This window comes from Balaenoptera musculus, chromosome 10 (assembly GCF_009873245.2).
Source record: "Balaenoptera musculus isolate JJ_BM4_2016_0621 chromosome 10, mBalMus1.pri.v3, whole genome shotgun sequence".
NCBI classification, from domain to species: Eukaryota; Metazoa; Chordata; class Mammalia; order Artiodactyla; family Balaenopteridae; genus Balaenoptera; species Balaenoptera musculus.
Window position 1 is genome coordinate 45,340,587 of NC_045794.1, and position 138,886 is coordinate 45,479,472.

A 138,886-nucleotide genomic window follows, 5' to 3' on the forward strand; every position below is an offset into this window, starting at 1 on the left:
AAGAACAATAATTTCATTTCATGACTTCTTTGACAACGTTACTAATTTCGGGAATTTATTCTCCTGTAACTAAAATCCTAGTCTGGGAACCTAAACACCTGAGCTCTGTCAAGTCTATGACGCTAGGGGACCTCCTGTAAGTCACTTCCTCCTCTGAGCGTTAGTTACACCTATGGAACTATCAGCAGTTTCCAAGTGCCCAGATGCATCAGAATCATCTAGGTCCTTTTTACAAATACAGATTTCTGGGCCCCACCCAAGCCTAATGAATCAGATTTTCTAACACCAAGGCCCAGGAATCTGTATTTTAATTAACCAGGTGATTATGATATACAGCCAAGTTGGGGAACTACTGAATTAGATAACCTCTAGTGTTCCTCGTAGCTCCAAAAATTTGATTTTCTGATTTCTGTTTCTTCTATCACTATCCTGTCTCTGCTACTAGATATTGTGCTAAAATACAAAAACAAAACCACAAAATAAAGAGTGAAAAGCCAAGACCATGATTTAATCATATTTGTATGCTTCCAGCACCTACACAGTGCCTCGTCTATAGTAGGCACTCAGTAAATATTTGAAGAATTAATCAACGGTGATTAAACAAATGAATGTTACTTCATGTGAGTCCCAATCACCTATGGATACAGAAATCCATAAAAGAGAGAGAAAATACTATGATAAACTTTTGCGTGATATAATCTTGCACTCCCTGTTTGTCCTACTACATACTTCAAATAATGGTTTATGTGAATAAGGTTAATGCATATTTAGAGACACAAGAGGAAAGTGGTTGAGTTCTCCTGTGGGCTACATTATCCCACAAAATTTCCCAGTGGTGGTGATAACTGAGGGAGGCTCATGATTCAGTAGGAACTAGTTTTCCTCTCCTTGACTCCTCCAGGTCAAGAAAAAGCCATATCCTGATGGGGTGACAGATGTTCTTGGGGCCAGGCTGCAGGTCTTTGAACCTGTAAAGGCCACCTCAGGTTTCTGTGAGGCCCCAGTGAGTGGGAAGAGGCATTCACCTTCTGTCAGAAGTTATCCATAAATTCACCAGCAGCAGGTAGGGTGTCAGCCAAGCAAGGTGTCCCTAGAACATCTGATACCCCCCTCATGTGACCCTACAGTGCCTTCTCCCACCCCCCTCCTCCACACTCCACTGACCACCCCTTAGGGTTCCCCAGCTCAGACACTGTCTGCTGGCCTTGGAAGGTACCGCCTCAGGATGAAATCTGTCACAGGGGTGGGAAACTTAGCCAAGGGGAGGTAGAGGAGTTTGACATCCAGGCCAGGGTGGTAGCGGATGCGGGGGTTCCGGGAAACAATAGCATGCTCCATGCTGTTGGTGACTTGGCTGATCCTTGGCTCTGCCAGCTGCATCGTGTTCTTTAACTTGTCAGTATCTGTTTGAGGGTAAAAGAGGGGGAAAAATCAAAGGCCCTATTATTCTTCATTAAAGATTGTTTCTTCTGAATTCCATCCAGGCTCCTTTTTTACCAGACCACTGATCTAACATCTCAGGCAGATCTCACAAGCTCCAGGTTGCCCCTTAAACAAACACCCTATAAATAATCTTATTTCTCTTCCCGAATTCAATAGTTGTGAATTGAATTCCTACTATTGCATTAGACTAGCAATGAGAAGAACTGTGCCCAGTTCTGCCACTTATTAGTTGTGTGACTTTGAGCTTAAATTATCATCATCTGTAAAATGGGGATAATAATACCTGCCCTAGAGAATAATAAAGATGAATAATAGCAGGGTAGACAGTGGAGGAAAGAGGATAGAAAACAGGTGAATATATGTGCACAGAAAAATTGGAAGGAAATAAGGAAAAATACTGTCTGTCTGGTGAAATTCCTAGTCGCTGGAGGGTTTTTTTTTCCTCCTGTGGACTTCCTAGAGTTTCCAAATTTTCTACAAAAGCATGCAGGGAAAAGATGTTATTAAAAAATAGTAACACTGCCTTTGCTTTGGTCATAAGGTCATTATGGGGCTCAGATGAGCTAAGGCACAGACCAGTTCTGTCAGCCTGGTACACACGGGTGTGGAGATGGGTCCAAGTCTGCTGTAGCTTACAACACAGGAGACAAGCCACACGATACGCTTCAGGGGCCCTGATGTGCACCCTCACCCCAGGACTCTGGGAAGGGGGCAGCTCAGAGGGACTCATACTTCACTGAGCGCCCCAAAGACTCAGGAGGAAGTGGTGCCTGAGAGTCAGACTTCGTGATAAGGGATTAGAGCTTGAAAACAGAGAAGGAGCAAAAGCTAGCCTGACTTTAGGGATGGTCCAGGAAGGCAGAGAAGTCACCCCTTCTGTGCAGGACACTGGTGGGCAGTTGATGAGGGCAGAACAGTGTCGTTCAAGTATGCTTTACCCCCCTCTCCGACTCCGAGGAACTCCCTTTCTGTTTCTTAAAGAGAAAAACTACTGCAGTGAAAAGAGGCAAACTACATTTTGGGGGTCCCAAAAAGAGCCACACTGACTTAAAGCCAGACTGTCTATAGAGCAATAATGTCTTAGGAATCCGACACTCTGTGCTCCGTCCTTGGGTCTGACACAGAGTCCACCACCAGCAGGTTCCAGGCGGGGAGGCGAGTGTCAAAGGACTCATTCATGAAGCTTGGGGTTACGGCTCCCTCAGAGGCAGGGAAGGCTGTGTGGGCTGATGAGGATGAGGCAAGCTGATGGGATGAGATGGCTTTGGAACTAGAGTCTGAAAGATGGGAGGACCCACACAGGCAGTGGGGTGGGAGAAGTTGCCTGAGACTCTGAAATAGTCTAAGGCACATCCTTTCCATGTTCTCTCAAATATTTATTGCGCTCCTGCTTTGTGCTGGGCACCCAGCTAGACATGGATTGAGGGAGAGAGGGGTACCCTTTAGCCCCTGTCAGTCTCCTGGACAGTGAGGAAGAACTCGGGCTTTGCATTTGGGCATCCAGGAAACGTTTGTGCTATTGTGAGAATTTAGCAAAATAAAGTCTATAAAATAGCAGGCACTAGGCTTTGGCACTCAGTATGGACCCAACGGTCCTAGTCCCTCCCTAGGAAGAAAGGGGACTAAAAGGGGAATTTTTGGTGGCTTCCCTGGCAGGGTTGAGATAAAGAAAGAAACTTGGCAGGTGGCTGTGTTGCTGCGAAGTATGCTAACAAGCCAGGCTGTGCTCTGTGAGGACCAGAGCACTGTGTCCTGTTCGCATGCTTATCCCAGTGACTCTGTGTGCTGCTTCCTCGGGAATGTGCCTAGGTTAGGTTGCTATTAACTAGCCATTTCCAATATGGTTCTATTTTGGGGATAGCTGAAAATCACTCCAAGATACCTGGCCTGTTCCCGGATTCACAAGCCAGGGGCCTGTTTGATTGGTCATAACAGCTTGCTGGAGTTCGTGTCCAGTGGTGCTTGTGACCACTCCTAAGTATTTCTTCAGTCTGTCTCCACAGCACTCACCACCCCCCCAAACAATACCCCACATACATACATACTTCCCACAATGACCAAGACCTTTCACTTCATGCCTTTGTCAGTGCTTCACTGGGTTTCTGAGGCGGCCTCCCAGCTGGTCTCACGTCTCCACCCTCATCCTTCCCACGGCACACAAATCTGATCAGGTCATTTCAGAGCCATTTAATAAAAGGCTCTCCAAAGCCCTTCAGGATGAGAGCCACACTTCTTCGTTTTTCTTTTCTTTTTTTTTTTTAGAGCAACACTTCTTATTGGAGCCATCAAAGTCTTCTACTATCTGACTCATAATGTCTCCCAGCTTCATCCCCACCCCCACCCCTTTACACTTTACATTCAGGCCAGACTAGTCATAACAACGATGGCTAAGATTGTTGAGCCCTTATTATATGGCTGAGCTGAGTACTTTACAGTCTTGTTTAATTCTCCTAACAACCCACGAGAGAGGAATTATTATACTTTATCGTGGAGAGACTGAAGTTTAGAGAGCTGTGTAACATGGTTAGAGGGACTACTGTCGTCTATACCTTGCATCCACACCACCTTCGAAAGCACGCGAGTGCTATATGCCAGGTCTCCAAACTGTTGCGCATGCTCTTCCCTCTGTGAAACATTTGCCATCTTTTTCCCTTTTGGTGAGCTCCTATTTATTCTTCAGAACTCAGTAGGACACCAATGGGCACCTCTGTGACGGCTTCTGTGACAGCAGAATTAAGTCCCTGTACTGTTGCTTTGTTTTGTATGCATGTCCATTGTTGCACAATTTGTGTGGCATTATACTTGCTTTCAGACCTCCCCTTCTAGATTCCTAGAGATTTTGCCTCATCTGTGTATCCCAGTAAACACTAGTAAAACTGAAGTAAAAATTAGAGTATGATCAGTCGGAAAATTTTTTATCTAAAAGTAGTCAAATGCCTGCGTAAAAATTTTCCTCTGAAATCATGGAGAGAACTACAGACGAATCAGCCTATAGTATTTTATAAACCAACCCTTACTTTTCTTCTGAAGAACGTCAGCTTTTCAACAGTGGTTTTCAGAGGAAGTTCGCCTTTCTACACATTCTTTTATGGACCTCACTGAAGACTCTACAGCTTTTGCCTGCATCGAGCTACTTAGAAAACGCCTTTGTGAGGTTTCCAGATGCTGGCTGAATCTGTGTTTCACCCCAGCCTCATAGTGACCCCATCAATAATTTGGATCATTCTTTGCTAACTGAGAGTTTTAGGGGAGACTCACAGGGAATATATATTATCCTCCCCCCAACCCCCAAACAGCTATTCCCCTTGTTTATAGCAACAGCTACAGATTTCTCTCCGGGAATCCATGCCTCTTCCATTCTGAGTCCTTTGGTCTAGGTAGAGTGCATGACCCAGCCTGAGCCAATCAGAGCTTCACATTTCCCTGGGTACAGTGATGGGCTCAGGGTTGAGTACATCCTGCAATTTCCTCTGTTCCTGCCATCATTGGCCCACCAAGTCAGAGTAAATCTTAGACCGTTTGGGGGAGCTACTGGAAAGGGCTATCCTGGGAGGAGATGAGGAGATGCTGCAGCCATGTGACCACCCCAAAGGGGAGAGAGCTGTAAGCCTGAAGCCAGCACAGAAGAAGCAGAGCCAAGAAATAGGGTGATTTGAAATGAAAATAGAGCTTTCCTCAGCTAGTGAAGGGTTTACCATGGCTGGATTGTAAAGGACAAGTGTCAGCTGAGTGAGCACAAGACCAAGGGCAGTCACATGGATTAACACAGCTGGTGTATTAGCTCTAATTCTATTGAGTTATTTAGCATTTGAAACATCCAGCCCTCTGTTCAAATATTTATTGCAATTCCTGGTTACTTTAAGACCTCTAACAGGCCTGAATAAATCTATAAGTACTGAAGAAAAAAAAAAAGAAATAGGGTGAAAGCGGGTCCTAAGAACATCATTTGCAGACTGGATCAGGCAGTGCCTGAAGCCCATATCCTTATACTTTTTAGTAATAAACATCAAGAAATTCCTTTTCTGCTTAAATGATTTGGGTTGGATTTTCTGTCACTTGTAACTGAGAAAGCCCTAACTGATCCGCAGGACTTTTTTTTTCTCCTCACGGAATTCTAATATGTCCAGAACTGAAAGATTACTTTCCCCAAGGAATACTTCTCCAAATACTTCTCCCTGACTTTTCCCTAAATCAATGAATGAATAATGCCTCCACCCATCAGGTTTCTTGAACTAAACCTAGCACTTGTCCTGGATGGCTTTCTTTCCCTCCCAGTACCAGGAGGCCTAATACACACCGGGCATCTATCAACTTCTTTCCATCTCCTCCACTTCTTTGTAGCCCAAACCACCGACATGTCTAGCCTGGAATACTGCAGCAACGACAGCAGTCTTTCCCAATCACAAATCAGATCACATCCTTAATCCTCAGTGTGCTTTGATGCTCTAATTTATCCTGGGTCCCCCCTGCTCCACTGCACTGCTCCCCACCCTCTGGTATCTTTAAAGTTCCTCTAAAGAGTTTCCTGCCTCAGGGCCTTCCTGAAAAAACTTTCTTGCCTATCCACTTTCCAACAATGCCTAACTTATTCTTCCCCAAAGTCAACTCAGAGAAGCCCTCCCTACACCATAATCTAAACTGGGGCCCCACTCCCAACCCTATTCTTTTTTTCATGGCCTTGTGTTTCTCCCCATGGTAATTATCCACATTTGTCACTAAATGTGTGTGTTGTTATTAAGATCTATCTCCTCCGCTGGGCCTTAAGCTGCAGGCAGCCAGCTGTGTGCCCTGCTGCTTTGTCCACTCTCACCCCTGGCCCTACCCAGTGCCTGGCATGTGGTAGGCTCTCAATAAGATGTGTATTAAGTGAATAAATGGCTGTTATGGTTTTTAAGTTATGGTGTCTTGGCTTTTTACTCTGTGGATGTATGAGGTCCAGGAGAGCATGTCACTAAAATAACCACCCCTCCCCCCGAGACAGTTAGATACCTGCCATTAATTTGATTGAGTGATTATATTTAGCCCATTCAGAGTTTCTGGGTATATGTTTAAAATTCATCACTTTGGATTTTGGATGATTGCTAGTTAAGAATATCTCTTTGCAACACAAGAACTTACAGCTTGCAGGTACCAGTGTAATAGAGAAAAGGAGGCCATGCTCTTTTTCTCTATTACACTGGTAAATAGATAAAAACAACAAACTTTTAAATCAAATTGTTCCTACCAGGAAGCAGATAATATTCCAAGCACTTTTTATATATTAACTCATTTAATTTTTATAACCCATTACAGATGAGAAAACTGAGTAACTGGCCCAAGGTAAGCAGGAGACATGAAATTTACACTCAGGCAGCCTAGTTTCAGAGTCTAAGAGCTTAACCACAACAGAAAAGTGCCTCTCAGGGATGTTCATGAAAGTCAAGTAAAAGAGAGGGAAAAAAATCTGGGTTAGGGAAATACATGACTAGGCCACTGAGGCCCAAATGGAGCAGGATGGGGCTGAGAGCCGGCTGCTTCACTCTGGACCAAGGGAACCTCCTGAGCCAGCAAAATGCCAGCCCCACCTTTCTGTCCCACACAAGGGCAGCTCCAAGGGTGGCCCTGAGGGGCTGTTCCCCCTCCAGGCACTTGGAGGGGAGAAATGGAGAGAAGCAGGAAATCTTGTGGATGATGCTCTCCTGAAACCAACTGGCTTGGCTTTGGGATTAGATGCTCTGAGTGAATGTGGGGCCTCCTGGTCCTCAGAGTAGGCCTCTCTCTCCTACCACGAGGTACTCCACCAGGTCTTTTGGCCAATCCCTCCTCCGCTGCACCTGCAGGCCACCCCTCCTCTTGTTCCCCAATGGTTGGGGCTCCGTGCATCCCTCAAACTGGAAGAATTCCCCAAACTGTGAGTTTGGGACAGTATAGTAAACAGCTGTGATGTCCCTCCTCTACTCTCCAGAAACACCTGAGATTCACAGGAGACCCTTAGGCCAGGGAGAAAGAGAGCTCCCAGAGCCCCTTCTTTTTAAACATTCGTGTGATTTTCCTCTTTACTGATTTGACAAGCACTTAGTGCATGCGAGATACTTCACAGATATTAATCCTCACAGCAGCCCTGTGAGGTAGGCACTATCATTAACTCCATTTTATAGATGAGAAGACTGAGGCTTAAGGCGACTAGGTAACATTCTCAAAGTCTCCTAGCCCGTAAGTGGCAGAGCCAGGCTTCAAACCCAGGCAGTCTGGCTCACGTAGCTGTGCTCTTAATAACGTCTCTGTACTCATGGCAGTGCATTTTCACCTGATTCACCTGCATACGGGTGTTTGGGGGGAAGGCAGGTGCCAGGGGTGGGTGGGCAGCAACTCTCCTAACACCCCCATCTCCCCGCAGCTATGGTTTTGTCACTCCCCCAGCAGTTCTCAAATCCCAGCTCTGCCACCTGCTGTGTGGCCTTGGGCTCATAACCCGTCTGAGCCTCCATCCCATCATCTGTAAAATGAAAGTGGGTCAGTGACCCCCAAGACCTCTCTATCTCTCTCAGAGATCCCTTCCTCTCCTGGGGAACTCACAGGTATGGAAGTACTCCTCTCCATAGCTCTCGCGGGTCTCCTGAGGCAGCCGCTCCCACAGCTTGCACATGCTCTTCTCAATGCCCTCCATGTTCTTCTCGCCCAGAATGGATGTCCGGTAGTTCCCCGGCTCAATGATGCTGACTTTCACCCCGAAGTAGTGGAGCTCACGCCTAGGAAAGAAGAGCTGGACTCAGTCTGGGACTCCACGATGACAAAGGATCATCAGGGAAAGTCACCTCTGACACCTCTAGAGGAGCTGATCTCCAGAGATCAGGAACCTGGAGGTGTGCCCCCCACCCCTGCACCAGGCCCAGCACTGCTTTCATGCAAATAAGCCCTTTCCCAAGTCTGTCTCTGGACAATTCACATTAGGCCAGCCTAGCCGGGAGGAATCTAGACCAAAGCCTTGCTCCGACCAGGTCCCTCCCACTCAGCCCCACCCCCAACGCCTAGGTGGCAGAGGAGTGAAGGGGTCTACGCAAGGCTTGCATCCTTCTCGGAGGGTTGCCCACAGCACATCTGCCCCCAGACCTCTCCGTCTGTTTGGGGGACTCTCCCTCCTACTCCCACAGGCCCAAGAAGCGTGTTGCTTATTCTGAGACAGCTCAAGGGAAGGCTGCTCATCACCACCCCACCTCTTCTCAACCCTCTTCTCTGGGTCCCTGAGGAAGGCCCCTATAGGTCTAGCCTTCCTCCTGCTACTGTTTTAACATCTTCCCTCCAGACCTTGCCTGCCCACAGGGTGCCCCCACCCAGCCCTCTCTTCCTGAGGTGAAACCCCCAGAACTCCTACTCTGAATGGTTTGGCACCTGGGCCCAGTCACCTGATGCTGTCAGAGAAGGCCTCGACGCCAAACTTGGAGACGCAGTAGCCGCCACCAATGATAGCCACACGGCCACCAGAGCTGGACATGTTGACAACCCTGCCCCGGGCTTTCTTGACCATGGGCAGCATATGGAGAGTCACTTCGATCAGTCCCACCAGGTTCACGTTGATCACCTTCACAAAGTCTTCCTTGGTCAGCCATTCATTGGGACCACTGGGCAGGCCTACACCAGCGTTGTTCACCAGGGCCCAGAGGCCTGGGGGCGCAGTGGAGGGAGGGAGAACCAGACTAAAATCAGCAGTGTCTCTGGAAAAGCACCAGGGCCCACGACCCCCCAGCTCAGGGCTGCTGAGGATGGTTGAGCATGTCACAAGGCACAAGACAGCCAGTCTGGCAGCGTTGGGTGGGGAGCTATGACAGCCCAAAGGAACATGGGCCTTTTCCTAATGGGTTTTCCCTACAGGGGCAGTTTTTCTGATTCACACAGTCTGCCAGCTAGCTGGACACTGTACCAGCTACAATCCAGGCTTTAGCTAATAGCATCTAAGCTATTGGCTCCGGGAAAAGAGATCTCATTTTCATACCAGTGAATTAATGTTTCAGTTCCTTCCCCTATCATGCTTCCCCCTCTCTGTTCACCTGAGTGTAAGAAACCAACTCCATTTCACACATTACCAAAATTACTCTGTTCATTCATTCATTCATTCATTCATCCATTCACACATTCATTCATTTCATGCATCTGTCAGTTACCGAGGAAGGTGCTAGAGACATTAAATGAACAAAACATGGTCTTATTCCTCAATGATCTCAGAAACCAGAGAAGAAATAAATAAGACTTATAAACAAATACAGAAGACATTTAAATAAAATAATTTTGGGAAAATGTGAAAAGGGCTCCCTCTGAGATATTTAAATTGAGTTGGTATAAATGGAGAGAAATATTGCTAGGTATTGTCATTCAGCTCTGCAGGGGCCAGGCTTGAAGAGCCTCAAGTTCTAGTCCTGGTTCTACCTCCAGCCTTGGACAAGTCACTTCCTTTCCCTGGGCCTCAGGTTCATTGTTGACTGGATTAGGACAGTTGTTTCCAGCCTGTGGTTTGCAGTCCTGAGAGCTTTCAGTCTGAACCCCAGAACCTGATAAGGAAGGGAGATGCAGGACAACCTCAATTTTCATTTGTCTTACATATTGAGTTTCCAAGTAAAATTCCACTTGGGGGAGGGGCTTGGGGTTCCTTCCCTTTCCCTCCCCTTATCTCACTACCCCACCTTGGCCTCTGTAGCCTCAAGATACTCTTCCACACACACATGGGCAGGTCTGGATGTAAACACCAATCATGGTTCACCCCTTCCCCTAGGCCTGGGGTCCCCGCACAAGCTGTGTCCCCATCCTATCTTCCTGCCTTCCTCCAAGTAGAGACCCCAGGAGACCAACTGGCTGGCAGGACTCAGAGCCTTCCCAGCTAAGGGAGACTCCTGTCTTACAGTGGAAGAAATGAGCTCCTGAGACCCAAAGACTGTAAAACCCAAGTGGCCTCTGCCTGTGGAGAAGGGACACACACTCGCTGCTACCTCTGATCATCCCTGGTAAATATCTCTGCCTGCTGGCAAACCAGGACAACCTTAATATTTTTTTTTTTTTTTTTTTGCAAAGAGAGCTAGAGAACTTTCAATACAGTGTGAACAGCTTTAGGGCCATGCCAACTTGTCATGGTCCAGAGACTCTGAGGGGCAAAAAGAAAGCATGCAAGTATCCCTTCCTCCCATTTTCCAGTGCTTCTTAGACCAAAGATGTTGCCCAAAGGCCCCCCCCAGAGATGTCCCCATACTAATCCCTGGAACCTGTGAATATGGTGGATTACGTGGGTAAGAGGAATTAAGGTAGCAGATGAAATTTAAATTGCTTAACTGACCTTAAAATGGGGAAATTATCGTAGATTAGCTTGGCGAGCCCAATATAATCACAAAGGTCCTTCTAAGTGGAGAGGGAGCCAGAAGACAGAGAACCAGAGAGATGGCAGCATGAAAAGGACTCAGCCCAACCTTGCTGGCCTTGAAGATGAAGAAGGTCATGAGCCAAGGAATGCAGGTAGACTTTAGAAGCTGGAAAAGGCAATGAAATGCAATCTTCCCTAGAGCTCTGTTAACACTTTGATTTTAGTCCAGTGAGACCCATTTTGGACTTCTGACTTCCAGAACTACGAGATAATAAACCTGTGCTCTTTTAAGCCCCTGAGTTTGTGTGCATTTATTACAGCAGCAATAGGAAACTAATATACCCAGTGAGTCATTAACGCAAGTGGTTCAAAGCTGAATGTAGGGCACTGGGCGGAGGCAGCCTGTTGAAGAAAGAAACTGACTCTTGCTGAATTATTCATAGCTTAGTTCATTTGACAAATATTTATTGAGCACCTTACTAGATGCCAGACACTGTTCTAAGCACTAAGGATATATAATAAATAAAAGGAAAAAACACCTCCCCCACTAGAAGCTTTATTCTAGCAGGAGAAATAGAAAATAAATAAGAAAGATAAGTAAAATATATTGAATATTGGATAGTGGTAAATGCCAAAGAGGAAAATAAAGCAAGAGTGACTGTCTGCCCCTCCTGGGCACCAGAGCTCTCCTGCCCTGACTCGTGTGCACAGACCCCAGGTTAGTTCCCTCAGGAGCCAGGACTTGCCCCAGGCTGCTGCATCTACAACCGAGCCATTCCTACACCCACATCTTGCATGTGGGAAGATCCCTGGGTGGGCCCCCATCAGTCCTAGTCCATCCCTAGCCCACAGCCTCCTTTCCCAATAAGAGCAGCCACCCTGACATAGGCACTTACCCTTAGGTCAACCCGGTATCCATCATGATATGAGGAAGAGGAGAGATCTCGCTCCCCACCCTGCAGTCTAGCCTGACACAGTCAAGGAGAACAAACGTCCCCACTCGGGGAGTCCAACCTCATGTTCACTCTCTCCTCCCCCTAGCCTGATCCCGACAAGAAACGTGCTCACATTTTTATAGGAGCTGATAGTTAGGACTACCAAAGTCCCAGTGAGGCAACTCCATCTTTAAACGTTCGGACAGATGGAACGCATATTCCCTCCCTGACCTGCTAGTGCAATCTCCCCCAAACCCTGCCAACCCTCTGAGTTTCTGGGAAAGAAAACTTCCTTGGGAAATCACCTCTCCCTGTGGACAGTCCAAACCCTGCAACAGGTCCAATCCCACTGAGCTACAGACCCGGCCCCTTTCTCTACATCACCTCTCCCACCCCATCTGAACAACAGGGTCCCCGATAACTGTCAGATACCTGTGGGAGAAAGAGAGAAAAAGAAGGATAAACTGAGAAAGCCAAAGAATGCAATTCGTCCCACCTTGCTCGCCCACTTGGTCCCTCACCCACTGGGCTGCTGCTTTGATGCTCTCAGTCTTGGTGACATCCAATAGGGTGGTCTGCAGCTGGTAGGAGGTATCCTGCTGAAGCTTCTGGGCCCCCTCCTCAGTGAAGCAAGCAGCCAGCACCCGCATGCCCCGATCAACCAGCTGCATGGCCAGGAGGTTCCCAAATCCCGAGTCACAGCCCGTGATGAAGACGTACTTGTCCGAGAGGTTGCGGACCAGATTACAGTTCTTGAACCAGCGGTACATAAAGGAGAGGTCCGTGATAGCCGCCATAGCAGAGGGGAGAGGTGATGGCCAAGAAGAATCGGGCTCAGGAGATAGCAGGAGAGGCTGGTCCTCTGAGCCCCAGTCTGCTGGAGCCTGTTGAGAAGAGCTCTCCTCCCTTCTGCTGTCGGCGACAGATGCACAGCCCCTGGGTGAGCCACTCTATAACTTATATAGGTGGATGCATCACCACGCCAATTTGCCTAGATGCAAGAAATTCAAGTCCAACCTGAAGCTTTGTCACTTCAGACAGCCCTGGTGGTTCCCTCTCTCTCTCCCCCAGCCCTAATGGGTGAAGATGCCAAGGATGGGAAAAACCACAGTGGTGATGTTAGTGCTGAGAAGTGGCTCACCTGGGTGGTCTGAGCAGAGGAAAGAAGGAAGGAGGACTCAGCCCAGAGGACCCTCCTGGAAAATCCCCCACTTCCAGCCCAGGGATCAAAATCATTTGTCATGAATGCGGGCATGTGAAGAAATGTAACTGTTATTTTCGGTGGAAAAATTAAGACAAATTCACTAATGCAAAACAAACAAAATTTGTTTTGTGCCTTCCAAACCCCAAGAGAAATGAATTCCAGGTTATCACCTCTTTGGAATTCTCTGTCCTTAGATGAGTCTCCATTATGAGAGATGATGAGAAATAAAGGGTCTGCCCCAGGGTGGATGTGCCTCCATTGTCCTGAGGTCAGAGGCAGCAGGTCCCCTCTTAAGGGAAACTGGTTATGTGAGGCCCCAACTCCCAGAAAGCAGAAACCCCTGAGGGGCTCAGGGCCTGGGTCCTGGGGAGGTGATGCTCAGGTCACCAATGAGGAGTCCCCACTGCACTCCAAGCAGGCCCAGCACCCCCCTCACCCAGCAACCGGGCAAGTGGAGGGAGCCAAGGACCAAGGACACATAAGCTCCCCCGGGCAGGGCCCCCAGTGAGCATTTTTCTTCTACCCCCAGGACCAGATACACGCTAGGCTGAGCTGAGGAGCCTGAAGGGGGGTGATGTCAGTGAATGGAAGGGATTGTAAAGTCAACTGACACAGTGGCTAATGGAAAGCACAGAGGGAAGGGAGGCCAGGAGTCAAAATGATTCTGATAACAGGTAGAACCACAGGTGTCAAGAAAAGTCAGGAGGAGACACTTTGGGCATAGGGAGAGAAGGCAGGAGAATAGAGAGTTCTGATATGAACATTACTGAGACTGAGGCCCAGCTAGATGATAGGCATCATTGAGACTGAGGTCCAGCCAGATGATGAGGATGGCTCAAGAATTCCCTGGGCAGCTGTGGGAAGGGCCTGGGGCCAAGTCCTTGGCCCTGAGAGGGGATGACATATGGGAAGAGCAGAGGACTGGGGTCAGGGACTTGGAAAACTCTCAGGGTCAGGACTTGGAGGGAAGGGAGAGATTCCAGGCAATGGGGCAAAGAACACACAGAAAGGTAGAAGGGAAGCCAGTAAAGAAAAGGAAGCAAGGATATGAGACAGAGGTATGAGTAGTGAGGGGCCATGCCCAGGGCTGCATAAAATATGGGGACAGAATTATGCTGGAGTTTGTGGTGATTCTTTGGATAAACCTCTAGGGTCACCATTTCTCAGAATAAGCCTGAGAAAAGAGCCCAGGCTCATCCTGAGGGACCCGGGACCAACTGCCTACACCTTCCCTGTCTAGAGGGTCTGACACAGAAATAGGGCCACAAAGTTCTCTAGAGTGAAGGGACAAGGATGCGTCTCTATGCTCTATGCTATCTATCTACCAAGGTTAGTCAGCTCCAGAATGTCACCACAAATCTGAGAGAGTCTGGCCATTCTATACCAAGGGTGGTGGGAGTAGGGGGGTTGGGGGTCAGTTCATGGACCCAGCCCTGGGGAGCAGACCCAAAGCCTGCAGGGTATGGAGGTAGGAGGTGGGAGGTGGAGGCGAACCTCACCTACTTCATACCCACCCCAAGCACAGCACTGCCTACAGTGGATCTGGGAGGCATCTCAGAAGCCTCCTTGGTGAGTGAACAAGGAAGTCTTGGCTGGAAGAAGTCAGACAATGTCACTCAAGGGCTGAGCAGGCCCAGGAGTGTCCCAGTTCTTCAGACAGTCCCAGATGGTGAGATCCAGGGGTTTGTCTCTAGACCTGAAAAAGAATGACTTGGAACTGCCCCAGCACAGGCCTGGGCCTGACTCATCATCTCATGGGCCTGTCTGCTGACTGCTGGCTCAAGCAGCACTTCCCTGGACTCAAACTCCCAACATCAGAAAAATGCAGGTCATGGAATGGGGGTTGGGAGGGCTGCAGGACCACGCAGAGGGCTCTTCTCCTAGGACTGAGAATGCTGCCCACTCTGATGAGTGGCCTCCCTATTCAGCTGGCACATGAGGCTGATGGGTCAGGCTGGTGGTTGCCCTGTGCATCCCCAACCCCTGCTCACAGGTATTTTCAGTGGAGAGAGGACCCTTTGCCTCCTCCAGGCCATTTCCATCCTGTGGGATGAGGAAACGAAGGCACACTCTGAGGAGATGACCAGAGGCAGAGCAGGTGGAGCTGAGCCCCCTCCCAGCGGCTCACACCCTCCAAACAGTGCAGATTCCTCAGGGTGGCAGGAGGGCCAGGAGGCTCAGAGCCTTGAGAGGCTGCTCAAGAACCAGGGCACAGATGTGTGCTATTGGATCCCTGTTTCTCAGCTGCAAAACTTGGCCCTTTCTTCCTAATATCCCCAGAGCCTCAGAAGAAGCCTGGAGCAGAGATGAGGAGGAGGATGAGCTACATGACCTTAGAGACTGGAGAGCTCCCTCCCTCCACCTTTTTTCCCTCCTCTTGAAGCATCATCCCTCACACAGCAACCCAGCTAGACCTCCCATACACCCCAATCTTGACTTCACAGGGCCCTGGCCCTTGAGGAGCTCCAGCAGACCATGGCATCCACCGGGAAGGAGGGTATGTAGCTCTTGGGAAGTAGATGAGCTTGGCATCCGGGTCAGGTGAGTATCATCAGGTGTGTGGGTGGCAGGCGGTCAGAGCGCATCCATGCAGTTCATGACCAAGGACAGAGATTCAACTTGCATTTTTTCAAAATATTTTCAGTTATTTTGATGTTTGTTCAGGATGAGAAAGTTTCCTTATATACTTCCACATCCCTCCTTTCCAATTCACAGCTCTAATATGGGAAGAAATCTTCTAAGAAATACTGCCCTCCCCCCGCCCCACCCCCACAAACCCATGTCCCAAACTAATCCATTCAAATTCTCCAAGAAGTGCCCGAACTCTTACCCCAGGAACAACTGTTCCACACTAAGCTACCTCTGGCTCTACTTCTGAGAATATCCAATACATAAATTGGATCTCTCTATAAACACTAGAAATCTAAGCACATGAAAACCAGCTGCTCTAATGTCAGTTTGCCATGAGTCCACAGGTGTCTATCCTCTCTGGCTTCAGTTTCCTCCCAAAATAACAAGGGGTTCAGATGAGACAGTGGTTCCCAGGTTTACCAAGCCTGGATCCTTTCCTTAGGTCACCAGTTGACCACATGGGATCCTGGGGATGGAACTCATGTCCCCACTGTGTGAGTGAGTCAGAGCCTGGAGGATGGAACTGAGACCGGAGGAGGTGCTAATGATGGACCCAGGCTTCCAGACAAGGGTTTGCTTCTCTCCCCAAGGTCCACAGCTCACTCACCTGAGGCCAGGAATGTCTTCCCATAGAGTTCCTTGACTTCTGGGATGGCCCAATCCCATGCCTCCTGGAAGCCCCAGAAAACATCTCAGGGTTGCTCATGCTGGTCTTGAAGTAACCGGGCTCGATCATAGCCACCTTTACCCCAAACTAGGAGAGCTCCCTTCTCAAGGCCAAGAGGCAGAGGGACAAGGCATTCAGAGCCTCAGGAGACAAACAAAAAACAATAAAATCTCAACACAGATTGGGGTGGAATAAGCTTGAAAACTTGAGGAGTTGTGAAGTGCAGCAGCCAGGGAGAGAAAACTCATGATGATGGTATTACTTCTGCATAGAGTTTGAATATTTTTCTAAAGAGTTTACATATATGGGCTTATCAGCTCTAAATTCTACCAACTGTGCTGTAGGGCACCACTTATATGTTATCTCCTCCTATTCCCCTCACATGTATTCAGTCCCCAGAGTTTGCCCATTTTACTTCCTCCATACTCCTCAGTCTCCTCCCTCCCCTCTCCTGCTCTAGTCAACAACCTGGCCATCTGTCAGCTGGGTTATTGTAACTGTCCTCTAAGGAGCATCTCCCTGCCTGCGGTCTCAGCTCCCCAGCATTCAGAGCCATTCTCTGCTCTGTAGCCAGTGGGTTCTCTAGAGGTTGCTTTGACTATTTTAGCTCCCCTGATTAAATCCCTTCCATGGGGTTCCATTGCCAACAGCAAGATGGTCCCCAACCTGCCCAGGGCCCACATTCCTCCACAAGCCCACCCATGCCCACCTGCCCCTGGTGGACCCCACAGCATAGGCCATCAACAATTACTCACCCTGGGCCTAGGCTGATACCATTCCCTCATCCAGAAAGACTTCCTGCCTTACTCTGCCAGGTTGCCATGTTCCCAAGTTCAGTTCTTCAATCCTCAGCTCAGACCCTTATCTCCCGGACCCTCCCCTCATTCTGCTGACTGCCAAGGCTACCATGGCTAACTTAGTCACAACCATCAAAAATGATGGCCATGGCATTTCTGTATCTCTTGTCCCTTTCTCAGCTGTCAGACTTTTTAGGTAAAGGACCAAATCTTCTTGAACCCAAACACATTTATTGAACACTCACAGAAGTGCCCAAGAAGTATCTGTTGATTCGAGTCAAATGTCCTACCCCCAACTCAAGGGCTCCCTGAAGTTGAATATCACAGGGGTTATGGACATGGGGTCTGTGGCCAAATAATCCAGGTTTCAATTCTGCTTCAGATATTTTCTGATTGTGGGCCCTCATCCAAGGCAGGGATAGATTGAAGCAAACTCTCTAGTCCTGGGGCCCATCCTGACACCCAAAACTTAGAAAGGTGCTTCCCAATGAAAGACCTACACAGAGAGAGGGGTTGGAAGGAAGGGCCTCTAGGTCTGTGAAGAAAGGAAACCCCTATAAAAGTCCCCCCCACACAAGAAGCACAGAAGCAGGAGGAACCAGGGAGGGCCTCTGTGCCAGGCCAATACCTGAGGGAGTCTGAGAAGGCCTCCACACCATACTTGGACATGCAGTAGCCCCCACCCAAAAGACTCAACAGGCCCATGACGCTGAAGACATTGACCACATGGCCCCTTGCCTTCCAAACTAGGGACAGCAGACTCAGGGTCACCTCGATTACCCTCAACAGGTTCACGTCCAGTATCTTCATCGAGTCCTGTTTGGTCAGCCAGTCATTGGGTGCTGTGCGCGTGGAGATGCCGACGTTATTCACCAGGCCCCAGAGTCCTGGGAACAGTGAGGGTGAGAGGGCAGCACTGTGCTGGGCCTATGAGTGAGGACCCAGCTCTGGTTCCAAATCACCTTCCAACTGAGTTTTTTAATTGAGTCAACAGCAATGTGCCACAAGGTATAAGGGAGAAGAGTTCGGGAGAGGAACTGTGGGCGTGGTGGCTGTAGGGTGTCAGGGTTTGGATATTCTTTGAGCTATTGGAAGGCAGAGATGGTCCTACTCATTTCTCTGCTCCTCAGTGCCTGGCACTCAGTAGGTGATAAACCCATCTTTATTAAGTGCATAGACAGAGTTTGGGAAAATAGAGTGCTGTTCACAAATATCATATAGGAGAGAGACAGAGACAGGTAGAGAGGAATGATAAGAAACAGAAATGAAGGGAAAACTAGAGAAGAGAAAGGAAAAGGGAAATGAATGAAAAAAGAAAGGAAATACCAAAAAGAAAAAAACCATGAATAATCACTTTCTGCAAGCTGGTTGGGAAAGACACTTGAAAACCCAGGGTAGGAGAATTTAGAGAACAGGGTTGCATTGGACATCAGGGGACAAGCTTTGAAACAACCTGCATCAATTCCAAGGCAACACCAAGGCTTTGAGAATCAAAACATTTTGGGAATCTTCTCAGTAAATAAACACAAAAGAAATCTGGGTGGTATCTCTGCCCCCATTGCTCCTTCAGCCACTCGGTGGCCACAGCGATGCTCTCAGTCTTGGTGACGTCCAGGATCACTGTCTCCAGCCTGTCTGATGTCTGGCCCATCAGCTGCTCGGCCCCCTGCTCCGTCAGACACGCAGCCAGAACCCTCAAGCCTCGCAGGTGCAGCTGCCTGGCCAGCAGGTTCCTGAAGCCCAAGTCACAGCCCGTGATGAAGACGAACTTGTCCCGGAGGTGGCTCACTACCTGCCTCTCCCAGTACCAGCGCAGGAGGTAGTACAGGCCCACGAGAACTGCCAGGCACAGTCACATGGCTTTGCAGAGAACAGTGCCAGAAGGCTACAGTCGTACTAGAGTTCCAGCGCTCTCTGCCTTGGAGTCCTCAGATATCTTCCTGATCACACTGGAGTCCCCTCTCATCTAGATCTTATAGTTCAAACTGTCTGTGCTTATGTCAACCCCACTCAGTAAATGTTTACTTCTGTGACATTCCAAATGATTCAATAAGTCAACGCTTTTTAAGGTATATAATATTAAAACATACTGTTCAATGGCATAACATTCCCCGAAGTCTCTATAACCTCATTTTTATAATGAGGAAGGTGAAGTAAGATGACCGGGAGATACCTCCCACTCCAATTTATACTCAGCCCAGAAATCTGCATGACTTTGAACAAATGCTTTCTCCACTGAGTCCATACTCAGACCATCATGAGAAGAGTGGACACATAAAGAGTCGGGGTCTCAGGAAGGACTGGGACATCAAGGGAATTCCTGCCCTGAACACAGTAGGTGCTCAGTAAAGATTAGCAGAAAACATAAGACTGGGGTCCAGAAGTGACTCTCACTCTTCTCCACCAGAGGGTCGGGGGAGGGGATCTGGACCAAGGGACCTGAGGGTTGGCAGAGGCTGGACGGTGGTGACTCTAAAGGAGGGGACAGAGGGAGGACCACAGAGAGAGGTTTCTGGTGAGAGAGAGACTAGATGTCTCCAGGGAAGGGTCTGGGCCCCACCTGTCCCTTAGACACCTCTCCTTGTTTGTCCGTCCTGTGTCTAATCCTGGGAACCCAGGTCACTTGATAAGCCCCAGAAAGACACATTAGCCCCTCACTTCTGTGGATGAAGGATGACCTCACTTCCCTCTTCAAATCCCTCCTCAGGTCACCCCACTCACCCCTTCTCCTCTGTGAGGTCACCTGACTCTTCCTCTCGTAGGCACACACCCACTGCTGCCCAAGGCATCGGTCCCAATCACTGGGCCTGCGTAAACTTTTCAACTATTATTTTCAGGAAAATATAATCAATGGAAATGCATGGTTTCAAGACAAAACAAAAATTGGTTTCTGTGTCCTCTGTCAGGACCCCTACTGAGGACAGCCCTTTTCCAGCCAAGGTCTGCTGAGTTGGCACCTAGGCTGATGTGTCAGGCTGGTGGTCACCCTCCACACACACCCCTGTCTACAGGTATCTTCGCGGGGGAGGGACCTTTACCTCCCCCAGACCACTTTTATCCCGTGGGAGGGGGAGACTGGCCAGGGCCAAGGCACACCCAGAAGAGGTGGACAGGGGCAGAGGGTGGGGGGCCGAGACCCTGCCAGCTGCTCACACCCTCCCCAAAGTGTGGATTTTTCACAGCTGCATGTGGATCATGAGGCACTGAGAGGCCACTCAAGGAAAAGGACACAGACGTGAGCTATCGACCCCTGTTCCTCAGCCACAAAACTTGCTCCTTTCTTCCTAATATCCCCAGAATCCTAAGTAATGTCCCAAGAGAAGCCTGAGGAGGAGATGGGGACTGAGGTGGGATGGGTGTCCCCGGTGACATGAGAACCCCTTTCTCCACTTTATTTCCCTCCCTCTGATGCATCCCCTCCCCACACAGTCCCCAACTCCCCCCTACCTTGCACCCCAGTCTTTGGTTACAGGGCCTTAGCAGGCCATGAGGCACCCCAATACATCATGAGATCCACCAGGAAGGTGGGCATGTAGCTCACGGGGAGGTAGAAGAGCTTGGCGTCCCAGCCAGGGGAGTATCGGGTGTGGGGGTGGCCGGCGGTCAGGGCATGCTCCATGCAGTCGGTCACCAAGGACAGATCCTGGCTGCACTTTGTCTCCCACAAGCCAACTGATTTCATGCCTGTCCAGAATGAGAAAGAACCCAGATATATTCCCACCTCCATCCACTCTCACTCTGGGATCAACTTATGGAGCAATGTTTCTAAGAATCCCTAGACCCACTAAATTGAATCCACCTAAATTCCCAAATGAGTGCCCCAACTCTTACCCCAGGAACACGTGGTTCCACACCAAGGCACCTCTAACTCCATTCCTGAGAATGTCTGGATTACATAAACTGCAGGTATCTACAAACAATAAATCTAAGGACATGAAAACCAGCTGTTCTAACGCCAGCTTGCCATGAGTACACAGGTATCTTCCATATTTGGTCTCAGGTTCTCCCCAAATAACTAGAAGTTCAGATGAGACAGTGGTCCCAGGTCTACCAAGCCTGGATCCTTTCCTTAGGTTACCAGTTGACCACATGGGACCCTGGGGATGGAGCTCATGTGCCCATTGTGTGGGTGAGTCAAAGCCTGGAGGATGGACCTGAGACTGGAGGAGGTGCTATGATGGACCCAGGCTTCCAGACAAGGTTTTGCTTCTCTATCCAAGGTCCGCAGCTCACTCACCTGAGGCCAGGAATGTCTCTGCATAGAGTTCCTTGACCTATGGGCTGGCCTGATCCCATGCTGCCTGGAGGCCCTGAGAAATTGCCTCAGGGCTGGTCACAAAGGTCTTGAAGTTACCAGGCTCGATCATCACCACCTTCACCCCAAAGTAGGAGAGCTCCTTCCTGCAAGGGAGGCAGGCAGAGGGGCAAAGACTTCAGAGTTTTTATAAACCAAGACACAAAAACACACACACAAAAATAAGACGCCAATACAGGATTGCAGTGCGATAAGCAGGAAACTCTGGGAGGCTGTGAAGTACAGAAAAGCCAGAAGGAGAAATCTTATGATGATGTTATTCTGTACAGAGTTTGAATATTTTTCCAAATATTTTATATACATGTGCTTACGCTTCTAAATCCTACCAGTTGAGTTGCAAGTTACCACTTAAGTGTTATCTCCTCATATTCCCCTCACATCCAATTGATCACCAGGTTTTTTATATTTTATCCCCTCCGTACTCAATTTCCTCTCTCCCCTATCCTAACCAGTCTACTCCCTGGTCATTTATCAGCTGGGCTGGTGTAATTGGACCCTAAAATGCATCTCCCTACCTGGGATCACTCCCCTGCCCCATATTCAGAGCCATCCTCAGCCCTGCAGCCAGTAGGGTCTCTACTGCTGATATGATTAATTACTTTCCTTGACTAATTGCTTCCATGGGGTTACACTGCAAACAAGGCTCCCCCAACCTAATATCATAGCAGTAATGTAGGTGGAGCACATTGTAGCCAAATTATATCAGTGACAATTCTACCTCACTTTCTGATTGTGGGCCATCTTCCAGGGCAGAGTAAGTTCATTCAAACTCTACAGTCACCAAGTCCATCCTGACACCAAGAACTTAGAAAGGAGCTTCCCAACGAATGCCTGGCAAAAGCAAGAGAGAAAGTTCTGGAAAAAAGAACTCTAAGTCTGTGATGAAAGGAACCCCCTGTAAAAGGCTCCCCCAGAAGCACAGAAGCAGAAGGACCAAGGTGGGAGGGAGGGTCTCTGTACCAGGCCATAGCCTGAGGGAGTCCAAGAAGGCCTCCATGCCATATTGGAAATGCAGTAATCGTCACCCCAGAGGGACACGTGGCCCATGACGCTGGAGATGTTGACCACACGGCCCCTCACCTTCCGCACTAGGGACAGCAGACTCAGGGTCACCTTGATCACCCCCAACAGGTTCACGTCCAGTATCTTCATGGAGTCCTGGTTGGTCAGCCACACACTGGGTGCAGTGGGCATGGAGATGCTGGTGTTATTCACCAGGCCCCAGAGTCCTGGGAACAGTGAGGGCGAGAGGGCAACACCATGCTGGGGCCCATGAGTGAGGACCCAGGGGAGGTTCCAAGTCACCTTGCACCCAGTGAGGACTTTAGGAGAGAGGCCGCAGGGGGAACGGCTGGAACAGAGACCAACACGCTGCCTGCGGGTCTGGGGAGACCAGACCCTGTAAGCGGTTGGAGGACAGAAGGTGCGCCGCCCTCCTGACTCAGTCTTCATGCCCAGCCCACTGCCTGGTGACAAGGGGCAAGCACCCCAGATTGGATGAAGGCAGGGACAGAGGCTGAGGAAATCTAGTGGGTCCATAGTTTGGAACTCGGAGGCTGAAGTTTTGGGTTTTCACAGTCCATGTTGCCCTTGCAGACATTATCAATATTCACCTATATTTTCAGATTTTCTGACAGCTGCAGGACTGAGTGCTCAACAACTAGTATGAGGGAAAGAGAGGGAAACAGAGAGACCATGAGGAAGGGAGGGGAAGAGAGGATTAAAAGAGACAATGGATAAAAGACAAAAACGAAAAAGATGAGAAATATCTGGGTGGACATTGGCTGGGTAAAACAGACCTGAAATCTCAGGTTTGGGAGAACATGTTGACAGGCCTGGTATTGACCTCTAGGGCCTGGCCTTGAAATACCCGCATCAATACTGAGCAGTGTTCCTGCAGGAATCTGGGGAATTTCATGGGGTAAGCTTTCAGGGGGAGGCAGGGCTGCCTCTATTAACCACCCTCCCCCAAATCGGAATTTACACTTTGTCCCAGAAAAATCCACCCTCTCTTCCCACCCACACAGGAGGCGACTCTGACCCCGTGACTCTCAGTTCACAGTTCACCCAGCTTCATGGAAACGTCTCTGCAAGACTCAAAGACACATACCAAATACTTAAACACCTACCAACTAATAGAACTCAGGGCAGAAGAGCAGGGTCAGGGGAGTTGGGTACAGGGTGTTGGAATTATTAACACACAGAGTTAGTCCCTCCCCTGCTCAGTACCAAGCCTGACCTTGTAGGAATATATATTCTCCCACCGTATTTGACACCAAAGACCCAATTAATATACATGGTTACAACGTAGGGAATTGGGTAGAAAGAAGTTTACCAAGACATCATTTATGTTGAATCCAATGAATAAAATGTGGGAAACAATTACATTCATGCCATGAGGTACTTTTTACCAAGTAGTGCTATTCTAAAGTATAGAACATTCTCAATCATTATTTATTATGTTTTTGAAGAAATTTTTGTTATGTGTAAATTTGTTCAACTTCTTTCAGGGGAAAATTAGGATACAAATTATGTACAAAATGTAATACCATGTATGTCAAAATGTTATCAGTACTTATCTGAGGGTGGCGTGAATTGGGGTAACTTTGGTTTTTATCCATGTACTTTTCCCGTTTTTCACAATGATCATGTTTTAAATCTATACTTAGATAAAAGAAATTAAAGTTCTTTCCTTCTACCATAAAACACACACACATAGAAGAACGAAAAATGAAAGAGAGAAAAAGTGATAGTAGTTTTCTGACCTTCCTTAGACAAGTCCTGACAGCTCAGTGTTGTCATCTGAAAATGGGTGACATTTAAACCCAAGTAGGACGACTACGGGTCACCAGCAAGAACATGATCAAGTGCTGAGAACACAGCCCAGCTCCAGCGCTGCCCCCCAGCCCCCCATGCAGCCTTCCAGCCAGAGCAACCGTCTCCACCCCTCCTCCAGAAAGTGCACCCTGGTCACTCAGCATCAAGAAACCCAGACTTTTTGCTGAGAGAGGAGGGGACACCAGACAGGAAGTCTGCAAGGACACATTCTCATCAGGGAAAACTCGCCCCCAGGCTGCAGAGCCTCAAGGTTGGGAGGTGGGTGTGGGATGGAAGAGGCTTGGCTGGTAAGCTGGGTGAGGAGAAGAACACAGGGAGGACTTCAAGTCCTGGAAAACACCTTGGGAAGCTTCCCCAGGTAGCTGTCATGGGGTCTCCACTTCACAGAGAGGAATCAGACTTGAGAAATATGGGTGGTACCTCTGTCCGTCACATGTTCCTTTACCCACTCGGTGGCCGCAGTGATGCTCTCTGTCTTGGTGACATCCAGGATCACCGTTTCCAGCCTGTCTGACGTCTGATTCCTCAGCTGCTTGGCCCATTGCTCCGTCAGACACGCAGCCAGCACCCTCAAGCCTCGCAGGTCCAGCTGCCTGGCCAGCGGGTTCCCAAAGCCCAAGGCACAGCCCGTGATGAAGACGAACTTGTCCTGGAGGTGGCTCACCACCTGCTTCTCCCGGTACCAGCGCAGGAGGTAGTACAGGCCCACGAGGACCGCCAGGCACAGCCACATGGCTTTGCAGGGGACAGGCACAGGCAGGCTGGGGTGAAACTCGAGTCAGGCTAGTGTTCAAACTGGAGGACTAAAGAACACACACGATGTTGGTTGGCCAACCAGCCTCCAGGCTCTCTGGCATGGAGTCCTCAAGATTTTCCTGTTCACCCTCTTTGGTGAGTAATACTGATTCTGGCCCCAATGTTAATGCTTTTTAGTACACTTACACCATTTCTAATAGATGTCATTGCATTTCCAACACAACCCCTTGAGGATCTTTTACAACCACCATTTCCAGGTCCTCCCACTCTTCCCTCTTTCCCCCTGTTCACCTCTCCCCTCCCCACGCACCACATTGGACCTTTATGTCCTTGGTCTCATGGTTCACAGCTATCTTCTTCCCTTTTTCCTGCTCAGCCTGGGACCAGGGTCTCCCTTACCTACTGGAGATTCTTACAAGGGGAATACACGTGGAATCAAGACACAAGTGGCTTCAAAACCCAGCTCTGCTGCCAACCAGCTGTGTGACCTTGGGCAGCTGGCTTAGTCTCTGAGCCTGGTCTCCTCCTCTGGCTCAGCTCACAGAATTCACTCCTGAAAGACTAAGTCCCTCTCAGCCTCTCTAGGATTCGAAGGGGGAGGCAAACGAGAATAAGGTCTCTCCTGATGAAGTGGTTCTCTGGGCCAGAAAGGTGTTCAGGAGAACAGCGGGGGTGTCTGATCTCAGAGACAAAGAGAGGGGACAAGAAGGGAATGGGGGCGACACACGCAATGGTGAGACGTCTCCCAGATGCTGGGCCAATTGTTGGAAGGACTCACACAAAGCTGGTCTAACAGTTGTTCCCCTTTCACTCTGTGAAGATGCCCTGCCCACAGCCCTGGGTGCCCGGCTCCATTGCCCTCTGCCCCTCCTGTGCTGAGTGAGGCCCTGCCCTGCCCGGCACCACACCCAGAATCCAGACCATTCAGACACTGAGAAAAGACTGGCAGAAAAGACTGATTTGAACAGGGATCATGGGATGGGGTGTGCAAACCTCCCCCGATCAGGGAGTGCTGTAAAGCTCAATAATTGGAAAGAATCAGGTCAGTTGTATCAGGGTGATGATGGAGAAGAGGAGGGAGCTGCCCCGTCAGGAGACAAAAGAAAGGACCAGAGGCTGGACCCCAGAACAGCTGTGCATGCAGGGACTTTCATAGTGAGGTGGAGGATACATTCAGTAACGGGGGTGGACCCCTCAGGGGCACAGAGCTGGTGAGTGGGGCAGGGACAGAAGGAGCCTGGTTCACTGCGCTGGGCATCTCCTCACTGTCCACACTTACCACAGCTCCGACCGGTAAATAAGGAAATACGAGAGGCACTGGGAGGGAAGGAGCAGCTTCCCCAAGCAAACAGAGGCTCAAATGCCCCTGGAACCCACCCCAGCAGCCAGCAAAGACAGACAGGGGGGCACAGATTCAGCCTTTAGTGGGAACTGTCAAGTGCAGGGAGCTGACTGTAGTCCTGAAAGTGTTTGTCCCTCAGGTGGGAGTTGGCAGCAGTAATAGAAAGGCTGGTCCTGCAGAAACCAGCCTGTGCCTGCTTCCTGGGTGACCACCAGGACCTTCCTACAGGGGCTTCCCAAAGGGTGAGGACGAAGAAGGCAAGGATGAAGGATGGTGTCCTGGAAACTGTGTGGAAACGGTGTCAGGAAGCCGGGGCGGCATGCAAATCCTAGGCAAACACAAACCCTGCTAAGGGAGAAGGTTGTGGTTTCTTTACTTGAAAGAAAAAGGAGATTTTTTTTCTCAGTGACCAAAAATTCCTTCAACTATAAATTCCCAAGGGGCCATGCAGTAGACACGTCCCAGCCGTCATGCCATCTGCTTCCCTCTTGTGAACCCTGAAAGTAATATGACTGCTCCTGGGGGTCTCAGCTGTTTCAGACTACATTCCAGGTGGAAACAACCACAGGAAGGTACAGAGAGATCAGTAAGAGAAAGGAGCCTGGGGTGACACTCACTCACCTGGGAACTGCAGGGGTCAGAAGAAGAAATCTTTCAGAGGCGACCCTGTCAGGGAGACTCTCTGACAAAGATCTCTGCATCTATGGTCCAGGGAGTTGCAGCTGGCCCAGATTCCGAGGCCGCACCTGTGAGCCTGTTTGTGCTGGAGCAGGGGTCGCTCTGCCTAGTCTCAGTAAGACCACTGTCAAGGACAGGGCATCCCACACCATCCCCTCTTCTCATCCCAGGTTGGGTCCCCTGAAGGGGGGAGAGGCGTAGGTAACCAAAGGGGGCTAGAAGGTGCCAGGAGTGAGGGCTAATTGTGCAAGCTCTTTTCCAGCCCTACATGTCTGTAGTCCCCCTACTGGAGTGAGCTCCCAAAATGGAGAGACAAATCCCGCCTTCAGGCACTGAATATCTGATACTTGGAGGAGATGAGATTTTCAGTGGGGAATCACTGATCCTTTGTCAAAAACCACTGGGACAGCCAAGGGGAGGATTAGGGAAACTTCCCTGTGACAGCCCCATGGACCCTCATGGCATGGGTTCCAGCCCCCTCACACGTCCATCAGACCAGACCTGGTTCCCTCCCTAAGAAAGGCAGCCTGGAAGGAGGAGGAATAGGGATCTACGGAAGGTCTAGGGTAAGGACGTGGGCTGGTGTGCATTGCACTTCTTTTTTCAGGGCTTTCGTTGTTCCATCTTGTCTAAATTGGGGTCCTTGAGTCACAGTTCACACTGCGGGCCATGGAATCCATCTCAGTGCAGCCCTGCACCCCCTGTAAGACCAGCAAGGAGGGCCAGGGCTTTGTAATCTCACAAGCTCTCTGACATTCTGGAGAGGATTCCTGGGGCTGAGTCCAAACCTCCTGAAAACATACCCACAAGGCATAAAGTGAATCAATGATACTTTATTTGATTTCAGTTTGTTTGGTGTGACTGGCTGGGTCTGTGTGTGTGTATGTGAGTGTTTACGTGTATAAATAATAATTTGAAAAACAGGAGTCTTCAGATTAAGCATGAAGCTCTAGCATGCATTCAAGCAGGTGAACTTTTCAACTATAATTTTAAGGAAAAAATCATCAATGGAAATTCTTGTTTCCAAGATAAATCAAAACCCGGTTTCTTTGTTCTCTGACAGGATCCCATTCCAGCCAAGGTCTACTGAGTTGGCACCTAGGCTCATGAGTCAGGCTGGTGGTCACCCTCCACTGTCAACACATACCTTCAGGCAAGAGGGGCCTTTATCTCCCCTGTCCATTTCTATCCTGGGGGAGAGGGAGACCGGACACGGGAAAGATACATCTGAACAGGTGGACAGAGACAGAGCAGGGGGGACTGAAAACTCCCAGCTGCTCACACCCTCCCCAAAGTGTGGGTTTTTCACAGCTGCATGTGGGTCATAAGGCACTGAGAGGCCTCTCAAGGAACAGGACACAGACGTGAGATAATGAGCCCTGTTCCTCAGCCATAAGACTTGTTCCTTTCTTCCTAATATCCCCAGAGAACTAAGTAATGTCCCAAGAGAAGCCTGGGGACTGAGGTGGGATGGGTGTCTCTGGTGACATGAAAACCCCTTTCTCCACTCTATTTCCCTCTCCCTGATGCATCCCCTCCCCACACAGTCCCCAACTCCCCCCACCATGCACCCCAGTCTTGGGTTACAGGGCCTTAGCAGGCCGTGGGGCACCCCAATACATCATGAGATCCACCAGGAAGGTGGGCATGTAGCTCATGGGGAGGTAGAAGAGCTTGGCGTCCCAGCCAGGGGAGTATCGGGTGCGGGGGTGGCAGGCGGTCAGGGCATGCTCCATGCAGTCGGTCACCAAGGACAGATTCCCGGACCATGATGGCTTCAATAAATTAGACGTCTTCATGACTGTCCAGAAGGAGACACCATCCAAAATATTCTCATTTCCCAATGCTCCCACTTTCAGATCAACCTGACAGTTTCTAAAAATTCCTTTCTCTTCCAAAATCATACTCCAAATCAAATCCATGGATTTCATTGGAGTGTTTCCTAACACTTACCCCAGGATCTCTATCCACACTAAGCCCCCTCTGGATCTATTCCTGGGAATATGTCCACTACATAAACTGGAGGTCTTTGCAAACACTAGAAATTGAGGCACCTGAAAAAAGCTGGTTCTAACACCAGCTTACCATGATTCCACGGGTGTCTTCCCTCTCTGGTTTCAGTTTCCTTCCCAAATTAAAAGAGTTTCAGAAGAGAAACTGGTCCCCAGGTCTGTCAAGTCTGAATCCTTTCCTTGGGTCACCAACTGACCACACGGGACCCTGGGGATGGAGGTCATGTCCCCGCTATGTGGGTGACTCAGAGCCTGGAGGATGGACCTGAGACTGGAGGAGGTGCTAATGATGGACCCAGGCTACCAGGCAAGGGTTTGCTTCTCTCCCCAAGGTCTCACTTACAGTTAGCCACGAACTTCTCTCCATAGAGTTCCTTGATCTCTGGGCTGGCCTGATCCCATGATGCCTGGAGGCTTCCATTAAACACCTCAGGGCTGGTCATATTGGTCATGAAGTAACCGGGCTCAATCATCACCACCTTCACTCCAAAGTAGGAGAGCTCCCTCCTGCAAGGGAGACAGGCAGAGGGGCAAGGACTTCAGAGGTCCTCTTGCAAAACAAAACACGAAAGAACAGTAAGACACCAACATAGGATTGGGGTGGGATACGCTGGAATTTCTCAGAGGTTGTGAGGTACAGAAGCCAGGGGGAGAAAACTCAGGATGATGGTATTGCTTCTGTATAGAGTGTGAATATTTTTCCAATTAGTTTACACACCTGTGCCTATCAGCTCTAAATCCTACCAGCTGTGCTACAAGGCATCACTTAAATGTTATCTCCTCCTATTCCTCTCACCTCCAATCAATCACCACACTTTGCACGTTTTATCTTTCCCATACTCCCCAGTCCCCTCTCTCCCCTCTCCTGCCCTGCTAACCCCCTGGCCGCCTGCCCTCTAGGGAGCATCTCTCTGCCCACGGTATCAGATCCCCCACATCAAAGCCACCCTCTCCCTGCAGCCCGTGGAGTCTCCACACTGATTTGATTAAGTAGCTCCCTGGATAAATGGCTTCATGGGGTACACTCCCCACAGGGCTCCCAGAACCTAAATACCGCAGCAGTTGAGCATATGGAAGGGCTGCACAGCCAAATAATATCAGTTCCAATTCTGCCTCCGACACTTGGTGACTGTGGACCCTCACGCAAGGCAGGAATATGTTGAATCAAACTCCTTAGGCCTTGCACCCACCTGGACACCCAAAAGATAAAAGGGTGCTTCCCAGTGAAAGACCTACACAGAGCAGGAGAGAGGGATCTAGAAGGAAGGGCCATTAGGTCTCTAAAGAAAGAAAACCCCTGTAGAAGGCCCCCCAGAAACATAGAAGCAGGAGGACAGAGGAAGGGCCTCCATTCCAGGCCATTACCTGAGGGAGTCTGAGAAAGCCTCCACGCCGTACTTGGACATGCAGTAACCTCCACCAAAGAGGGACACACGGCCCATGACACTGGAGACGTTGACCACACGGCCCCTCGCCTTCCTCACTAGGGGCAGCAGACTCAGGGTCACCTCAATCATCCCCAACAGGTTCACGTCGAGCATCTTTACGAAGTCTTGTTTGGTCAGCCACTCGTTGGGTGCCATGGGCGTACAAATGCCGGCATTATTCACCAGGCCCCAGAGTCCTGGGAACAGTGAGGGCGAGAGGGCAACACCATGCTGGGCCCATTAGTGAGGACCCAGCGGTGGCTCCAAGTCACCTTCCACCCAGTGAGGACTTTAGGAGAGAGGCCGCAGGGGGAACGGCTGGAACAGAGACCAACATGCTGCCTGCGGGTCTGGGGAGACCAGACCCTGTAAGCGGTTGGAGGACAGAAGGTGCACCGCCCTCCTGACTCAGTCTTCACGCCCAGCCCACTGCCTGGTGACAAGGGGCAAGCACCCCAGGTTGGATGAAGGCAGGGACTGAGGTTGAAGAAATCTAGTGGGTCCATAGTCTGGAACTCGGAGGCTGAAGTTTTGGGTTTTCACAGTCCATGTTGTCCTTGCAGACATTATCAATATTCACCTACATTTTCAGATTTTCTGATAGCTGCAGGACTGAGTGCTCAACAACCAGTATGAGGGAAAGAGAGGGAAATATAGAGAGACAATGAGGAAGGGAGGGGAAGAGAGGAATAAAAGAGACAGTAGATAAAAGGCAAAAAAAGATGAGTAATATCTGGGTGGAGATTGGCTGGGTAAAACAGACCTGAAATCCCAGGTTTGGGAGAACATGTTGACAGGCCTGGTATTGACCTCTAGGGCCTGGCCTTAAAACACCCGCATCAATACTGAGCAGTCTTCCTGCAGGAATCTGGGGAATTCCATGGGGGGTAGGCTTTCAGGAGGAGGCAAGGCTGCCTCTGTTTACCCATCACCCTCAGAGCACAGAGTTCACCCCCTACCCCAGAAAATTCCATCTTCTCCTCCCACCCACACAGGAGTCCACTCTAGCCCCATCTCCTTGGTGCAGATTCACCCAACTTAATGGAGACCTCTCTGCAAGTATCAAAGGCACAATCCCAAGGTTTTAAAGACTTGGTAACCATAGACCTCAGGGTGGCAGGAGCAGGCTATTGAGGGATGGGGTAGGGCTGCCAGAAGTATCCACACAGAGAGTTGAGTTCCTCCCCTACTCAGTAACACGTGTGCCTTGTAGGAAGAATATTTTCCAACCACTGTCATCAAAGGCACAATCAACATACATGGTTATAGCGTAGGGAACTGGGTAGAAAGAAGTTTGCCAAGATATCATTTATGTTGAATATGATGAATAAAAGGTAGGAAATAATTATGTATCATACCATGAGGTACTTTTTAGTAAGTAATGCTATTCTAAAGGGTAGTATATTCTCAATCATAATTTATTAATTTTTGGAAGAAATTTTTATTATGTTGTAAATTTGTACATCTTTCTTTAGTGGAAAGAAAGTGATACTAATATGTGCAAAATATAATATTATGTCAAAATATTATCAGTACTTATTTCTGGGTGGTGAGATTTTGAGAGTGTTTGGCTTTAATGCCTGCACTTTTCTGAGTTTCCACAATGATCATGTTTTAAATTATACTTGGATGAAAGAAATTCAAGTTCTCTCCTTCCCCTGCAAAACAAAGGCACAACTGTAGCAATTAAAAAAAAAAAAAAAAAAGGAGAAGAAAAGAAGAAAAACAGAAAACAGAGAGAGAGAGAGAGAAAGTAACCCTTAAGTAGTTTTCTGACCTTCCTTAGACAAGTCCTGGCAGCTCAATGTTGTCATCTGAAAATGGGTGACATTTAAACCCAAGTAGGACGACTACGGGTCACCAGCAAGAACATGATCAAGTGCTGAGAACACAGCTCAGCTCCAGCGCTGCCCCCCAGCCCCCCAGCCCCCCATGCAGCCTTCCAGCCAGAGCAACCGTCTCCACCCCTCCTCCAGAAAGTGCACCCCGATCACCCTGGTCACTCAGCATCAAGGAACCCAGACCTCCTGCTGAGGGAGGAGGGGACACCAGACAGGAAGTCTGCAAGGACACATTCTCATCAGGGAAAACTCGCCCCCAAACTGCAGAGCCTCAAGGTTGGGAGGTGGGTGTGGGATGGAAGAGGCTTGGCTGGTAAGCTGGGTGAGGAGAAGAACACAGGGAGGACTTCAAGTCCTGGAAAACACCTTGGGAATCTCCCCAGGTAGCTGTCAATGGGTCTCCCCTTCACAGACAGAGAAGAAATAAACAGAAAAAAGAAATGTGGGTGGTACCTCTGTCCCCGACACGCTCCTTCACCCACTCAGTGGCCGCAGCGATGCTCTCAGTCTTGGTGACGTCCAGGATCACTGTCTCCAGCCTGTCTGACGTCTGGTTCCTCAGCTGCTCGGCCCCCTGCTCCGTCAGACACGTAGCCAGCACCCTGAAGCCTCGCAGGTGCAGCTGCCTGGCCAGCAGGTTCCCAAAGCCCGAGTCACAGCCCGTGATGAAGACGAACTTGTCCTGGAGGTGGCTCACCACCTGCTTCTCCCGGTACCAGCGCAGGAGGTAGTACAGGCCCACGAGGACCGCCAGGCACAGCCACATGGCTTTGCAGGGGACAGACACAGACAGGCTGGGGTGAAACTCGAGTCAGGCTAGTGTTCAAACTGGAGGACTAAAGAACACACACGATGTTGGTTGGCCAACCAGCCTCCAGGCTCTCTGGCATGGAGTCCTCAAGATTTTCCTGTTCACCCTCTTTGGTGAGTATTATTGATTCTAACCCCAAACGCATGCTATTTGGTACGCTCACAGCATTTCTAATACATGTCACTGCATTTCCAACATAACTTCTTAAGAATGACAATACTTTTCCCAACCACCTCTTCCTGGTCCTCCCACTCCTCCCTGTTTCCCTCTACCCACCTCTCCCCTCTCCACCCCACGCCCAAACGTTGTAACCCTTATATCCCAGGTTTCATGGTTCACAACTATCTTCTTCCCTTTTTCCTGCTCAGCCTGGGACCAGGGTCTCCCTTACCTACTGGAGATTCTTACAAGGGGAATACACATGGAATCAAGACACAAGGGGCTTCAAAACCCAGCTCTGCTGCCAACCAGCTGTGTGACCTTGGGCAACTGGCTTAGTCTCTGAGCCTGGTCTCCTCCTCTGGCTCAGCTCACAGAATTCACTCCTGAAAGACTAAGTCCCTCTCAGCCTCTCTAGGATTCAAAGGGGAAGGCAAAAGAGAATAAGGTCTCTCCTGATGAAGTGGTTCTCTGGGCCAGAAAGGTGTTCAGGAGAACAGCGGGGGTGTCTGATCTCAGAGGCAAAGAGAGGGGACAAGAAGGGAATGGGGGCGACACACGCAATGGTGAGACGTCTCCCAGGTGCTGGGCCAATTGTTGGAAGGACTCACACAAAGCTGGTCTAACAGTTGTTCCCCTTTCACTCTGCGAAGATGCCCTGCCCACAGCCCTGGGTGCCCGGCTCCATTGCCCTCTGCCCCTCCTGTGCTGAGTGAGGCCCTGCCCTGCCTGGCACCACACCTAGAATCCAGACCATTCAGACACTGAGAAAAGACTGGCAGAAAAGACTGATTTGAACAGGGATCATGGGATGGGGTGTGCAAACCTCCCCCAATCAGGGAGTGCTGTAAAGCTCAATAATTGGAAAGAATCAGGTCAGTTGTATCAGGGTGATGATGGAGAAGAGGAGGGAGCTGCCCCCTCAGGAGACTAAAGAAAGGACCAGAGGCTGGACCCCAGAACAGCTGTGCATGCAGGGACTTTCACAGTGAGGTGGAGGATACATTCAGTAACGGGGGTGGACCCCTCAGGGGCACAGAGCTGGTGAGTGGGGCAGGGACAGAAGGAGCCTGGTTCACTGCACTGGGCATCTCCTCACTGTCCACACTTACCACAGCTCCGACTGGTAAGTAAGGAAATACGAGAGGCACTGGGAGGGAAGGAGCAGATTCCCCAAGCAAACAGAAACTCAAATGCCCCTGGAACCCACCCCAGCAGCGAACAAAGACAGACAGGGGCACAGATTCAGCCTTTAGTGGGAACTGTCAAGTTCAGGGAGCTGACTGTAGTCCTGAAAGTGTTTGTCCCTCAGGTGGGAGTTGGCAGCAGTAATAGAAAGGCTGGTCCTGCAGAAACCAGCTTGTGCCTGCTTCCTGGGTGACCACCAGGACCCTCCTACAGGGGCTTCCCAAAGGGTGAGGACAAAGAAGGCAAGGATGAAGGATGGTGCCCTCGAAACTGTCAGGAAGCTGGGGTGACATGCAAATCCTAGGCAAACACAAACCCTGCTAAGGGAGAAGGTTGTGGTTTCTTTACTTGGAAGAAACAGGAGGGTTTTTTCCTCAGTGACCACGACTTCCTTCAACCATAAACTCCCAAGGGGCCATGCAGCAGACATGTTCCAGCCCTCATGCCATCTGCTTCCCTTTTGTGAATCCTGAAAGTAATATGATGGCTTGTGAGGGTCTCAGCTGTTTCAGACTACATTCCAGGTGGGAACAACCACAGGAAGGTCAGGAGGGAGCAGTAAGAGAAAGGAGCCTGGGGTGACACTCACTCACCTGGGAGCTGCGGGGGTCAGAAGAAGAAATCCTTCAGAGGCGACCCTGTCAGGGAGACTCACTGACAAAAATCTCTGCACCTTATGTCCTGGGAAGGGCAGTTGGGCCAGATTCCAGGACAACACCTGTGACCCTCATGTGAGCTGGAGCTGACGCACACACCCCCGGGCGTAGCCCAACAGCATCTCAGTGGGGACCACTGTCAAGCGTAAGGCCATCTCCCACCCACTCCCTCTTCTCCACACAGGACAAGTCCTCTGAACAGGGGGAGGTGTAGGTAACAACTGGGGGAGCTGGAAGGGGTGGAGAGTAAGGGCTAACTGTGCAAGCTTGCTTCCATCTCTACACATACGCAGTTCCACTGTCTGGAGTGGAGACCCAAAAATGTAGAAACAGACCAGGGCCTTCAGGTGTTGAAGATCTGGTGCTCACAGGGGATGAGGGTTGCACAAAGGGCAACTATGCGACTCACAAAGGGCCAGGACAGCTGAGGGAAAGAGTGACAGCAGCTTCCTTGTGGCACTCCCCTGGATCCTCATGGCATGGGTTCCAGCCCCTGCAAAGGTCCATCAGACAAGACCTGGCTCCCTCTCCAAGGAAGGCAGCCTGGAAGGAGGAGAAATGGGGCTGTGCTGAGGGTCTAGGCTGAGGACGTGGGCTGGTGTGCATTGCACTTCTTTTTCAATGCATTTGTTGTTCCATCTTGCCTGAATTGGGGCCCTTGAGTCACAGTCCACACTGTGGGCCGTGGAACCCATCTCAGTGCAGCCCTTGCCTCCCCAGCCCCGTGTAGGACCAGCAAGGAGGGCCAGGGGTTTTAATCTCACAACTTCTCTGACATTCTGGAGAGGAATACTGGGGGTGAGTCCAAACCTCCTGAACACACAGCCCCAGGGCATAAAGTGAATCAATGATGCTTTATTTGATTTCAGTTGGTTTGGAATCTGGCTCTGTGTGTTTCTCTGTGTGTGTGTATAAATAAAAATATGAAAATCTGGGGTCTTCAGATCAAGTATGAAGCTCTAGCTTTGCATTTAAGAGGTAGACATGATCGACCTTGAGGGGCTGACATGACAGCCTTGAAGGACTCAGAGATCCTTGAGGAACCTCCTAGCCATCTTTGTCTCTTCAGCAGTCCCCTGTCTGACATCAAGTGCTCACTACAGGCTTGAGTTTCAGTGGCCCTGCAACTTTTGAACTCACTCTCTGCTCAAAAATAGTGATACTGTTCTATAACATAAAGTTCCCCTAAAGGCTCCATACTCTCGACTTTGAACAAAAGGAGAAAAATATTCAGGTTTTTTAGTTGACACTTGGAGAGGTCCCTCCCACTCCAATTTGTACTCAGCCCAGAAATCTGTATGACTTTGAACAGATGTCTTCTCCACTGAGTCCATACTCAGACCATCATGAGAAGAGTGGACACATAAAGAGTCGGGGTCTCAGGAAGCACTGGGACATCAAGGGAATTCCTGCCCTGCACACAGTAGGTGTTCAGTAAAGATTAACAGAAAACATAAGACTGGGGTCCAGAAGTGACTCCCATTCTCCTCTACTGGAGAGTTGGGGGAGGGGATCTGGACCAGGGGACCTGAGGGTTGGCAGTGGATGGACGGTGGTGACTCTAAGGGAGGGGACAGAGGGAGGACCACAGAGAGAGGTTTCTGGTGAGAGAGAGACTAGATGTCTCCAGGGAAGGGTCTGGGCCCCACCTGTCCCTTAGACACCTCTCCTTGTTTGTCCGTCCTGTGTCTAATCCTGGGAACCCAGGTCACTTGATAAGCCCCAGAAAGACACATTAGCCCCTCACTTCTGTGGATGAAGGATGACCTCACTTCCCTCTTCAAATCCCTCCTCAGGTCACCCCACTCACCCCTTCTCCTCTGTGAGGTCACCTGACTCTTCCTCTCGTAGGCACACACCCACTGCTGCCCAAGGCATCAGTCTCAATCACTGGGCCTGCGTAAACTTTTCAACTTTTATTTTCAGGAAAATATAATCAATGGAAATGCATGGTTTCAAGACAAAACAAAAATTGGTTTCTGTGTCCTCTGTCAGGACCCCTACTGAGGACAGCCCTTTTCCAGCCAAGGTCTGCTGAGTTGGCACCTAGGCTGATGTGTCAGGCTGGTGGTCACCCTCCACACACACACCCCTGTCTACAGGTATCTTCGCAGGGGAGGGACGTTTACCTCCCCCAGACCACTTTTATCCCGTGGGAGGGGGAGACTGGCCAGGGCCAAGGCACACCCAGAAGAGGTGGACAGGGGCAGAGGGTGGGGGGCCGAGACACTGCCAGCTGCTCACACCCTCCCCAAAGTGTGGATTTTTCACAGCTGCATGTGGATCATGAAGCACTGAGAGGCCACTCAAGGAACAGGACACAGACGTGAGCTATCGACCCCTGTTCCTCAGCCACAAAACTTGCTCCTTTCTTCCTAATATCCCCAGAATCCTAAGTAATGTCCCAAGAGAAGCCTGAGGAGGAGATGGGGACTGAGGTGGGATGGGTGTCCCTGGTGACATGAGAACCTCTCTCTCTACTTTATTTCCCTCCCTCTGATGCATCCCCTCCCCACACAGTCCCCAACTCCCCCCTACCATGCACCCCAGTCTTTGGTTATAAAAAACAAGGAATGTCACTCATCATCCGGTTCTACAAGGATTAAGTCATTAGTCACTACATTGCTGACCTACAATATACCTTGAAAGGAATTCAGAACAAAGATCAGGATGAGGAACTCTGCTCTGGGAAAATAGCAAACAGGCCCTTAGATAGAAATATTTCTGGAGAAATTCTTTATTACCATGGAATCTTGCATTTTTCCATACTTAAGAAAGCATGAAAATCATTAACTGAGATATCTGTTCCTTGTGACTAGGAGTAACCTTCTACCTAGATGTATGCTTGATTGCACATACCCCTCAACCAAAATCACATAGTTGCTGGTTTCTCCTTCTGCCTCTTCGGGGCAGGTCCTCAGAGGTATCTGAGAGACTCTACCCTGGGCCATAGTACTCAGGAAGACACTAAATCAACTCAACTCACAGCTCTTACATTGTGGTTTTTTTTTTTCCAGTTGATGGTTTCAGGGCCTTAGCAGGCCTTGGGGATCTCCAGTAGATCATGGAATCAACCAGAAAGGTGGGCAAGTAGCTCATGGGGAGATAGATGACCATGCCATCACAACCAGGTGAGTATTGGATCTGGGGGTGGCAGGTGTCAGGGCATGATCCATGCAGTCCCTCATGAGGAGATATTCTCAGATTATCTTGGCTTCAGTATTTCAATTGACTTCATGACTATCCAGAAGGAGACGCCATACAAATATATCCTCACTTCCCAATCCTCCCACTTTTAGATCAACTTCAGGAAAAAGTTTCTAAAAAATTCTTGGTCCCGCCAAATCATGTTAAAAATCATTCAAGCAGTGTGTCCCACCTCCTACCCCGGGGTCACACTCCACACTAAACCCCCTCTTGCTCTATTCCTGAGAATATGCGCACTGCATAAACTGAAGGTCTCTACAAACACTAGAAATATACGCACCTGAAAACCAACTTGCCATGAGTACGGCTATCTTCCATTTTTGGCTTCAGTTTTCTCTACAGATAACAAGAGGTTCCGATGAGACACTGGTCCCCAGGTCTACCAAGTCTGGATACTTTCCTTATGTTACAAGTTGACCACACGAGACCATGGGGATGGAGCTCATGTCCCCATTGTGTGGGTGAGTCAGAGCCCGGAGGATGGACCTGAGACTGGAGGAGGTGATAATCATGGACCCAGGCTTCCAGACAAGGGTTTGCTTTTCTCCCCAAGGTCCACAGCTCACTCAACTAAGGCCAGGAATGTCTCCCCATAGAGTACCTTGACCTCTGGGATGGCCTGATCCTATGCAGCCTGGAAATTTCGAGAAAGCACCTCAGTACTGGACATAGCCATCTTGACCAGGCTTGATCATAGTTATTTTCACCCCAAAGTAGAGAGCTCTCTCCTGCAAGGGAGACAGTGAGAGGGGCAAGGACTTCAGAGGTCTTGCAAAACAAAACACAGAAATGCACCAAAAAACAAAGTCACCAAATTAAACTGTGTTGGGTAACTGGAAACCTCTGGAAAGTTGTAAAGTATAGAAGCCAGGAGAAGAAATGTTATGATGATGGTATTACTTCTGTATAAAATTTGAATATATTTCCAAATATTTTACAAACTTATAATTCTTAGCACTAAATCCTACCACTTATGAGGCAAGGCACCACTTAAATGCTATCTCCTCTTCTTCCCCTCACCTCTAATCAAACACCAAACTAGGCACAATTTACCTTTCCCATACTCCTCAGTCCCTTCTCTCCCCTCTCCCACCCTGGTAACCCCCTGGCCATCGTTCCTCTAAGGAACATCACCTTGCCTGTGGACACAGCTCCACACGATTAAAAGCACCCTCTCCCTGCAGCCCGTGGAGTCTCTCCCACAGATATGATTAAGTAGCTCCCTGGATAAATGGCTTCATGGGGTATACTCCCCACAGGGCTCCCAGAACCTAAATACCGCAGCAGTTGAACATATGGAAGGGCTGCACAGCCAAATAATATCAGTTCCAATTCTGCCTCCGACACTTGGTGACTGTGGACCCTCACGCAAGGCAGGAATATGTTGAATCAAACTCCTTAGGCCTCGCACCCACCTGGACACCCAAAAGACAAAAAGTGCTTCCCAGTGAAAGACCTACACAGAGCAGGAGAGAGGGACCTGGAAGGAAGGGCCTCTAATTCTCTGGTGACAGGAAACCCCTGTAAAAGGCTTCCCCAGAGCACAGAAGCAGGAGGACAGAGGAAGTGCATCCCTCCCAGGCCAATAACTGAGGGGGTCTGAGAAGGCCTCAGCATTGTACTTGGACATGGAGAAGCTCCCACCAAAGAGAGACACCCGGCCCAACACTGGAGATGTTGACCACACAGCCCCTCGCCTTCCGCACTAGGGGCAGCAGACTCAGAGCCGCCTCGATCACCCCCAACAGGTTCACGTCCAGTATCTTCATGAAGTTCTGTTTGGTCAGCCACACACTGGGTGCAGTGGGCATGGAGATGCTGGTGTTATTCACCAGGCCCCAGAGTCCTGGGAACAGTGAGGGCGAGAGGGCAACACAATGCTGGGCCCGTGAGTGAGGACCCAGCGGTGGTTCCAAGTCACCTTGCACCCAGTGAGGACTTTAGGAGAGAGGCCGCAGGGGGAACGGCTGGAACAGAGACCAACATGCTGCCTGCGGGTCTGGGGAGACCAGACCCTGTAAGCGGTTGGAGGACAGAAGGTGCGCCGCCCTCCTGACTCAGTCTTCACGCCCAGCCCACTGCCTGGTGACAAGGGGCAAGCACCCCAGATTGGATGAAGGCAGGGACAGAGGCTGAGGAAATCTAGTGGGTCCATAATCTGGAACTCGGAGGGTGAAGTTTTGGGTTTTCACAGACCATGTTGTCCTTCCAGACATTATCAATATTCACCTACATTTTCAGATTTTCTGACAGCTAGGACTGAGTGACCAACAGCTAGTATGAGGGAAAGAGAGACACACAGATAGACCATGAGGAAGGGAGGGGAAGAGAGGATTAAAAGAGACAATGGATAAAAGACAAAAACAAAAAGATGAGTAATATCTGGGTGGAGATTGGCTGGGTAAAACAGACCTGAAATCCCAGGTTTGAGAGAACATGTTGACAGGCCTGGTATTGACCTCTAGGGCCTGGCCTTGAAATACCCGCATCAATACTGAGCAGTGTTCCTGCAGGAATCTGGGGAATTCCATGGGGTAGGCTTTCAGGGGGAGGCAGGGCTGCCTCTATTAACCAGCCTCCCCCAAATCGGAATTTACACTTTGTCCCAGAAAAATCCACCCTCTCCTCCCACCTAAGGAGGCTACTCTGGCCCTAAGCCCCTCTATTCACAGGTCACCCAGCTTCCTGGGAACCTCTCTGCAAGTCTCGGAGACATGTACCAAGAATTTAAAGACTTAACCAACTAACAGAACTCAGAGCAGAAAAGCAGGGTCAGGGGAGTTGGGTACAGGGTGTTGGAATTATTAATACACAGAGTTAGTCCCTCCCCTGCTCTGTACCAAGTCTGCCCTTGTAAGAATGTATATTCTCCCACCATATTTGACACCAAAGACCCAATCAACATACAGGGTTATATTATTGTACAACATGAGAAATGTAGCCAATATTTTGTAATAACTGTAAATGGAATGTAACCTTTAAAAATTGTAAAAAAAAATTTTTAAGGCAAAAACAAACAAACCAAAGAACCAAACAAACAAACAAAAAATATGCATGGTTACAGACTAGAAAATTTGGTAAATAAATTTTACCAAGACGTCATTTACGTTCAACACAATGAATAAAATCTAGGAAACCATTACATATTATATCATGATGTACTGCTTTAGTAAGTAATGTTATTCTAAAGGATACAATATTCCATTATTAAAAATTATGTTTTTGAAATTTTTCTATTATATTGTAAAATTTATTAACTTCTTTTAATGAGAAGAATTAAGATACCACTATATGCAAAATATAATACCATGTATGTCAAAATATTATCAGTACTTATCTCTGGGTGGTGAGATTTTGGGTGAGTTTGGTTTTCATCCCTGTACTTTTCCGTTTCCACAATGATCATGTTTTACATTTATACTAAGATAAAAGAAATTAATGTTCTTTCCCTCACCAATAAAAAAAGACAGAACTGTAGTAAACAAAAAACAAAAAAACAAAAACAAAAAGAAAAAGAGAAAGTGACCCCATAGTAGTTTTCTGACCTTCCTTAGACAAGTCCTGACAGCTCAGTGTCGACATCTGAAAAATGCGTGACATTTAAACACAAGTCGGATGACTAGGGGTCACCAGCAAGAACATGATCAAGTGCTGAGAACTCAGCTCAGCTCCAGCGCTGCCCCTCAGCCCCCCATACAGCCTTCCAGCCAGAGCGCCCATCTCCACCCCTCCTCCAGAATCTGCGCCCTGATCCCCCTGGTCACTCAGCATCAAGAAACCCAGACCTTTTGCTGAGGGAGGAGGGGACACCAGACAGGAAGTCTGCAAGGACACATTCTCATCAGGGAAAACTCTCCCCCAGGCTGCAGAGCCTCAAGGTTGGGAGGCGGGTGTGGGATGGAAGAGGCTTGGCTGGTAAGCTGGGTGAGGAGAAGAACACAGGGAGGACTTCAAGTCCTGGAAAACACCTTGGGAATCTCCCCCAGGTAGCTGTCAAGGGGTCTCCACTTCACAGAGAGGAATTAGACTTGAGAAATGTGGGTGGTACCTCTGTCCCCGACACGCTCCTTCACCCACTCAGTGGCCGCAGCAATGCTCTCAGTCTTGGTGACATCCAGGATCACCGTCTCCAGCCTGTCTGACGTCTGGCCCTTCAGCTGCTGGGCCCCCTGCTCCGTCAGACATGCAGCCAGAACCCTCAAGCCTCGCAGGTCCAGCTGCCTGGCCAGCAGGTTCCCGAAGCCCAAGTCACAGCCCGTGATGAAGACGAACTTGTCCTGGAGGTGGCTCACCACCTGCTTCTCCCGGTACCAGCGCAGGAGGTAGTACAGGCCCACGAGGACCGCCAGGCACAGCCACATGGCTTTGCAGGGGACAGGCACAGGCAGGCTGGGGTGAAACTCGAGTCAGGCTAGTGTTCAAACTGGAGGACTAAAGAACACACACGATGTTGGTTGGCCAACCAGCCTCCAGGCTCTCTGGCATGGAGTCCTCAAGATTTTCCTGTTCACCCTCTTTGGTGAGTATTATTGATTCTAACCCCAAACGCATGCTATTTGGTACTCTCACAGCATTTCTAATACATGTCATTGCATTTCCAACACAACTTCTTAAGAATGACAGTACTTCTCCCAACCACCTCTTCCTGGTCTTCCCACTCCTCCCTGTTTCCCTCTACCCACCTCTCTCCTCTCCACCTCACCCCCAAACATTGTAACCCTTATATCCCAGGTTTCATGGTTCACAACTATCTTTTTCCCTTTTTCCTGCTCAGCCTGGGACCAGGGTCTCCCTTACCTACTGGAGATTCTTACAAGGGGAATACACATGGAATCAAGACACAAGGGGCTTCAAAACCCAGCTCTGCTGCCAACCAGCTGTGTGACCTTGGGCAGCTGGCTTAGTCTCTGAGCCTGGTCTCCTCCTCTGGCTCAGCTCACAGAATTCACTCCTGAAAGACTAAGTCCCTCTCAGCCTCTCTAGGATTCGAAGGGGAAGGCAAAAGAGAATAAGGTCTCTCCTGATGAAGTGGTTCTCTGGGCCAGAAAGGTGTTCAGGAGAACAGCGGGGGTGTCTGATCTCAGAGGCAAAGAGAGGGGACGAGAAGGGAATGGGAGTGACACACGCAATGGTGAGACGTCTCCCAGATGCTGGGCCAATTGTTGGAAGGACTCACACAAAGCTGGTCTAACAGTTGTTCCCTTTTCACTCTGTGAAGATGCCCTGCCCACAGCCCTGGGTGCCCGGCTCCATTGCCCTCTGCCCCTCCTGTGCTGAGTGAGGCCCTGCCCTGCCTGGCACCACACCCTGAATCTAGACCATTCAGACACTGAGAAAAGACTGGCAGAAAAGACTGATTTGAACAGGGATCATGGGATGGGGTGTGCAAACCTCCCCCGATCAGGGAGGTCTGTAAAGCTCAATAATTGGAAAGAATCAGGTCAGTTGTATCAGGGTGATGATGGAGAGGAGGAGGGAGCTGCCCCCTCAGGAGACTAAAGAAAGGACCAGAGACTGGACCCAGAACAGTTGTGCATGGCGGGGCTTTCATGGTGTGGTGGTGGATACCATTCGTTAAAGGGGGTAGAATTATGATGAGTGGGGTGCCTCCCCACTGGCACCCCTGTGGCCTCTGATGGATTGGGCTCCAGTCCCCGCTCAAGTCACCAACTGGACCTGCCTCGCCCCCCAGGAGAAAAAAACTGGGACGGGGGTGAGGCATGCTGAGGCTCCGAGGGACTTTGAGGAGGAGGACCTCTTTGTCAGTGTGGTTCTCCCTCCACTCTGACCGGCTCCTGAAGGGAGCTACAGGAAGCATCGGTGGTTTGTGTCCTTCAGGATGTGCTAGCAGAAACCAGGGTCCTAATCAGTCCACTCTTCCCTGACTCTCTGGAGAGGACTCCCGGAGGTGGGCCCAAACCTCTTGAATACCTTTCCCCACGGGGCTACAAAATGGCTCAATAATCATTGTCTGGGGGGAAGAGAAATGGCACGATGTTGGTTGGCCAACCAGCCTCCATGATCTCTGGCATGGAGTCCTCAAGATTTTCCTGTTCACCCTCTTTAGTGACTTCTGGATTTAGTGAAATCCAGAAGTTCCAGGTTAAGCCTGAAGCAATGGTTTCATGTTAATGAAGCCACACAGACTGTGCTGTGTGTGCTGAATTCTAGAGAATTGCTGCCTCAGATCCCCTGGAGGGCAAGGGCTGAGTCTCATCTTCTTGTATTTCCAGGACCTGGCAGTGCCTAGCATCTGACAGAGATGAATGAATGATCACCGCAACATCCTCTTCCACTCTCCTTTTCCCCTGCATTTCTTACCTTGTCTGACAAGATGAAATTCCCCGAAGCCTCCATCTCCCTCATCTTTATAATGGGGGAGGGGAATCCAGATGACTTCAGTGAGTCCTCTCAACTCCAGCTCTCCAGGAGTCTAAGAATCCATATGTTGCCATCAAAATAGTGAAACTTTAGGAAGTTGGGGCCTCAGGAAGCACTAGAAAATTCAAGGGGAATTTCTGTCCAGCACACATTAGGTGCTCAAGATGAGTTAGTAGAAACAATAAATCTGCAATCAGAAAGGGACTGTTAGCACATCTACAGAGACCCAGGGAAGGTGCTTCGGATCAGGAGGTGGGGGAATCTGAGCGAGGAACAGAAGAAAGGGGAGGGATGGAAAAGTGAAGGTGGGGGTGGAGGGACGGAATACTGAGGCATTCCAAGAGGCTGCTGGGTGGGGCCGATTTTCCCTGGGGGAATGGTACCCAGGGCCCTTCCAGTCTCTCTCAGTCTCTACAAGCTTCCTCTTCCTTAGACTAATGTGCACATCCCCACACACACTTTCCCAAGAGGGAAACCATGAGAGGAAACAGTTGTCCTCCATCTTGTGGAAGGATAAGGGCTGGGAGCAAAGGCAACTCATCTTCCCTTTCTCAAGCCCTTCCCTAGATCATCCCACACATCTCTCAGCCTCCATAAAGGGGGCTTCTCCCCCAACCAAGAAATATCCCAGAACTCCTAGGGCTGAGTCCCCTTCATGGTAGTGTAGGTCCTACCCCACTTTCTTATCCTAGCCCCTATCCATGAGAAGCTCTTCTAGGGTGGTCATTTTTAACCTTTTGGACATCATGGACCCCTTTTTTAAAAATAAATTTATTTATTTGTTTTTATTTTTGGCTGTGTTGGGTCTTCGTTGCTGCTCATGGGCTTTCTCTAGTTGAGGCAAGTGGGGGCTACTCTTCGTTGTGGTGCGCGGGCTTCTCATTGTCACGGCTTCTCTTGTTGCAGAGCATGGGCTCTAGAATGCAGGCTCAGTAGTTGTGGTGCACGGGCTTAGTTGCTCCGTGGCATGTGGAATCTTCCCGGGCCAGGGATCGAACCCATGTCCCCTGCATTGGCAAGTGGATTCTTAACCACTGCGCCACCAGGGAAGCCCCATCATGGACCCCTTTGAGCACCCAAGGAAGGCTCGAAGCCCCATAAAAATGACAACACAACAGGCAAGATTTTGAACATACTTTTTGGTGAGTTCACAGACCACCTAAAGCCATTAGGTGCCAGCATCCAGGTCAAGAATCCCTGCAATAAGAGTTTACTGAACTACTAGCAGAGAGATTCAGGCAAGTTGTTTAATCTCTCTGTGCCTCAGTTTCCTTGTCTACAATGGCACCCACACCTCATTGAGTTGTTGTGAGGATTAAATGAGGTGATATTTGGAAAGCGCGTTGCAATCATGCCTGGCAAATGTAACAATAATAGCTGTGAGCCGTCACTGTTACTCCATCTCTTCTGTGGTGATTCATAGCGGCATTTGGGGTTCTTGACCTTCTGTGTAAGAAACACAATGTCAGATACTAAATAAAAGAGGAAGCTGGTGTCGATCCAGTTCAGAGAGAAAAAAAAAAAATGGTTAGTGTTGGTGGGACTAGGGAGATGATCTCAAGGTCAATTCCACAAAAAAGGGATTTCTCCCTCCTCATCTCCAAGAAGTGGAAAATGGGGCGTGTTTATGCCAAGCACTTTACGTATACAATGTCATGTATCTCATACAGTAACCCCGCAAGGAAGCACCATTATCCTCATTTTACATATAAAGAAAGTGAGGCTCAGGAAGATAAAGTGACTTGCCCAAAGTCACACAGCTACTAAGTGGTGGGACAAGGTGTCAAAGCCAGGTCTGGTCCCCAAGCTAGTGTTCTCTCTACTGTCTCCGGGATGAGTGAGGGAGCAGGGAAGAGCCGAGCAGAGCAAGGATAGGGTCACTGGGCCACATCCATCTTTGGGGAGCCTGGGGAGCTCCCGATCTGGTGTCCCTGGGTAGACAAGGCTGCCTCCCTGGTGTGGGGCAAAGCCATGGCAGGAGGGCAGAGCAACTTCCGAGGTTGGACTTGCCTTCTGCACTCAGTGAGCTTCTGGAAGCTCAGGCTGGGGAAGGAAGTGCAATGGCTGCCAAACTCCTCAGCCTTGACCTGTCCACAATCCACCTGCCCTCGCACACAAAGTAGGGTCCTTTGCCACACAAGCCGGGCAAGTGGGGCAATTCCTGGAACAGCCCACCCCACCCCTTCCTCCAGGGTCCAGACACAAGCTCTTGGCCCTCCCAACCCTGGGAAGCTGCCTGCCTTTATCTGTGCCTTCCAATAACTCCTTCCTGGTACCTTCCTTCCTTTCTGATTGTGATTACAATGTCTTGTCTATATTTTGGGGGGGAAAAATGGTGGGGGGAGGGAGAGGAAGGAAAAAGAGTAAATTTCCAGGAATTGTTTTGCTGCTGCTGCTCCCGTTGCTTGGAGCAAAGCTGTTTGCCCTCCTCCTCCTGCCCAGGCTGGCAAGGAGCCTGGGCTCCTGCCCCTCCCTCTTTCCCTTCCTTCCAGTCTCTCTTTCCAGCTGCCTCCCTCCTCCCTCCAAAGAAAAACACCCACATGAAAACTGCAGAGTTATCACTCATTCCTTCCTGAGGGAGCAGCTTTCCCTCTGTGCCTCTGCCAGAAGGAACCACCATCACTTCCTCTTGCTGCAAATACACATTGGGTGGTGGGGGCGGGTGGGGGGAGGGCTGGGGAGCAGGTGGAGGTAAGGCGGCAGGGGGTGACTTCTCCACGTGGGAGGGAAAAGGTCCTGGGTAGAAGATTCAGAGACCCAGGACTGAGCCACTAAAATGCGGTCTTGAGAGGAATGGAAATGACCATGGGTCAGAATGTGTGGTCCCTGTGGAGAGAATAGAAGCCAGAACTAGGGTTTTTCTGGAGGGTGCTTGGTCCAATAGAGCCTCCATCTGCATGGGTCAAAGGCATGGAGAAAGAAGTGAAAATTCTCAGAAGACTCCTTACTGAAAAGAGATAGCTGTAGGATAGAAACTGAGATCCTAAACAGAGTAGAACTGTCTGAAAAATCAAAGTAAACCACATTTTAGGGATTCCCTGGCGGTCCAGTGATTAGGACTCGGCGCTTTCACTGCCGGGGGCCTGGGTTCGATCCCTGGTCAGGCAACTAAGATCCCACAGGCCGCAAGGCCTGTCAAAACACACACACACACACACACACACACACACACACAATTTTACATCATCACAGCTCATCATGACAGATTTCTTGACCTAGGAGTGATCTTATGTGTGAGTGGAAGTGTGACATAATAAATATTTGGTCTCTGGACCCAGTTCCTCACACAGAGCTCCTAAAATCCTTGTAATTTCCTGAGTGATGCAAGTGATAGGAGCATCTTACACAGAATTCCTAAATCCCTTGGAAATTCCTGGGTGATAGGAATGTCTTTTGTTCTAATGAGATGACTCTTGGTGGGCTCCAGGATGCCTTCAGGATGGGGCTGGTCACCAGAAAGACCAAGCCTTGATTAGAAGCTTAGAAATTTCAGCCTCACTCCCACCATCCTCTGGAAAGAAGAGTGGGGTTGGAGATTAAATTAATAATTGATCATGCCTATGTGATGAAGCCTCCATTAAGATTCCTAAACTATGAGGTTCAGAGAACTTCTGGGTTGGTGAATGCATCCAAATGCCAGGAGGGTGGTGCATTCCAACTCCACAGGGACAGACCTCACCCTATGTACCTCTTTGTCTGGTTGTTCATTTGTATCCTTTATAATAAAACAGTAAACATAAGCAGCAGCAAACTATCAAAATTGCCAGGAGGGGGGTTGTGGGAACACCTGTCTTTGCAGTCACGTTGGACAGAAGTGTGGGTACCTAGGGGAACCCATTGATTGCATCTAAAGTGAGGAGCATCTTGTGAGACTGAGCCCTTAAACCTGTGGAGTTGGACACTAACTCCAGGTGGCTGGTGTCAGAATTGAATTAAATTACAGAACACCCAATTGATGTCTGGAGAGTTGGAAAACTGGTTGGTTTTGGGGAGAAAAGTCTACACATTTGGTGTCAGAAGTGTCATGAGTAGAGAAACAGTTTTTCTAGAGGAGGCTTTAAGGAAACTGAAAATTAAAAATATCCTCTTCCATGGAGATGGTTGGTGGTGATGGTTGCTCAACAATGTGAATGCACTTAATGCTACTGAACTGTATACTTTAAAATAGCCACAATGGTAAATTTGATGTTATGTTTATTTTACCACAATTAAAAAAGTCAATTAGCAGACTTTTAAAAAATCCCCTCCTTCAATGGATAAACAAAATGTGGTATATCCATGCAATGGAATATTACTCAGCCCCAAAAAGGAATGAAGCACAGACACAGGCTACAACAGAGATGAACCTCAAAAATGTTATGCTAATTGATGTAAATCAATGAAGTTAGAACACTCCCTCACACCATACACACACACACACACACACACAAACTCAAAATGGCTTAAAGACAAATGTTAAGACATGACACCATAAAACTCCTAGAAGAGAACACAGGCAAAACATTCTCTGACATAAATTGTAGCAAAGTTTTCTTAGGTCAGTCTCCCAAGGCAATAGAAATAAAAGCAAAAATAAACAAATGGGACCTAATCGAACTTACAAGCTTTTGCACAGCAAAGGACACCATAAACAAAATGAAAAGACAACCTACGGAATGGGAGAAAATATTTGCAAATGATGCAACCAACAAAGGCTTAATTTCCAAAATATACAAACAGCTCATACAACTCAATAACAACAACAACAAAAACCCAGTCAAAAAATGGGCAGAAGGGGACTTCCCTGGTGGTCCAGTGGTTAAGACTCTGTGCTTCCAATGCAGGGGGCATGGGTTCAATCCCTGGTGGGGGAACTAAGATCCCACATGCTGCATGGCATGACTAATAAATAATAATAATAAATGGGCAGAAGACCAAGAGAGACATTTCTCCAAAGAAGACATACAGGGACTTCCCTGGTAGTGTAATGGTTAAGAATCCGCCTGCCAAGGCAGGGGACATGGGTTTGAGCCCTGGTCCGGGAAGATCCCACATGCCGCGGAGCAACTAAGCCCGTGCGCCACAACTACTGAGCCTGCACTCTAGAGCTTGCGAGCCACAACTACCAAGCCCGCACACCTCAACTACTGAAGCCCGCGTGCCTAGAGCCCATGCTCTGCAACAAGAGAAGCCACCGCAATGAGAAGCCCTCACACTGCAACGAAGAGTAGCCCCCACTTGCCGCAACTAGAGAAAGCCCGCGCAGAGCAATGAAGACCCAACGCAGCCAAAAATAAATAAATACATTTTTTAAAATAAATAAAAATTCCTTAAAAAAAACAAAGACATACAGATGGCCAATAGGCACATGAAAAATGCTCAACATTGCTAATTATCAGAGAAATGCAAATCAAAACTACAATGAAGTATCACCTCACACCAGTCAGAATGGCCATCATTAAGAAGTCTACAAATAATAAATGCTGGAGAGGATGTGGAGAAAAGGGAACCCTCCTACATACACTGTTGGTGGGAATGTAAATTGGTGCTGCCACTATGGAAAACAGTATGGAGTTTCCTTATAAAACTAAAAATAGAGTTGCCATATGATCCACCAATCCCACTCCGGGGCATATATCTGGATAAAACTATAATCCAAAAAGATGCATGGGGCTTCCCTGGTGGCGCAGTAGTTGAGAATCTGCCTGCCAATGCAGGGGACACGTGTTCGAGCCCTGGTCTGGGAAGATCCCACATGCCGCAGAGCAACTAAGCCCGTGAGCCACAACTACTGAGCCTGCGCGTCTGCAGCCTGTGCTCCGCAACAAGAGAGGCCGCGATAGTGAGAGGCCCACGCGCCGCGATGAAGAGTGGCCCCCGCTTGCCACAACTAGAGAAAAGCCCTCGCACAGAAAGGAAGACCCAACACCATTGACAGATGAATGGATAAAGAAGATGTGGTATATATGTGTGTGTGTGTGTGTGTGTGTGTATATATATATATATATATATATATATATCAGCCATAAAAAAGAAAGAAATAATGCCATTTGCAGCAGCATGGATGGACCTAGAGATTATCATACTAAGTGAAGTACGTCAGACAGAGAAAGATAAATACCGTATGATATCACATGTGGAATCTAAAATATGATACAAATGAACTTATTTACAAAACAGAAACAGACTCACAGACATAGAAAACAAATATGGTTACCAAAGGGGAAAGGCAGTGGGGGAGGGATAAATTAGGAGTTTGGGATTAGCAGATACAAACCACTGTATATAAAATAGATAAACAACAAAGTCCTACTGTATAGCATAGGGAACTATATTCAATATCTTATAATAAACCATGATGGAAAAGAATATGAAAAAGAATACATATACACATATATATATATATATATATATATGTATATATATATATATATATATATATATATATATAACTGAATCACCTTGCTATACACCAGAAACTAACACAAAATTGTAAATCAACTATATTTCAATAAAAAAAATTTTTTTAACATTATGCTAAGTGAAAAAAAACAGACACAAAGGTCACACGCATGATTTGACTGATATTAAATATCCTTAATAGGTAAATCCGCAGAGACAGAAAGCAGAAGGGTGGCTACCAGTTGGCTGCCAGGGGCTGAGGGGAGAGGGGACTTGAGACTGCATGCTCAATGGGTGTGGTGTTTTCTTTCGGGGTGATGAAAATATTTTGGAATTAGATAGAAGTGGTGGTTGCACAACAACGTGAATACTAAATGCCATTGAATTGTAAACTTTAAAATAGTTAATGTTGTCATAGGGATTTCACCTCGATTAAATTTAATCCCCTCCAGCCAGCACACCCCTGGCCCTACAGCCTACAAAACATGGGCCCAGCTCCAGGCGGTTCTGTTCTCTTTTTGCTGCTGCTGTGTGGCTTGTGTGAGACAGGGAACGTCTCTGGATAAGGAAGCCCATCCTCCCTCCCCACAGAGGTACATCAGGCATCAAATGACTAACTGAGGTGAAAGAGCTCTGAGAAGCGGGACGCTCTGCTGACACTGATGCTCACCAACAACACAAATCCGGGGGCTCCAAGCCTTCCCCTTGGCTTGGAGGGAGAGAGAGGCCTGGTGTCTGTCTGTCTTCTCTCTCTCCCTCTCTCTCTCCTCCACACGTGGCCAGAGCAGTATGAGCTGTAGGGGGGAGAATGCTGTTCTCCTTCCCCTCCCCATCCAGGAGTCTCCCCGAAGCTCAACACAGCCCCTTCCCCACCCACATTCAGTCTACCTCTCTCTCCAGATTCTCACCTCAGATCACAAAGTGAAGGCTGGGGGAATGGCAGGGATGGCCATTCAGCAAAAGAGCCAGAGTGATTACGTCTGAATAATTTTCAGATTTATTTTAGCCCTCCCACCCCCATCCAGTTCTGCTTCAGTAGGTATCAAGACAGACAGGGGAGAGTGGGAGGCCAATCCCATTTATCGGGTGGAAAATACATACATACGTAAAGCATTAGCACGTCACTTTGATGGCTCATTTAATTCTCACAGACACCCATATTAGTAGACACTATTGCTGTCCCATTTTGCAGAGGAGAGAACTGAGGCTTAAAGAGGTAAATTCACACAGTCACAGGAGTCTGGAATTTAACGCTTGCAGCCTGACTCCTCCCTGTCACCGCTACACTGGATGTTTCGCTGTGACTTCCCCTCTAACTGGATTGGGGGAAGGCAGGAAAAACCCCGACCCTCTCCCACAGAGCCTCAGCCAGTGATACTGCTTCCCGGATGAGAAGGGCAGCCCTGAAGCCTGCAGCAAAGCCAGCCCCACGGCCACAGTCCCTCCAGCCTCCCCGCAGCTCCGCAGCAGTCCAGACCTGCCGGCCCTCCAGGACCGGAGGTGCTCCCAACAGGGAAACCCAGGTGAGTGTTGCCCTCTCTCAGGGAAGAAGGCAGTGGAGTTTGGAGACGACTGGCTTTCCTGCATGATCCACAGATGTTCCCAGGGATGAACTGGAGGTGTGTGTGTCTGTGTCTGTGTTTGTGTATGTGTGTCCCATACACAAGGCCCAAATAGCAAGACAGAGCAAGAGCCCCTAAGGAAGGCCTGTGTGAAAGGGCCGAAGGGTGAAGCGCCAGGAGAGAAGTGGAGGTTGAGCCCCCCTGGGCTGGAGGAGGGCGGGACTGGCCGGGCTGGGGAGAAAGCGTTTGGCCTCTGGTCTCTCCCACCACTGAGACCCCTTAACAAAATATTTCTGCTCGTGGGTTAAAGCCAGCAGTGAGTTGTGTGCTATTTATTCACGGTTTGAATGTTACACTTCCCTTTCTTGCCTCTTCAGACGCAGGATCTTTCCCCGAAGCCTCCTGGCCCCTGTGGCCTGCGACCCTGGGAACACCAGGCTGCTTTCGAGGCCTCCTCTCTCTTCCAACCCTCCCTTCTCCCCACTAGGCACTTGCTGGTCCTCATGTCGGCCACGGGGCCCAGCGTGGCGCCCGCCAGGGAGGCGGGAGAGATCCACAACTGGACGGAACTGCTCCACTTCTTCAACCACACCCTGCCCGAGTGCCACATGGAGCTCAGCGAGAGCACCAAGCGAGTGGCCCTCTTCGTGCTCTACCTGGCTGTCTTCGTGGTCGGGCTGGTGGAGAACCTCCTGGTGATCTGCGTCAACTGGCGCGGGGCGGCCCGTGCAGGGCTGCTGCGCCTCTATGTCCTCAACATGGCCATCGCCGACCTGGGCATCGTCCTGTCTCTGCCCGTGTGGATGCTGGAGGTCACGCTGGACTACACCTGGCTCTGGGGCAGCTTCTCCTGCCGCTTCACTCACTACTTCTACTTTGCCAACATGTACAGCAGCATCTTCTTCCTGGTGTGCCTCAGCATCGACCGCTACGTCACCCTCACCAACGCCTCTCCCTCCTGGCAGCGCCACCAGCATCAAGGGCGGCGGGCCGTGTGCGCCGGGGTCTGGGTCTTCTCGGCCCTCATCCCGCTGCCCGAGGTGGTCCACATCCGGCTGGTAGAGAGCTTTGAGCCCATGTGCCTCTTCATGGCGCCTTTTGAAACGTACAGCACATGGGCCCTGATGGTGGCCCTGTCCACCACCATCCTGGGCTTCCTGCTGCCCTTCCCTCTCATCGCGGTCTTCAACGTGCTGACGGCCTGCCGCCTTCGGCGGGCAGGACAGCCTGAGGGCCGGCGCCACTGCCTGCTGGTGTGTGCCTACATCGCTGTCTTTGTCGTCTGCTGGCTGCCCTACCATGTGACCCTGCTGCTGATCACACTGCACGGGACCCACATCTCCCTCCACTGCTATCTGGCCCACCTGCTCTACTTCTTCTACGACATCATTGACTGCTTCTCCATGCTCCACTGCGTCGTCAACCCCATCCTGTACAACTTTCTCAGCCCGAGCTTCCGGGGCCGGCTGCTCAACGCTGTGGTCCATTACCTTCCCAAGGTCCAGGCCAGGGAGGGCAGACATGCTTCCTCCTCCTCCTCCTCCTCCACCCAGCATTCCATCGTCATCACCAAGGAGGGCATCCAGCGCCCTGCGGCCAGCCCCCACCACCACCCAAGCCTGAACTTCCAGGAAGCAGACACCCCACCCACCTCTGCTCCTCGGGCTCTTATAGCCAGCTGAGGACGATTCCAGTCTCCTCTACCAGCCAAGTAGAAAGCTGGAAGTGTAGGTGAGAGATCTGGGGGGGGGGGGGGGGGGTGGGGGGGGGGGGGGGGGGGGGGCAAGGGGGAGACAGTCAGAGCCCTCATGGCCCAATTTTGAGTATGTCTTAAAATATTGAAGTCAGGGAACGGGGTGGGAGGCAGGGAGGGAGAGGGAACGGGTCCTTGGCGTTGTACCATTCCACACAGTCCCTGTGCCGAAGGGAGACACGCAGGGGAAAAGGAGAAATAAAGAATAGAGACAGACATGACTCTGGATCTCTGAAAAAGTCTGCACTGCAAGCTGGGACTGGGAAGGGAGCTGAAGCTAAAGAGATGCTCAGCAGAAACCAGACGCACCCGTTTCAGAAACCACCCTGGCCGGAAGGAGTGAGCTCCACAGGAACCCCACACAACTTTCCTTTTGTGTTTGTGCTTGTTGATCTTCTAGCACACATGTAGGCTACAGGGACAAGAGGCCAGAGGCCAAGGAGCCAGGAGGCCTCAGCAGGCTGTTTCCTAGCAGTGCATCCTCAGTGTGATGATAAATGGAGGGGGTGGGCGGTGGGGACAGCAGGGGTGGGGTGAAGCTGAGGTCTGAGACAGGCACACTGCAGCTGGGCCGGCTCGAGGATTCTCCACCCCCGCCATGCAGGAAAGGGCTCCATTTCCTTGCTGATACTCTCCCCTTCGTCCATCCTGATCCCCTCCCCCAAAGCAGAGGAGCTGTCCCAGAGTCCATGCTCCTCGTAGCCCATCTTCCCCCAGCTCTGGGTCTAGCAGGTTTCCAGACTTCTACCCTCAGTCCCTCCCTTTTTCTCCAGATCATAGGAAAATATCAAGACATCCATTCTGGGAGCAGACTTCGCGACAGGCAGCAGCAGGCACTGACAAGTGCTCTGCCCCCAGCCTTTGCCCCTGCATGGGGTGGGGAAGTGGAAATCTTCCAATTCTGTCACAGGGCAGAGTTCTGGTGTTCTCCTACGTCAGGTCTCACCCTCAGACTTCTTTCTTCCTGGCCAAGTCGTCTCATAATTTTCCTGTCCAGCAACTTCTATTAACACTTGTCCTATAGACAGGAAAAGAAGTCCTCTTGTTAACACGGAGGTCTTCTGGAAAGGGCTCATTTATCAGTTTGGGAAACTAGGACCATGTCCATGAAGCACTCTGACTGAAGTAAAGCCTAAGAGCAGGTCCCAGCCCACCAGTCCCGAGCCCTCCGCCTCTCCGTCCTGCCTGTGGAGAACGAAAGGTTTGTGGACACAGTCACTGAGACCTTCTGTCCTGCTCAAGTGCTCAGTATGTCAGGAATGTTTAACTTGGAATAACCACTCGCTGACCTGGAGCACCATCTCCTCTGCACTTAGAAATCTGAGACTGTATTCACCAGATGCATTAAACATGTGCTCCAGCGGTGTATGAACCCGTTTGTCAGGAGCACAGAGGGAAATCTGTGTCTAACTCCCCCTGCTCATTGGGCCCAAACCTGAAAAAGGGCCTTTTCTTTTTTTTTAAAGAGTCTTAACGCTTCAAACAGCTGCTTGGTGGTGGCACAGACCTGAAAACTTTTTCAACCAGGGGAGTTTGGGTTGTAACTTGGTGCTGCAGTAAGGGCTGAACCTAACGATGCACAGAATGTATTAGAAAGACTTTCCTCACTTGTGCCCACATAAAAACCCAGCCCAGATCCAATGCCCTTATCACTGACCCCTCTGACTCAGGGTCCAGAGGTTGTCTCAGGAAACCCAGTTTTACATCTCTGTCACACCCCAGATTACCTGAGGCCACTTTCCCGACATCTTCTCTTCTCATGGACTCCATTTTGGCAACCAGTGATCACCCTGGCAGCACAAATACTTCCTTAGGGCCTGAGAGGAGAACTGGTGTGCTGATATCAGCAAGGCCCTCTGCTCTACATTTGCAGAGCACTGATGGGGGCCTGGGCCCAAGCAGTGTGCTCTGAGACCAAATGGACCACGTCGCACCCTAACTTCTAGAGGTCTGTCTCTTCTCTGTGGGGGGACGTTTGTTACCAACCTCATGAAATTATGCCAAACCTCCGCCCCCCTCTCTGCATCTGCCTCTCTCCACTCTGACATATCACGTCGTGGTGAATTAAATGGCACTGGCAAGACAATCTGCGGCCAAATCTCTGGTCCAACCAGACATTAGCAGAGTCCCACTGCTCTCTCTGGGCCAACAGAAGATTCCCCTCAGAGATGGTCCCTCTGAAAAGGCTGGGCCATTGAGTTAATTTTCCACTAAAAACAGATCAAGTCAAGCCCGGGGAATTCCAGCTACAGGAAAGGAAAATGTGCTACCTGAAAGAATTCTGGCACCTGCTGAGCAGAATACTGCTACTGAAAGGGTGATGGCCCTGATACTCTGAACTCTGAGGGATGAGCATGATCACAGTAAATAAGAAAAGAATTCCCATTTCAAATTTCCTTTTTTTATTCTAAATAAAAACCACACTTTGTGCCGAACAATGGAATATAAAAGAATCAGATGTACAACGATTTTAGACATCTACTATTTGGGAAAAAAAGTTTACAAAATATACAAAACTTTACAGCAATAGATAGTAAACACTTAAATATTAGGAGGTCAGTACTTATTAATTTAATGGAAGGAGTTAAGACGTCAACAATTTTTCTTGGTTTCAAAAGAGATTTAGCTAGTAGAGGTGGGAGGGGAGGGTGGACTGGACAGGGGAAGGGTGTTAAAGAAACATCCAAGGTAAAAGTTTCCTTTTCATTCTGATGTTAAGTTTACCATGAGTTATCACATTGAAATCAACGCTGTGTGCCCTGCTTCCTGATTCATTCAGCGCAGGACTTAGGGAAAAGGACACGTGGGGACTCCCAGATGGGCAGATTTCTCCACACAGCCCACTTCCATGCCACCAAATTCATGCCCATCTATGAAGGAATTTAAATTCACTTCCAAAGTTGAGTAGTCTGGGGACTAGGGCACAGCAGGTGGCCAGAAGAGGAAGAAAATCCACCAGCAGCAAAACCTGACTGGGGAGAAGGTATTTAAGCTCAAAGGTTGTCCTAGAGACAAAAGGGTACTGACAGAGCAGAAGAAAGTCAGAAAGAATTTTTATCCATTTCCTGACCCCCACCCCCACCTCCTTTCTTCCCAACTAGCCATGAACTAGAGAGACTCCACGGAGTCTTAAAATTTAGTACCAAATACCAGGGTACAGCAGAGCTTCCCAGCAGGTGCTGTGGCATCAGTGAGCCGTGCATGGGCCAGAGGAGCACCAGGATACTGATCCCTTCCTCTGGCCACAGCAGCTGTTTACAGTGTGCCATTAGAGTATCACCGTTTTCCCTTAGGAAAAGAGTCGGGAATGGCCTCGTGTTTGCTTTAATGCTCTAGTCGCCATCTTGAAATTCTTAATAATTTTTAAACAATGGGCTCTGTAAATATGTAGCTGGTCCTGAGTACAGAACAAGAAAAAGGGGGAAAAGGGAGAAGAAAAGACATTCAAGGATCAAACAGAACTTTGGAACAATACAGCAGGAGACAGTGCTAAACTGGGCTCCAGGGCAGAGAGGGCAACAAAATCCAATGAACAGTTGAAAAAATTTTAAATTCAAAATACGATTAATACCTTCCACCAGGTATCCTAGAGCACCCTTTGCCACAATATAGTGTTTCAAGTAAAACAGTGCAGAAAAGGGTGAGCTGGTGGCAGAGGCAGCAAACATGACTCCAAACAGAGGAAGGGTTGAGGTGCGAACATGGGGGACACACAGGGGAACAGGGTTTGGTCAGTGAGCCTCATGAGCTACTGACCCTGCTACATGTCTGACTGCAACCAGCCAGGCCACCCTGGCTGACCACTTTGCCTCAGGAGGATCAGGGGGTACAGTTTCTTGTTTAGTGTTTCAGGGGCAAAGTTTCAAGGATTTGCTTTTTGGTTTACTGGCAAAAGGGGAAAACTTCACAGTTTCAGGTTAAGTATACAGACTACCCAGCAACCATGATATCCTCTGTTAAGGAAGAGGGTTTCTCCAGCATATTGATCCATTCTCAGCTACCTGGCTGGGCTCCAGTGAGTATCCCCACTCTCAAATCCAGCCCTTCAAACCTCAGTCCTCACCAACAATCTGGGAGAAACCACTCAGGCTTGAAAAGCTTAGCAGATAGGTGACTGTAGTCTTTTACACACCTTCCTTCTTAATCGTCTAACGGTCAGCGTGGGAAGAAAGGGAGCAGTCAGTCAGGGAAGAAAAGTCTCAGCACTGCTTTCTGACAAGAATGTCCCAAGGGAACATTTAACTAGTTGGATTCAGATGGTGAAAGGTGGCCACTTGACAAGTCCCTTCATGTAATGGTCACCCCACCAGATAGCCATGCGCACAAACGCGGAGGCTTTATCAGTTTAGGGCTGGGGAGAGAGGCAGCAGGTCCAACAGGGACGGAGCTTTGGTTTACTTGTATGTCTTATTATAGTTTCCCAACTTTAGGAAGGATGAGAAAATATGCAAAAAGGTCCTTCATGTGACTTGATGCCCTCAACCCAGTCCCCAACCTACTCAATCACAGGATGGAAAGGGGATGGAAGGCCTAGGGATTTAACAAGCCTCAACTTTCTAGAATTTACATCCATTACCTAAATGGTTCCCTGGGTCTATTCTGCAAGAGACTCTCTGGAGAGAAAGAAAAGAATTTGCTTGTTTAAAGGCTTGACCTGTTCTCCCCTAGTTTTAGCCCCTGTTTCCCAAATATCTGGCCAGGATTGTCCCCTGGAATATGGCTACTTGCTGGGGAGAAGCTCATTTTCCTGAAGTCTCTTATCCAAAAGATGCTGGGTAATATGTATACAAAAACAAAAATAAATAAATATTAAATGTCCAAAAAGGCCTTGTGAGTTAATTAAAACCACTTGCTTGTAGAACAACCTGGGGTGCTGCTGAGTCCCACGAGGGGCTGTATCAGGGCCGAGGCCAGGGACCCCCAGAGCTCGCCTGAGCAGGTGAGGTAGTATGGGTTACTGAGGTGCCACCTTGTGAGATGCGAGATCCGAGGGCCCTCTCCCTCAAGCCTTCTTTGGGTAAGACCCCCTCAAAAAGGCAACTAAGAACGGAGCCGACCAGCACCCCAGGACTGGGCAGACCCATTCCCGAGTCACCTAGGGAGGGCCTGAACCAGCTGCTGGTCAATAGCGCCCCCTGGTGGCGACGCAATGACAGATCAGGATAAATTCCAGCAGGTCAAAGGTGAGCTGCCAGAGCTCTGGCCCAGTTAGCACAAAGTAAACAACAGGTTACCTGACTGGGACAGACAGACACACATCCCGCTACAAACCACCAGTTACTCGGGTCCCTTTAATCCTGAAGGGCTCACAGTCCACCACTCCACCTCATGGGGTCTTCTCATCTACACTATAGGCCAAAACACACTTCTAGGTGGGAGACTGGATGTAAATTAAGGCAAGGCTGCTGCTTCAGAGACATCCCCACCTCTCCACCAGGAAACTCAAGGTCGATGGACGTGGCCAGATGACAGAGGATTACATCCAAGTGGCTCCCTGTCCTTTCTGCCCACAGGGAAGGCCTGACGTCCTGGGCCATCACTCCATAAAATCGTGTTTCTTTGGAATTGAGGAGAAAAGAGAAACTTCCCTTCCTGTCCATCCAGGCTGCCACTTCCGGCAGCACTGCAGGACACCTTTTCTGGCTGGCAAGGATTCATCCCAAAGCCTTCTGACCTAAACAGAAAGCTTTGTCCCCAGTTTGGATCTAGCTGCCAAGAGATTTTACTGTCCAATCAGTAGATTAGAGCCATGGAACAAGCAGGACCCTCCATCCCTGACACCTTTCCCCTGCTGAGGGCTGGGACTGGCACCTGAGGTGAGCTGCCCTGCTGACTAGTCTTTTCTGAATGACCACATTCCCAAAATCTCTCTCATAGCTGGTTGTCCCGGTTGGAGGTCTGGCAGTAATACCCACGGTGAAACCTCTCTCCACCTCCTCCGTTCAGTGAGGCTGTTGGTTGGATTCTTAGCAGCATAAAACCTATCAGTAAACTAAAACTCGAGCGGCTGGGGAAGGGGATCTAGTTGACACCAACTGCCTGACGAGATCCCAAAACCAGCCTCAAATGAATCAAAAACACAGCCCTCCATGGGCAAGAACAGGTAAGGAGGTAAACATGATAGGGCCTGCTTCTCAAAAACAGTAACAGTGTTCATGTGCTATTTCTTCTTTCTTCTTCTTCAACACAGGACAGGACAGAACTCCTAGCAAGGCAAAACTGTAACTTCGGTTGGGGAGGGACCAACAGCCATTAGAAAACCAACGTCCTGGCTGCTGCCTGGGAGCTCCCCCTGGCTCTGCTGGGAGCCAGTCAGCTGTCCGGGTTCTTTTCGGCCTCTTTGGAATGGATAATGTACATGAAGGTCTGCTCAATGGTGAAGTCAGGTGGGAGGCTGCCTTTGTGCACGCCGACGTGCTTGCTCATGAGATTAAGGGTGGAGCTGTAGTGGCCACAGACCGTGCAGCGATACATGAGGGCCCCCGAGTGCGTCTTCAGGTGGCACTTGATGGTCGAGCGGCCTCGGAAGAACTTGTGGCACACCTTACACTGGTACGGCTTCTCGCCCGTGTGGATCCGCCGGTGGTAGTTGAACTCACTCGTGTGGGCAAACCTTTTGCCACACACCTTGCAGCTATACTTGCTATTCCCGGGTTGGCCCTGCAGCACCAGCTCCTCATTCAGGAACTCCTCAGCCGGCAGCTTCCGTTTCTGGAGAGCTGGGTGCTGTAGCCCAAAACCAGGCCGTGTGTCAAGGCCACTGTTGCATTTGTGCTGGCTGACGTGGTAGCGATAGGCAGCCTCCGACTTGAAGCTCTGGCTGCACAAGTGGCAGTGGAAGAGGGCGTCTTCCAGGCTTTGGTGCACAGCCATGTGCTTCTCCAGGAGAGGCCAGTCCACAAAGCTGTTCGCACAGACAGAGCAGGAGAAGACTGAGATGCCGAGATGGGAGAGTGTGTGCCACATGAGGCTGCAGAGGTTGATGTGGCGCTGGTCACAGACGCTGCAGGCCTGGCCCTTCAGGTTCAGATGGTCAAGGATGTGGCCCCGGACCATGTGGAAATCTTTGGCCAATGCCTTCCCGCAGGCGGCACACTGCAGCTCTGCGGAGGCTGCCCCTGAAAAGAGACCCAGCTTCCCAGGCAGGGGGTCGTTGGGGTGGACGATGATGTTGTTCTCAAATATTCCATCTCGTCGGTGGAGGGTCAGCTGCCACTGGGTAAAGAACTTAGTTTCACACATGTCGCAGGAGAAGAGGAAAATACCAATGTGGGACAGAACATGGGTCACCCGGGAGTTTCGGTCCTGGAAGTGGGTCTCACAGACCTTGCAGTTGCCAGTCAGCAGGTCCACATGGTCCCGAGCATGCTGTCGGATCAGTTGAATGTTGGGCTCTAGAACTTTCTTGCATACCTGGCAGGGCATGGCCTTATTCTCTCGGTTGTCACTCTCTCCAAAAGTCAGCTCGTCCTCACTGTCATCACTCAACTCAATCACCTCCTCAGCTGTGCCTATCTCCTCGGCGGGGTCTTCAAACTGCAAGTCATCATCCCCTAGGTCCTCCAGCTGGAGCTCATCCATCTGCCCAAAGCTCGGGTCTTTGGAGTGGTCGCTATTGCTCAGACAGGAGTTGGTCCCAGTGGTGATGTCTATTGCATTGTCAGGGGTGAAGAAATTGTTTTTACTGAAGTCTCCATTGCTCTGGACTTTGTATGGCTGGCAGGAGCTTGTGCTGGTTTGGACGCCCATGCTGACGGTGCCTAGGACTGGCTGGGTCACCACACTGGGAACGGGTGTGAACGGAGCAGGGGCATCATGGTCTTCTGTCTTTGGCGGCAGTGGCTGCTGCGGCAGAGGCAGGCTATGGTTAGTGTCACCGGTAACGTTTCTCTCTTCCTCTTTATAGTTTCCTCCAGTATCACTAGGCAACGCATAGTTTCGATCAGGACCAAAGTGCTCCCCCGCACCCCGGAGTTCTCCAAGGGGATGGGCTGGTTCTGCTGAGCTACAACTCAGGGTGCTGGAGTGGCTCTCACTGGTGCTGGTCAGGGGCTTGGCCACAGCACTGCTCTCCAGGTCAGGAAAGGTGGAGTGACAGGCCTGGAGGAGATCCTCCATACCCAGACGCTCAGCTACCTCGTAAATGACCCCAACGTTGATCAGGTCCGTGAAGAGCTCTGACGTGTAGACAAAGCTCAGAATCTTCTCAAAGTTGGCGGGGGTGATGAAGTCCACCACATAGGTCCTGGCAGCATCAAGCCCAGTGTTCAGGAAGAGGTTCTGGAAGTAGCCAGCTGCGCAGGCCAGCACGGCTTTGTGGGCTGGGAAGGAGCGGCTCCCCACTACGATGGTGACATCACACATGGTCTCGGAGAGCCGGCACTTGTTGAGTTCCTTCAGCAGGTTGTTGGGGTGGTTGGTGCTTTGCAGTTTGATCCTCATGCCCATCTTAGCAGCTCCTATGACGTTGCCTCCTTATCAGCACGGTTAATCTGTGGACAGCAAAAGGAAAAGGTGGATGGCCAAACACACCCCTGCCGGTGAGGAGTTCCGCAGGACGAAATGCCACCAGTCTGCATGTTTCCAAGCCCCGGGCAGAGAGCAGGAGTGAATGGACAGACACCTGCTCCATTCTGCTCGGGGCAAGGACAGCAAAAGTGACGGGGCAGTGACCTCTCTCCCTGCATACCCCCAAAGACAAGAGCTGTCACCACAAAATCCAAAAGTATTGAAAAAAATCTGATGGGTTGGTCTTTAAGAGTCAGTAAGAGAAGCTGTAGGCCTGGTTGGACAGAAGCTAGTGCCTTAAAGCCAAGCCAGAAGCATCCTCTCGACACAATCTTATACTTCATTACCAGAGCAACTGGTTCAAATTTTTCTCATATTAAATTCCTAATTTCTTCCTGAATCCAGGCTTTCCTATCTCACTGAGTATATTCTCTTCCCTTATGATGCCAAATGCCATATACATACTTGAACACAATTATCAAGTTCCATTAGCTGTTGGGGAAAAGATAAGGATGCTCTACCCTTTAGTTTCCTATCATTGCTGTGATCGTTCAGGCCGTAAATAAATCTCTTGCTTATTCTTGAGTTCCCATCTCTCCCTACCTAAGCTACCTGCCTCCCCTCTTGTCTCTCCATAGCCCAGAGCCATTCGGATACTGCTCTATCATATTCTCTGTATGCTGTGGATGAAGTTAAAACACTCAGACACCAGAGAAGTAAAGCAAAGCAAAACACAACTGTGGCATTTAATATTACCTAAATATGCTTCAATTCTTCTTCCCACCCTTTTCAGGATTTATGCTTATGTTAACCAGAAGTAAGAGATATATACCTGATGCCATAAGAAGGCATCTAATTACACAGGTAACTCCTAAAGGCTTGCTCAGTACCACTTCTTCCCCTTTTTGAGTCCTGCATGCCAGAAAGAAGACAAACTAGTTGCCTTCTCTCTCAGCCTCATGACTCGCCCTGGGCAACACAGACCCTTTCTTCACCTCACCACATTCGACTAACTCCCAACTTTTTCTGGGGCCCAGGAAGCTTCTGAGCATTGGTGGGTACCAGCCAAGCATCTCCCGGGCCCTGGTGGCCACACATCAGCGGTCAGTAGGTCCGGACACCGGGAAGCCCGAGCGGGCAGTGGGAGGGGACGGATTCGGAACTTCGGAGAAGGCACCCCAACAATCCCGCGGCGCCGCCGTCTCCCCTCTGGAGGGTCGAATCCGAGAGGAAGGGCGTTGGATCCGGCTGGGGCACTGCATCTGGGAGGCATCGAGCACTTCGGTCCCTCCCCAGACAGCGGGGGAATTCCTCAGGGCGACCTCGGGCGGGGACGGGGGGTGGCGGCGGGGCGCGGGGCCGGACTGGGGTCGAGGGGATAGGCGGCGGGGCCGGCCAGGGTCGGCGCGCTGCCGGGGAGAATAGGTCCGGCCGAGGGGAGCGGACAGGAGGGAGCCAAGCGAGAGCGAGAGAAAGGCCGGGACGGGGGTCGGGCCTCGGCCGGGGCAGCCCTCGGCCGGGCCGCGCTTACCCGGCTCCGCGGGGCTCGAGCACCATCGCCGCCGCCGCCTCACACAAAGGCCCCGGCCCGCCGTGCCCGGCCCGACGAGGAGGCGGCGCCGCCGGCCGCGGCCAGACTCTCCATCCGCCGCGCCGCTCGCCGCACCGGCCCGGGCCACCCCCACCGCCCGGCCCGCAGCGCCCCCCGCCGTCCCGGAGGAGGCAGCGCCCCCCGCCGCTCGGCCGCAGCGCCCCCAGCCGCCCAGGAGGAGGCAGCGCCCCCTCAAGGCGGGGCCGGGCGCGAGGCCAGCGGGCCAAAGCCGCCGAGCCTCCGGCCGCCCTCACCCCTCGCGCCCCCTCCGCTTCCCCGCCGGGCCCTCGCGCTACCTAGGGCCCTCGCGCTACCTAGGACCCTCGGCCCCACCTCCAACTCCCGCGCGGCCCAAGGACCGCCGCCGCCGGGCTCCGCGGGCAACTGTGAGGACGTTTCCAACACCCCCATCCCCAACCCAGGCCTGGCTTTTCTGAAGCACTGATCCTCCTGGTGCAGGACCACTCCCTCCTCGCGCTAGTACCTGGAGAAGTGAAAAACCCTATCCCAGCTCTAAGCTTAAATCGCCTTCCCTGTTCCACATCTCATATTCCCAGAAGTTTACTCTCAAAACGTCTGCTGTTGTAGTTTTACACGAAGTTGTGAGACTGTTTGATTAATTTACGTCTCCTCCACCAGGCAGTGACCTTCCTGAAGGCAGGGCGCCGTGGTTCTGCACACTACCGCGTCCCTGCGCTTACCACACGCTTCTGGTTCATATGATAGGTGCTTAACAAAGCCTGTTTGAATGAATGAACAAGTACTTGTGGGTCCCTGGTGGAGCACCCTCTGGAAGTTGTGGACCCTCCTTCCAGCTAGGTGGGCAAATGAAGGAATTCACAGGATCCCACCGCACCTTGGCAGCGCAGGCCTGTTCCCGGCAGCTTGTCCTCCCTGGAGGGGAGCAGAACTTGACACCTCAAAATATGCCTCTTTGGCATAAGGATTATTTTTAAGAAGCAGCAGACAGGGGAGAAGCTCTGAAAAGTGAGTAGAAGTTATGCTTTTGTAAAAGATATTTACATTTATAAGGGAAATGTCCATTTGTAAGGTACCTCTCTATACCAGGAAGAGAAGGGTTACTAAATGTCTAGAAACTCTTAGTTTTCCTGGGTATCTCCCATGTATACAGGAAGTATACATGTTGTTAAACTTCTGTTTCTTTTTTCCTCTTAATCTGTCTTTTATTATTTACTCAGCCAAGAACCTCAAAGGGTGGGGGAGAATTATTTTTCCTCCCCTACTTCCTCAACTCTTTCTAGAGTTTAGTGTCTCTGCTTCCACCCACCCTTCTCCTTTAGTGCAGCAGTTACCCTCCAAATCGTCTCCCCAGATGCTCCTGCCCAAGAATTGTTATCAAACTGAAACTACCTGAGTTTAACTGAGAGATGTGATCAAAATTTAAGGCATTGGCACCATTACCAGCTATCAGTCTGAAGTTCTCATCACAGCTTTTACTGTGACATTCACAGGTCATGAAGGTTTTTTGGTTGAATCTCTGTGGTATTCACAGGTCACGACTTCAGGCTCGCAGTTTTTTAGTTGGTCATATTTTTTATTCCCTTTTTGGTATTCCAGTCTTAGGGAGATCATTTGCTTGGTGGTTAGCAACTGACAACATGCATTTAAAGCTTTTAAGAGAATACAGGGGGCTTCCCTGGTGGCGCAGTGGTTAAGAATCTGCCTGCCAATGCAAGGGACACGAGTTCGAGTCCTGGTCCGGGAAGATCCCACATGCTGCAGATCAACTAAGCCTAAGCGCCACAACTACTGAGCCTGTGCTCTAGAGCCCGTGAGCCACAACTACTGAGCCCGCGTGCCACAGCTACTGAAGCCTGCATGACTAGAGCCTGTGCTCTGCAGCAAGAGAAGCCACTGCAATGAGAAACCCACGCACAGCAAGGAAGAGCAGTCCCCGCTCACCGCAACTAGAGAAAGCCTGCGTGCAGCAACGAACACCCAACACAGCCAAAAATAAATAAATAAATAAATAAATCTATTTTTAAAGAAAAGAAAGAGAGAATACAGGGCACAAAGAGACTACTACAACGATTATAAGCAGGACAATTCCCAATGTCTAGAGTGCACTTCAGAGCCATGGTGCCCAAGACCCAAAGCAATCAAAATCAAACAAGTCAAAGAAAGACCCCATTAGAGGAGTCACCTTTTTAAGCCAAGTGGCTTGTTCAGTAATCTTATGCAGCTGAGTTTCAACTTCCCCAGAAGCGTTAATTTAGGTACAGTGGGTGGTGGTGGCCATAGCACAGATACCTCCTTGTTCAGCTAAAAGAAAATCAAGAACAACTTTGGCTGAAGAGTCTAAGGATTTTTGTTGGGCAGGTATTAGTTTAGCAGCACATTCAGCAAAATCTTTAAGAGTTAAGGAGAGATTTCTGATCATAGCCTCATCTGTACTCACTCCTAACCAGGAGTAGAGGGACCTGCCAAAGGAAGCAAATCCTGAATCATGAAAGCCTCCTGGTAGGTCCTTTCTAATTTGATGATGAAATTCAGGGAAGTTGACCCAATGAGGTGTCTCAGTTTGTCTGTGAACAGTTAGGGGCACAGTTAGATAACCTAAAAGGCATTGCCCAGTTATGCACTAGCCATCCAGGCATTCCTAGGCCCAAGGAGAATGACAACCACCACAGACAAAGATAAATTCTGTCAGGGCACAAACCAATTCTGCTAAGGTGGCACTATTTTTTTTTTTTTAATTTTATTTATTTATTTATTTATGGCTGTGTTGGGTCTTCGTTTCTGTGCGAGGGCTTTCTCTAGTTGCGGCAAGTGGGGGCCACTCTTCACCGCGGTGCGCGGGCCTCTCACTATCGCGGCCTCTCCTGTTGCGGAGCACAGGCTCCAAACGCGCAGGCTCAGCAATTGTGGCTCACGGGCCTAGTAGCTCCGCGGCATGTGGGATCTTCCCAGACCAGGGCTCGAACCCGTGTCCCCTGCATTGGCAGGCAGATTCTCAACCACTGCGCCACCAGGGAAGCCCCAGATCAGAGTTTTTATGACAAAACCAGCAGTCTGAAATGTTACCCCCCTTAGCAATGGCCTGGGACATATGGATAACGGTGTTATCTTTCCAGACCAATGGCAGAGTAAAGGAAAGAAAGAAAAGAAGTAAGGGTTTCAAGCTTAGTTAAAGTAGGAAGTCTTGATCTGATGTCTTGGGTGGAAGAAGTTTACATCAATGTCAGCTACCCGTCTTCTTTGTCAATTTGATTTTGAGGTCTCCAGCTGGTGTGCAGTTCCTAAAATCAGAAGGAGCCCTTTTTAATTAGGAGCTGTGGACCCAACGTTCAAGTTCCTTAAGTTTGGCTGCCATCTGGGTAAGACCTGGTATAGTCCCTTCCAAGGAGTTTCAAGGGCATTCTATTAGTGATTATTAGATTATTAGTGATTCCAAATTAGAAGGGTGGGAGAAAATTGGAAACATTTGTTTGGAGAGTTGTAGCCAGATATTTGAGGAAACTAGAAGAATTCAGGATCTAGTTTAGTTTTCAGGTATATTACAAAACCTCAAAGATAATTAACAGAATTAGAATCTAATATTTACAAAGGTGCAAACATAATTTTTCTCTCTACAATCACCCCATTTTCCCCCAAAGATAACACAACAATTTGTTTGAATTTAACTTGGCCTGATTAGTTACATAAGTGCAACAAGAGTAGTGATTGACCATATAAGCCCTTCTTAAGACTGCTTTAGTAGGAGTTTCAGATTGAACTCTTAAAAGCCTCTGAAGCCAGGAAGCCAAGCCAAGGATTGCCATCAGATTTTACCTGAAAAACCTATAGTTTGGGTGAATTCTCCTCTTCTCAAGGTCCTGAAAATATCCTGGGGTTCCTGGACCTGCCAGGAAATGACCTTCCTTACTTACATGGTAAGGCTGCCAGGAACTCTGTAAGTAGAGTACCAAGCTAATTTTTCCAAGGGGCTTTACTGGCTTTATAAAGTCAACCTTAGTTCCTTAAAGCTACCTGGTCATATCTGAGTCTATGCACATCTCTCTTAAATATGACATTTCAGTCAAAGCCTTGATAATGTAGCCAGCGTTTCCAATTGCATCCTGTTATAAGGAGAGCAGATTTTTATTGGACTTATGCAAATAACTAATCATATTGCCATGAGAAGAATACTCAAGAGTTTCTGAATTCTGACAGGATCAGGTAGGGAGAAAAAGTACATGTTTCATCTTTGTTTACAAAGGTATATGTTACCAAATTGCTGTAAATCATAGCTTAAGAAAAAAAAGGTTTTCTTAAATTTAGAAAAACAAAACATTAAGGGACCAGCAATGTTGCAAACAAAAAAGTCGTAAAATTTTAAATTCTCCTCCTCAGTTATTCAGTCCCATGTAAGTAATACTTGTTCTGCTTGAATCCAGTTTTTCCATTAGTTCTGGAAATTCTTACCTTGTTCAGTTATATGCTCTTAAAGTTGTCATAAACCTGTACTTACCAAAGCCCTTTCCATGAATCTTCTTGAAAATGAAGTACTTTTGCAGCTGATGTTGAAGAATTTGCCTAAGGCCTTTAAGAACAATCTCTTTTCCAGTGTTCCCATTGATTACAACTGAACATCAATCCCTGGGGCAGCATTTTGATGATGGACACCTAGGAAGATGTAATAGGGGAGGCCTAGGTGTTGTTCTAGATACCTTTTGTGTTTTCAGTAAGATTTTGCCATTTTTGTAGATATTTATAGCTTCTGGAACCATCGTTCTTAGACATAAAATAGGCAAGTATGCCAGAAGGTGGCATGCTTGACTCTTTGGAGCTTAAGGATCCTGTTATATTTTTAGCTAAGATTTTGGGTCTCTTGGAGCCAAACTAATACCTAAGAGGGATGTGCCACTGGGTTGGAGACTGTGTGGTGTTTTACAAGTGTACCTCATTGCATGGAAATTTTATTGAGGTTGGCATCAATCTAACCCATTCTATGACCAAATTATCCTAACATGGGATGGGAGTCTTTCGGTTAGGTGAGCACTCTAACAGATTGTTTGGTTGTTTTGTTTTGTTTTTATCTAACAGCTTTTAAGTGCTCATCAATTTTTGTAACTTTATGGCTTCCAAGATTCCCATTAACAATAGCCTTTATCTACACTAAGCGAGACAAACAAACATGTGCATCTTAACACACCAGCAGTAACCAAGAGATGTTACTACAGCTTGGCCAAGAAAAGTCCCTGTGTGCACCACCAACAATTCCCATGGAACTGGGGACTGGAAAAAGATTGAACCAGCAGACCCCAAACAATGGGGATTGCAGACTGATTCCAAACAAATGAGGAGCTGCAGCTGCCACCAGCAGTTCCCAACATGGAATCTGGGGAAGGATTCCAAACAAATATGAAACTGCAGGCCAAACCACCAGCAGTTCCCTGTGTGGAATCTGGGTACAAGCCAACAGCTGGGGTTTCTGCTCAAGTGGGGGAACTGTGGTCTGAACCAAGGGCTAGGGAATTGGGTTCTGGATGGAATCATCTGGTAGCTCAAGCTGACCTGCCCCAGATTGGAAAGTCAATTAGATAAGGAGCTTGACACAGAGAGTGGAGCTCAGAACTGAGAGGAACTTACTCATGGCCCTTGGAAAGACTGAGAGAGACAGAGAACTCAAAAGGGTTTTCAGGGACCATGCCTATGTTTCCCGTTGAGTTGTTAACAAACCCCCTAAAGGTATAGATTAAAGTTTATACTGTTTATACTTGTGATATTGTGATTTATAATAAAAAAAAATATTTGGTCATTACCCCCATTTCTAGCACAGAACTCCTAAAACACTTGGAATTTCCTAAGTGATGAGAGCCATAACGATGTCTTTTGTTATGCTACCGAGTGACTTTGGGACTGCACCTAAAGATGGGGACTGGTCACCAGGAGAACCAACTTTATGATTAAAAGGTTGGAGCCTTCAGTCCTAAGCCCCTGACCTCCAGGGAGGGAAGAGGGCCTGGAGGTTGAATCAATTACTGTTGGTCAATGGTTTAATCAATCATACCTATGTAATAAAGCTTCCATAAAATCCTAAAAGAACTGGGTTTGGAGAGCTTCCAGGTTGGTGAAAATGTAGAGATTCAAGGAGAGGAGGGTGGCATGCTCAGAGAGAGCATGGAAGCTCCACAACCCTTTCCCCATGCCTTGCCTTATGCATCTCTTCCATCTGGTGTTCCTAAGTTATATCCTTTTATAATAAACTGGTGATCTAGTGAGTAAACGGGTTTCCTGAGTTCTGTGAACCGCACTAGCAAATTAATGGAACTCAAGGAGAGGGTTGTGGGAACCTCCAATCTGTAGAGAGTTAGCAACCTGGGCTTAAGATTGGCATCTGAAGGGGTCGGGGTGGGGGACGTCTTGTAGGACTGAGCCCTCAACCTGTGGAATCTGATACTATCTCCAGGTAGATAATATTGGAGCACTGCTTGTTGGTGTGGGAAATCTCCCCCTCCACACACACTGAATTGGGTCTAGAACCGTTAATATCGAAGTCTTTAAAGTAAATCATCATGTAATAACAATAACACACATACACAAAGCTAAATGGAGAAGGGCCAGGAATTCAGCCCAAGGTCTTTTTGACCAGGTCCCCTTAGGCATCAACCTCTTTACAACAGGAAGAGGAAGGCCAGGATTCCTTCACACATTCTCCAAGCACAAAAACAGAAATCCGATTTAAAGTTTGTCTTCATTTTGCCTGGAATGCCCAGTACTGCAATTTTCATTAGTCCCACCAGAGAGCAACCTTTCTACACTTATGCTCTTACTTGGCAAGAACAGAACCACCTCGTGAAGCTTTCATGACCCAAATAAATTCCCCAGACTCTGCAAAATTACCCCACTTTTAAACCGTCTAGGTAGATCATTTTGAAAAGCCAACAAGATAACGCGTTGGAAAAAGGCTTGAGGATTTGGGGTGAGGGTGTTCTTTGACCTCTAGCAATAAACCTGACACCAGAGATACTGAGGTGAGTGCCCGCACCATAGAGCTGTGGGTCCAAAGTTGCCCCAGTCAGGTTCTGGGAAGAGAGAACTTTCACTGGGGTGAAGGACCTGCAGGAAGTGGTCTCTGGCTCCCTGGCCCTGTCTTTACACAGCCTTGGGAGAACTGAGTGTCGACTTTGTATCAGGGTGGTTCAGGGTCATGGCCAAGTCCCCTGCACCGGGCTAAGACATGGAGCCTGAGGACTTCCCAGGCTATTCCATTAGGGTACAGAACTCCCCTTGGGATCAGGGGGCTGTGATAGTTAGCACATCAGAGTAATAAAAGTCACCCACACACACCTCGTTTAAGTGCCTTATGTACACTGCAGACTACTAGACCAGCATTACAGGGGCTGGTAAGAGATGCATTACAGAAGAGTAGGAAATAAATGTTTTTCCTTTATAACTGGCCACTAAGGTGGCCAGTTAACACTAAAAAGATCTGCTCTCCTCTTTCTCGGCCCCTATAGTAACTTCCCTGTCTATGCCCCACCCTAGCAAGATCAAGTGCCGTTTGCTTGTCTAAAGCCCTGCTACACTGTAAACTCTGTTTATGGATCACCATCTTATCCCCACGACCTGTTGCAGGACCCAAGTTCAATATTCGGCGACAGAAAAATAGTACAGTGCTTGGATGCACCCTCCTCTGGGGCTGGATCTTCGCACAGCCTTGATCCCCACTTCTCTTCTTTGAGTAGGATTCAGGGACTGATGTCTCCCAGGCCCATCCTGGAAATACAGACAAGCCATTCAGAATATCTGTATTTCTTTATCTAAATCTGGTCTGCGAAAGTCTTTGAGTGCTAGAAACCATCTTCCAAATTCATTTCTTCTTTTAATCACTAAATAAATCTTCTGATACTAATTGTATGAAGCAAGGAGTAAGACACTGTTGGGGAAACTGATATGTGTACAAAATATACTTCCATTTATATATGATATATTGTGTGTGTATCATATATATATATTTGTGTATGTGTGTGTGATGTAGCTGCAAGAGTCGAGAAAGAGGAAAACCCACCCACCAACCCACCAACCAAATACATCACTCTAGGTCATAATATGTAAAAATCCTTTATTGTTGAGGTGTGGAGAGAGACATCATATTTTTAGGATGCTACAGAAACTCCAGGGCAATCTATAGTCAATGCCTGCAGGGACTGGGGAGGCTCACTAGGCAGTTTCTACAGCGGGTGGGGTAGAGGGTTGGAGAAGGGGTCAAAGCACAAGAGTGTTACAAGGATGTGGGAGAGGAAGGGAAATAGGAGTGCGTGCACCTGGGGATTGGGAGAGGGTGACAGGTGTCTTCACGATGCAGCCCAGGAGTCCAGAAGTGGAGTGCTGAGGACCAAATAAAGAAGAAATCACATCTCTGTCCTGTAAAACTCCCACCAAACACCCACTGGGGAGGCAGGAGAGAAAGGGAGGGGCATCTGTAAGGGAGAAGTAGAGAGAATGGAAGTCTTAACCCTCAGCTATCCCTGTAGACTTTGAACTAGAGGACTGAACTCTCCTAGCCACAGGTGCATGCGTCTTCCCAGCTGCCATGTTTATCACTCTATGGTCTGAGGGGCCCATGCAGAAAGAAGTACTGGCAAAGTTCATAGCATCCTGGCATTCCCTATGAGCCAGGCATACACACAGCCCTGTCCAATGCACCCTGGCACTAATGCTCCCCTGGCCTCACCCAGTCCCTCCTCCTCTTTCCAGAAACCTCCTAGAGGAAGGACAGGCCCAGGGATCACTTCCTTTTTCAGCAGTTTCACATGAATAAGACGGCACAATGATCTGTGTTGATCCATCTCATCTAACCTCCTTGAAATGCCAGCCCCCAGGGACCTAGTGTCTATTCTTCCCGGCACCTAACAGGTTGAGAATGCACCATCAGTGGTGAGATTATGAGGGCTGCAGTTATGGTCCTGGTCCCTCTGAAAGAGCCTAGGTTCACCAGAAAGCATTAAAAGTAGATTTCCACAATGCACTTCTTTCTGCCATTTGTATAAAATACTATGGCAAAATTGCACTGTAATTATCTTTATGGCCGATGCATAACGTTGGGGAGTGTACGTCATCCAGATATAGCTGCCCGTATAATTATCTGGCCGTCGGCAGGACTGAAATAACAATCTAATGAGAGCAAAATGATACAGTAAGTACCATGTAATCAGTGAGTTACGGTTATTACGGCTTTTTGTACCCTCTTGCCCTACACTGAATGGGGGGCCAGACCCAGTCTCTGGGCCCGGGGAGTCACACACAGGCAGTTTCATTGAGAGCCTGCTCCTGGTCCTTGGGGCTCCCTTGAGACCAATGAGTGTGGGTAACAGGGCCACAGAGAGAGGGGCAGGAGTCTCTGTGAAGACTGAGCCTTCCTGATCCCTCTCCTTTCCTCCCCTGACACCTTCAGTGGAAGCCAGTGCAAAGAAAGCCATCAGTGAGCTGCTATTGCTGTGTGTGGGAAGATGGTGTCGAGGCGGACGGTTCCGTGTTTTGACAAGACACTTCCCTGGGGGACTCACACTTGCATACCAAGTGGAAGAGCTGTCAGCCTACTCGGGCCCAGGGTCCAGCCCAGACAGCTCCAGGCAGACAGACCAGAGCCCGCCAGGGGCAACCCTGGGACCTTCCCCACACCTCCCAGACTGCAACAATCACAGTAAAGCCAACACACAGCACTGTGTGCCAGGCACTGTTCTGAACACTTTACCTAGACTCAAAACCACAGCCCTGCAAGATAATACTATGACCCCTGTTGTTCAGATGAGGAAATTGAGGCACAGAAGGGTTTTGTAACCTGGCCAAGGGACACAGCTAGTGAGTGGCAGATCCAGGATTCAAACTCAGGCCATGCTCATATTCATTCCACTGCCCAGAGCGATTAAGATATAGTTTCCAGCTACTCCCCATTAGATTTCAGAGTTTGTTGCATTTCTTCCTAAATCACCCTTGCAAATAACTATATAGTGGACCCGGTAACCCGAGATTCTGAATGGTCTGAATGGTTTCAGCCTGCCTGGGAAGCAAAATGCTTCACCTGTGAATAGATGTGGTACCTGTAATTATCAGATGATGATCTCTCCACCTTTTGCACAAATCACAAGAATGGAGTCCAAACAAGAGAAGTTGCTCATCAAAGAAACCCCAGGGGAAACCCCTCCCTTGCCATTTCCTACCACTCAGTCGTAAGCGGGGGTCCATGAGACTGGAAAGAGATGAGAAACAGGGTGTGTGTGTGTCTGTGTGTGTGTGTGATCACAGGCAAGCACACACTTCTAAGTGTCAGGCACTGGTAGTGTATTTAGGCCATTAATTATGAGCATTAATACACATAGCATCAGAGGAAATGCTCCAATGCTCCTCTGGCAACCTACCCCCCACACACACATACACATACACAGTCCCCTCTCCTCTCCCTAAGTCCTTACCTCATTCCACGTTCGAGGGATACTTGAAGGTGCCAAAGCTGGGGACGTTCTCTTGGTTCATATCAATAGGAGTGTCTGGGGTGAAGTAAACAGTGTAGTTAGGAGGGATTTTTCTGCATATGACCTTCACCCTGACCCAATAGCAAAGGGCTGGCTATGAAGGACAGCTTTGGAAGACAGAGTTGGGAAGTAGAGGGATGCTCTGTTTGGGAGATGGGGGCGGGGGGTGGGGGAGAAGCAGAGCTTGCCTGACCCCCTCCCAGCTGCAGCAGGACTATCTTATAAAGGTCTCCGTCCTGTGCTCCTGGGGAGGGCTGGACTGTGGATCCAAGCCGATTGGGTAGAAGGGGCGGAGGAACCCTCACTGTAGCTAAGAAAAGTCCTGTCTTTCCCTCTGGTGACAAATATGAAGCAGCTGACTTCTGCTACATCTTTGCCAGCACCCTAGCCCTTCCACCGACCTCCACATGTTCCTACCTGGCTGGATGTTCCTCTTGCCCATGAGACCCACAAAGAAGTCATGCATGTCACCTGCAGAAACAGGGCCAACATTTTCAGCAGTGATAGTGAGGGGCTGATACATTTCCCCAGACATGTGTCAAGACTTCTGAGGTTGGGTTTCTGGTCTCTGTTTGTGTCTCACCACAGCTTACTCCCCGCAGTTAGCAGGCTGTCCCCTAAGCCCACCCTCTCTGTCTACCTCTCCCTCCCCCGCATTTCGGGAACTCTCTAAAATTCTCCCACCCAGCAGGTGCCTGGCTTAGAATCTTCACAGCCACCAAGAGATCCTCTTGGTTCCCACTAACCTACCAGTGGAGGGAGACTCCACCGTGCCCCGCACACCTGCTTCCTCTGGCTCTCAGCGGCCTCTCACATTCAGGAAAGGCTGGCTGAGCAGTTGCAGCTGGCATGTTGTTTGCGCCAGCTGAGCCGGGGCCAGCCGAAATAGTCACTGGGCCCTGTGCCCATGGAGCTCTAGGCAAGTGGTCAGCAGAGATCGGGAGGGAGAAGAGGCTACTCACGTTTCTGGGGAAGTGACGACTCCTTAGGACCTGTGAAGCAAGAACAGGCATGTAACTGGGGAAAGGAATCTGCAAAGTGATGATTAGAGGGGGTTCAGATCACAGCCCTCAATAATTCACTAAGCCATCTCCAGTCTCCTTCGCACTCGAAGGGGTCTCCCAGGCCTATTTAATCTTCAGAATCCTGCCCCACACGCCCCTCTGCCCGGGGCTGCTTCCTACCCACGCTAGCCTTGCTCAGCATTTTGAGCAATCCATCCAGGGAGACTGAGCGGCTGTCATAGAGTCTCCGGAGCAACGAGGGGGGCAGCTGGTAGAGATTCGAGTCCTTCTGGGGAGAGAAACAAAGAGGGCTGAGGAGGAGGCTCACACCCAATCCACTCACTCTTTCCCCACAAGAAATGGCCTCTTCTTGAGCTCATCACAGCTGAACTTAATGTCCTATTTCTTTCAGGATTTCCTCTGGTTTACACTAGAAGAGAAGTAGGCTCTCAAAGTGTGGTCCATGGACCAGCAGCATCGCCGCTGGGAGCTTGTTAAAAATACATAATCTTGGTCCTACGCCAGACCTACTGAGACAGAATCTGCATCTTAACCAGCCCCCAGGTGATTCATAGGCACAGCAAGGTTTGGGAAGTACATGTAAAGGGAACACATTGGGCATCCCTGTAGGCCGACCAACTGTCCCGGTTTGCCCAGGTATGTGGGGCTTTCAGTGTTCAAGCTGGGACAGTTGGTCATGCTATATCCCAAGCTCAAAGGGGACTGACCCTTGGGGCCCCCTCCCAGCTCCTGCCACCTCTCAGTGAGAAGGGCCATTGGTTCTTTTCTCCCTGGCACACCCGGAACCGGTTTGACCAACGATGTGGTTGCCCCACTAAGTGAATGAGCCAGGAATTCCCGCACTCCCAAGAAAGGCTCATCAGACAGAGCTAGTGTCTTCTGGTCTGTGCTCCATGATTGAGTCACAGACAGGACTCGGTCCTGGGGACAGGTGGGGGTAGGCAGCCAGGGCCACCAGCAATCCTGAAATTGCCCCCACTCTGCACTGTGTCCGTGGATGTTCCTCTCTCTGCGTTTCCCACCACCTCGCCCTCTCTTTTCTTCTCCATTAGGTTTCTACCTCTGGTTTTCTCTCCCTCTCCCCTCTCTCCCCTGGATTTAGAATTTCACGAAGGCAGCATGCTCAGAATGAAGCCTCTTCTTCCCCTCCACAGATGAACCCCATTCTAGACCTGCTGCCAAACAGGGGTTCTTTCTCATCTTGGTGGTTTCTTTTTTAGCAACTTGGGCACAGCAGGATGGTTGGTGGGCACACATCACACACCCAGTTTATTGCGGCTGCAGAGAGATAATGACAATTGATCATGTTTGGAGATTTTCACCTTGAATCTCAGCGGTGCCTCTCTCTCCAGAGCCTAGGGGTCCTTGGGCGGCTGAGCACACGCAGATGGGCATTTACCCAGGATGCACCCACACACGTGCCAACCTGGCTGCCCAGGCACACATACATCCTACTCCCGTTCCGTCCCAATTTCCCTCATCCTCTCGGACCTGCAGGAAGAAGGGGCAGGATGGCAATCTCTATTTTATTGACCAAGAGGGGCAAGGTTTCAAAGCAAGTTTGTCTCAGAGGAATAGACCCAGATATTCTGAGTGTCTCCAGCTGGAACTTTGGGCTCCACAGTGTCCAGCCCATATCTGGCACTCGCTGTGTGTTTTTTGAACTGGTTCTGGTCTTTTGGAGCTGGTGCAACTACTGCAAGGATGCCAACCTATCATGCCTTGGGACACCTCACCAGCTGGATGAAGGCTGGTGATCTCTCTCTTTGCCGAGCCCACAACTTCCCACGCAGCCACTTCCCCAAATTGTTCAAATACTCTGCGCACCTCCTGTAATGAGATGCTAAACAGATCTGAGCTGCAGAGGCAGTTAGACTTCACACACTGAATTTGTAGTAAGTTCCACCTGTAATCATCTTAAAAGCATTCGTACCAATGTAACTGCTGTCTTTTCAAAACCTTGAGAAGACTTCCTCCCTGCTCTCCCCCAGTACCCCTACCCTGACAACTCCTACTCTTTTTCTTAGATGAACTTTGGAAATTGGGGCCCAACCTGTTTTGTGGGGTTTTTTCCTATCCTGACTAAGCAGAGGCTAGAGAGGGACATGGGAGAGGAGGGAAGAAAGGGTTGGGATGTTAGGAGCACCTGAGGTTATTGGGGGTGGATGAGCAGGGGATAAGGGCATTTATTTGAGTTTTAAAATAAAATAATACATATAGCTGATAGGTAAAAGAGCACACAAACGACTATTGGGGAGAGAAGTTCTGACTGTGTTTCATACCATCCAGGAAGTGGGGAGGATCTGCCCCCCTGTAAAGGGACAGAACCTGAGCTGGACCATAGGGAACCTGAGACCACCCTATCCTACCCTCGCAGTACCATCCAATCACCAGGTCACCAGACAATCAACCAACCAAACAACATATTAGTGCCGCACATTTTATGTACAAGGTGTCAAAGACACGCAGAGGGACAGAGACACGGACAGACATACTGGGAGAACATGAGGTCACTGGAGAGGCCGAGCTGTCAAACCCTCTGACGGGTAACTCCCAACACGCCCGTCCCACCTTCCTCCCTACCATGGTGGGACAGGCAGAGTGCAGCCTATGATGCTGCCCCGTACTCTGCCAGGCTGGGTGAGCCAGAGGGGGTGCCTTACCTTGCTGTGGCTCTCACCAGGCACCCCCTGTTCCTCTGACTCCTCACAGACCGCCCCAAAACTCCGAGCCAAGCTGAGGGCCAGGATAACTGCAAACAGCGGGACACTCCTCATGATGCCTAGGAGTGCAGAGAGACAGGACAGGGGGAAGGCAAGGAGGAGGAGGACACAACACAGGTGCAGACATGGGAGACATTCACGACTAGCAGCCTGGCTTGACCCTGCTTCCCCAGCCCCCAACTCTCCCGCCCAAGCCTTAGTCTAGGAGAGTCTCTGAGCTGGGAGGCGCTCAGTTTCCCTGCTCCCCCATCACATATTTCCCCAGGATATGCACCTGGCAATGAGCAATGGCGCGATAATGTGGGGGACTCTAGCCTCCCAGGGAAGATAATAGATTTATAGGACGTGCATGGGTCTATTTCCTTAGTCGGCTTGAGGAGGGATCCTGGATGCTATTTTCCAGCCCTAGGTACCGCAAGACTTAGGCAAAAACTTTCTAATATAGGAAGGATCAGTCTGTACCCACAGGCTCCAAACATTACTACATCAACCCCCATTGATTCCTTCTGCCCACCTTCCCAGTATCCTGCTCCCCGATCAAAGGCTGCCACCTTTATTCCCTCCTGACTCTGCCCCTGTCCTTTGCTGCCAGCTCCTGTCCATCCAACATTCTGCCGCTTGTGCCTACCTGTGGAGCGGCTCTGAGCCTGGGGCAGATGCTCTGGCAGGATCAGGGAGCTGGCCGGGAGCACTGTCTGCTCCCCACACACGCTGCTGGTGCTGCCGTGAAGAGAGAAATGGGGAGTGGAGGGGCTTGGGGAATGTGGCAGGAGCTCCGGCCCAGCTCCCAGATAAAGGCTCTGGGAGGGTCTGGGGGAGCCGGGGGAGGGGCTGAGAATCACCAATCCCAGGGTGGCTGGAGGGGAGGGGGAGGCTGGTGGGGGGAAGAGGGATATAGGCTGCAGCCACACACACACACACACACACACAGCACAAACCCAGCAGTGAGCGGGGGTTATCCAGCAGCCCACAGTCCAATAGCCCCTGAGCTGTGCATGCTAAGGGATGATATTGCGTACGGTTTGTCACAAAATTTCCGTGCCGGAGCCAACTCAATAGGTGCGGTCCCTGGGCTCTTTCTGCTCCTTGTCCACCCACCAGCTCTTTGCCCTTTAAACTTCCAGCCTCAACTGCCTGGCCGAAACAATTTCCGCCAGGTGCTGCTCTGGCCCTTCCACCACCAGGATGAGCAGGCTCAGGTCCCTGACGATTGAGAGGTGAGTCTGGCACACCCTCCAGTCCTCAGTTCTCCCTCTGTCCTCCTCCCAGCTGGAGGTGACCCATCGCGTTGGTCCTCAGACCAGTAGGGTCAGTACTTCTCCCCACTAGTGAATGCAGAAAACTCCAGGGTCTGCCCCCCTCCACCTCCCCAGTGCCGGCGCCTCTCCCCATGGCCTCCCACCCCACTCTTGACCCCTGCATCAGCCTGACGTAGTTGCATCCTTCCAGGGTTCTGACTTCTATCCTTCCTGCTGTCATCTCTGAAAGGAGGGACAGAGCACCACGGCTGAGTTGTTCCCCTACCCTCACCCCCGCTCCAGCACTGATCTCTTAACTGCTTCTTTTTCTCCTCACAGTTGCATTTTTTCCCACTCTAATCTGTCTCCCTACAGCTTAGGCATCTTCTCCCCTGAACTTCCAAGCCTCTGGTTCACGCCCCACAGTCGAGGGGCCTTATTCTGCTCACTTCCCACCCAAGGTAAGAGAATCCCGGGGGAGAGGCAGAGTCAGGATCTGACCCAGATCCAGAGAGAAAAGACCCAGAGAGAAAAACATAACTGCTGTAGATGAGGGGAGGGAAAGTGAAAGCCGGCTCCAGAGCAATCATCACTCTTAGCGTTTATAATGGGTGCAGAATTTGAACATTTGCAAGACGCTTCGGCAGAGAGCAATCCAACTGATTTTCATCACCTCCACCGTGTGAGTAGGAAATATTCCTATTTTCAGATGAGGGAACTGAGGCTCAAAAAGTTCAGTCACATGCTCTAGGACATATAGCTATTGGAGAACAGCCTCAAATTCAGGTTTTTTCTCACTCCAAACCTCCCCTTCATTTTACTGCACTGGTCTGTACTTTGACCAGTAAGGAAACAGTTAAGTCTCCCAGAGGGAGTTGGGGGTCCACCTCTCCAAAAGACCTGGAGATTTGGGACCTTGTACTCTTCTACATCTTGGGATTGGGAAGAGAATCATAGCTCTGTTGCATATTTACTACAAAGACTTCTGCTCACCAGCACCTTCCCCAATCACCCTATTTAAAATTACTACCACTCCATTCTCCATATCCCTTCATTTCTTTTCTTCATACATTACATCAAACATACTGCAATTTTACTTATAGTCTGTCTACCCCACATCCCACCAGAATGTCAGCATTATAAGGGCAAGAACTTTCGTCGCTTTACTGTTGGATCCCTAGCTCTATAGTGCTTAGCATATAATATGTGCTCAATAAAAATTTATTTATAAAACAAAAAAGGAAGCCTGAGTCCAGCTTCTTGCATTGCGGCCCACAATGTGGATCCTCCACAGAGCCTCAAGCACTGCTAAGGTCCTGAAATGTTTGTCTCCCCACCTTACCCACCCTGTGGTTTGGGCCATACTGAGAAGTCATTCCAGCTTCACGGGGCCCCATGTTCATCCCCGAGTGAGGGCAGCAGCTAGGTCTCAAGGCCCCTTAATTATGTAAGAGGCCAATGGGGCCTCATTAAAGGCTTCCCATTACCCAGCTAATTACAGGGCTCCGTGGGGCAACCATGGCCCAGGACTCAGGGTTGGGAGCCTTTAGTGGAATAAAGAGTAGAAGTGGAAGGCTGTTTACATGTTAATGGCATGACTGGTTCATGCCTTTGAGAAGCTCAGATGCTATTCCTAATTGGACTTGGCCATCTCCCACCTCCTCCTCTTCTCCTCCCTCACCAATCTGGAAAAGGAGATCCAAGCTGGGCAGGCTGGAGGAAATTGGGGGTGCAGTAGGAAGAATGTGTTAGACTGAGGGCTAAGAACAAAAGCCTCCTGGGTCCCATCTCTCCATCAGCCTCCCTCCCCCACCAACCCATCCATCCCTGCCCCCAAGCCCTGGGACTAGGGAAGCAAGGCTTCAGCAAAGGTCCGTCATGAATAATGTCCTTTGATGATGAGGCATCTCACAGAGGATGGCAGGAGCCAAGGATGGGGGGAGCAAGGGAACGGCAGGGAGAATTGATCACCCCTTGATCTCTGGGATTAGCAAAGACGAAAGAGCTGATGCTAAGTCAGAGAGGTGATGAAGGAGGGAGGCTTCGGAGGGCTAGGGCAGGCCGGGCTTCACTTTGCCCACAAATCATATGCAAATGGCATGTAAAGCAGGTGCTGCAGCTACAGAGAACCTAGGTGTTTTTCCTTTGAACACTTACTCTTTATTTGAGCCACACCTCAGACACTAACTGTCGCTGGCCTAGCAGAGCAGGATCCCTAGCAGATCCTCCCTCTGGAGCCCCCCCTCTTTAGTGCTGGTGCAGGTTGGGGGTGACCCAGTAAAACACTGAGCTGAGACGCTTTAGTTGGCCATTCCCAGGGGTCAAGGTGGGCCACGTGCCTGTGTGCACGAGCTGGCCTGCGTATCTCCACCACATGCACAGCTTGGGCGCAACACGTGGACCCCTTCGACATCCTGGAGGGGTGCTGCGGGCTGCTGAGGGAGGGGGCGGGGCCATATGTGACACTGGGTGGAGATACCAGCGAGGAATGGAAGGATGCAGAGTCCTGTGGCCAGGACACAGCCGGGAGACAACCCACAGCACAAGGAGAAGAGTCCCTCAGAGCCTGGGGAAGAAATGGGCTGAGCCAAGAGGGCTGAGCTAGAGCTGGTTTGTGCTGTGAGATGCTCGAATGGCCCCTCTTGGGGGTTAGGGGACTCCAGGATGGCTCGTGCCCCTCAGAGGCTCAAACAGCCTAGACTTTGAGAGAGCTGGACTGGCTGTGAGCACGGGTGGGCAGCAGAACTTTAGCTTCTTCCATCATGATGGAGCCAATTCAAGCCCTGTAACACAGGTGGGGAAACTGAGCCCCTGTAGGCTTCAGGGGACAAAAGCACACACTCCTGAGCTCCAGAAGAGAAGAGAAGCAGAGACAGGAAAGAGGAGGAGGGAGGGAGAGATGGGAGAGTAAAGAAGAGACGACTCCCCCACCTCCCTCAGCCTAGCATCTATCCACATGACTGACGGGGGGGAGGACAGGAAAGAGAGCAGTGGCCCTAGCCCTCCCCCCTCCTACCATTCCCAGCCCGGAGAGCTGACAGTGCCTTCAGCCCTGGGAAAGGAAAAGCAGGATAGGGAGCAGCAGCTGCATATTCTCCTGAAATTGCTTCTGAAAATGACCAGACACTTCACTGGGAAAGTGACGACAATTTGGGCCCTGGGAGCAGGAGATGAGGCGGAGAGCGGGGGCGGTCAGGCTCTGGTCACCACCCCCCTCTCGGCCTGGTTCTGAGAAGTAAAGGACGGGAGAACTGTTGGGGGTGGCGGAAGGGTGGCCAGAGCCCCAACTCTGGACACGGCTCCCCACGACAGCTCTAACCCCTCACCCACTGGGAAGAGCTGCCTCCCTGGGCCCCATCTCAGCTCAGAGCAGGGTGTGCCAGAACACGGGGCTGGCTTGTGCTCTGAGGGCTAGATTAATCTGCAGGCAAGAGTATGAGCTAATCAGGTCTCCCGCCAGCATGATTACCTGGGGAGTGAGCTGCCTGCCAGTGGAAGCTGAGGTGGAGGGAGACCCAGCCTCAAGGCACAGTGAGCTCAGCGGAGACAGGGAAGAGGCAGGGAAGGTAGAGGTCCGAAAGGAGGCAGAGCCATCCAGACAGAAACAAAAGGCAGCCATTTGTATGCTCGCACAGAGCGCAGTCTACATTTTACTGCAAACCCAGGAGCTGCTTGTTCCCCAAAGGTAGAGAGCAGAGTGGGAGAGGCTTAGACAAGACAGAATCTATGAGGAAATAGCCATGAAGGAAGTGGGGGAGGGTGATATTTAAAGCATTATACAAACTCTTACGTGTTAACATTAGTCAGAGCCCACAGCAACGGGGACAAGGAGATGGTGTGAGACAGCTGGAAACCAAGAAAGAAATAATGACGATGACACATGGAAAATAAATGAAGACGATAGGGAAGAGGTCAGTCATAGGGATGGGAGAGGCCGGGTGGGGGGGGCGTGTCCCCCTGTCAAGTGCCACCAGCTGCAGGCCCCAGCTGTGGGGCAGTGATTAGTAAGATAACTGTTGGCAGCAGCCTGGCATCTCTGGTGTACGGAAAGGAAAGGGGCGCCAGGGGGCAGGTGTGACAAAGCCCAGTGCTGAGCTTGGGGTGGAGGGCGCTATGGAGCCGGGGACCCTGCATTCCCCAGCTCACCTCAGCTCGCATGAGCCCTCCAGCCTTGGGCCTCTTTTCGGGCTAAATCTCCAAAGGATCCCAGTTTCTGCCAAGAAACTCCCAGTTTCCTCACTTCTTCCCTCCAGGGACACACTTAATGAATCAGCTCATTGGCCACCTGCGACCTGAGCCCCATCCCCGACTGCCCCACCCCCACCCCAGTCTCTCCAAACCCCCGCCAGAGCTCAGCCGGTCAAGGAGCCCGGAGACAATTTCCCTTCTTTTTCATTCTTATTATCTGCATTAGCTGGCTCCAAGGAGCCTGAGGAGAGGAAAGGGAGGGGGGCAGAGGGTCTAAGTATAAGCCAGTGAAAAGATGGGGGAACAGGGACCCACCCACATGACCAAACGTTTGCAAAGCCTCTTGTTTTATTAGTGGGCAAAGAGGCTGAGGGTGGGAGGAAGCTAAGTTTGGAGAGAGGATTGGAAAGGATTGGGAGAAGCAAGGTCCTCTTCAAGGGTTCTGCACTCTCTGAGCCCCACCCCCCACCAGAGGGTTCAGGCACGAGAGCCTCCCACGAAGGTGGGCGGGTGGGAGTGGGGCTGGTGCTGGTCCAGGAAGAAGAAACTGCTGCACCTCCTCACTGTACAGTCACCTCCAGGCAACGACTCCCCTTCTTCTTGCAGCTCAGCTTGCCATTCCCACCACCCCCAGGGCCCTGGATGACCTTGACAGCCAAGCTGCTCTCCTTGAACCTCAATGAGAACCTGGAGGGGGAACAGACAGAAAGACAAAGCTAGTGCCCTCATCCCCTCACCCCTACTCCTGTATTTTCATGGTGGCTTCCCCTCCCCTTCTTGAGGCAAGGACATCCCCCCACCAGCCCCCTATGTCAGAAGACTCAAGGCCGCAGAGAACTTGGGTGGCCCTGACCTGACATAGTACGCTTCACTTTCTGACAGGACAAATTTTCCTGGTCACAATGACCGCCAGCTTGGTCATCTGCCCCAAGCCATCCCTCACCCCCAGCTCATGGCCTTACTCCTCAGTCACGGTGACTGGAAGCTGCCTCTGCGTGGCATCCAGCACAGCCCGGTACATTTTGGTCAGCAGTTCAATCACATGCTTGCTGACCAGCAGGAAGTCCCCCTTGGAGCCCACTGATGATATCTTAGGAAGGAGAGAAACAGCAGGGAAGGGATTCGTTTTTTTCTCCTCAGGAGCAGCCTGGGAGATATCAAAGGCCCAGAGTGAGAGGTCTGCTCTCCATGGCCTCCAGCTCGCCCCAGCCCTGTGATGCCCACCACCTTCTCCAGTCTGGGGCCCTGCCCCCACCCAGCTCTGATACCTCATTCAGATGCAAGCTAAAAAGCCCATCCTTGAAGCTGGTGACTGACACCCCGGCCACACTGTTTAGTGCGACGACAGTCTTGGCCCGGGAATTCTTGGTGTCTGAGATAATCATATGCCCCTTGGTCAGAAGGAGAATTCGAGAGGAAGTCTAGGGACAGAACAGGAAAGGGTGAGGAAGGGTTGCGATGCATCCCCACCCTTCCAGCTACCAGCCGAGGCTCTGGATCAGGCTGGGGAAGGAGTTCAGGATATGGGCCTTCACCTTGCCATTGCCACGGTTGACCTTCATCACAGTCTCAGCCACCAGAACAGGCCCTTCCTCCCCGCCCTTCAGCTTCTGTAGCTTGGGGTTTCCTTGCAGCCCAACGTAGTCACCGTGGAATGGAATAGGGACACTGAGGACACACAGGAGGTACGCAGTGGAGATAAGGTCCTTACCTCCGACCTCCAAGGTCCTTGTACCTCCCCCCACTGAGTTCCCATCTTGGTCCTCATGTGCTCCATCCCCCATCCTCCGCCGTACCCTGTGTCTCAGCGGTTCTCAGAGCATGGTCCAGGACCGAAATCAGCATCCCCTAGGACCTTGTTAGAAAGGCAAATTCTTTGGCCCCACCCCAGACCTCCTAACTCAGAAACTCTGAGGAGGGCATGCAGCAACCTGGCTGTTACCCAGCCTGCCAGGTGATCCTGAGGCACACTGAAGTTTGAGAACCACAGCTCTGTTCCACCTGGTGAATCTTCTCTTTGCTATTGATGAAACTGCACAGGGTCTGGGAGGCACTCACCTCTGGGGGTATGAAGCCTTCTTGCCCTTGAACAGTTCGCTGGCACAGAGCTTCTCCCTTAGGACCTCTACCTGCTTCGGGGACAGCTGATCCCGGAATTTCTTGCACTGTGACAGGGGAGGGGAAGGAGGACACTTCAGAGAGGGCAGGGGCTGGAGGAGCATTGGGGAGGGGAAGGGGGACTGAGGGATGCTGGGGGAGGGGGATGGAAACAGTCAAATACAAGCCCCAGGAGGGCTGTGTGCCCAGCGCACAGCACAAGGCCTAGTCCCAGACAGGTGCTCAAAAGTATTTCCTGAGTAGAAGAACTCTGTGCTAAGTGAAATAAGCCAGACAAAAGGACACATGTGGCATGAGTTCACTTACATGAGGTACCTAGAATAGTTAAATTCATAGAGACAGAAAGTAGATCATACTTTCTGGGGGTTGGGGGACAGAGGAATGGGGCGTTATTGCTTAATGTGTACAGAGTTTCAGTTTGGGATGATGAACAATAGTATGGAGACAGATGGCGGTGATGGTTGCACAACAATGCGAATGTGCTTAATGCCACTGAACTGTTTACTTAAAAATGGTTAAAATGGTAAATTTTATGTATTACCACAATAAAAAAAAATTTAAGTGGAAGAGGGAGGCAGAAGAGGAAAATCAGGAGGAGGAGAAAAAAAAAAAAAAAAAGACAAATGAGAGAGGAGTTGCCTGAGCACCAGGAGAGGCTGCCCAGGCCCCGCTCACCTTCCATTGGTAGAAGAGCTTCTGAAGCTCATGGTTAGCTGTGTTGAAGTACTTGTAAGGGGCAGCTGGCCACCTTCTGTCCAAGACATTGGTAGACGGCAAATCGTTCTTCAGCCCCAGTAGGAATTTCCGTGCCTGGGTTGGGAGCAGGGGAGTTGGGAGTGGGATGATGAGAAGACCTCCTGACAGGCAAACTGGCACCCAGATCCCACCACTTTAAGGGAAAAGGCCACCCACAGGGAGAAGCAACAAGTGGAGCTGAGGAGATGGAAGGGAGTCCCCTCCTGGTCTCTTTCAGTGTGAATGTAGACTTGAGGTTGGGCAGTAAGAGCGTGAACGGGAGATGGAGGGGAGAGAAGGAGTAGTTCCAAGCAGATACCTTCTACCCAGGGTAGTGAGGTGGGAGGAGCAATATGAAAACTGGCCTTAATATTTTGCTTCTGTAGCTTCCTATTCTCGAGGCTCATAATTGCCTACGGATGGCTGCCCCACTGTCTGTGTTGGGGCTATTGGACAGGTACCAAATCTTCCCTCCTCTCTGCTCAGTCAAGCCCAACACCTCAACCTGGCATTCAAAGTCCTCTACTTAGAGCCCAACCTCATGTCACAGGATCCCCTGCATTATCTTATCCTGGCACACCAACCAGACTGGACTCCCTGACTTGCCCTCTGCCCAGCCCATTCGTTATCACTCTGTGCCTTAGCTCATGCTGCTCTCAGCTCAACTCTGCCAACCCAGATTCTACCTATCCTTTGAGATGCAGCTCAAAGCCCTTCCAGATTCCCTGGGCCAGTGGTGTCTCTCCTTTCTTTGAAGCCCCATAGCACTTTGTCTATACATTTGTTTTTGTACTACTGTTATTTGCATGGAAATCTCCCTCTTCTACAGGGTGAGTCTTTGGGAGTCAGGATGCTAGGTCCTGAGTTTTTTCACAATTCAACATCATTGAGCATCTGTTCTGTGCCTGGCACTGTTCTAGGTATGGGGACACAGCAGTGAAGAGAGTAAACAAAGTCTCTTCTCACCGAGTTTACATTCTACTGTGGGTGGAGAAGGAGACAGCCCACAAGCAAATAAACATAGACTGTAGCTTCCAATAATTATATACGCTATGATGCAAAAAAAGCAGAACTGAGACAGGAATGAGTGGTAGCATATTCCAGACAAGAAGGAAAGCCAGTGTGACTGGCCTAAATTGAGCAAGAGAAGAAAAGATCAGAGAGTAGGTTAGCCAAGGAGAGATCATGAAGGGCCTTGTAGGCTGTGGTAAGGACATTTGGCTTTATGTGGAGTGAAATGGAACATCTTTAGAGGGTCTTAGGGGAAGAGTGACATAATCTGACTTAAGGTTTTACTTTTTAAAATGTAATACAACTTATTTTCTTATTTTGAAATTTTAAAAATTTGAGTGAAAGTTGAAACAACATTGCAATGAACATCTGAATAACATATACTTCTCACCTAAATTCACCAGCTGATAATGTTAACATCTTACCCTATCTTTGTGCTCTTTCTAACACACGCACACATAAATACAAATGCATGTAAGTATATAAATACATGCATATGTACAAATCTTGGCTACTATAGCATCCTAAAGTAGGTTACAGTTATCATGACATTTTCCTCTAAAGCTTAAGCACGCATTGCCCAAGAACCAGGATATTTTCCTACACAATCATAATTCTATCACCATACCTAAGAAAATTAACATTAATTGGACACACTCACCCAACAGTAATGTATATGCAAATCTCTTCTAATGTCCTTTATAAACTTTAAATATGTACTCTTTGACTTTGTTTTTATTTCTTCTGATCCAGGATCCAATCAAGTTTCACCCGTGGCATCTGACTGTTTAGTCTCCCCCAATCTAGAACAAGGACTCTTTAAGTCTTTATATCTCAGGGAGCACCTAGCACCCTGTTTATTTATGGGATAGAATTACTGAAGGTATAGAAAATGACTTGACCTTGAACACTTCCAAATTTTTGGAATTTTTGTGAAAACTTTTTGCTGAGATATTAGGTTAAAAAACTAAAATAGAAAAAGGCAGAACACACAGTATATTGCTGTAACTCTCCAGGAACTATCCAAGCTCTTTGTATCTTCCACTACAAAGATCTAGTGGGCTTGGTCTAACCACCCTGGAGTCCCCAGTCCTTGGCCTGGTTTGATTTAATTCAATAAACATTCCTTAGCATGTCCCATAATCCCCCATGTTCCAATTGATGTGGAGATTCTGAGGTTTTTCTTTTTTGTTTGTTTTTTTTATATCTAGAAAGTTCTGCTTTTCCTGCCTGCAGGTCTACCCAGAGCCATGGATGCCTGGGTTGCCCAGGCCTCTGTGAGTGTGTTGGGAGTGGTGAGGCAGGAAGGAGAGGGGAACAGTCGTAGGTGGTGGTTAAAACTAGAGTCAAATAGCTTGTATCCCAGCTCTACCACATACCAGCTATGGAATGCCTACAAGTTATTCAACCTCTCTGGGCCTTGGTTTTTACCAATAAAATGGGGGAAAGAGTTTATTTTATTTTTAAAAAACATATACTTTGAATAACAATTTTCTGGGCATGTTTAACTAACCTAGGTAAGAAAACCATGGTGCTGTTTAATTGTAAATAGATTGATATAAGATTAGACCAATACTTGATGTGTACAATTTTAGTATATAGGGTTTTGTGCTTTTAAAAAAAAAAAGTTTGGTTCTTCCCTGGTGGTGCAGTGGTTAAGAATCTGCCTGCCAATACAGGTGACACGGGTTCGATCCCTGGTCTGGGAAGATCCCACATGCCGTGGAGCAACTAAGCCCGTGCACCACAACTACTGAGCCTGCACTCTAGAGCCCGCGAGCCACAACTACTGAGCCCACGTGCCACAACTACTGAAGCCCGCGTGCCTAGAGCCTGTGCTCCGCAACGAGAGAAGCCCTCGCAATGAGAAGCCCACGCACTGCAATGAAGAGTAGCCCCTGCTCGCCACAACTAGAGAAAAGCCCATGCGCAGCGACGAAGACCCAAAGCGGCCAAAAAAAAAAAAAAAGTTCAATTAATTAATTAATTATAAAATAAAATGAGGGAAATATAAGGGCCTACCTCAGAGGGTTGTTGAAAGCATTAGCATTAGAGTTAATGCATGTAAAGGGCTTAGCACATAGTAAGTGAGTTATATATAGGCAAGGCAATGGCAAAATATGGACTAGTCAGAAACACCAGGGCAATCAATGCCCTGTGGTCCCCTACACGCAGACTTCCACAGTGGGTTTGATTTATTGAAATACTGGTTTAAAGGCAACAGCTCCTGTGGTGACATTCAGCAGATGCCTGATGATATACAGGTGAAAGAGAAGGTAGACTAGAGGTCATTCAGGAGATAAGAGCAAAATCAGATTACAGGTCTCAGGTGTGCAGCAAGAGAGCACGTACTCTGGTAAGGCAGACACCCTGGAGCCTGCATGAGGAGAGCCCAGGCAATGGAAGAGGCCTAGGACAACGGAGCTTCCCCGGGGAGGGGGAGGAGGACACAGTGAAGACTCAGGGAGGTGGGGAAGAGGCCCAGAGCCCCCATTCCTCAGCTTAGCCAAGGGAATAGAGAGGAGCTCCAATGCATCTCGTGTCTTTACGAGCAAAGTCAGTAACAGTCCTAACAACCGCCAAAAATCAAATCAGGGGCTTCCCTGGTGGCGCAGTGGTTGAGAATCTGCTTGCCAATGCAGGGGACACGGGTTCGAGCCCCGGTCTGGGAAGATCCCACATGCCGCGGAGCAACTAGGCCCGTGAGCCACAACTACTGAGCCCGCGCGTCTGGAGCCTGTGCTCCGCAACGGGAGAGGCCACGACAGTGAGAGGCTTGCGCACCGCGGTGAAGAGTGGCCCCCACTCGCCGCAACTGGAGAAAGCCCTCGCACAGAAATGAAGACCCAACACAGCCAAAAATAAATAAATAAATAAATTTATAAAAAAAAAAAAAATCAAATCAGCCGAGGTCAGTTCTAATTCACTCCAGCCCTCAGTCCAAGATCTCCTGCTCTTCTCTCTGGTCTTTCCCAAGGTTTCACTGGAGTGCTGCTCTCCCCCATCTGGTTTCCCTCCAACACTTCTCAGAAGCACTACTGCTATCGGATATATGTCTCTGGAAATCACCCCTCTCTGTCCCTGTTTTCCTCTCACTGGAAACTGTCCATAGTTTGAACGTCCAGGCCTGCTCTTGGCTTCTTCCTGCCCACTCTGACCCGAGTCCTCCAGAATTAAGGTCCTTCCTGAGATTCAGTTTCAGCCTGGCCTGCTACAGTGTCAGAAGAGATAGAAGGAAGATATGATTCTGCCATCTTCACCCCCAACCCTAAAATGAATCTCGGGAGGTTGGGTTACTTAACCCTATGTGTGTCCTCTCTCTGCTCTTCAGTGAGGCTCAGCCTCTTCAACTGCTGTTAACCACCCAGCCCCAGTCTCTTCTCCAGCCTACTCACCACGGACTAGTTGGTGGGTGTGCTGGGACCCCTTCCTGCCACAAGGTTGCCTGCAGAGTCTATTCATGCCAAAATGTGCTCTGATTCTGCCCTTAGGCCCCTCGGCGCTGGGGCCCTCCCCGTGCAGGCTGCTGCCCCATTCCCTCTGCTCCCAGGGTTTAAGTACATCAGATAGAGGAGGCTCTTGGGGGAAAGCTTTGAGTCACCTCCTCTCAAACCCCACATACTTCCTCTTCCCAACCTGTCCCTCCCTCCTCAATGCCCCGTTTCCACCCTCAATCCCCACCACTTACTATGCTCTTGTAGATGAAATCTGACAAGGTGAGGGCAGCCTCTGACCGGAAGTACTTTCGATAATTCTTGCGGGCCTGGCAGGGACATACAAGAAAAGGGCCAAAGTAAAGATAGAGAGTTATACCTGGAAGATAGAAGACAGGCCTAGAAGAGGTTCTACTATTTTTTAACCACACAAAGAACCGAGTAAGATAAAGAGCTGAGACTATAGCTGGAGGGAGAGAGTAAAGTCAGACAAGCTGGCAATCAGGAGGACACTCAAAGCAGCAGGCAGAGCTCTGCTGCTAAGTCAGAAACACACCCAAGCATATATTCAGATCTCCCCAAGATGCATCCACACTCCCAGACACACACAGAGCAGACCCAGAAACACACCAAGACACAGACATACCATCACACAGAGATGTGTCCTGGGTGCGGGCAGGACCTTCTCTCTGCTACTCTTCCCCACCAGCAGCAGCTGGCATGACCAGGAGGAGCCATGTGAGGGGAGGAAACCCCTCTCCCTTCCCCATTACCTTCCAACCTCTCACAAAAGCCTGGATTAACAATGCTGATGCCTTCATCTTCCCATAGCGTTTCTTTTGCTGTAGAAAACAGTGGGCCTGTTAGAAAAACTCCACCTCCTGAACCACCTCTCCACTTCCCACTCTCCTATTAGAGTAAGGGGGATAGGACTTTGGGGATAACAGGTACCATGTTGCCCCGAAACCAAGAGGAAATGAGGATCTGACTCTTGCGCATCAGTTGGTAGTGGACGCGGCAGCGCCAGCCTCGGTACGTCTTCTGTATGAGTGTGGCCAGCTGGTGGATTCGTAGGCGCCTCTGATCTTCCAGGTAGAAAAGCTGTGGAGAGGTGGAAGGGGGGCACAGAGAGGCTCACCTAGGGGAACCCCACGGCACCAAAGGCTTCCCAGCCAGTGTTTTATTCAATCGTTCTTTAGTCCTCTTATTCATTTATGCATTCATTCATTTAATAAGCAGCTACTGAGCTCTGACTCTTTAGCAGGCATTGTGCTAGGACTTGGAAACTCAGACACCCTGACTCTCAAGGAGTCCTGCTTCAGGCAGAGGCGCTCAGACCAGCAATGCAAGCACACCTAATTCCAGGGCTCAGGGCAGGCAGGGCAGGGACCCAAGAACTCAGTTCCCAGGGATAAAGTCCCTGCAGAGAGGAGACTTCCTCATCCACTATCCATTCCAGGTTCTAGAAGCTCCCGTCGCCCAGCCTCTCACTCAGGTGGGCTCTCCAACTCTTCCACCTTCCAGTCCCACCAAACACAAGTGCACCCTCCAACTCACAGTCTTGGGGCTTCTGATGAAGATCTTTGTCTTCCCAAAGGCCACCTCCTCTGAGGACACACTCAGCTCCCCCAGGACCTCCTCGACCCCCTCCCTACAGGAGCAGGTGGGGAAAGCTGCCAAAGGGCATCCCAGGGGAGGGTCCTCTCCCACCTTTCCTCTACCCCCTTTCACCCCAGGAGAAGAGTTCAGGGTTCGAACAGACTTCAGAGCCTCTGAAAAGTGATCATTCAATTCATTTCCCCGAGAATCCCTTCACCGAGCTTCAGCGATACACATGGCACCACCTGGTCTCTTCCCCCACAGAGGTTCCCTGCACTGCCCTTCCCTTCTCCCCAGTCTCCCACTGAGTCTTACCGGTCTCCACCGTCCCAGCGAAGCCAAGTGCTCCGGCTCAGCAATCGGTACCTTTCCAGGAAGGACCCATAGGCCTGGCGGTAGGCATAGCCTGCTCGTCGCACCCGCACATTCTCCAGCAGCCCCAGGTACCGAGTTTGGATGGCCACCAGCTCCGAGGAGAACTCACCTCGCTGCTGATGCTCATTGGGCTTTATACACCTGGTGGGAGGTGAGGCAAGGCCCGGGCTACAGGGGCTTCACCCTTGCCAGTGTCACCCATCATGGTCTCTACACCTCTGTTCTGTACACATTCCCGTTAGCTGAAAATTTTCAGAGGAAGCAGACACACTGGCCTTCCCAGTTTCACTCACTATAGCATGGTCCCTACTTGACCATGACGCTCTCCCCCTTACAGGACTCTCAGCTCCTCAGCTGGCTCTGTTTTTCATGAGGAAAAGGGATCTGGTATCCTATTCCAGAGACAGCCACCCCCCCGCCCCCGCACAGACATGTTCTACCATGCATGGACCCTGCAAGTGTCATCACAAATGCACCATGTTCCCCTATGTGCCCAGCATGTCACCTGATGTAGTTGGGTCTCTTCGAATACAGGTTCTTCATGAGGATGGCCACAGAACCCTTGAACTGGACCCCAGCAGTTGGGGGGCGTTTGAGAGATGCCTGCTTTGGATCACCCTCAGGAAACAAGGACCGAAGGAGGGGGTGCTGGGCCTTCCACATGGCCTGGGACAAGTCCCGGAAGAGTAGGTCGTTATTCTTGTCGATGAAGCTGTTCACGTTGTAGGTCACCTGTACAGGAACAGCACTTGATCTGGAGAGCCCACCACATTGTCTGTCGTGCGTGTGGCCCTCCCAGTCTCACTGCGAAGTGTTCCTGGTTCTCACCTCCCCCCAGTGCCTCCCCCACTGCCTTCAGCCTGTGCCCAGGCCCTAGTCTTCACCCTCCAGCCCCGCGACATCACCTTGCCCGCATAGTGGCAGATGCGGAAGCAGCTGAGGCCCATGCTGTGGTCATACTGGTGCTGGGCGTTCTGGGTGACTTTGCTCTCATAGTGATCATGCTTGGAGAAGACCTGGTTCAGCTTTGCTAGGAAGGTGGAGTCACTGACCATCCCAGGCCGCAGGCACTCCTCGTCCAGCATGGCCAGGATGCCTCGTTGATTCTGGCCAGGGGAACAAGATCAGCCCAACCTAGACCTGGTCCTTCAAGACATCCACATCCTCACTGCCGCCCCTCTGCCCCCTCATCCTTTGCCCTCTTTACCATCCTTATCAAGTGGGGTGGGGAGGAGGGGAGAGAGAGACAGGGGAAAGGTGTTCAGGCAGTCTGGAGGGGGAGGTCCCAGAGATGAGAGAAGGATAACTTACATGCTCAATGAGGTTACAGATAATGCCATTATCAAAGTAGTCCACCTTCACCCACGGTATGCCCTGGCAAGGGGAGATGACAAATTACATGGAGCAGGTCCAAGACAAGTCTCCAATGGTCTCACCAGAACCAGGCCCCTTTTCACCCACCCGACAAAGGACCATCAGAAAGCCCTGTAGTTCAGAGGGGTCCTTGGTGTGGTTTCTATCACACCCTCATCCCTCCAAGGTTGATGGAGAATTTGTGGGGTGGGTGGGCAGACGTGTGGGAGGACCCAGAGCAGTTGTGAGAGAGGGTGAGACAGTGCAGAAAGCCATGTAGGTGCTGCAGGTTGGAGAAGGAAGTGGAATATGTTGGGTGAAGACTGGGATAGGGATTACCCCACTGTGGGAGTGGGAAGGGTCCTTGAGTATGTAGAAGAGCAAATGGCCATACTGTTCTGGCAACAAGCTATGGAACCAAAGCACATAGGTGAGTTTATCATCAAACAACAAAGCTAATTTGATACATCTTCAAAGACCTTCATCAGTGAGTCCCAAACTCAAGTGTGCCTCACAATCACCTGGAGGGCTTGTTAAAATACAGATTGCTGGGCCCCACCCCCAGGTTCTGATTCAGCAGGTCTGGGATAGGGCCTGGGAATTTGTCTTTCCAACATGTTCCCAGGGGATACTGCTGCTGCTGGTCCAGGACCACACTTTCAGAACCACTGATCTACATGATACTTTGGGGCTGTATAATTTGTTCTTTAAAAAGCAAGAATAGTATAGAAGCAGAAGACCCATAAGAACATGCATCTCTAATTTAGAGATTTGCTGGCTATCAGGCCTATAGACAGAAGAGCTCCGGACCAGCCAAGTGCCAGACCTCCCAGGCTCAGGCCATTCCCAGGTGTGGTTGGGGAACACGAGCCTTTCTCTTCCTCCTCCCTCACAGGTCTTTAGGGAATGCAGAGTGGAATTAAGTAAAGTTGCCCGTCCACTTCATCCCCAAAATACCTCCCCCAACTGGTTAAATGAACAATCCTATGCAGCTGTAGAAAAGCATCTTTACGTACTGATACAGAAAGGTCTCTTGTCAACTGGTGAAAGCAAGATGCAGAACAGAGTGTATTCATTGCCACTTGAATAAATTTGGAGGGAAAATATATTTACAGATTTTTTTGATTACACATAAAAGACCTCTGGAAGGAGGCCGACTTCAGTTGCCTCCAGATGCAGGGGGGAGAACTAGGAGGCTGGGATGGGGTGGGAGGGAGACCTTTCTTTATATACCTTTTTAAGCTTTTTGAATCTTGAAGCATGGGAATGTATATCTATTTGATAATTTAAATTTTTAAAGTAAAAACATACAAAACCAAAAAAACTTTTAGTTGTGACCACATTGCCTGAAATTCTGCCACAGCAGGTTCCTGAGAGCTCACAAGGAACATCCCTGGGAGGGTTTTGATGAGTGAGGTTCAGCCATTCACACTTTGGAGTGAATTAGCTCAATCAGAGAGCTTTTCTAACACTTGGCCATAGAAAACGGGGGGGGGGGGGCGGTTTTCGCTGACCAGGGGAAGGAGTGTGGAAACTTTGAGCCACGGGGCATTTCTGGTGAGGAAGTCTGGGTGCTACAAGAGGGGTGGCAACATCAGTCCAGCCCAGAGGAGACAAAAGATTCTGAGACGTCAGAGAAGGGCACCGAAAGGGATGTGGTAGGGTGCCAAGCCCAGGAGAAATGCCCCTTCTAAATTCGGCTCACAGCCTGCCCTGGGCCAAGCACAGCTGTCACTTCACTCTTGTCAGGTCTCTCCCCCGCCCCTACCCACCCAGACACCCTTCCATCAATCTGCCCCCTTCCTCTCCTGGCCTGGAGGGCAGGATGGGGAACTGGGGGTGGAAAGCAGAGAATTAGGGCTTCTTGGTAATGCTGGAATATTCAGCTGTGCAAGGGAGACTTTTTGTCCTTAGTGTTCTCGTCTGGGGACAATTGAGAGGAAGCTGTGATGAAGGAGAAAGATCTGGCATACGCCTAGAAGTCATCTGAGAGAGGGGAAGCAGGAAGTCCTCGTTTACCTCTCTCTTATATTCCTCTTGCTCCTCTTTCAGCGTTATCTCTATGAACACCTGCTGTAGCTTCTCATTGCAGTAGTTGATCACAAATTGCTCAAAGCTATTATCCTGTGGTGGGTACACAGGTTAGAGAGTGAGACCAGCTCAGCCCAAGACCCTTCCTCTGTCTCAGCCCTACCTCCCCTCTCTCACACCCCCCTTGAGCCTGCCGCTGCTAACCCTCAGGAAGCAGGGTGCTGAGGTTGCTGAAGCTCTCTCACCTCTAATATTTCAAAGCCATAGATATCCAGGACCCCCATGACCTTCCTTTTCTCCCCAGTGCCCACCTGAAGAGGAGGAAAAGATAAGTCTGAGGACCGGCCCGCCACACAGCAGGCCAGGCCCCTCTGGGATGGATGTGAGTAAAGCAGGGAGCAAACAGAACTTGGGTGAGCTTGACCAAGCTGGAAAGGAAATGGTGTAATTTTACTCTCCCTCTTCCTCTATATGCTGAAGGACAAGCAAAGAGGGAGGAAAGGAGGAAAAGGAAGATGTAATAGATTCCAGGAAAATGCTCTCATGGTACAAAGTAGAAAGACGTTAAAATCTTCTAGGGAAAATAACCATCCCTTATATTTGTAGAGCATTTTACAAAAAATCCTATGATCTTATTTCATTAATCCATCTATCCCTGTAAGGTGTGATTATTCCCGTTCTACAGATGAAAAAAAAATCGAACTTCAAAAGAGCTAAGCATTTACCCAAATCTGGATTCAAATCCTATATTACCCTGCTGCCTTCTGGTAACAGATTCTAAATTGATGGCACTTTCAGATACGAATTTTTAAATAATAGCTCTATTTTGACCTGATTTGCACACCATAAAATTTACCCTTTAAAAGTATACAATTCAGTGGGATTTTTTTTTTTTAGTATAGTCAAAAGGTATACAACCATCACCACTAAATTCCAGAGCATTTTCGTCATCCCCAGGTGAAATCTTATACGTGTAACCCATTAGCAGTCACTCCCTATTCCCCTGGCAACCACTGATCTACTTCCCATCCCGATGGATTGCTTACTCTGGACATTTCATATAAATGGAATCATACAAAATGTGACCTTTTGTGTCTGGCTTCGTTCACTCAACATGTTTCCAAGGTTCATCCACATTGAGCATGTATCAGCACTTCATGCCTTTTAATGGCCAAATAATATCCCACTGTATGGATATACCACATTTTGTTTATCCATTCATTAGTTGATGTACACTGGGGTTGTTTCCACTTCTTGGCTATTATGAATAATGCCTCTGTGAACATTTATGCACAGGTTTTTATGTGGACATCTGCTTTCAGTTCTTTTGGATATGTACTTAGGAGTAGAATTGCTGGGTTATATGGTAACCACGTACACAATTTCATCTGATCCTCACTAAATCCTGTGAAACAAGTAGGCATTAGTGTGTCTCATTTCCCAAATCAGGAAACTGAGGTTCAGAATCTTTGTGAAACTGAAAGACCACACAGTTGGTAAGTAGGGAACCCAAATAGATGAACTCAAAAAAACAGAGATGTTTCCAAAACACTACATTATCATAAATAAATAAATACACCCTATCCTCCTTACTCTGTTCATCTCAGAACCCAAGGCATGGGGCGGGCAGAGGAGAGTGCCGAGGGAGGAGGGCAGTCTCTCACCTTGATACTCTCATTGATTCGATTCACTAGCCAGTTGAAAAGGCGGCTGTAGACATTCTTAGCCAGAGCATCCCGAGCGTACTGAGCCTGCAGGGCAGTGCCAACTGGTTAGTGTGGCAGCCACAGAACAGACTCAAAACTCAGCCTCCTCCCACAGGGCCCCTCACCTGAACGACATTCAGTGCAGTGACCACTTTTTCTTTGGCCGTTTCCATGGTCCTTGAGCACAAAGCTCTCTCTAGTTCCGCTGAATTCAAACCCACCATTTCCCCAATCTCTTGAATACCTGGAGTGATGAGGAAATACAACATGGCCTGAGAGAGGGCTTGCTCCCAGGGGAGGGAGGGAGGGCTGAAAAGTGAAACTGCTGAGAGCCTGCTGTTCCTGGGTCTTACTGGGAAAGTCCTTACAGCCAATCCAGAACATAGCTCTGGAGGGATCTCTGGGGAGGAGGAGGAAAGGGAGATCTTGACACTTTGCATGCATTATCTCCTTTAATATGAGAATCTCCTGAAATGAGTGTAATTGTCCCCATTTCTGCAAAGAATCCACTGAGACTCAGAGAGGTCCCAGAACCTAGGTCTACCGAACATCAAAACCTCATTCCAATATGCCTCACAGGGAGTTCTGAATGAGCATGTTTGGGGAAGAACTCCTGAGCGGGCAGAGGGGGACTGAATCAGAGGGAGGTCTATTGTGCTGGAGATGGTGGAAGAACAGAAATTGTAGCAGGAGATTCAGGGAGCTTGTTGGGTGCAGACCTTTCCCATCACGGATGCCACTTGCTGGTACCCCATTGGCCTGGAACTCGTCTGCCAGTTCCACATTCCCCAGCTTCAACACCAGGGCCACCACCTCTAGGACTTGCCGAATCTCCTCCTTGGAGAACCCAATCACAGTCATCGCACTCTTGGAGAGAAAGGAGAAGTCCGAAGCTGAACTGCGGTGCCAGTCCAACGCTTCTCTTCTCAAAGCCAGAGCCTGGGCTCAGGGCATGGCCTAATGGCCCATCCCAGGTACTCACCTGGAGGGCCTTGAAGTTGGCAGTGTCGTCCATGCCATTCACCCTGGATGCCCCCGGGTTCAGGTAGGCATAGCCATTTGTGTCCCGTTCAAGCTTCAGGGCCTCTGGGAGGGCCAGCATGAGGGAAAAGGGTCAGTACACATGCTTTCTGGAGTCCTCCAGCCTTGACCCTCACGGTCCTTGTCCTAGGTTGGTTCATTCATTTATTCAAGGAGTCATTTTTGTTTTAGGTTCTTCCCCTGCCTCTTTTGTTTTGGGATCGCTAATTCCTGTGATGATAGACTACATTTTTAAGTGGTATTTAGGGTTTGGGTGTTCATAATTGTTGAAGTTTTCCCCAACTTTTATGAAAGAAAAGCCTCATTCTACTCTTTTCCCCACCCTCAGGGTTCCAAACAATAAAAACAAACAAGAAACCTCTCTGTCCTGCTCAGTTCTCAATGGTTCTGGGAGGATGAAGGTGAGGAAAGAAGGGTGAGCACACATCTCCCACCCACCCCCAGCCTCAAAGCCTCGCCCTAGGCCCAGGTTGGAGCACCCACTATTTGTTCACAAAGCACCAACCAAGTGACAGATACTATGTTCCCCAATCCTGACTCCCTTCTGGAAGGTTTTCTCTGCGTGTAGCTGAGCCAAATGGCCCTCTTGTGTTCCCCCATTGTGCATCTCTACCCCAGACCACATCACATGGGCTGGGCTTTGGGTTTTTTTCTGTCCCTCCTACCAATGAACAACTTGTGAGTTGGGACTGTGTTTTTCATCTTCATATTCTGTGTGCCTGGCCGGCATGCAGGAACTTTTTTCTTTTTAATAAATGAATCAAGGGAATGGTCAAAGCCGTTCACCTGAGATGGGAAGGAATGGGTTAATCATGGAGCTTGAAGGGTATCAGTTATCTGTTATCCAAATGATCTGAGAATCAGGGAGTGACCCTCAAACTAGAGTTTAATGGCAGTTTCCCCTGAGACACAAATTTTGAAACAAGAGCCTGCTAAAGAGGGGTGTCTGGAAGGAGAATGAGTCAGAAAGGCCCTGGGATGATGACACCAGGGAGGGAGGCCCCACCCAGACTCAACTTAAATCAGTGAGTAAAAATCAGCCAGAGCACAACTCTAGTACCTATGATTCAGACAAACGGAATACAATCAAGACAATTAAGCCAGGAGGGAGGATAAGACCTGTGGGGGCTCTTGAACCATAGAGATCTCCAGGAGGGGGAAAGGAGATAGGCACAAGTCCAGCATAGAATAACCAGAAACCAAAGGGACAGGTTCTTGGGGGCTAGACACCCACAGTGCCCACAGTTAGAGGGGGGATTGAGAGGGGAAACTCTGGCAGGGCTTTAAGTCCCATCAGACGCTGCAGTAATGCCCATCCAGAGCCACCTCAGGCCCATCCAGCATCCAGGCTGAGATGGTCTCTTCCCCAAGACAAGGTAAGGTGCTCCATGCCTTCTGCCCCTCTAGCCAGCTACAGAGCCTACTGGCACTGATCACACTGTATTGCGATATAGCTGTTCATGCATCTGCCATTCCTAGAAGACTATAAGTTCTTTGAGGACAAGGTCTCTTACTCATCTCTGTATCCCTAGAAGCTAGCACAATGTTCAAGCATAGTAGGTGTTCAAGAGATGTTTGATGAATGATTGAATGGAACCTCCACAGAACTATCTAAGAAGAGAAAATCAAGGACAAGGTCCTGGGCAAGGCAGATGTAGACCCAGGACAACTTCAACTAGAGCTCATTGAAAGTTCTTGAACACTTGTAACATCCTGCCTGCTTTCCTGCTGAGCTATGGATAAAGTCCCTTAAACTGAAGATAGGAGAGATGGTAGATGGAAATAAGTGTTCCATTTTTGAAGCCAGCTTGGGGAAAGAGGAATCCAGACAAGACAGAGAAATAAGAGCAGTGAAGAGGTAAGAAGGCTTATTCCTAGCAATAAAACCCCAGAAAAGGAAGAGAACACAAAGGTCAAGGGATTTGTTCCCAACAATGGGTGGATGAGATTCAGGGTGGGGACTGCCCTGAGATTCAAGGGAAGAGGGCTACAGGGATCCAGAGGGGCCCAGGGGTTCTGGGCATTGAATGGAGGCTAGGGATGTTCTGCCACGTGTCGGGGGCAGGCACATACTCAGCAGCTGTGGATCTGCTCCAGCCAGTAGCTGATAGAAGATGTGGAAGTTCCTTTCTCCTTCAAGGTGCTTCACCACGCGGGATTTCTCAAGCAGATCTGGCAGAGAATTTGAAAATAATGTTCTGAGGACCTGGGAGGTACTGCAGCTTCCCTCTAATTCTGCCCTCATCCCTAGTGTTCCTAGTGGTTGGGAAGCCTGGTAGTCTAACATTCCTCCTTCCTACAGCAGCAGATTAGCCAAAAGGAACACCATGGGGCAGGTGGGACAGGTGGTAAGCGGGATGGGGAGACACATACAGTTTGTGATGACACCACCAAGGGGGGATCCCTTGAAGTCAAACTCAACATCCATGTATTTTCCCTTCAGAGACCAGAGAGAGAGAGAGAGAGAGAGAGAGACTTGGCTTCCTCCTCTTCTCGCCACCCTGTCCAGGAGGGAGCTGTGCCTTGTTCCTCCTTCTCAAGGCCCCACACCCTCTCATCCCAGTCCGGGGAGATGTTCACTCACAAATCGAGAGGAGTTGTTGTTGCGAATGGTCTTGGCATTGCCAAAAGCTGTGGAGATGAGGGGAGGGGGAATACGATGGCTGAGGGGAGAAGAGGGACTCCAGAGCAGGGGAAGGGGGAAGGCCCTCCAGCCATGAGGCCGATCTCAGGTTCCTCAGGCTGAGCGAGAACAGCGATTTGGGGAACACTGGGGATGGTAGGGTGGGGTGGGGGTGGAGAGGGCAGAGACTGGACTTCTCACCCTCCAGCACTGGATTTGACTGAAGCAGTTGCTCCTTCACAGAGTTCACCCGTTCCCCTTCCCCACAGACAGCCGCCACGTAAGTCATCACTAGCTTACTAGCCTCTGCAAGAGAAACCCTCACGTGGATCCCCCACCTATGCCCTTAACCTCCCTCATCCCAGCACCTCACACCACTCAGTCAGAAAAAGCCGGGGAGGAATTTCAGGGGGTGGGGGCAGAACTGGGCCTGGCTTGGAAAGAGACAAGGGGTATTTCCAGCAGTGACTCCATGGCTTCCCCCCCGGCGCCTCACCTGTCTTGCCAGCTCCACTCTCGCCCGTGATGAGGATACACTGGTCTTGGTCCTGGTCCCTCAGTGACTGGTACGCCACATTTGCCAGTGCATAGCTTGCAGGGAGGAAGTGGGTGGTGACTAGTGTGGGACCAGTCCAGGACAACATCTTTCACTCGACCCCCAACCCCCAGACTCATTCGCCCTCCCCACTTGGACCAGACCAAGGCAAGTGACAGGCCTAGGAAGGGGCCTCCAGAGGGCCAAGGGAGGAAGGCAGCTGGAGAACCTCCTTCGGGAGGAAGGATAGAGGAAATTAGGATGTGTCGTCATAGCGAGCTGGGGCCCTGTCACCTTTCCTCGGTCCCTCTACTCACATATGGGGCTTCAGCTCGTAGAAGGTATAGTCACGGTATTTGGCAATGAACTCTGGGCCATAGATGGGCAGCTGTTGGTAGGGATTCACTGAGACCAACACGTTCCCAATGTAGGTCTGGTGCCAGGGAAGATGAAGGGAATGAGAGAGGGTGGGGTTTAGGGGGAGGCACGTGAACTCTCTGGCCACACGGCCACAGGCAGGGGCACCCGTAAGCACTCACATAAATCTCCCCCTTTTCATAGCGCAGTTGGAGGTTCTTGATCAGAGACTCCTGCTCCAGGGGTTCCAGGAGCACAAGGTCCTCCACCCCAATGCACCCTTCCAGGAGAGTCATGTCCAGAGGAGCAACTGATCCTGGGATCAGTCTGTTGATGTCTGCTCAGCTTTAGAGGCCAGTAACTGTTTGAGGGGAGGAAGGCAGAAGGACCTAAGAGAGCTTTCCCCTCCCCTAGTCCTGGCCCTAGAGAGAGCCCCCAACCTGGGAGAGGCCTCTGGACCAGCCCAAGCTAACAGTGGAGGCTGCAGAAACTCTTGGTGGGAGGCGAGGGAATCCTCTGCTTCCTGAATTAGGGTTGGTGGGGGTGGGACAGGACCACCAGGGTAAAGAAGGCACCCAGTAGGCAGCAGCTGGGGGAGCGTCCTTGTACTTGCAGGGGAGAGGGCTGGGGAGGAAAGGGTAAGCAAACTTCATGCCACAGCACCGAGAGCTCCCTCCCTCCTGCACTGAGGCTGCGGCCAGGGTCCAGACTCCCTGACTCTTTGTCACCCGTTCTCCTTCTCAACTCCCCGCCTCTCACGGCCCCCGTTTCGGTCACCCAGCACACCCATACCCCTTTGAAAAATTGTGCCAATGTCTTTCCTCCCCTCTCATTGCTACAGTGAGATTCATTTTTTAAATGGGGACTGGAAGAGGTGATGAGCTCAAGGACAGAGACAGGAGTTCCTCCGTAAAAGGCTGGAATACCCCAAAGAAAATGAAAATGAGGTTTGTTTCCCCAACAAGCAAGTAGCTGTCAGGACCTCTGGATGTGCCTACACGTCTGTCCCTATTTTTCCATGTCCAGCTTCTACACCCATGACCATAAGCTTCTGGCATGGACTTTGCCCCAGAGGGACACACCTAGCTTTTTAGTAGCTGGTGGGAATGGGCAAGGAAAAGCAGCGTCAGAGGGGCAGGGAACGCCGTGCGGCTTGGCCTCCATGCAGTAGGCACGTGGCAGGTGCTCCCCAGAGTGGAAGCCCAGCCCTCCTCAGCCTTTCCTGGGGGACTGAGTAGGCAGGGCGACCTGGTGCAGGACAGGACTATTACAATGGTCAATGCCACTCCCTAACAGGAATAAAAGAGCCACATCCTCCTGTCCTGCATTGCTGAAACTGAGTGGGGGAAGGGAGAGAAGCAGGAAGGGAAGGTGGGGCAAGAAAGGGGCACAGGCTGCCTTCTCCCTTCACTCTGCCTCACCCAAGCTTCGGGAAAAGGGAGCACCTGTCACTTCCTGTAAAGTCACAAAGGAGGGAGCAATGAGAATACTGATTATAGCAACCTTTAGCAATCAGGTAGTATGTACTAGGCGCTAGGCAGGCTCTAAACACTTTACATACACTAATTCACTTGATGCTTACAATATCCCCATGAAGTAAATACTATTATCATCCCACATTTTCTAGATTAAAAAAAAAAGTTAAGATTTTAAATAACTTGGCAGGGAAGGGTGAGAAGTAGAAGCGGGGCTGGGCTTTAGATTTGAAAGGAATGGGAATAAGACTGGTTTGGTTTCTTCTTTGGCTTTAGATTTGAAAGGAATGGGAATAAGATTGGTTGGAGGTGGGGAAGAGGGAAAAAAAAACAGCCCCCACATGGGGCACCCAAAGATGTGAAAAGAGGAGTAGAGGCAGGTTAAGGCAGGACTCACCAACACTGGAACTAGGATGTAACTTCAGTGTCTCTTGGAGACTGGTGGATGAAATCCCAGTTTGACAGGAAGGGGGGCATAGGAGTCCCAGGCCCCAAGGCTGGAGAGGTGCCCTCGTTAATGGGAGCTGTCCATGGTGTCAGGGAAGACAGGAAATATTCGACCCTCCTCTTCCCAGTGTCCACGATTCTGACCTTCCTCTGTGCAGCCTCCTCCAGCCAGGGCTCCCTGTGCCAGTCAAGCCAGGCAAGCCCTGAGACGGCTGCTCAGCACAAAGTCCGAGGCTGTTCCTGCTGAGGGTGTGGCTCGCTTAACCCTTCACAGGCCTGCAACCCCAAACGGAGACACTTAGTCGCATGAGAAAGCCCCTCTAGGTAGGAAGGGGTATCTGGCTGGCCTTAGCTGAGGGGTTCAAGCAGAGTTCTTGCTCCATTGCCCCCCAAATTTGGAAATGAGGGCAGAAGGAGCAGACTTTATAGCCAAGGAAAAGCTTTTTCCAAAAGGCAGGAATATTGTCAAAGAGGAAGTTAGGCTGGGGTGTCTTCTGACCAAAGAAGTAGTACCTCCCTCAAACCTACCCTTCCTATCTTGTTGGGAGCCAGGGGGTATTGATGATATTACTGGAAGAACTAAGCAGACAAAATTCCCAAATTTCTCTCCACTTCCCTCCCCCCATGAATCAAACCCCATCGTACAGGTCCAAAGATTAAAGTTATCGATAACACCTGACATTTCATTCATTCAGTGAACTCCCACCTGTGTGTCACCTCATTGAATCACACCGCCCTGTGAGGTAGGCAGTGAAGACTCACTCCATTAAAAAGGAAAATTAGAGACAAACACCAAGGCTCAGAGAGGTTACACAATGTGCCCCTAGTTCCACAGACAGCACATGGCAGAACCAGGAACAGAAAAATGCAGCTTCCTGACCCCAAGTTGGCCACAGGTTCCAGCCCAAGTCCTGGTATTTCTCATTTTATTCCTTCTTCTGTGCTAGAATACTGAATAAGACCCTGGGATGCTCTTTCCTGGGCACTATCTCAGCTGGAAATAACTGCCTCCAGTGGACAAGAAGCTTTAAAATCCTATTTCCCAGGGTACCGCCTCATCCACCCAGGAAAATTCCTAAACAGTAGGCTCCCTATGCCCACCATCCTCCCTCCCAGGCATGCACAAAGAGCAAATTAGGTAATTACAAACACTTAGCTGAAGATAGAGACTTGATTCTCCAACTCCCAGCCACAGCTGCTTGGTTCAAGGTCCAAACTCTACTGCTCTCACAGAAGCACTCTGCATAAGCTGGCCCATCAGCAATTCCATTACCAACCTGCCCTTACATAAATTATTGATCTACTAAATATATACGTATTTGAAGGGGGTAAAAAGCAAGAGGCGAGAGAGAGAGAAAGCTGAGTGGAAGTGACATCAGAACATAATCCCATGTACAGGGAGAGCAGTATCACAGCAGAGGCAGAAATGACTAAAGATCCCCTATTTTGCAGTGGAGGAAACATACTTAGAGTGAGAAACCATTTTCCCAGGATCACACCGCTGCAAACCTGGCAGAGCCAGGACCAGAACACAGGTCTCCTGTTCTCCAGGCCAGGAACCTGCAGCTGTCTACAACTGAGGTTCATTTGTGTCCATCCACAGACTCATTTATCGAGTGCCTACTATGTACTCACATGACAGAAGTGACTCTAAAATGAGATGGCAACCTCAGGCTTAGAAACAATGGCATGAACATCACAGCTAGGGTGACCAACCATCATGGTTTGTCTGGGACCTGAGATGAGTTTTCTGGACATGGGTATTTGAGTGCTAAAACCAGGAAAGTTCTGGGCAAACGGGGATGAGTGGGTCATTCTAAATTAACAAGGTACAAAATACACATCCAACTCAGCTGGGATTTGAAGATCTGTCAAAGCACTCTTGGGGTGGAGAGGAGGCACAGGAGATGCAGGGTTGTGATCTCCTGCTTCCCAGGCAAAACTGAAGCAACTGGAGCTTGTTGGTCTTCCTCCACTCTGACTCTGAAATTCCCTTCCTTATCCCCCCATTAGAATTTCTAGTCCGTGTAAGGGGAAATGAGGGAACATTTTTTTTTTTCTTTTTTTTGCATTGGGTCTTCGTTGCTGCGCGTGGAGTTTCTCTAGTTGTGGAGAGCAGGGGCTACTCTTCGTTGCGGTGCGTGGGCTTCTCATTGTGGTGGCTTCTCTTGTTGCAGAGCACGGGCTCTAGGTGAGTGGGCTTCAGTAGTTGCAGCACGCGGGCCCTAGAGCGCAGGCTCAGTAGTTGTGCACGGACTTAGTTGCTCCGTGGCATGTGGAATCCTCCGGGACCAGGGATTGAACCCGTGTCCCCTGCATTGGCAGGTGGATTCTTAGCCACTGCGCCACCAGGGAAGTCCCATGAGGGAACTTTTTGAGGTGATGGAAATGCTCTATAACATAACTGTGGTGGTGGTTACACAACTGTCTCCATTTGCCAAAACTCAGCAAAATTTAAAACTGGTGAACTTTATTGTATTGTACAGTTTTATAAATTATACTTCAGTAAAGCTGGCAAAGGAGAACTAGAAGCAGCAGCAGCAATCCTAAACCCTTCAATGCTGATTTCTGAGAGCTGTGACGGCGGCAATCTAATTGGTCTAATTCACACTCACTAGTCCTCCCAGGGACATCCACTTTCTTAAAAGATGTTACACAATAAAAACACAGGAGTTTTCAGACATGGTGGAGAAGATATTTGGTGGTAGAGGATCTTTTTGACTCTCACAAACTATCTGGTGTCAATTAGTAACAACATTGATCAAGTACAGTTGACCCTTCAACAACACAGGTTTGAACTCCCTGGTCCACTTAAACTCAAGATTTTTTGCAATAAGTACGTACTGCTACTACATGATCCATGGGTGCCTGAATGTGCCGATGTGGAAGCACAGATACAGAGGCCCTTCAATTGTAAAATTACAGGTGGATTTTCTACCGGACAGAGAGTTGGAGACCCTAACCCTCCCCACCCCCGATTTAAGAGTCAGCTGTACTACTCTGTGCCAGGCAACAAGCTAAATGCTATCCAAAGTGAGGTCCACAGACCAGCAGCATCTGAATCACCTGGGAGCTTATTAGAAATGCAGAATCTTGGGCCCCAACCCAGACTTACTGAATCAGAAATCTGCAGTTTAACAAGCTCCCCAGATGATTCCTATGCATGTTAAAGTTTGAGAAGAACTGCTTTACACACCTTATCTTTTTTTTATCCTCACTAAAACCCTATGATCTTGCAAACCTGGCGATTATGCTTTAAGTTTTTATTAATTCAACCATTGATGATCATCCAATGTCTCTTATTTACCTAGTTTGGTTGTAGAAGGAAGAGAAAAGATGTCATCAGTATGCATTAATCTACATAAATTTACATATGATCCACACCCTGTTTTCTTCCTATTTCACCAACTGTCTTTGAAAAATGGACAATGGATTTCCATGTAGTCAAAATAACTGAGAAGAGACAGGTACAGAATTAATGCAAATGCTATAACGGATTCCCAGAGCAAAGAAAATAGCCAAAACATAAAAGAAAATGGAAGGTACCAGACTCCTTCCTACTGCAGAAGCTGGGCCTAGTCATAATTGAAGTTTTTTGTTTGTTTGGTTTATTTTTGCTGCATTGGGTCTTCATTGCTGCACACTGGCTTTCTCTAGTTGCAGTGAGCAGGGGCCACTCTTGGTTGTGGTGCGCGGGCTTCTCACTGCGGCAGCTCCTCTTGTTGCGGAGCATGGGCTCTAGGCGCACGGGCTTCAGTAGTTGCAACACACGGGCTCAGTAGTTGCGGCACGTGGGCCCTAGAGCGCACGGGCTTCAGTAGTTGCGGCACGTGGGCTCAACAGTTGTGGCGCATGGGCTCAGTAGTTGTGGCGCACGGGCTGTTGCTCCGCAGCATGCGGGATCTTCCCGGACCAGGGATCGAACCCGTGTCCCCTGCACTGGCGGGCGGATTCTTAACCACTGTGGCACCAGGGAAGTCCAAAATTGAAGTTTTTATTCCATGCCTCCTAATACTCACTACAGCCCTGCTCCCTTTCACCCTACATAAAGCTCTTGGCAGGCATCTCACAGCTGGATCCATAGGTCTTCCCCTCACCCCAATCGAGAAACAAAAGAGATACTTTATGCCATTAAAAAAAGAAAAGAACTAAAGTACAGAGTAGCTCCCTGGACCAGGAATAACCTATACATTGTTTTCCTATGAGACAGCACAGCGGTACAACCCTCTGCTCCTGCAAGAATACCCCTTAGAGATCTGGCATCCTGGGAAATCATCCAGTCCAAGGAAGTAGACCAAGACAGACCCAGGATGGGGAGCAGTAGTTAAGAAAAAAAGGAAAATAAATGGCATGCAAAACAATCTCATTAGAAAGATGAAACAGAAGAGCTAATTGCTGATTACCTGAAAACAAGAGATCCAAACAAGAAAAGTACACGTTCGGGACTTCCCTGGTGGTGCAGTGGTTAAGAATCCACCTGCCACTGCAGGGGACACGGGTTCGAGCCCTGGTCCGGGAAGATCCCACATGCCGTGGAGCAACTAAGCCCGTGCGCCACAACTACTGAGCCTGCGCTCTAGAGCCCGTGAGCCACAACTACTGAAGTCCGTGTGCCTACAGCCCGTGCTCCACAACAAGAGAAGCCTCCGCAATGAGAAGCCTGCGCACCGCAATGAAGAGTAGCCCCCGCTCGCTGCAACTAGAGAAAGCCTGCGTGCAGCAACGAAGACCCAACACAGCCAAAAATAAATTTAATAAATTAAAAAAAAAAAAGTACATGTTAAGAGAAACCACTATATAGTCTATAAAACTTTATTAAAATTGGGATTACTTACAAACTTGTACAATAAAAATGAAAAAATATATAATAAGACGTCATTTTTTCTTACAGGAAAGTGAAAATGAGACCCATGGCAAAGAGTCATCCCTGATCATTTTGTTGCTTTCAAACATTCATGAACTTATTTTAAATATAAATGACAAATCTTTTAAAAATAACACTAAGGCATTACCCACAGGCTAAAACTTACCCAGTAACTCCCTATTTCACCATCAATTCTAGAAACTTGATAAAGGGAGGCAACTGCAGGCTGTAACAGTTCTAACACTCACATTATGATCTATCTATTATGTTAATAAGAAAAGAATGTTGTCCATGCTGTAGAAAATTTCAGAGAAGGTGGTTTCACCATTTTCAAGTTATTGTCAAGAGTGTGAAAAGGAAGATGAGACACATGGGCGGGGGGTATGGGAGACAAAAGCCCCAAATTTGGGGATACTGTGTGCCATTCCCTTCCCCACTAAAGCTGTGTGTTGACACTGGTGTGAATCCGCTTTGTTTATTCCCAGCAGGCTCTGGCTCCCATCATATAAGGCACCAAACTCCCTTTTCAAGGTAATAACTGTCTAGAATCCAACTCAATAGCAACTGAATCCATAAGCTAAGTTACCAAGAGATACCCCTGGAACACCACAATTGCATAGGTTTCCCTAAAAATTAATTTCTGCTACATCAAAACATAAACAAAAGGTTTTAGGTGCATTTGCCTTGTGCAATGGCTATTTTATGTTTATTACTTGGTTTCAGTGCCTATGTAACATGAAGGCATAATAAATCTGTCAAACTGTCCTCTCCTTGGTTCAGATAAAATTCTTGGCATTTCAATATAGATTATTATCTCTTATGTCAGACCTGAGTCCAAAGGAATACTAGAAGGACATTTAATTTCCTTTTCTCGTACTTCAACTTTCACTACTCAATTCAGAGAAAAGTTATGAGTACATAGCTAGGAACCATTTTTACGTAGGCATCCATCTGAGCCCATCGTTTTTTCTGGAACAACAAAAAGATTGAGGGCAACTGCATAATCCATTCCCAAGCCTTTTATGGATATCAGGGCCTGGGGGAACTACCTGGCCTATTTGGGTCCTTTCATTCATCAACTCTCTATTGTACATGCAAAGTGGGGATTGGGTTGAAGGGAACACAGTCAATGAAGAGAGGGCTAGGCCCTAAAATGGGATGTATTAGCACAAAATGGAACACTGGGACTCAAAGCCTATCATCAGCAAAATCCCGTAACCAACATAAAGGTCATGAATTTGGGGGGAGAAATAAACTAGTTTTGGTGGGATGAAGTGGCTGATAGGAATTTCTTATTAGAAGATATCAAAGTTGCTAAATTTTCCTTATTATCAGTCATTGGTTCCACAGGTCTTCTGAAAGTAATCTGAGTGGGAAAGTGAAGGGGAAATGTTTTAGGCCAGTTGGCTCTTGTATTCCCATTAATGGGAGTCATGCTCTACACAACTTGGTCGGACCCACTAGGGGCAATACATTTCTGATGCTGATGGGACCCTGAGCTCTAGGGCCAATTTACAGCTTGATATTTGCCGAGCAAGATGCTGACATGGCAGCAGACGTGGCTCCAATGTCCAGCTCACTCCGCAGTTATCCTTTCAATCCTTCTTGATGAGATCGGTCTGAGAGACGAGACTATGCTGAAACTGCAAGAGCTGTAACTGAAAATTAAATGGTGGCTTCAAGTAGTGACTGAGCCAGCAGACTAAGTGGCCAAAAGGGAGACAAGAACAGCTCCTAAAGAAGGTTTACGGAGTCAAGCAATCGCCAGGCACACAGAGGCTCTGAAGCATCTGGGGCAGAGCCACACAGGAAGACAGGGCAAGGACACACAGCACACCAGAGGCACCGTCCTTCACTGTCTGAGAGCAGCTCTCATGCTGCAGGACCCATTGTCATTGCCACTGCCTACAGCTCAGTTCTCCAACTACCAGACAGGGAGTAATAAACCGAGTTTGATTTTACTCATCCCAAATTCAAACACAGTGAGAAAAACTCATCTTGAGATGGAAACTGTATATCACAAGGGGTTTACTAAACAGAAAAAGACGAGAATCTTTCTCTACTTCACAATGCTTTCTCGCTGAAATAAAGACATGAGTCAGGAAAAGTCACACTGGAGGCAAGCAACCATGTCCCTAAGTAGTTATATGGGGAAGGCACCAAAGTCTCCAGGGAATCCTGAGACCATTTGTACAGCCGAATTATTTTTTCGAATCAGTTAGGCTCAAATATGCTAAGTCTCGATTTCTATTAATGAGGCAAAAAATAGTAAATTTCAGAGGTCTTAACAGTTCTTTGCAGAGAGATAAAATGTTACCATGTACATAATTCACAAAGATAGAAAGGTTTCCTAATATAAATCAACTTTAACCCATGGCATCTGTCCAAATACTGCTTATTTTTCACTTTCTGCTATATGTCTATTTGCTGCCAACTGAGGTAGTTGTCAGTTTAGGACAGTTTAAAGCTGTGGGAAACACTGGCAGAAAAAAATCAACTGGCCACCTGGAGGGGAATCTCAGAACTGACATTTTGGAAGTCTGTAATGGAGTCCAGAACCTTTCAACATTATCTGTTAATGGCTGGTCTGAAGGAGTCATTATAGCTTTTTAAAAAATCATCTGCCTTCCCCATGATCATGGTAAGCCAGTCAGTCCAATGCTGTGCTCCTGCCATCAGTGTCTATCTTCCTGAATAAAGTAATTATAGCTTTTTCCAAGGTACGAGGGTGAAGATCACAAAGACAGAACCAAGCGAATGACAGAGACTTGGGAATTTGCTCCCTCATAAATGGCACTGCTTGTTTATAAGGGTACTTTCCAATGGCAAAAGAAAGTGAAACCAATGCCACTGTGATAAAAGGCAGCATGAACCTCTGGTCAGAAATGGAATTGCAAATAAGTACAATAAGTTCATAGAAAAGTGCATCTGCTCCTGATGGCTGAACAAGCACCCAGAGGCATAAGGATTATCTGGAGGTCTATCTCCTGACAATGCAAATTGCGGCAGCCACATAGCTACAACGTGTACATTGTATCAAGAACCTTCATAGATAGTTTCAGGCTCACAAATTAGCCAGACTTCAGGTGTGGAGGGATACAGGTGGTACGGAAAGGCTGAAAAGAATAGGTAGAATGGGTAGACAAAGGAAGGGAAAGGAAAAGGAGATAGTTTCTTGATCCCACAGCAATTCAAAGATATGTGACCCACTGACAGGAAAAATGGAGAACCTTAAAAAGCATTTAAGTTCCCTAAATAAGATCACTTCTCCTAACCAGCAGAAACAATCCTATTATAAACCAAAGGGAAGAGAATATAAGAAATGAAACAAACTGAAATGTACATACTTCAGAGGTGAGGGAATAGAACCTTCCTGAAAGGGCAAAGGGGGCAACGAGGACTTAGAAGGGAAGAATGCAAACCTATTTTTAAAATAGAATTGAAAGTTAAATATAATAAAAACCCCAACAGACCTCATCTACAGAAAGGCCTGCAGGCAGGACTTAGAATATCATAGGTGTGAGAACTAATCCAAAGCTCAGCACAACACTCCTTGGGCTTTAATGGATAATCCATATTAATAAATACGTAGGGGCCTATGGGGCTTGTCACTCTGGAGCACTTGCTGGCTCTGGAACGAGTTTGTCACATTTTTTTAAAATGTATTCACTTAAAAAACAAGACAGACAAATAATAATCTATTTTCCTCTTAAAACAGTTAAAACAAGGATTATGCTAAAGTCACTGAAATAAAAGCACAAGTAAAAGAGGCTCAGATTTGTGGATTTGTCTCTGAAAGATGCAGCCTATAGTCTGAAAGCATTACTTCACATATAACAGTTATCACTTCTGAGTTTGAAATGCCACAACTGAATCAACTTTCAAAGAGGAGCTGGAATGCCATGCTAGCTGTGGCAATCCAGTTTCTTTGGAAATATAAAGGTGGGCCGAGAACTTAACCAATGGGACGTGTTGGGAAGCAGTCAATACTTGATCCACTCTGCTTCCTCAGGACCCCACAGAGACCACCAAGACCATTTCCAGAGGGAGGTCTACTCAGGCCTCTAATTTCAGCGGGAGAATTTCAGCACTATCTCACCCTATTTCCAAGATTTGAGAAGCAATTGCGCAACACATGCAACCTGGACCATTGAGGTACCAAGCCAATCCACATAAAAATAACTGACGACCACCTAAGTCAACAAGCTGTTCTGTTGTGTGATGGGGGGGTACCGAGAATCTGAGTCCTCCTCCTCAGAGGATGTTTCTTCATAGAGTTCATCCTGGGCATTAATGCTCTCTAACCCATACTCCTGCTCATGGAAAGAAACTTCATTTGGTGTGAGGTGGAAAGATCCTTCCACAAAGTCAGCAAATCTGAAAAACAGAAGATAATACTCATTAGGAACCTGCCTTCTGTCCTGTTTTCTTTCAAAATAAGAACAAATTGAAACCCTTGATATGCTCTCAGCTCAAATTATATTGAGTCTAGCCAACACCCTTATCCTAACTCTGGCACGTAAGTAGACTAAAGCAAGAAATAAGATGAAAAGGAAAGCTGGGATCATAGGCCAACATCTCCTGCAACCCCATCCTGCTTAATAAGCACTTTTAGTTATGGAAGTTTAGTTACCCTTTTTAGTTATGGAAGTGCTAAAGTTCCTTTAGTCATCCGTAATCCTGATAAGATTAAGGGGCATTACACATTTATTTGTGTTTATGGCCCTATAAACTTTATGCCATCAGGATTCCAAATTGAAGCTTCACATGTTTCCAAATAAAAAGGATCCCCTCTCCTAAAAAAAAAAATATTAAAAAAAACACTCAAGAGAGCAGTGCAAAACTATCAGAGGGGAAACCTAATATGGTACTAAAGTCTTCTCATCTCAATGCTAAAATCAAAGCTAGAGTAAATAGTTCTTTGAGGAATCAGAAAACAGCCTACTGCTTAACATATTATATGAGTACCTTTCTCTTGACTACTCCTAGATGAACAAGGAAAACAAAGCCACAAATACAAAATGATTATAGAATTATAATCTCTGTTAAAACTGAAGGTCATAATTACCCTGACAGACACTTGGCACTTCTGGCAAAGAGTTTATTTACCTTTTTGGAGACTGGATTCGAGAAACAGTCTTCCAAGCCGAGCAGTCTGGACTGTTGCAGTATTCTCTAAGCTTCTCTAAAGCCTTTCGGGTCTCTACCTCTCCTTGTATCCGATATTCTTCTTCTGTCAGAAGACGAGGGGGCACAGTCTTTTCTGTTGCATTACACATCTTTCTGTGCTCACCAAAATAACATCATGAATGATTAATCAGTAATCTACATCCACCCTTACATCTAACTCCCTTCAGTGGGTCAAGCATACAGCAGAGAGCCTGAACATTAAGAGTCACTGCTCCCACCTTTCTTCTACAGACATCTTTAGTTATAATGTACCCTTGACATGTTAGGCTATGAGTGACAAGTCAGAGTAGTCAATATTATTCATTAATGTGAACAAATTCACTTATTTTCCAATAAGTGACAGACAAAATATTTATTTCCCAATAAATGGAAAAACCACAAGAAATGATGGTGTAAGACTGTGGTTCATTAACTTGGGTCCCCCCGAACTGAAGGCATTACTTTGACTATCTGTAACAGAAAGAACATTGATAACCTCAGAACCTATGACCATTCCATAGTCACCATACAAAGTGACAACATGCTTTGAATTACATCTTAAACTAAGAATAGGACTCCCAGAGCAATCTGAGAGCCAGTGTGAAATAATCTGAAACCAGGTGACCTGAGGCATGCGGTATAAAAGTGATATACTTTGCACCACCCAGTGGTAACAAGAACACATGACACTTTACTAGATGTTTTTATTTTATATATAAAATAACCAGAATTTATAAATTCTGTAAAAATGCCTACAGAGAATCTAAAAAGAAAGACTTGAAAGAAATAAAAGTGAAGCATAATACCATAAATTTGCATTAACAAAGAGGCTCCCAGGTCAACACCTCTGTCTCCTTTTGCTGCAACTGCATCCCACATTGCATGTTTCAGTACAAAGTTACACTGCCTTTCAGTCACCTGTAGGTGATGTACAGCCAGTGAATAGGGTACTCCAGGCTCTTAGTACACAGTGCAATGATGATAATGGCAAGGGCAATGTGTGGTATCTGGATACCGGAATACATGAAACATAAGCCCATCAGCTGCAAGGTCCAAGTCAGCAGGTTGATACTTCGTTCATTCTCCAAGGGCCCATACTTGTAACAGACTGCAAAACTCATGAATCCAACTGCAAGGACATAGCCTATGAGAAGAGTTATCAGAAGACATTCTTTTTAACCTACAGTTGGTAAAAATAATCTGTGTGGGGAACAGCAGTAAACTCACTATGTAGCGCCTACTGAACCAGGGAAATAGGTAAGATCTTTACTCAATTATTCACACTTTTTTCATTATTCATATATATTTATCTCTTTAAGCTTCTATCCTTTCTACTATCCCGAATTTATTTAATTCTCAAATGGAGAATTAAACCTACATGTTGAACAACTCTAAAATAGTCTGTTTAAAAAACCTAATATATGAAAATCCAGATTAATCTGCTCTCAAAGGATTAAGAGTTACTATCTTTATTACCAAAAGATTCTCGCTTTATAGATAAGGTTCATTGTAGAGTCCTTTACTTCTTAAGGTCCTCAAGTGTATTTAAAATATGATTATATTTATAAAGTCAATTTACAGCTTTTCAGAAAGATGCCTATTATGTAAAGAGAGATGTACTTATAAACACCAACAAATTAAAGTCTTCTCCCTAGCAGCATTTTAATTTAAGAGGTGACAACTGTATAGAGGGATTAGAAATAAGTAAAGAATTATGATTCTTACAAGTTAACAAAATGGCATAGACTATTAAACTCTTGTAAGCAGTAAGCAAGCAACATCTTTGCATGATCAAATTAACTAAAACAGCCTATAAACATATTAAAAGTAAAGCAAAACCAACAACACTTACTTAAAAGATACTGCCAGTAACATCTCCAGATCTCCTGTAAATTTTTAAAAACTAGCTGAATGAGGTACAGAGAAAAGGACCAGCCTCCTACCAGGATGATGTAAATGGGACTTTTCTAAGAAAGAGTAAAAGTGAAAGCAAAAAGTTACAATGGGCTTTCCATACATAAAAGAAACAAAATAGAACTGTGATTTAAAAAAAAAAAATTCAACCTACTAAAAATGCACAAAACACAACTCTTAAAAAGATGTCCTTTATATTTTAAATGGTACAGTCTGCAAAGAAAACTGGGAAAATGAGATGCTAAATAACTTAAAAGCCTGGCTATATAATCTATGTAATTAACAAACAGGAAGAAGACTTTAATCCCCCCCACTGTATACAGGATTTCAAATAAAAAGGGAGAGATTGTATGTAATCAGGCTCCAAGTTTCATCATGGAAAGTACCTTTCTGAATCAAGGAAAGAGTAGGACATTTACTTATCAGCCATCAATGCAAATTTTCAGTGCTGTTAAGATTATCCAAAAAACAATCCTTCAACTATCCAAGCTCATCCTAACTGCATGTGAGGATTCTGCTCCTTACCTTGGGCATAAACTTGGACAGCATAAAAATGATGATTAGTAAAGAGGCCACAATTCCCACACTCATCCCAGTGGAATAGTAGAAGATTTGACTTCTGCAGAGAGAAAATTCATTTCATGACTACGTGTGTATTCTTCATATATGGCACTGTTCAAACTAGACAACTAACCCAGCCAAAAGACAGAAAAAAGGTACAAGGTGAGAGCAGGTATTTGCCCAACACTTGAGATGAGAAAACTGAAGAGACTAGTACAATGTAGCTGCTGCCAGATTATGAAGATTAGTATCAATAAGGGTCCCTCAAATATATCCCAGTAATAAACCTCTGCTTAGTCTCCCACTCCCATCCCCAGTACCTCTCCCCATGCAATTTCTAATGAGAATCTTTCTTCTGGGAACTGCACAGCTTCTCTAGGGAGAAGGAAGAGCCCCAGAAGACACTGGAAACTAGAACTGAACTGATTACCCAGAAGGATAAACCAAACACAGGGCACAGAACAGAGAGCTCCTATTCCTCTTCTAGGTTCTTTCTACCGGATATCCCTCCCTCACTTTGAGTTTCTCTCAGGATCCCCAAAATAAGGAACAACTTCCACCAACCTTGCTCCAGCTGAACTTCAATTGGTAAGCTTTCATTCACCATTCCACAAATATTCTCCTTGTGTTCAAAGTTAATGTTAATTCTACCTTTGTTCAATGTTTGTTATCTATATGTTTTCTTTATATTTGTACATGTCTGTTTCACCTAGCTAGTAGGTTCCTAAAGGCAGGAAATGAGTAAGTGGTTGATATTTGTTTCTTTACTTCTGAACAGCATGAAACTCATCAACACACAGCCTTGTAAAAATGAGGGCTAAACATTTCTAACGGTGGAAAGGGTGGTGCTGTATTGGCTAAATCCCACACATGATGGGTAACCTAATGGGGGAATTTCATTATTACCAATCTTATTAATACAAGAAAAAAATAATAATTATAACACATATTATTTTTTTAAATTATTGAAGCAGGCAATGGCCTAGCCATCCATAAAGGTCCTAGAAAAGGGAATGGCAGCACTTCAAGTCTTTATGATAAAAGTCAAGCAGGGTTGGACTTCCCTGGTGGCGCAGTGGTTAAGAATCCGCCTGCCAATGCAGGGGACACGGGTTTGAGCCCTGGTCCGGGAAGATCTCACATGCCACAGAGCAACTAAGCCCGTGCGCCACAACTATTGAGCCTGCGCTCTAGAGCCCGCGAACCACAACTACTGAGCCCACGCACCTAGAGCCCGTGCTCCGCAACAAGAGAAGCCACCACAGTGAGAAGCCTGTGCACCGCAACGAAGAGTAGCCCCCACTCGCCGCAACTAGAGAAAGCCCGTGCGCAGCAACGAAGACCCAACGCAGCCAAAAATGAATTAAAAAAAAAAAAGTCAAGCAGGGTAGGTCTGAGCCTCCTCATTCTGCCCTCTAGCCTTCGAACCTACCTGCTCAGCAAGTCACCACAAAAAAACAGAATAAGTCCAAGGAGAAAAATGAGGAAGAGTTTGGGGTCAAATCCTGAAATAAATAAAAGACTTCTGCTTAATAGGGGAACAAAACAATTTAAGGCATTATAGAATAAAAGACAATGTTGGCATCATTGGTCAGCTGATAAAATATATGCAAACAGCCCACCTAAACAGCATTTTAAATTCCACACAAAGCCTGGGCACCCTTCCAAAGAGAAAGTATAATTAGGTCTCTGTCTAACCTGTACTTCCCTCAAGAGTTTATTTTTATTTTGGCTACTAAGCTAAGGCTAAAACAAGCTAAGCTTTGCTTTGGATGGAGCCATAGTGCCATCAGCACTTCATGCAGTCGCCCACAAGGGGTCTCCACCACTCTGGTTTTCAGGCCTTAAGTCACACACGCTCGGATTCAGATTAGCCCAGAACTTGGAGTCAGGGCCCTCTGCTGTTCTCTAACTGTTGGTCTCTGCTTGACCACCACCACCACCTACCTCTCTTCACTACACAAGCACTGTGTTGGAAAAGCCTACACTCAAACACATCTCACCCAGGACCGGGGGCCCAAGCATAGACCCCTTACTGGCATGCCAGACACTCCCACAGCTTTCACATTCAAGAGCTCTGAGTCTAGGGGAAGTCCACAAACAGAACAGGAGTGAGAGGGATCAGTAAATGCAAAAGGAACACCAAAAAACAGGCTGATCCTGTTCAACCAAAGAACTGTGGAACCCTAGGACAGTTAGAAGGGCACACGTATTTCGTAGCAAAACCCAGGAGCATTTCTACTACTTACAACATTACTCTCCTAAGACAGTAGTTACCAAGGAGAGACAAAAAGTCACAGAGAATCCAACAGGATAATGATCCACCTCTTTGTGAAACTTTCTCAGACACATTCAGAGAAGGGAAAACTCCCAATTAGACTGAATAAGCCTGAAACTGCAGTGATCTTCATATTTATTTATGGTTCCACATATATTCTTTTGTTTGTGAGGTATTCAGTTCTACCCTTCTTCAGTTTTTATTGTTAACCATTCATGTCTTCAAATGTAGACCTGTACATTTCAAGACATCTGTCTTTGTCTATAAGTGCCCAGAAGACAGGAATACATCTATCTTACTCTGAAGAATACTAGGCATATCAGCTCAGAGCCATTGGAAGTATTAGGAATGCAAGTCTTCACAATTCCAGGTAAGGAAGAACTCAGAATGACTTATGGTAAAGTCTCAAATCTAGGCCTAAAGGGTTTTATGAGGGGTGGAGGCTCTCTGAACTGTTTGGAGCAGTGGTATATTCAGGTTATAATTAGAACCAAAATGGAGCTGTCTTGGGCTGACTTTTCTCACTAACTATACCCTCCAAAGCTCAGTCCCTTCTCACCATAGAATCCATCAGAAAAACAGAGGTAAGACTTACTCCGGGTCACAATGACAGTGTACTTGGTGTCTTCCTCTAAAATCTCAACTTTGAGGCAGGTTTTTGTGCTGTACAGACCCACGTTAACATAGGTGTCATTCAATTTCTCTTTTAAAAAGGAGGAAAAAAAGTTCCAGATACTGAACTGCTCTAGCTCCTTCAGTTTCTCCTCATTCTCCACCTGGGTGACTCGGACCAGTTTGGAACTATTTACCCGAATCTGTAACACAAGTAAAATCAGGATGAGAAAGAAGAAAGTAGGAATTTAAAATTTTCACAAATACAATTAAAAAAAAAAAAAAAACCAAAACCTTTAGAGTAAATAACTAAATCAATAATGGCACCAGCTTTCCACAGGCTTATGAGAAATATAGAGATACAGCAGCTAAAAGATAACTGGGCAAATAACACTGCACATGGTACAGAGAGGCAGCTGTTAGAATGTTTTATTGTTAACATGATCTGAATCTAGTATTAGGCCAGAACATGGGGGAAAAAAAGACTTCCAAGCTTAAAGAGTCACCAGTACAGCTATTTATGAGAGATCATACAAAGCAAGGGTCTAGAATATTAAGAAAACTGCCAGGCTTCCCTGGTGGCGCAGTGGTTGAGAGTCTGCCTGCCAGTGCAGGGGACACGGGTTCGAGCCCTGGTCTGGGAAGATCCCACATGCCGCGGAGCAACTGAGCCCATGAACCACAACTACTGAGCCTGCGCGTCTGGAGCCTGTGCTCCGCAACAAGAGAGGCCGCGACAGTGAGAGGCCCGCGCACCGCGATGAAGAGTGGCCCCCGCTTGCCGCAACTAGAGAAAGCTCTAGCGCAGAAACGAAGACCCAACATAGCAATCAATCTATCTTCAAAAAAAAAAAAAAACCAAAAAACTGTGACCTTTAGTAGTAAAGTTCCTTCTAGAAAAAAAAAAAAGAAAAAGAAAACTGCCAGGCATAAACAGCACCAAAAATGTTTCCCATAATGACAAGCTGAAAAGTTCAACCCTTTGTCACAAATCACTGATTATGGGTAAATGTTGGTTATAATGTGCTCCAGATCTTTATATCAGACAATGAAAAAAGAGAATTTTTTTAAAAAACCCACGAGCCCACTCTTATGTTTTTGATGTGAACAAATCCCTTATCAGTAACTATGCTTATAGCAGCAGAAACATTTCCAAAGGACTCATTTTGTTCAATCATTACAGCCAGACACTCTGGCTCAACAGTGTTATGAAGTAAATGAGACCAAAGTCATTCTATCAAGGGGAAACTTCAGCTCAGGGCATTTATGCAACACCTTGTGTAGAATCAAAATAGAATAGGAGCAGCAAGGCAAGAGTTTACATCCTGATAGGCACACAACAGTTTCCAGCCCAAAGAAGGCATAAGACCTTTAAAAAGAAAGAGAGGTGTATGTGTGTGTGTGTGTCTATGAGTGTAAAAGGAGTGAGGGGAAGAGAATGAAGTAGTCTCTTGGGGAAAAGGAGGAAGGAAGTTTATCTCAGGCCACTTAAAGAAACAGAGAGAGGAACACAAAATTGGCATAAATGCTTTACTGATGAAAACACTGATGAGATTAAGAATAATCATAATCTTATCAAGGTTGTTAATTTTATACATATATATATATATATATATATATATATATATATTTAAGTGCATGTGAGAAGGGAAGAAAGTGTCAATGTACTCACTGATCACAGACAGATATTCACAGAAACTGCCCCTGCCAGGAGCCTCCAAATCATTACCTGTATCTGTGTCCATATATCATGCCACTTTGGGATCAGCACATTTTTATAACAGGATTGTTGACTGGTATTCATATAATAAACTTTGGATTCCTGAAGCATGACCACATTTAAATCAATTCCGGCTTTATGCAAAGAAAGAAAATAACAATTAAGTATAATAACAGAACAAGCTAATGACTATAACTCATTTCATAAAAAGAATTAAACTGACCACTTTCTTAAAGCTGGGGTTAAAAATATCAGCGACTAAGACACAAAGAAGAAAACTGAGATGAGAGAAGAAATAAGGCAGTCTTATTTCTGTCAAATGTAATTATTTAAATATTACAAATAGTCACTAATCCAGGATAAGTAATAATAAAAGCCACTATTATGTGTTTATTAAGACAGACAGTATGTTGTCTGTCTCATTTAGCCCTCCCAACAATGCTGTGAGGTAGGCACTCTCATAACCCCCATTTTACAAATGAGGAAACTGATGTTTAGGAAAGATTAAGTAATTTGCCCAAAGTCACACAGCTAGTAAATAGCTTAACTGAGATTCACACCCAGGTCCTGTTTCTCTTATAAAGGCATAGCTAAAGTAACCCCATCTGGTGACTTTCTCTATCCATATCCTGAGTAGGATGAACAGAATTAGTAACATTTTTTGTATTTAGAGTACTTTAAGCAGATACTAAAAGACTGCAAAGTTGCTTTTTTCCAGCTGTTTTGTTTCATTCAAGTTTTAAGAGCAGCCAATAAACATATGCAGTCCCTCTGATTTTACCAAAACAGATCTCCCCTCAGGAATTTATATTCAATCGCAGCTAATTAAAGGTTTACAAGTGACCATTATCATATCTTCTCACCCAGGTTTGCACAAGCTACCTTCTTTACCACAAAACATTTCAATATCTTCTTCCTTGCTCTACACTGTACTTACCAACTCATTTAGTGCTACTCTAAGGGGAAATTTAGCTAACTCTTTGGTTCTTAGTATAAAGGTGGGTAGATTTAAATAAACAAAACACCCCAAAACACAAAAACCTCAAACAAACCTTAGAAAGCCAAAGTTACACACACAGAAAAGGCAAAGACAAACCTTAGAAAGCCAAAGTTACACACATAAAAAAGGCAATGGCATCCATCAGTTCAAAATGGTTTTAGAGTGAAGCTCAGACTAATTTTGAAGTTAAATTCGGTCTTAAACCTAAATGTTAAGAACGAAAACTACAGAACTCTTAGAAGAAGAAAACAGGTGTGTAAACCTTTGTGACCCTGGATTAGACAATGGTTTCAAAATTTTTAAACTTTTGTGTTTCAATGGCCACTATCAAGAAAGTGAAAAGACGACCCACAAAGTGGGAGGAAATATTTGCAAATCATATATCTGATAAGGGTCTAATATCCAGAATATATAAAGAACTACTACAATTCAACAATAAAAAGAGAAATAACCCAATTTTTAGAATGCATAAAGGATTTGAATAGACATTTCTCCCAAGAAGATATACAAACGGCCAATAAGCACAATGAAAAGAGGTTCAATGTCATTAGCCATTATGGAAATGCAAGTCAAAACCACAATGAAATACCACTTCACATTCACTAGGATGGCTATAATCAAAAAAGAGGACAATAACCACGTGTTGGCAAGGATGTGCAGAAACTGGAACCCTCATACATTGCTGGTGGGAATGTAAAATGGTACAGTCTCTCTGGAAAACAGCTTGGCAGTTCCTCAAAAACTAAAACACAATTATTATATGACATAGCAATTCCACTCCTATGTATACACCCAAGAGAAGTGAAAACATGTTCACACCAAAACCTGTACACAAATGTTCACTGCAGCAATATCCATAATAACCAAAAAGTGGAAACACCCCAAATGTCCATCAGCTGATCAATGGATAAGCAAAATGTGGTATTATTCATACAATGGAATATTATTCAGCCATAAAAAGAGTACTGATACATACTACAACATGAACCTTAAAAACATTATGCTGAATGAAAGCCAGTCAAGAAAAAGTCCACATATTAAATGATTCCATTTATATAAATATCCAGAATAAGCAAATCCGCAGAAAGTAGATTAGTGGTTGTCAGGGGCTAGGAGGAGAAGGGAATGGGAAGAGACCTTTAAGGGGTATGGGGCCTCATTTTGGAGTAATAAAAATATTCTGGGGATCCCTGGTGCCACAGTAGTTAAGAATCCGCCTGCCAATGCAGGGGACATGGGTTCGAGCCCTGGTCCTGGAAGATCCCACATGCTGTGGAGCAACTAAACCCGTGCGCCACAACTACTGAAGCCCGTGTGCCACAACTACTGAAGCCTGCGCGCCTAGAGCCCATGCTCCACAACGAGAGAAGCCTCCACAATAAGCCCTCACACCGCAACGAAGAGTAGCCCCCACTCGCAGCAACTAGAGAAAGCCCATGCACAGCAACAGAAGACCCAACGCAGCCAATAAATAAATAAATAAAATCTACTAAAAAAAAATTCTGTAATTAGTCAGTGGTGATGGTTGCACAATACAGTGAATACAGCTGCCCCATTAACAACCATGGTTAGGGATGCCACCTCTCTGCTCAGTCAAAACTCAGCGTATAACTTTAGTCAGCCCTCTGGATCCACAGTTCCGCATCTGTGGATTCAACCAACCAAAGATCAGGTAGTACTATAGTATGTATTTACTGAAAATAAAAATCCACGTATAAGTGGACCCATGCAATTCAAATCTGTGTTGTTCAAGGATCAACTGTATACTGAAAACCAATGAAAGGGTGGATTTTATGGTATGTGAATTATATCTCAATATTTTAAAATTCAGTCAATACTGTAGGGGAGGAAAAAGTTTTCCTTGACCCTCTTGGGTCCCTGGCTGGGTCCAAAAATTAAACTGACAAAGACATATTAACAGGAGAAAAGCATACAAATTTATTTCATATCTTTTATGTGACATGAAAGTCTTTAAGGAAATAAAGACCCAAAGAAACAGACCCACGTACTTTTATGCTAGGTTTGACGAAAAGTGGACATTCGCAGAGGAACGATAGGTTGAGTATGAGGTAAGTGTAGTAAACTGGGGGAAACTGAGCAAGGCCTGTTTATTAGGATTCTTCTTCATGCCCCTTTGTCTTTGAAGATAAGGATGCTCCTTTCCTCCAGGTATAGGGAGGACACCTCTCACATGAGGATGTTATGGCCTATTTCAAGGAAGGAGGGCTAAGTGCGGGAGGTCAGAGTTACTTTTCAGCTTTGCTGTTTTCTCAAACTCCTTCAGCTTAAAATATTCAATATGCCAAGGTGCCATATTTTAGAGTAATATGTCCTGAACCCCATCTATCAATCTCTCACTAGGGTTTAATTCAATAGTAATTTGGATTTCCTCCAAGCCTATTTTTCATAAAATGAAACCTTTTCAAAATCCTATTGACATTTGTTTCACTAGCAAGCCCAAATATACTGAAAGAACACCCACTCACAAATATGGATCAAGAGTTTATTTTCTTCTGGAGACTGTAAGAGAGTAAGATTATGTGAAGCTTAAAACTAGTGTATTTACAAATAAATTTTTAAAAACCCAAGAGTCACACTTTATTAACTCCTTCTCTCCCAAAATACCAAGTAATATAACACATCTCTTTAAGCCCATTATTATTTTCAAGAGGGTAGTAAGATACAAATAATATGTCAATAGCACAGGAGATTTGAAAAACTTAATGCCATTAAGACATCAGTATTTTTAAACCAGTTTTAAAATTCTTCAATGTCATTTTCCTAAAGAAATAAAACTTTTATAAAAAGCAACATTTTGGGGGTAATTCCCTGGCCGTCCAGTGTTTAGGACTCCCGTGCTTCCACTGCAGGGAGCACAGGTTCTATCCCTGGTCAGGGAACTAAGATCCCACGGACAAATAAATAAATAATTTAACAAGCAACACTTTCTTAAACCTAGTTCTTCCTTTTCCCAAGTTCCACACCATTCAAAGGAAAGCACTGTAAATAAACAAACAAACCTCTCTAATAGCAACCTCCTACAGAAATCAGCACCTTGGCCAGCCACATCTTTGGAAATTCATTGAGAGGGAAAATACACCAAATCAGCCTCAGGGGATAATCTGTGGAAACAATCACCACTCCAACTATAGTTTAAATTATTAGAAAAACATAGAACTAAACCAATTACCTTAAACATATACAAGCTGTCAAAATGCTCATGTTACAATCTTGTGCTTCCCATAGCAAAAGGACATACACAACACTTTCCTTCCCCTCCCCAAAGTGAGTTAGCCAGCATGCTAAAAAGCAGAATGAATTAAACATTTAAAAAATGCCTTCAGAGCACAAAGATCTAGTTCTTCTTAGAAAATGCCTCCTTGGAATTCAGTGAATCACAACTTGCTTATTGTATTTACCCATAAACCAGCTACTTAAAAGTTAGTAACTTTGTATTTACTTATATTCATCAATCAACAACACTGATCATTTAACATCTACTGGTAGAAGGTAATGAAAATGATTCATGGTATGTGAGGACCAGAAAAGACCCTAAAAATTTATGAAAAACCACCCCTTCTAATTCTTAAATAGCCTCTATTCATTTCTGTCAAGAGGTAATCCAGTTCATACTTAAAAGCATCGTAAAATGCTCCTTAAAAACTAGCATCTTAAATTAGTGGGCTTAGCAAAGGATTATTCAATGTGATGCTGGTACAACTGCCTGGTTATTTGGAAAATAAAATCTATCTAGATACCTCACACCAAATACTAACATTAACCACTGATTAAAAAGTAAAATGGGGGCTTCCCTGGTGGCGCAGTGGTTGAGAGTCTGCCTGCTAATGCGGGGGACACGGGTTCGAGCCCTGGTCTGGGAGGATCCCACATGCCGCGGAGCGACTGGGCCCGTGAGCCACAACTACTGAGCCTGTGCATCTGGAGCCTGTGCTCCGCAACAAGAGAGGCCGCGATGGTGAAGAGGCCCGCGCACCGCGATGAAGAGTGGCCCCCACTTGCCGCAACTGGAGGAAGCCCTCGCACAGAAACGAAGACCCAACACAGCCAAAAATAAATATAAAAATAAATAAATAAATAAAAATTATTAAAAAAAAAAAAAAAGTAAAATGAAAAATAATTAAATTGTACCACAAAATATACATATATAAAAATTTAATTTTGGAGGACTCTTTAAGTACAAAAGCAATGGAAATAAATCTAAAGAATAAAATCAAGTGATCACATAAAAAATATAAATCTTCTATTTAAAAAGATAAAGGGGGCAAACAAATTAAAGTTCTGTAATAAATAATAAACAAATAGATTATAAAAATATACATCCTTAATATATTAAAAAGTTCATCAACTGATTTTAAAAGTACACAAAAATTCCAATAAACAGTAATCACAATAAATAGGCCAAGAGCAAAGGACACACTCTCCAAAAAATGTAAACTCTAAACAGAAAATTAAATAACTAATGAACATTTGAAAGATGCTTCCTCACAAATAACGCAAGAAATGCAAAGTAAATTAAGATGCCACTTTCAATCTATCAAATTAGCAAATGTGTTTCCGTCTGGAATATCCAATGCTGGCAAGGGTATGGGTCACAAGCAAATACAGCTTATAATCGTATAAACCAGCACACCTTTTCAGAAAAATATTTTAGCAAGATGTTTCAAAGGTCTTAAATATATTTTAGCTTTTGATTGAATAAATCCATTTCTGAGAATCTATCCTAAAAAAAAAAAAATCTGTCCACAAGATGAAAGTAAAAATAACATTTATGAAGAATTTTAAATGACATAGGAAAATGTTTATGCTACAAACCCAAATGAGAAAACTATCTCTGGCAGCAACTGGTGGCCTCCAGGGAAGAGAACTGAAGTGCTGACAGGTTTATGAATATATTATCAATTCAAAAAAATTTTTAATTAAAAACACGTGGAAACAGACCAGAAGAAAGTGTGCTTTAACGGACTGCCTCTGAATGGAATAAACAGTGAGTGATTTTGCTACTTCCTTATACTTAATTGTACTTGCCAAATAGTCTAAAAGAACTCCCTGCCTTTTGAAGTACTCCATTCTCTCTTTAGGTAGCTCTCACTTTTAGAAAGTTCCACTCCATTACATGATTGTCTCTTTGTAGCTGCCACCTACGTGATCTATTAGGCCATAAAGAACACGTATCCCAAGTTTACCCTTCTCCAAGCCAAAAAGTCCCCATTCCTCTCCTTATTAAAGAAACTTTGAGCCTGCTGATTGAGCACGGACTACGTAGGAGCATTTTGATATAAATATTCTCTTTCATTTCCACAATACACAGCCTCTAAGGTTAAACATCTGGTCAAAGTTCATTCAGATCATTATGTAGCCCTTCAAATGTTACTCTGGGCCCTGACCCTGGAAAAGTACCTTCTTGGTTACCTACTCCCCTCTCCCTATAAAAACCGTTTCAGAAGGACGCTGCAGTTTGAAACTAGTTCTATGGATCCTGAGATAACCTTAAAGCTGCAGCTAAGGATAATCATAAGTGACAGCAACAGATAGGCAGCAAACGACGGAAGAGGTGAGAGAGCATATGTGTTTACAAGATACGATTCTCCTTAATCCCATGAGTCTCTACTCCCTCCAGTGGAAGCTTGGAAACATCACTTATCTTTCTGTTGTGCATTTAACAAGGGTAGAAGGAGGTTTTTTAAAAACACACTCTAGGTTTTCTGAATTAGAGCGGAAAAGGAAAACAATTTCATCCCAGTCCAGAGCCAATTATGCAGTAGCAGGCATCAAGAAAGTTTGCTTGAGGAATGAATAAATTTCCAAAAGAAAACTACTCGATGCTGACTAGCGTTTTTGGAAACGGGAATTTAACGGCTCCAGGTAGGTTCTATAGGGCCGGTTGGAGCCAGGATCTTACAAGGGCATAAGATACTGAAAGAGATCACTGCATTTCACTGAACTATAATTATCTGTTCAGCCACCCATGCCGAGTCCTTGACAGCATACGCTCAGGTGTCGCTAATTTTCTGAATGAACGGGATGCTCCCCTCCCAGTGGCAGCTCTGCCTGTCCATTCGGTCCTCGGGTCACCTTCCTTTTAACAACAACAATAAAACAAAACAATAAAAAAAAAAATCGAGGAGGCCCATGCAGCAGGACGCAGCCCCCAGGACCGCTTCTCACCCAGTGCAGGCCTCCCCGTCTCCGCCAAAAGGGCTTCAAGCTCCTCCCCACTCTGGGTAGCTCCCGCAGGCCGCCCCAGGGCCCTGGTCCCTCAGTGCCGGCGCCCATTCGCCAAGGATGAAGCTTCTTCCTCCGCACCACGCCCGCGCCCCTCAGAATAACGGCCCACGCCCTGGGGACACTCCCCACTTTTCTAAATATAACCCCTCGGCACCCGCCCCCTCGGCTGCTGCTGCCGGGCGGTACCTGAGCCGCAGACCAAGCAGCCGGAGAGGACCAGAAGCAGTCGCACTGCACCACCGCCCCCCGCCCCCCAGCTCCAGGGCCCGGCACCAACTGCAGGTAAGACCGCCACTTTCATTCCTCCCGCCATGGCCTCCTCACGCCGCCTCCTCCTCATGTGCCTCTCCCCGGCAACTAACCCGGAACTGGCAGGGCCAGCAGCCTATCCGCTACAAGACCCGCCCCCTAGCAACCAATCGGCCGGGCGGGGCTTCGAGCATTCAGTCCTTTATGGACCCTATAGTCCCGCCTCTTAGCAACTGATGCGCGAGGGCGGAAAGAAGCAGCTTTCAGCCTATTAGAAAACTGGTTCTCATATTAGCAATGGCGACAGGAAGATCCCACCCCTTAACAACATGCTTCCGTCTCCAGTTTATTTACAACTGGCGCGATTGACGGTAAGCTTAACCAATAGAAAATCAAAATGGGCGAGCCCTTCTTGACCAAACTTGATATTTCCATCGAAATTGGCTCAGGTTCCCTCTGTTTCCTTTCTTTCCTTTTCACCACGACCTTGTCATTGTGGGAAACTTAAGACATTGTGTCCTCCAAAGTCCTAAATGATTTAGAAGGGAAGTAACAAAAAATTGTGTTGACAGTTTTATAAGGAATAAACATTAACGTTTAAAAATGTGGTTACATGGGGCTTCCCTGGTGGCGCAGTGGTTGAGAATCCGCCTGCCAGTGCAGGGAACACGGGTTCGATTCCTGGTCCGGGAAGATCCCACATGCCGCGCAGCAACTAAGCTCCTGCTGCCACAACTACTGAGCCTGTTCTCTAGAGCCCGTGAGCCACAACTGAGACCACATGCTGCAACTACTGAAGCCCACGCGCCTAGAGCCCGTGCTCTGCAGCAAGAGAAGCCACCGCAATGAGAAGCCCGCGCACTGCAATGAAGAGTACCCCCGCTTGCCGCAATTAGAGAAAGCCCGCGCGCAGCAACACAGACCCAACACAGCCAAAATAAATAAAATAAACAAATAAATTTTAAAATGTGGTTATAGGGTAGTTTTTGTTGGAAGCAAAATGCATGTGAAGAGAAACTTTATTCCTCACAACATCCTGTGAGATAAATAGCTTCATTTATGAAGAAGCCAAGGCTAAGACAGGCAAAGGAACCTGCCTAAGATTGCATAGTTCATTGGGCTGGGCTGTGGTTCCAACCCAAGTCTTACCCCAAAGCCTGGGTTCTTTCTACGCATCAGGCACTTCCCATTAAATGACTTACACAGTGAGGGCCTAGCAGAATGCCTAGCACATAACAGGTGTTCAGTAAATGTTAGTCGAAATTGAAGCATCTTATTTTTTAGAGGATCTGATAGTGGTGGGTAGGAATACTGGAGACAATGGAGGCTAGTGAGTTAAGGGGGAAGTCATGGAAGGAGGTAACTGCTGGGTAAGGTTCAAGCTTTCAAAGCAAGGGATTTTTTTAAGAGTCAAAATGGGGCTGAGCCATGGGCAAGAGAAGAAATTTCATCCTCAGAAAGAAAAGTCAAGGCCACCCCTGGCTGCAGTGGTCATCCTATGTCTCTCATATACATACACCACACACTCCCCTAGCTGACCTAAAAGGTCAGTATCAACAATAATTAAGCTCGTTGCTACTATGTACCCTTGATATTGTATGAAGAAAATCGTATTTCTGTGGTTTTCCTCCCCAAAACCCCTAAAACTAATCTAAGTATGAGATAAACATTTAAAAAATTCAAATAAAGAGGCAACCTAGGGAATTCCCTGGCGGTCCAGTGCTTAGGACCCGGCGCTTCCACTGCCGAGGACACGGCTTCAATCCCTGGTTGGGGAACTAAGATCCCGCAAGCTGTGGGCTGCACGGCCAAAAAAAAGAGAGAGGCAACCTACAAAGTACCTGACCAGTACGCCTCATGGTCATCATAAACAAGGAGACTCTGAGAAACTAACAGCCAAGAGGAGCCTAAGGAGACATGGAAACCAAATGTAATATGGTATCATGTATGGGATCCTGGAACAGAAAAAAATTAGGTAAAAACTAAGGAAATCTGAGTAAACTATAGACTTTTAGTTAATAATAATGTATCAGGGACTTCCCTAGTGGCGCAGTGGTTAAGAATCCGCCTGCCAGTGCCGGGGACACGGGTTCGAGCCCTGCTCCGGGAAGATCCCACATGCCGCGGAGCAACTAAGCCCGTGCGCCAAGACTACTGAGCCTGCGCTCTAGAGCCCGTGAGCCACAACTACTGAGCCTACGTGCCACAACTACTGAAGCCTGCACCCCTAGAGCCCGTGCTCCACAAAAGAAGCCACCGCAATGAGAAGCCCGCGCACCGCAACGAAGAATAGCCCCCACTTGCCGCAACTAGAGAAAGCCTGCACGCAGCAACAAAGACCCGACGCAGCCAAAAGTAAATAAAACAAATAATTTAAAAATAATAATAATAATGTATCAACACTGGTTCATTAGGGTGGCAAATGCACCATACTAATGTATGATAATAATAGTGGAAACTGGATGTGGGGTACATGGGAACTCTCTGTACTATCTTCTCAATTTTTCTGCAAGTCTAAAACTGTTTTAAAAAATAATTTATACACCCACACACCCACCCACAGCCACACCCACACCCACACACATACACACACTTCATTTTCCACCAGGTCCCAAATTCTCAGCATTCAGAGCTTGCTCTTTGGTTTTGAACAAAGTCCAGAGAACAGGGGAACTAATTCCAGAGGATCACTGACCACTGTTGTTTTGTTTTGGTTTGGTTTGGTTTTGGTTTTGGCTGTGCTGCGTGGCTTGCAGGATCTTAGTTCCCCCACCGGGACTGAACCCAGGATCCGGCAGTGAAAGCACTGAGTCCTAACCACTGGACTGCTACTGACTGTTAAAATGTGTAAACAAAGTGTACAGTAATGAGACTGGTTGTCCCTAAACACATCACACCTTATCATCCAAATGAGTTCTGTCACTTCCAGGTAGACACTCAAGAAGCTTTTAGCCTTGGTTTAATAATAAGGACACTGCTCAAAACACTTTGAGAATCATCTTCAGACTCCATAGCACACAACACAATGAATATTCATTACCTGCAGGTGGATCTGATTTATGCAAATAGCCAAAAGAACTCAGGCCAAGACTGATGAGTAAATGGGGTGGAAAATCTGGATAGTAAATGTATTTCAGAATTTTGGATTTTAGAAATGTAATATGATACATATACAATATATAAGGCAGCAATCCTAAAGGGGTCTGGGACAGCACCTCATAAGCAAATTAATATTTCTGCAATAAGAGATATGAATATCCACATTGGTATAAATGAAAGTGGGATAAATGAAACTATAAGTAACCTCATGTAAGTTTAGGTGGTCTGCCACAAAATAAGTTCAGGTCAGATTAGGTTTTGTGGTCAAATGAGATATGAAAAATTTTGGTTTTCATAACTTTCTCAATTTAGGAAAAAGACTGCAGATGGTAAATATTTGACGAAGATGCTCCATTCCATTCACTCAATCACCCAAGCTAGAAGCCCAAGAGTCACCCTAAACTCTTCTCTTCCCCCAACCCTTTAGCCAATCAAGTCCTTTTGATTTTACCTGCTGACTATCCTTTGAATCTGTCCTTTCCTCTCCATCCCACGCCAGTGATTTAGTCTAGCACCTTGCCATTGCTCTCTTGGACCACTTTAGTTTCCTTCAAGCTGGCCTCCTTGCTGTTTTTGCAGCCATAAAACCCTTCCTCGGGCTTCCCTGGTGGCGCAGTGGTTGGGAGTCTGCCTGCCAGTGCAGGGGACGCGGGTTCGAGCCCTGGTCTGGGAGGATCCCACGTGCCGCGGAGCGGCTGGGCCCGTGAGCCACAGTTACTGAGCCTGCACGTCTGGAGCCTGTGCTCCGCAGCAAGAGAGGCCGCGATAATGAGAGGCCCGCGCACTGCGATGAAGAGTGGCCCCTGCTTGCCACAACTAGAGAAAGCCCTCGCACAGAAATGAAGACCCAACACAGCCATAAATAAATTAAAAAAATAAATTAAAAAAAAAAAAAACCCTTCCTCTACACTACTCCTAAATGCATATCTGACCATGTCACTCCCATGTTACCAAGTCTTTATTTTTCCATGCTATCTCCTGTGATTAAGTCCATTGCCCTTATATGACCTAAAACATACATATAAAGAAACAAATTTTTACAACAGTGCTACTTAAAGTTTGTGACCAATCTGCAATGAAACAATTTCAGAAATTAAGTGTAGGCATTTAGAAACTTTGATAGCAATTTGACAGAGAAATTTTATATTTATTGAATTTAATAAAAATGGGATTTTATTTCATTTTTTTCCTAATAATTCACTTTTAGTGTATTTTATAGAGTAGTGGACTCTACCGTGATTGGAAATTGTTGGGGGTTTTTTAAATAAATTTTTATTTATTTTTTTAAATTTTTGGCTGCCTTGGGTCTTTGTCGCTGCGCGCGGGCTTTTCTCTAGTTGCGGCGAGCGAGGGCTACTCTTCATTGCGGTTCCCGGGCTTCTCATTGGGTGGTTTCTCTTGTTGAGAGCACGGGCTCTAGGCGCGTGGGCTTCAGTAGTTGCAGCACACGGGCCCTAGAGCGCAGGCTCAGTAGTTGTGGCGCACGAGCTTAGTTGCTCTGCGGCATGTGGGATCTTCCCGGACAAGAGATCGAACCCCTGTCCCCTGCACTGGCAGGCGGATTCTTAACCACTGCGCCACCAGGGAAGTCCCTGGAAATTGTTTTAAAAATTGGTCCTTTACTATAGTTTGAGAAGCACTGGTCTCTAATATTCTTAATTAAATGGCCTTATACACCTCCCTGGGCTCCTTTTTAACCACCAGCACCCCCCATCCAGCAATAATGAACAATTTCTAGGTTCTCAAACATATCATTGTTTCATACTTCCACGTAAATTTAAATTCTGCTCTCTCTGATTTGACTGTCCCTTCTTCCTGGAAATCTATTTACACTTCAAAATCCTGGGCTGCATCATCACCTCCTTGGGATGCCTGTTTAAACCAGTCCGTCACAACTCCAAGCAGAAGACGTCACTTGCCCCCTATACTTCTATCATTGTTTGTACCCCTATTATGGAACTACAAAATAATCGTGTCTACCTCCCCTACTAGTCTATGAGTTCCTTAAAGGCAGAAGTCAGGATTATTTGTCTTTGAGAGGTGAAGAATCTCTGGCAAGATGACGAAACTGAAGGACAGTACTCCTTCAAAGACTACAACTCTAACATGTTAACAGAAGAGAAAAAAAAAAAAAGAGGATCATTACTTTATATTCATATTTTTCTGTTACCAGCAAGGATTTCAGTTTTACCTTTAGCACCTGGGTATGAATTAATTTACCAGACTAGTGGACATTTTAGAAGGCCAAGGAACCAGACTTGTGAGACTCACTGGAAACTTTAAGAAGCAAGGAGACATGGAAAACAATCATCTCCACTTGAACAGTTCTGCCCAGGTTCAGCCCCCTCTGGAGTAAAATCTGTGTCAGTTGCCCTTTTCAAAGCTGCTCAGGCCTGGAAATAGCATCATCAACTCACTCATTTCAGAGGGCCCACCAGAGATCAGGAGAGGTCCCAGGCTAAAGGTGAAACAAGCAACTATAATTGAAATGTGTACAAAGAGCCATGGGGCCACTGAGGGATGGGAGGAATTAATTCTGCCTAGAGGAGGTACAAGAAGGAGAGGGACCAGGAAGGTGACATTTGAGCCAGATCTTGCTGTATGAGCTGGATTTGGCCTGGTGAAAACTTGGGGTGGGGGGGTCAGTGTGCAGTGCAATATGCTGGATGAAAATCTACTCATGCCTAGGAATGACAATCCCTCTGGTTGGCAATTTCCTCACTCCTCTTCCACCCACTTTCTTCACAATCTTTTCCTCTGTTCTTGGAAAATTGGGACTGAGGATCGTTTCCCTTCCTGGAAGCGATCAGTGTAGCATTAAACTAATCCTTGATTAAATGGGGCCCGTTGCTCAGCTCTGTGTGCCTCTGAGAACACCGATGTGGAAGGAGAGGGGAGGGAAAAAGGTGAGTCAGGTAGGGAAGTAGGCTTGAGCCACACTGGGGAAAACGGGGCTCAAGGAGAAAAAGAGAAGAAATTAAGATTTTTAATTTGCCGCACCCCTTTTTTGTCAGCCTCCCCCCACCTCTTATCGTTATTGTTTTTCCGTAGTTTCTCATAGTCTTGGTCTCTTTGTTTCTCTCCATTTGCTAAAGGCTGGAAATTCCTTGTTGTCAACGGAAGGGAGTAGGAGGGGAGTTGGAGGTGGTAGGAGTGGGAGGGAAGCGAAGAACAGACATCTCAGCAGCTCCGGCTGCGGGGGCGTCTCGGCCTCTGGTGGGCCTTGACAAGTCAATGATTTTTTAAATGTACATATTTTTAAATCCACACAGAGGGGCTCACAAACCTAGAGACAGAGACACACACAACTAGATGTAAAGAAACGTACAAATACATAATCTCAGGGTACAGAGGCACAAACTGGCAATAGCGTCTTAAATCTGCTTATTAACATTTCACAATTTACAAAGTTTTCATATACACCCTCTCATTTGAACCTCACGACAACCCTGAGAAACAAAGATACAAACACTCGGGAGTTTCACTCTCAGATACACGTTCGCACCCAAACAGATTCCTTCTGACCCCTAGGGGAGTGGGCTGGCCCAGTGCGTGGGATTTTTCTCTCCTCGACCCTCTCTGGCCTAGTAGCGGCCCCAGGACCGTGGAGCTGAGGCCCCAGAATTGACTGTTCCACCGTTTTCTTTCCTGGGCCGGGACCCAAGCGCCAGGAGCCCAGTTGGTTACCGCCCCCTTGCTTCACGCCCTATTCCGCCCTCTTCCCCGGGCGGGCCAGCGTCTCCCTCCGGATCCAAGGGCTCAGTACCACCCCAAGGGGGCCCGGGTGGGAGGGAGGGGGGCGCCTCGAGCAGAGGCTGCGTGGGCGGAGGATGTGCGTCACGGGGAGCGTGGGCAGAGGGAGGGCGGAGGCACGTGGAAACCCGGGGCCAGCCGCTGGCAGCCAAGGCTCTAAAATAACCGGAGAAGAGCGGGGGGAGGGGCGCCCACACACTTAAGAGGGGTCGGGGAGTGCCCCCGGGGAGTGCCCCCGGAGGGACCCCGTGTAGCCGCACCCTCCAGTTGCGGGACGGAGGACTCTCAGCTCATTTCTATCACTCCCCACCCCCGTGTTTGGGGCTTAATGGCATGGAGAAGAGAATCTTGGCTACCGAAATTCCCCCCAGTGGTGCACCCCTCCTCTCCTGCCCCTACCGGAGGCCTAACGGTCCCCTCGCCAGGCCGGAATGTAGAACCAGCCCTGGCCCACGCCACCCACTCAGAAGTGCGGAATGGAGGGCGGGGCTGAGGTTTCGGACTAGGGGGAACCTTGCTTCTGGCCAGTCCGCTCGCTTCCCGCCGCCTCTCCCCCAACCCCCTTCATTTCTTCGGGGCCTAGAGCCACAGGGCCAGGCGCTCAGAGCCCCCGCCCGTCCGCCCTCCCAGGCGTGGGCGGGAGTGTAATGGGAACCAGATGGGGCTGGGAGAAACAAAGCGGGGAGGGGGGTGGGTTGCGGGGAGGAGCTAGGCTCCTTGAAGGAGCTCCTCCCTCCTACTCCTCTGTAAGGAGCCACGTTGGATGCAGCCGGCCCTTGCCCATCTTCCACTAGACTCTTGCGGGCGAAGTGCCCTAATAGACGTCCCTAGAAAGGGTATCTTCCCTCTCCCAGGCTTGCCACACAGTTCCCCAGGAGCAGGTCCCCATCCTCAGCAAATAGGGTGCAACGAGTAGAGAAAGGCGGGGTACCCCTCCCACCCCTGCCTGACCTAAGCGCTAACAAAACCCGACGCGACTAATCGCTGCGCGTCTAAGTGGTAGCTTCTAGCAAGCCCCGCCCATTCCTGTTCGCCAAACTTCGACGGGAACTCAGGGCACGGATGGAAGGACGCCTGGGTTTCCGAGAACGGCCTCTTCAAATAACTCCTTTTGGGGCTGGGGAACAGCGCGAGGATATGTAAAATATTCCTGCAGAGCCCCACGCTCACAGACCTGCCTGAAGTGCACACCCTATGGGAGTCAGATGCACGCGCGAAAGGAGCCGTGCACCCCGAGTCTCCAACTTTTCCGGGCTCGCTCCTAACATTCCCAAGTACAACACCGCGAGGCCCGAGTGTCGGCAGGCAGGCGTCCGCGTAGTTTAGGCGCCTGTGCCCGTCCGTGCGCTTCTGTGTCTTTGTGTACCTGTGCGTGGTTGTGAAATTCCGCTCTCCGCTCGGAGGGGAAGGGGGGTGGGAGTAAGAATGTCGCCGGCTGGGCTCTCACGTGGGTACGTGGGCGCGGAGAAGGCCGGCTGTGCATCCGGCGTGGGCGGCACGGAGCGACCTCGCCCCGCCCGCCGGATCCCCAAGTCCGCCTTCCACAGCCCAGCGTCGGTCACCTCAGTCCCCAACTCGGCGCCCAGGCTCTGAGTCCCCGCCCCCGCCTCCTGCTCCACACCCCCTCCCCCCGGTCTCCGCCTCTCTCCGTCTCTCCGCCGCGGCGTCTCTGAGGCCGGCGGAGAGGCCCGGGCGCCCGCCCCCCGCCCCCGGCCTCCGCCCCCGGCTCGGCCCACGCCCTCCGCCCGCCAGGCAGCCAGCGCTGCGCCGGGCCTCGCTCCCCGTGCGTCCTGCGGGGGCGGAGGCGCGGAGAGGCGGCAAGCGCAGCCGGGGAGGTGGGGGGGGGCAGAGGCACAGACAGAGGCGCGGAGGCTCGAAGAGAGGAGACGTGGAGGGAGGGACGGAGCCCGGACAGCGGCGGACACGGCCTCGCGCGCCCGGAAAAGCGCAGCGCGCGGCAGGCGCTGAGCTCTGGGCACCGAGAGGGGCATCCCCGGTGGTCTGCAGCCGTCCATGCACAGAGCTCCCTCCCCCACAGCCGAGCAGCCGCCGGGCGGAGGGGACAGCGCCCGCCGGACCCCGCAGCCCAGACTCAAGTTAGTGGGCAAAGGGAAGCGCCGGGGAGTGGAGATGGGTGGAGCTGGACGGGAAAGGGGTCCGGAGGGCGGAGGTCGAGCAGAGGACGAGGGGAAGCGGGACGGGGGTGGGGGGTGGAGACTGACGGAAAGGGGGTGCGTCTTCGAATTAGGGGCCCTGGGAGCAGGCAGGAAGCTGATGAAGCTGGATGTGAAAGAGCAGTACCTAATTTTCCATCGCCCGTTTATTTTGTGCTCATGACCTGGCATGTGAGCCCCCTGCAAAGAATGTGGAGGCTCCCAAGCGCTAGGGGAAGCCCTGGAGCTCTAGCTGGCAACAGTGCCGGGGGAGGGCCACTCAGCTGGCTCAGTCCGTCGTCGGCACGGAGCGCGCGGCTCCGGGGTCCGGGAGAAGCCGGCGCCTTTGAACCAACAGAGCATCAGAGGGG

The 138,886-nt window shown here is 48.4% G+C and overlaps 8 protein-coding genes and 3 pseudogenes across 12 annotated transcripts in view; 2 read left to right on the forward strand and 9 right to left on the reverse strand.

The window, feature by feature from the left end:
- Positions 1–480: 480 nt before the first annotated feature.
- SDR9C7 (short chain dehydrogenase/reductase family 9C member 7) lies at positions 481–12,911 on the reverse strand. Its single transcript, XM_036866861.1, has 4 exons — positions 12,197–12,911; positions 8,826–9,084; positions 7,999–8,171; positions 481–1,403 (listed from the first exon to the last, which is right to left on the reverse strand). Exons 1-4 carry the CDS (start codon positions 12,495–12,497, stop codon positions 1,186–1,188), a joined length of 951 nt encoding a protein of 316 aa, XP_036722756.1. The 5' UTR covers positions 12,498–12,911; the 3' UTR covers positions 481–1,185.
- Positions 12,912–15,342: 2,431 nt separating this feature from the next.
- On the reverse strand, positions 15,343–18,857 carry LOC118902486 (annotated as a pseudogene).
- A 1,608-nt stretch (positions 18,858–20,465) lies between these two features.
- Positions 20,466–24,885, reverse strand: LOC118901478 (annotated as a pseudogene).
- A 2,880-nt stretch (positions 24,886–27,765) lies between these two features.
- On the reverse strand, positions 27,766–42,412 carry LOC118901477 (retinol dehydrogenase 16-like). The gene is made up of 5 exons (XM_036864616.1): positions 42,278–42,412; positions 32,662–33,044; positions 30,306–30,564; positions 29,284–29,447; positions 27,766–28,729 (listed from the first exon to the last, which is right to left on the reverse strand). Exons 2-5 carry the CDS (start codon positions 32,972–32,974, stop codon positions 28,512–28,514), a joined length of 954 nt encoding a protein of 317 aa, XP_036720511.1. The 5' UTR covers positions 32,975–33,044; positions 42,278–42,412; the 3' UTR covers positions 27,766–28,511.
- On the reverse strand, positions 38,855–42,590 carry LOC118902781 (annotated as a pseudogene).
- A 9,807-nt stretch (positions 42,591–52,397) lies between these two features.
- Positions 52,398–54,521, forward strand: GPR182 (G protein-coupled receptor 182). 3 transcript variants are annotated; one of them, XM_036866667.1, is made up of 2 exons: positions 52,398–52,514; positions 53,041–54,521. In XM_036866667.1, exon 2 carries the CDS (start codon positions 53,057–53,059, stop codon positions 54,233–54,235), a length of 1,179 nt encoding a protein of 392 aa, XP_036722562.1. In that variant the 5' UTR covers positions 52,398–52,514; positions 53,041–53,056; the 3' UTR covers positions 54,236–54,521. The 3 variants fall into 3 exon arrangements, with proteins under 3 accessions (XP_036722562.1, XP_036722560.1, XP_036722561.1); XM_036866665.1 differs by having other exon boundaries at positions 52,399–52,514; positions 52,931–54,521; XM_036866666.1 differs by lacking the exon at positions 52,398–52,514 and adding an exon at positions 52,525–52,610 and having other exon boundaries at positions 52,931–54,521.
- Positions 54,522–57,079: 2,558 nt separating this feature from the next.
- On the reverse strand, positions 57,080–64,445 carry ZBTB39 (zinc finger and BTB domain containing 39). Its single transcript, XM_036866664.1, has 2 exons — positions 64,346–64,445; positions 57,080–62,798 (listed from the first exon to the last, which is right to left on the reverse strand). Exon 2 carries the CDS (start codon positions 62,752–62,754, stop codon positions 60,619–60,621), a length of 2,136 nt encoding a protein of 711 aa, XP_036722559.1. The 5' UTR covers positions 62,755–62,798; positions 64,346–64,445; the 3' UTR covers positions 57,080–60,618.
- Positions 64,446–72,449: 8,004 nt separating this feature from the next.
- On the reverse strand, positions 72,450–84,617 carry TAC3 (tachykinin precursor 3). The gene is made up of 9 exons (XM_036866067.1): positions 84,614–84,617; positions 83,660–83,715; positions 79,260–79,351; positions 78,572–78,690; positions 76,068–76,176; positions 75,846–75,875; positions 75,301–75,354; positions 74,824–74,898; positions 72,450–72,739 (listed from the first exon to the last, which is right to left on the reverse strand). The coding sequence occupies exons 4-8, from the start codon at positions 78,683–78,685 to the stop codon at positions 74,825–74,827; spliced, it is 381 nt and encodes a 126-aa protein (XP_036721962.1). The 5' UTR covers positions 78,686–78,690; positions 79,260–79,351; positions 83,660–83,715; positions 84,614–84,617; the 3' UTR covers positions 72,450–72,739; position 74,824.
- Positions 84,388–103,280, reverse strand: MYO1A (myosin IA). The gene is made up of 27 exons (XM_036866066.1): positions 103,158–103,280; positions 102,936–103,051; positions 102,580–102,674; positions 102,285–102,389; positions 102,045–102,091; positions 101,834–101,897; positions 101,534–101,632; positions 99,402–99,505; positions 99,139–99,286; positions 98,545–98,663; positions 98,378–98,464; positions 96,959–97,024; positions 96,702–96,806; positions 94,641–94,703; positions 94,235–94,435; positions 93,835–94,061; positions 93,270–93,470; positions 92,913–93,006; positions 92,307–92,456; positions 92,129–92,197; positions 91,610–91,684; positions 86,851–86,985; positions 86,116–86,222; positions 85,593–85,725; positions 85,326–85,478; positions 85,020–85,147; positions 84,388–84,744 (listed from the first exon to the last, which is right to left on the reverse strand). Exons 1-27 carry the CDS (start codon positions 103,269–103,271, stop codon positions 84,618–84,620), a joined length of 3,132 nt encoding a protein of 1,043 aa, XP_036721961.1. The 5' UTR covers positions 103,272–103,280; the 3' UTR covers positions 84,388–84,617.
- A 6,416-nt stretch (positions 103,281–109,696) lies between these two features.
- On the reverse strand, positions 109,697–129,614 carry NEMP1 (nuclear envelope integral membrane protein 1). Of its 2 annotated transcripts, none has more exons than XM_036865779.1 (9): positions 129,539–129,614; positions 122,025–122,149; positions 120,279–120,498; positions 118,838–118,910; positions 117,370–117,463; positions 116,783–116,897; positions 115,849–116,074; positions 114,871–115,044; positions 109,697–114,138 (listed from the first exon to the last, which is right to left on the reverse strand). In XM_036865779.1, the coding sequence occupies exons 2-9, from the start codon at positions 122,124–122,126 to the stop codon at positions 113,955–113,957; spliced, it is 1,188 nt and encodes a 395-aa protein (XP_036721674.1). In that variant the 5' UTR covers positions 122,127–122,149; positions 129,539–129,614; the 3' UTR covers positions 109,697–113,954. The 2 variants fall into 2 exon arrangements, with proteins under 2 accessions (XP_036721674.1, XP_036721673.1); XM_036865778.1 differs by having other exon boundaries at positions 129,448–129,600.
- An 8,481-nt stretch (positions 129,615–138,095) lies between these two features.
- Positions 138,096–138,886, forward strand: part of NAB2 (NGFI-A binding protein 2) — a 6,141-nt gene continuing 5,350 nt past the window's right edge. Inside the window, exon 1 of one of the 2 annotated variants that reach the window (XM_036865777.1) lies at positions 138,096–138,458. In XM_036865777.1, the coding sequence (XP_036721672.1) occupies positions 138,376–138,458 (83 nt within the window). In that variant the 5' untranslated portion in view covers positions 138,096–138,375. The remainder of the gene's footprint in view (positions 138,459–138,886) is intronic. The other variant, XM_036865776.1, reaches the window with a different exon arrangement.

What these genes read in the sequence shown, in the direction of transcription:
- LOC118901477 (XM_036864616.1), bottom strand. Translation starts at nt 32,974, where the DNA reads ATGTGGCTGTGCCTGGCGGTCCTCGTGGGCCTGTACTACCTCCTGCGC. An exon ending in GGAGCGTGTCGGGGACAGAG is followed by an intron (nt 30,565 to 32,661) that starts GTACCACCCACA and finishes CACTGTTCCCAG; the next exon opens with GACTCTGGGGCCTGGTGAAT. An exon ending in GCTTTCTCAGACTCCCTCAG is followed by an intron (nt 29,448 to 30,305) that starts GTAATGGCCTGG and finishes TCTCCCTTGCAG; the next exon opens with GAGGGAGCTCTCCTACTTTG.
- SDR9C7 (XM_036866861.1), bottom strand. Translation starts at nt 12,497, where the DNA reads ATGGCGGCTATCACGGACCTCTCCTTTATGTACCGCTGGTTCAAGAAC. An exon ending in GGACCAAGTGGGCGAGCAAG is followed by an intron (nt 9,085 to 12,196) that starts GTGGGACGAATT and finishes CTGCGCCCCCAG; the next exon opens with GCCTCTGGGCCCTGGTGAAC. An exon ending in AGAGGAGTACTTCCATACCT is followed by an intron (nt 1,404 to 7,998) that starts GTGAGTTCCCCA and finishes ACCCTCAAACAG; the next exon opens with ATACTGACAAGTTAAAGAAC.
- GPR182 (XM_036866667.1), top strand. Translation starts at nt 53,057, where the DNA reads ATGTCGGCCACGGGGCCCAGCGTGGCGCCCGCCAGGGAGGCGGGAGAG.
- MYO1A (XM_036866066.1), bottom strand. Translation starts at nt 103,271, where the DNA reads ATGACTCTCCTGGAAGGGTGCATTGGGGTGGAGGACCTTGTGCTCCTG. An exon ending in CTGCACTGAATGTCGTTCAG is followed by an intron (nt 98,465 to 98,544) that starts GTGAGGGGCCCT and finishes ACTGCCCTGCAG; the next exon opens with GCTCAGTACGCTCGGGATGC. An exon ending in TCATCAGAAGCCCCAAGACT is followed by an intron (nt 92,457 to 92,912) that starts GTGAGTTGGAGG and finishes ACCTCTCCACAG; the next exon opens with CTTTTCTACCTGGAAGATCA.
- NEMP1 (XM_036865778.1), bottom strand. Translation starts at nt 129,574, where the DNA reads ATGGCGGGAGGAATGAAAGTGGCGGTCTTACCTGCAGTTGGTGCCGGG. An exon ending in TGTCCAAGTTTATGCCCAAG is followed by an intron (nt 116,898 to 117,369) that starts GTAAGGAGCAGA and finishes ACTCTTTCTTAG; the next exon opens with AAAAGTCCCATTTACATCAT. An exon ending in TGGCTGTACATCACCTACAG is followed by an intron (nt 115,045 to 115,848) that starts GTGACTGAAAGG and finishes TGGTGAGCACAG; the next exon opens with AAAGATGTGTAATGCAACAG.
- ZBTB39 (XM_036866664.1), bottom strand. Translation starts at nt 62,754, where the DNA reads ATGGGCATGAGGATCAAACTGCAAAGCACCAACCACCCCAACAACCTG.
- TAC3 (XM_036866067.1), bottom strand. Translation starts at nt 78,685, where the DNA reads ATGAGGAGTGTCCCGCTGTTTGCAGTTATCCTGGCCCTCAGCTTGGCT. An exon ending in GCTGAGCAAGGCTAGCGTGG is followed by an intron (nt 75,876 to 76,067) that starts GTAGGAAGCAGC and finishes CTTGCTTCACAG; the next exon opens with GTCCTAAGGAGTCGTCACTT. An exon ending in CAAGAGGAACATCCAGCCAG is followed by an intron (nt 74,899 to 75,300) that starts GTAGGAACATGT and finishes ACTTCACCCCAG; the next exon opens with ACACTCCTATTGATATGAAC.